Genomic DNA, 144,179 nt, shown 5'->3' with positions numbered 1-144,179 from the left:
GAGGCAACACATTTTGGTTAAACAATATGTATGAGCCCTAAGGACCTGCTATACAACATTGTACTTATAGTCAACAATAATGCATTAGACACTTAAGTGTTTGTTAAGAGGATAGATCTCATATTTAGTATTCTTACCACAATAAAATAAAATTTAATAACATTAGAGAAAATTGAGTTAAAGACAGACCTCTACCCTGTTCCCAGACTGGTCAATGACTGGGGCACAGATGGAGTTAAAGGAGTTAACAGATTTATAAATTCACAACTCTGCAGCCCCTAAATGAAATCACTAGTTCTGACAACATTTATCAATGGGATGAATCCACTTTAAAGTAGATTAGTGAGGAGCTTTACAATGGAAGAATCAGAGTTTCAATATCTCGAGGATGAAAACAATCAGATGTTTCTGCCTCCTGATGCAATGCAATGAGAAGTACATAGAATTTATCACCTATAAAGTATTCTTGCCAAAATGTTGAGCCAGAATAAAATTAAATATCTGTCTTTGCTTTAGGTTTTTGGTTTTTGAGCCACGTATTCCATGCTGGTCTTGAACTCACTATGTAGCCCAGGCTGGCCTCCAACTCACGGTGATCCTCCAGCCTTAGTGCTAGGTTCTGAGTCCTGGGATTACAGGCATGCACCACCATGCCTGGCATAATCCTGAAAGATCCATAGTATGGAGTTTAAACAATAAATAACAGAGGAAAGAATAATACAAGATGCTCTAGACCAGTTTTCTCACTTCAAGACAAATAAATGTTCTCTCCAGACAACCCACAGCATGGGAAAAGGTTTTTACCAGCTATTCATCAGATAAAGAACTATTATCTAGAATATAAAGAACTCCAAAAAATCATACCCCCCAAATTTAAAGACCCAATCCAAAAATGGGGATCTGAAATGAAAAGACACTTCTCAGATGAAGAATTAGAAATGGCAAATAAATATATGAAAAAATCTTCACCATCACTGTTGAAGAATTAAAAGAATTGTTGAAGAATTAAAAGCATCATACCACAGCGATATATGCATAAGCATGTTTATAGCAGTATAGTTTGTAATAGCTAAATCTTGGAAACAGGCTAAATACCCATCAATCAACAAGGGGATAAAGAAGATGTGGGCTTTTTTACACAATGGAATACTACTCTGCCATAAAGAAGGATGAGCTTAGACATTTATAGCTCAGTAGATGGACTTTGAGACCATCCTCTTAAGTGAAATAGATCAGACACAAATGTTTAAATATTTGCATTGTTTCTCTGTTGTGCAAAACCAAAAGTGGAAATAAGGACTAAAATGTATAATAAATATTGGGAGTGGGAAGAAAATGTTCAAATGTGAAGAGGAACAAAGGAGGAGGGAGGGAGAAAGGAAGGAAAGGACAAGAAAAAAAGTGAAAATAGAAGAAAAAAATGGAAACAAAGCTTTTGTACATAGGGAGAGGAGGGAGCATAGGGGAGGGGGGAGAATGGGATAAAATAAAATTTATTTTTAAAATAAAAATTTAAAAAACTAATATTTATTTTGAAGAAATTTCGAAAACAGAAACTATGTTAAATGACACCCTAAAAAAACAAACAATTCTAAAATTAGTACTTTCTACAAATTTCTGTAAACAAGTTGTTGAAGTATGCACCCGTGGCTCCATAGGGGATGAGAAAGATCACTCAAAAGATGAAACTTGAGTTCAGACACCAAGAGGACCCAGAGAGGCTGCTACTTCAGCATAAGTGAGTTTCAGGGAACCAGTGGCAAGCTGAAACCTCTGCCATTATTTATTTGCAACTCAAGGACCTGAGAACAAAGACATAGAAAAAAAACATTTGCAACATATTATATAGGAATTTTGGTCAGGGAACAGGGCTGGAATGGGATGGTTTACTACACGAAATATGTCAGCCCAGTTTAAGCAATCTTATCAGGGCAAAGAGGATACAATGGCCAAAGCAAACATCACTGAGAACAAACTGCTTTTAATTCTGCTGACTGTTGTCCTGCTAATCCTGCTCTAAACTCTAACCATGCATTCCAGGAGTCCTAAACTGTTGTCCAGAAAGTCCTTTCCTTTTTTGCATTCACTGCAAATACTTCTTTGGCCAGAGTTTCCCAACAACAAGTTACTGACCAAATGCTGCAACAAATCAAAATGTCATAAAAAGAAAAATGAGAATGGATCCAGCATAGATGAAAAAGTTCTTAGGAAACATAATTATAGAATATAATATATGTCTTATTTGCATTCTGACTCATAAGAAAAAAGTAAAGACATTCTTAAGACAATGATATTAGATGATATCATTAAATACAGGTATGGTGATGTCATTGTAGTTAAACAGTATTGTTTTTAGACATGCACATTGACTTATGAAGGTGTAAAATGACAATGTTTCATATTTGTTTCTTATACTTCATAAAAGAAAAGGTCTCAACAATTCTTAAATCTAGATGTTAATGTATGGAAATTTATTCTACTATTCTCTCTACTCTTGTATTACTATTACATAGATTAGCACATAGTCTAGTCTCATATTTTTGTCTATATGTAGAATTGAGATTTTTATATTGAAAACATTTTAAGAATTGCTACTTATCACTACTTCAGATACCATAAAGATATTTCCAAAATCTGTCAGCAACTCTGAAAAAGAAAGTAACGCAAGATTTCAGTAATTCTTAGTCATATTCAAATACGTAGCTGTCTTTTTAAAGAGAATATTTTGACGTCAGACAACAATTTTAAAGTATATGGTCTAAAAATATTTTCTTTAAAATGCAGTCACTTTTCAAGAAGGCAGCAAGATGGTGTTGGAAAGCACTATGGTTTGGTGAGGAGATACTCGGTGCCTGGGGGAGGAACTGGCTGAGGGGCACACACAGAACCAGGCAGGCCGGGCCTGGGGTGGGGGTGGGGGTGCGGGTGGGGGCAGGGGGCCCGATAGATGAGGTGGGGCCCGAGGGGAGCAGCCGGGTAGACTCCCTGAGTCATCCAGGGTCCTGGCCCTGGTACCCCTGGACCCCGCAGCCCGTGGGCAGCCATTGCCCACCCGACCCTGCGGTCTTGCTTTATTCCAGCACCGTCCTGTCTAGATCAGCACTTGGTCTGTCTTTACTCTGAGTCACGGAATCAAAATGGACGCTAGGAAGAGAGATTGTAAATTGCCCCATACACTCTTCTCCAACTCCACTACCTTTCCCTGTATTATCGTCAAAGTTACGGTTTACAGATGGTTTTCTACGTGTCAGGCAATTTACTTTAGTTCATTTAAACTTTATTTAAGGTAAATATTCCTCCATATTATAGATGAGCGTCGATGATTTTAAGTGGCTCCTCCAGTCACTCAGCTGCTTATGTGGTGGAACCAGGATTAAAATCCAGGTCTAGTTTCCGCAAAGGCTCTTAGCGATGAGCTAGCCCTCTTCAGCCGAGACTTGAGCTGAGTTTCTGAGTCCGATTTGAAGCCGAGGACATAAAGTTTTGTGAGGTTTCAAGAGCTTCTAAATATGAGTACTGATGATAGTACAGAATAGTAAAGGAACACACAGAGCTAGAAGGAACAGACGAGTATGACGAGGTTGCTTTTGGTGGGGGGTAGGGAATAGCACTCCCAGATAAATACAGGAGGCCCAGTTAGATTTGATTTTTAGATAAACAATAAATAATTTTTATAAAGAATGACTCTAAGTATGTCCTAAGTATTACACTAAAAAAGTTACTTTTTTTTAAAGTTATTTATCTGAAATTAAATTTAATTAAATTTAGATTTAATTGAGAATCCTGTATTTTTATTTGCTAAGTCTGACAACTTCTGGGAGACAATATATTAGAGTAGAAAGGGGACGGGACTTGGAACCAAAAGGATGTGTTTTCTGGTATTTAGCAGTTACTTGTCCTTGAGAATGTTAGTAAATACATCTGTAAGTTGGTAATTATCGTAATACCTACCTGTCTTACAGCACAAGAAAATACAATATTTGAGTTGGTGTTTTGCAAACTGTAAAAAAAAAAAAATGCAGTCACTTTTCTTTTTGGTCATAAAAGTCTTACTGCTTCCTATAAGATAAAAATAATGTCTTAATAAAATCAAACCTGGAATCCTCCAACCCTCTACTGATAAGGGAAAGAAGTTCAGGTAGAATGGAAGGTTACTGGATTTTATAACTAACCCTCTTATCCAGAAATTTACCTTTTTATTGCCCTAGCTGCTTTATTAGGAGTTCATTTCCTCTTTAATAATCTATCGTAGGTCAGAATATAGCTCCCTTCTCTGCATCCCAAGCAAAATTGAGACAAGACTCAAACATTTACTAAAATTTTCATACAAATTGGGGAAAAGGAAGATAAGAACCAAAAGTAAAACACCGGAGACTTAGCAGCATGGATACCTCTGGGGAATCTGTTACAAATGCAAATTTAATGGGCCCAACCCTGGACTTACAAATCAGTATATTCACAGATAGACCCAGGAATCCATGTATTATGCAGCTTTGTGGTGATTCTTTTTTTTTGATACTGGGGATTGAACTCGAGACCTTGCTCTTGCGAAGCAGGCGGCAGAAACACTGAGCTAAATCCTCTGCCCCTGGTGATCCTTTTATGGACAAATATTTTTAAGTTACTGAGCTTGATAACCTCCAACTTCTGATTCAATTGATTTATAACAATCATTCTCAAACTTGATTCCACATTAGAGTCAGAAAAGGACCTTTTAAAAGTTCCAGTACTCAGTCTTACAAATGACTAATCAAATCAAACTCTGAATGTAGGAGTCAGGTATCAGTAGCTTTTAAAACTTCCAGATGATTCTAATGTGCAGTCAAACTTGAGAGCCTTTGGTCTGAAATATAACATGACCCAGGCATTGGTATTTTTAAGAGCTCCCTGGATGATGTTCAAGTTCAATAGGTACTGAGAACTATGTCGTTTACATAAACAATTCCTCACATTCATCTTCAATTAAGGGTCTTCTAAGACATCTCACTGTCTGTCTACATGTACCATGAATCATTCTTTCCCAAAACAGCAGGAAAGTCCATAAGCATGCTTTGATGCTATAGAATCCAAGACCAAACATTCTCTCTTCTATCCTTTACTGTGTGCCTTTTGAGTTCTGATTTCGTATTTGATGATTAGCCCCTTCCAAAGATAGACAATATGGGGAGTATCACTTATTGTAAAAAACTTCACTTCCCACCCATATAGTCACCTTACTGGCAGTGACTCAACAGACAGTCATACCAGAATTTGCCACAACACAGTGACTTCAATATTTGAAAATGAGATGCTAACTTAGAAAATTGGTAAAGACATTTCATGTTAACTACGTAAAGCAAAAATGTATTTGAGTATCCAGTAGCAGAAAAGTTACTAACAATATGCACATACCACACATATGTATAAACTACACTATGGTTTATAGTTGAATGTATTATAGAGCATATGATTCTTGAAGACTTCAGATATTAATTTCCAAGTTTTCTGAGGTCTTCAAATTCTCAAAAAGAAATCCATTCCTGACTGCTGCCACCTTGAACTGTTGGCAGAGAAGCATTATCCTATTATGAGCTTGTGTTCAAGATTTGCACACCTGTATTTGAACTCAAAACCACCATTTACTAGCTACATGATTTTAACAAGGTATGTAATCTATTTGAACTTTTACACACTTATCGGTAAAATGAGAATGATCGTGTACTTGCCCTGGAGGACTTTTGTGAGAATCTGCATGTGATACACTGAGAAGTTACTTAGCACATGATTCGGGGTCAAAAGTTGATGGTCATTATTATCTTTTTCAGAATACCCTGGGTCATTTCATTCCTTCACGGTGTTGTCATAACATTTGCTCTGCTTGAAATGCCTTTCTATCCTGGAAGCCTGGCTTATTCATTCATCTAGTATTTGTTGAATGCTTACTGTGGGCCTGTCCCTTATTAGACAGTGAGGATAAAATAAGCAAAGCAGATAGTCCATGCCCTGAAGCAAGAGCAACTCAAATTGACAAGTGCTAAGAAGCAAACTATAGAATGAAATAAAACTGTATAAGAAAGGAGCCTCTACAGCTGAATGGATAAAGAAAATGTGGCATTTATATATAATGGAGTACTATTCTGCCATAAAGAAGGATAAATTTGTGTCATTTGTAGGAAAATGGGTGCATCTTGAAATCATAATGTTAAGTTAAATAAGTCAGACACACAATCTTAAATATCATATGGTTTCTCTTCTGTGAGAAATGTAAAATATATAATATATAATAGGAAAACAATATATAACAGAAAACAGGGAGATAGATCTTTTGCAAAACAAGAAGAGGTTAAGGGGATTAAAACAGAACCAAGGCGTGTTATGCACATGTAACAACTCCCCAAAAGGCATGTAATCATCATGTGCTGCAAACCTGCACTACTAAAATAAAAATTTTAAAAAAGAAGAGCGCCTCTAATCTGATGAGATATCCCCAAAGAGCAGAACAGAACAGGGGTTTCTGACATGGACTGGACATTCTCTAGTTGTATGACCATGAGCATGAACTGGATGTCCACTAGCTGTAGGACCTGGAGCTTGTCAGCCTCTGCAGTTGTTTCCTCAGTACCTAGCAAATGGTATCATCAGGAAAATTAAATGCTGTGTGCTCAGTATCTGCTATATGGTGAGTACTTAGTAAAGCTTTAATCTTTTGAAAATCCTCCTCCATGTTACATTTTTGATGAAACTTTCCCTGCTATTATATAAGGCCCTGGTAGAAATAATCAGTACTGAGTGAACAAAATGTGCACACGCCACAAGCTGTAAGTCAGATGCTTACATCGCCTTGTACTAAATTGTACTTCAGCTTAGCAGGACAGCATTTATTTTTGCCATCTAGTGTAAGGATTTTATTTGAACTTGCATATAGTAACTGCTGATATATTCTAGTAGCATTTAATAGTTTCAAAGGGAAACTGTGTTTTAGCAGAGAAAAGAGACTTTTCAAGAATAGCCTTTCAAATCAGTCTATCTTGCTAATTCACTTTGCACCTGTCCATAACAACTAGTATTATTTTAATTATAAAACTATATTTATCAATGTTTAATTTGATTTTTTGTCCAGCCATTATAACCCCACTTACAGAGGAAGAAATTACACTTTGGAGGCTATTAAACATCAAAATTTACAGCTACTACTCCCTCAAACATGGGCTTCCAAACCCCATAACTTTGCCTGTTCTTTTATTTAAGCTACAAATTAAAAGACTCCTATCACATTCAAATCTATCAGATTTTTAGGAAATAAAAATCCTTTAAAAACTCTAACATGAACTCTCAATCTATATATGTATACAAATGAAACGGTTCCACTGCAACCAACCCCCTTATACAGGTAATTAGATTATTTCCAACAAATCAGTATTAATGCCACTCTCTGTCTAACAATTATAACAATAAATAATACCTAACATTTATAAATGTTTGCTATATTATATAAGGTCTTATGCAAAGTTATTTACAGCTTTATCTCATTTAAGTCTCTTAACACTGAAATTTAGAAAGATTACCCTAAGCAACAGAGCTCAATGTCTGCCACATAGCTACATAATTTCAAAGCTCTGATTTTGAACCGCTTTTCAGTCTTCTCAGTCTCTGTTAGTTTTCCATTACTAAAAAATAACTAAGATAATCAACTTACAAAGAGAAAATGTTTACTTTGGCTCACAGCTTTGGAGGTTTTAGGTCATGACTGATTGACTTCTATTCCTTTAGACCTGTGGCAGCACAGTTTATCACGGCAGGAGAACATGATATAACGAAACCCATTCACCTCATGGCCCAGTGCAAAAGAAAGAGGAAGCTGTGACCAGAAGACTTCTCAAAAGGCCCCACTTCTTTAAAATCCCACAACTTCCCAATAATGTCACAGGCTAAGAACCAAGCCTTGAAGTGCCAGGGATTTAGCTCAGTAGCTCTGCTGCCTACCTCACTAAGCGTAAGGTCCTCAGTTCGATCCCCAGTACCAAAAAAAAAAAAAGTTTTAGTATAGAACCAAGCCTTGAAGACCTGGGCCTTTGGTGCATTTATCCAAATCACAGCATGGCTCATCTGGGTTGTTGGTTAGGGTAGAAAAGCATTTTAGAGTTTCCCATTCTCAGTTCTCCTTGTTGCTTAGAACTTCAGTTCCCTTCTTCAAGGTAGTTGTTCTTGCTTGTCATTACACTTGCTATAGAATTTACTCTCTGAAAGAGCATAAGGCTATCTCTGAGACTTTTTGTGGTGATTCTTTCAGTTCCTGTTTCTAAGAATATTGTTGTCTTTCCAGATTCTGGACACAGATGGATAAGGTTCAATTGCTACCCACACCTCAGATTCTCACTGAAACAAAAATATATGTTCACCATGATTGCCAAACAGAAAAATCTCAAGCACCCAGAAAGTAGCTCGACTTATGTCATAATGGCTCCTGAAATGTCACTTCCAAATTGCATGGAAATTGTGGAATTTTCATTAGCGGTATTAAAATTGTTGGAGAAATGTGCTATTAGGCATTGAGTGTTAAAGACAGAAAACCAGAAATATGCAATAATACATGAGTTACTGTACTGACAAAGTCTTGGAAACTTCCTAATGAATTTCCAAGAAGGAATCTGTGTATAACTCAACTTCATAACATACACATGTCCCTAAAAGACAGAGATTTTTTTTTTTTTTGGTACCGGGGATTGAACTCAGGACCTTGTGCTTGCGAGACAGGTGGCAGCGCCACTGAGCTAAATCCTAATGCAGGCATTTTTAGAATGAAGAAAGGAGATAAGCGGCAGGTATATCTTGGCTAAATCGGGGTCTTATTCTTTTTCACGTGGTGAGTTGGGATTCCTTAAAAAGAAAACCATTGTGGGGATGGTTAACCAGCAACCATAGGAACCCCTGGCCCAGCTACAAGCAATCAGAAATCAAATCAGCACAAGCATGGCCAGTAATAGGAAAGCTGAGTTGTGTGTTCCACTGAATTATTATGGGAGTGTCAAGTCTTAGAGCCAGCACAAATCTATGGAGATCAAGTAAAATTTTTTAGAGTAGAAAATTAGAAATTACATGTGTTGTCAAATCCACATAAATCTCTATGTCTCTGACAAAATACCAAACATCATTTAAAATCCTTAGATGGCAATGTCAAGAGTTCCCTTTAAGATAATGTGAAAAAGAAAAGTACTTCATATACATATTCAAAGTCCAGAGAATTTTGCAGTAGGTCACAAGGAACACACTGGGAAAACAGCACAGCTGAAGCACTCAGAAAAGGTGCTGCTCTTAGGTGAGAAAGGGGGAAGGAAGAATTAGCTCCCCTCTGGGAATAAGGCTAGAACACTAAGGACAGCCTGGCAGCACTAGAAATGAGGCTGAAGTGACTCACCCCTTCAACTTTCAATGTTTGACAGTTAAGGCTCTCAGAACCCGATACAGGTCAGGCAGGATATGAAGCTCCATAATCTACTTCAGTTGTGACAGGAACAGCAAATCTGTGACTGAATTGGCACCATCTTCCAACTGCTTTCAAATACAACTTCGGTGGGACAGATTCTGGATCATTACTCAGGTTGTTCAGGACATTAGGAGGTGGAGTGCCAACTTCTCTGTTTCACTTGTCTTGAGAAGGAATATGTTGGGACAGGGAGACACCACAAAGACATCTGCTCAGCACATTTAGCCATCATTCGCCCCTTGCAGGATGTATTGAAACAGGCATAGCAGCTCCCCAATGCTCCTTTCCCTCATAGGCTGAGAGTATCTTAATATATCTGAGCCGCTATAACAATATCCAACATATTGAATGGATTATAAACCACAGAAATCTATTTCTCACGTTACATTTAGAGTCATAAAAGTTCTTGTCATTGTGTCCTCACATGGTGGAAGGGAGCTTTCTTGTGTTACTTTTATAAGGACACAATGCCAATTCATCAGGGCTCCACCTCAGTGACCTACTCAACTCCCAAAGGCCCCATCTCTTAACTGACACCCTGGGTGTTATGATTTCAACATAATCAATTTGGAGGATTCTAATATATCAATTTGGGGGATGGGAAGATACATTCAGACCACAGAAAAGGGCCAGACATTCTAGGCTTGAGAAGACTCAGACTGTGAAAATAATTCAAAAGGCAGTCAAGATGGATATTCTGCCCATTTGCTGATGTGACTGAATTTGACTTAAGAACGCTTACAAATCCTGGACTCTTGAGCTCTCCAAGGTACTCACTTCCCATAAGGCTGTGGCAAGACAGCAGAGCTCAAAGGCAAGAGCACAAACCTGCCAAGCATTTTAACTTCCAGGCTGAGCCAGAGTCTCCTAAGAGAGAGCCTGAGATTAACTATGCTGGTCTCTGAAGGAGCCTGCAGGTAGGTAGCGGAGCATAGAGAAGGAGCTGAATTATGTATCTTAATCAAAAAAGAAATGCAGAAAAACAAGTAAATATGGCACAGGCCCCTCTTTAAATGGCAACAGCTACTTTTTTCTCGATTATACTGCAAGAGACATGCTGAAGAGCAATCATTTTTCCTTGGGGGATCACAGGGATATGCAAGCCAAGGAGAGCAACTCAACTCCTCTGGATAATAAGGAGGGATTTTAGAAAGATTTTGAGGCTCATGGTTGAGAAAATCTGAAAAAAATAGATCTTCTAACTGTTGCTATGTTGTATATGATGTAGTTCTCACCTCTAATTCTTCCCTTCTTCCCAAAAATACCTTCTATGAAAATTCACACAAGCATGGGGTATAGAAGTTATTTGGAAGGGGGGATATGGTTGGTGTGAAGAAGTACTGAGTCTAGCTAAAAGACAACACCAGTGAAGGTACATGAAGCCAGAACATCCAGGGTGCGTGAGGTCTTCCTGTGAATCAGTAACAAAACATTATGCAGGACACAAACAGAAGGAGCCCACATTGTAGGCCACTGAAAGTCCAGGCCTGTGCATAGAGCTGGCAAGAGGCACTGGGCAGAGGGGTTTTCTAAAAGTCTGCTTGCATTGAAAACCTAGAGGTCTCAGGAGGAAAAACAAAAGTATCCTGAAAGAAATTGGAGCCATTCCATTTGTCTATCAGTTGCTGTATAAACACTATGACCAAAACTCAATGGCTTGAAACAGCCATTTGCATTACTTCTCACAATTCTGTGGGTCAGAAATTTGGACAAAGTTTGGCTGGGCATTTCTTATGCACCAGTTGGGGCTGCCTGGGATCACTTAGCAGTAGTCAGCTGGTGGCTGGTTGGATCTGCAAGGCCCAAAATTACTGCAATCAGCTGCCAGGGCCCTTGGTGAGGATGGCTAGAAAGCTGGATGTGGGTAGCTTCCTCATCTAGGTGTAGTCTCTGACCCCTCCACATGGTCCTCACAGCAGTACAATCAGACTGTGTACAAGGTGGCGCCCCAGTTCCAAGAGCAAGCATTGCAAGACACAATAAGCAGGAACTGCGTCCCCCTAGTGGCCAAGATCAGTACTGGCCTAGCAACAATTCACACCCTTGATCAGTGATTACAAACCATCAGCCCAGTCAGCTCCCAACAAGGTCATCTTTAATCTGCCACAGAAGCAAATATATTTAGCTCAAGGACAGTTGTTTTCCAATGAGAAGGGCGACTGAATACATAGATCCATGCTACTTTAATTATCCTAGAGCCCCCGACCCCATGTACTGAGATTTCGAAAAAGAGGACTACACTGGAGAAAGGACATAGAACATCATGATGACAGTATTTGTAGGAAACTAAGGATACTGGCATCTCTGTTGCAAGACAAAACATAATGAGTTGAGGTAGAGCATCTTGTCAATGTCAGATGTAGAAGAGGCTGAAAGTAACTTTCACCCTGAACCTCTCTTGTATATCACAGAAGCAGAGAAGATTCTTATCATAACCTGGGAGGGACAGCAAATGGTCACCTCACATAATCACTTCAACCCCGTACACATGTAAGGGGTTTTCCCAACCCCCAGGGCTTCCCAGAGAAAGGGCTGAGACCCCACGCTTCTGTAGGGGGAAAAAGAGTCAGAGAATATACTGCCATCCCTATCCTGTGAGTCCTTCTTCCTCTTGAGGAAAATGCAGATGCCATCACTTAGATCTGAGTCATCTTGATGCTCTTTTACTGAAATGGAAGGCGGATGTTGGTCCTTATGTGCACATTTACACATTTCATAAACACCAACAAACAATTCCTGATAAATAATGACTTTCCTCCATGTTTCAGCATTATTGTCAGTGAGTCTGTTCAAATACTTCAGTTGAAACAAATTTGTTAGTGATAAAGAATTTCTTTTTCTAATCAGCAGGAGATTTTCCTTTATTTTCATAAGAGTGTGCCATGGTGGGCTCTAAGATGAATGTGAGCACCTTCACTACACATACACACACACAAAACCTGCCAGCATTGTCCCACAGACTCAATTACTTCACATACATCTCAGCAGGGTGAGCAAAATCTGTACACTTGCTGGCAGCCAGCATGACAATGTAGTTTATTAGAGTTGAGTAGACAAAACAATCGGAGGGAAGAAACTCAGGAACAAAGTACTTCTTTGCTACTTTACTTTTGTAGAGTATCCACCCCCATCACATGCTGAAATGGGAGTATCCACCCCCACCCCATGCAGAAATGGAAATCTTATCCAAAAACCAAAACATTCTTATTTCTTGACTAGCATTCTTGTCATCCAATAACTTTTCTGACTATGTAATTTTGTTAACTGTATGATATAAAGTTTTGGATAGGACCCTTTCAAGTGCAATTAATAGAAACTCAAATTTACCTTAAGTGAAAATAGGGAAATACTGGCTCAGACAACTGGAAAATTTTAAGACAGAATACATTTCAAGCATAGTATATCCCAGGTGCTTGAATAAGATGTTCCCATTCTCAGTCTCATCATTAATCAGCTTTAACTTCACATCTCTTTATGTATTCATTATTTCCTACTTAAGTCTTAGATACTATTCTCCAAAATGAAAGCATCATTCTGACTCTTAGCATCTATGTTTAAAATTTCTCATTCTTCTTATATCCTAGACCAAGCACACTGGCAAGAAAGAGAGGTCCTCTAATTGTCCTGGATGGGTCCTATGCTCACCTTAGAGGTCTCCAGGCAATGAAAGCACAGCCATCAAAACTCAAAGACTCAAAGAAGGACAGTTCCCCTGCTGAAAAAGTGGTGCTGGGAAGGCAAAAGCAATGTATGTCTGTATCATATGACCAATCCTGTGTTAAATAAAGTGGGGAGCATGTGTTTGAAGAGATGATGAAAAAGGAGCCGAGGAATCTAATAGTTAAAAATGCAAATTTCACTCAATTCTATGTCATTCTAATCTTTTTATTTTACTGTATTTTTCTTCTATTCTAATCTCCATTTTATTCCGTTTCACATTTATGTAGCTAGTTATCTCTTTTGTCTCAGCACTTCCATCTCCCTCACTATAGAATCATTCCCATCTGCATACAAACATACTGTAACATTTCCATCAGAACTAAATCCTCCCTGAATCCCACATTCCCCTCCAACTACTATACATCTATCTTCTTCTTTTGGCAAAACTTGAGAGCAGCCTCTCTTCACTATCTTTTGTTTTCATGTTTGCAGACTTTCAACCACTGCCTTCCTCAAACCCCTCTGTCAACAAGGTCATAAAATGAGATCCATTTTGTAAGGTCAATCTCAGTCTTCCTCTTTGAAATGTTCTAGTCATCTTGCAAGACTCTTGCCTCTCGGATTTCACAATACTTTACTTCTTTAGGTTTCCTCCTACTTTTATTGCACCACTTCTATTTCCTTTACAATCTAGATTTATTCCTCTTAAATGACTCTACATTTCAGAACATTCCAGAGCCCAGTCCTCAGTTGTCTTCTCCTCTTCATCTCTACTCATCTTGGGCAATGTCTTCCAAGCTCTTGGATTTAAAGACCATCTAACCATTGAGGCCTCTCCAATTTTATACTCGAGCCCTCAGCTCATCTTCTAATTCAAGACTCATTCACTCAACTGCTTATCTAATATCTCCATCTGAAAGTCGAAGAAGTACCTCTAACTTAATATGTCCAAAACAGAATTTAACCTTTGTCTTCCACAGAAAAAAACCTGAATTTCTTATAATCTTTTATATCTCAGAAAACAGCAACTGTATCCTAATTGCTCAAGTTAAAAATTGCACAGTCTTCACTCTCTCTCATTCATTGCTATAATTTGGATTTTAAATGTCCTCAGAGGCCCATGTGTTAAAAGTTTTGTTGCCAGCCTGTGGTGCTACTGGGAGGTGGTAGAACTGTTCAGAAGAAGGGCCTAATAGGAGCAAGTTAGGTCATGGAAAACATGTCCTTGAAGGGGATATAGGGACCCTGGCTCCTTCCTCCTCTCTTTGGATCCCATCTGCCATAAGATGAACAAGCCTCCTCTGTCACATGCTTCCACCATGAAGTTCTCTGCTCCTACAGGTATAAAGCAATAGGACCAAAAAAAACATGGACAGGAACCTCTGAAACTGTGAGTCAAAATAAACCCTTTCTTCTTTAAATTATTTATCTTAGGTATTTTTTCACAGTGATGGAAAGCTGAGTAACCTATTCTAGCATTCAAACCCTCAGCAAGTCCTACTGGTGTCTGTCTTCATAATGTATCCCCAAACCAATTACATATCACTACCTTCACTGATACCAGCTAGTCCAAACCTAAACTGGGACAACAACCCTCCACTGTAGCTCCTATTACACTTGCTTCCAAGGCAGTTTTCCATCCAGTGCCCAAAGCAATCTTCTGCCATCCCAAGCTATTTACCATGACATGCAGACCTCCATAATCTAGTAGTAGCCTATTCCTACAACATATGTCCTTCCACTCTGCTTTCTGACTTTCTGTAATCTAGCTACCTGGTCTTGTTTTTGTTCCCTAAATATCCCAAGTTAACATAGATCAAGGTTCCTTATATGTGATTTTGCCTCTGCCTACACCAAGGCTCCAGTTTTCATTAGAGCCTCCTTGCCATTCAGATAATATTACCACTAATATTATCTCTCCAGAAAGATCTTTTCTAACTACCCCATCTGAAGTACTTCCCAACCCTTAACATCCATTGCCCGCTATCTTATTCCACCACATCATTGTCCATCTAAACATTCACCATCACCTTACCAAATATTACATATTATTTCATATATTTGTTGATGACCCATCTTTCTGAATGGAATGGAAGCCCTATAAAGAAGAGACAACTAATGTCTTTAGACCCAGAACTTAGAGCAGTGCCTGAATAATGGGAAATCTTCAAAAAAAATAATTAATGAAGAAGGAAAATGTCAGTCTGTTTAAGAGAAAGTAAGGTAAAAAATGAGGAACTGTAAGGGTAACTGGAAAGAGGTTATAGAAACATCCTTCTGTTCAGTTAGAGAGTTTTCATCAGAAGCAGCACATCTCTAACCTAATTATGTTTGCGGAATCTAACTGATTTTTAAATACTGTTAAAAGGTACCGCAAACACTGCAGAGAATGTCAAGCCTCTGACAAGAAAATGACACTTGAAGTTCATCAGGAATATGTAATGAGCATCTCATGACTGAATAGGCTATGATTAATAGATTGCCTCTTGGAGCTAGTATGTTTAAGAAATACATATGGAATTTGATAATTTCCAGTTATTTCTGTAAATTCAAGTTAAGAGGTATTTCTTCCTCATTTATTATTACATGTTGTAACTATTACTTATGTATAACTTAAAATTTGCTCATAAATTTGTAAGAGAAAGTCATTCTATTTTCTCATCTTCTTTCATTTTTAAGTTTTTCATTTATACAGTTTTCAAACCACTCAGACCTCGCTAAACTAAAAGATTGGCAGCTTTTTTTCACAAATAGTCACAAGTAAGAAATAATAGTTTTAAAAATCTTGTGTCCTATAAAGTAAATTGTCTCCTAAAGTTCCTGTTCATTGAAACTTCCTTTCAAAGGCTCTGCTTCTACCATTCCAGCTGAGTTGGTAACAAGCCACACAGGACTGTTGCCCTCCCTATAGACAGACAGAAATGGACAATTGGTCCTAAATTGGCTACTCAGATGGTCTCTTTCCATGATTCTAGATGGTCTTTAAAACTCTCTATCAAAGAACTGCTATTTCCAGAAAAACTTAAAATGGAAGAGTAGGGATCAACAGCAAAATTCAGCCTCTCCAAGCCCCAGAGTCCAGACATATGGAAAATAACAACTTGGTGAAAAGAAAAAAAATAGATCTCTGACTATTGGAAAGGAACTGAAAGGAAAGCTAGAGGCTATGGAGAATTTAGAGAAATGGACTGCAATGCAGAAGTAAAAAAAAAAAAAACCCAGGGCCAGGGATTTAGCTCAGTGGTTCTGCCGGTTGCCAGGCGAGCGCAAGGTCCTGAGTTCGATCCCTGGTGCCAAAACAAAACCCAAAGCAGTCTGGAAACTTTCCCAGTCTGGATCCTTTATCCCAGGGATGAAACTTATCTCCCCAGACACAAGATAAGGCCCCAGGGCTGGAAGCTCCAGGGAAAAACAGCAGCACTAGCCCCAAGAGAAGTCTGCAGCTATTGTAAACTGCAAAAACAGGATAAGGTTTTACTCCAAAGTGACTCCTTTCATATGACAGGCAACAGGTCGAGAAACAATTCAGTGTAGCTCCTAGTTATATTGCCAAAGAGTGTTTAATCAGGTGTCATTTGGGGAAGGAATTGACTATTTCAGTTGGAGACTCAGAACAACTGGAAAACAACTGTAACCCTCTCACAGTGATTTGGGTGCGATAACCCCAGGAGACAGTCACGGAGAAGTTATGGGCTAGGCCTAGACACCTTGAGAAGGTCAAGCTCAGGCTGGAAAGAAAACCCTATGTTGTGAGAAGCCAGGCCCAGCTTGTATGGCTCGCAGAAGTGGCTGGATTTAGAAGTGCTGGCACGAAGTATGACAGACTCCTTAATTCTCTGCCCTGCTACCTTATCCAGCACAGATCAGAGGTCTGATTGTTTTCCCCGTCTACCAAGACAGCAGGAACACACCCCAGCCTAAGAGGAACAGACAAGGGGCTTCTTCAACAAAGGGCCACCTCAAAAACCCACAGGCCAGAAAGCTAAGCAGAGAAGACTGTGACTGCTAGAGTACAGAAGTGAGGCTCACAGAAGAAATCAAGGAGAAAATCAGTTCCTAGATTCAGACGGCAATGCCAGTACAACATACCAGAACTTATGTGACACAGTGAAAGCAGTGCTAAGATGGAAGTTTATTCCTATGAATGCCCACATCACAAAAACAGAGGTCAGATAATCTAGCAATGCACTTCAAAGTCCTAGAAAACAAGAATAATCCAAATCTAAGGGTAGCACAAGGAAGAAAACTAAAAAGATCAAAACAGAAATTAATACATTTGAGCCTAATAAATTACAAAACAATCAATGAATTAAAGTTGGTTCTTTGAAAGAATAAACAAAATACACAAACCCCTAGCCAATATTACCAAAGAAAGGAAAGAAGAGACCCAAATCAATACAATTAGAAATGAAAGTGGTGTAATCAAGACAGACATCACTGAAATCCAGAAGATTATTACCAACTACTTTGAGGAACTGATCTCTAATAATTGGAAAATTCAGAAGAAATTGAGAGATTCCAAGATTTATATGAATTACCAAAAAACCCCAAAAGATACAAAACCCCCAAATAATCCAATAACAGGAATGAAATAGAAGAAGTAATAGTAATAATAATAATAAACAACTACCGAATAAGAAGAGACCAAGTTCCAATGGATTCATTGTCAAATTCTATAGGAACTTTAAGGAAGATATAATGCCAATACCCCTCAAACTATTAATGAAATTAAAAAGGAAGGAATACTCCCAAAGTAATTCCTGAAAGCTAGCATAATCTTGATTTCAAAACCAGAAAAGGAATGAACCGAAAAAGAGAATTACAGGCCAATCTCTTTAATGAACACAAATCCAAAAATCTTCAACAAGATACTGGCAAACAGAATGCAACAAATCATAAAAAAGATCATATATCATGACCAAGTAAGACTCATCCCAAGGAAGCAGTGATGGTTCATCATACACAAATCAATAAATGTAATACATCACATAAATTCAAACAAGGACAAAAACACATGATCATCTTAATAGATGCAGAAAAAGCCTCTGACAGAATCCAGCATCCATTCATGATAAAAACCCTGAAGGAAATAGGTATAAAATCACCTTATCCCAATCTGATAAAGGTGTGTATGATATACCAATGGCCAATATATTAAGTAAAGAAAAGCAGAAAGCTCTCCCTCTAAAATCAGGACTAAGGCAAGGATGTCTACTATAACCACTTCTGTTTAAGGTAGTTCACAAATCATTAGCCAGAGAAATCATGTAAGAAAAAGAAATAAAAGGAATATAGGTAGAAAAGAAAGAAGTCACATTACCATTATTTGCACATGACAGGATCCTTTACATAGAAAACACAAAAAGTTCCACCAAAAATCTCAGAATTAATAACCAAATTTAGCAACATAGAAGGATACAACATCAACACATAAAAATCAGTAATATTCTTGCACACCAAGGAGGAACTCACTGAGAAGGAAATTAAGAAAGCAATACCATTTACAATAGCATCACAAAATTAAATACTTAGAAATTAACCTAACCAAGGTAGTGGAAGACTTCTACAGTGAAAATTCCAGTACTCTGAAAAGGATATTGAAGAGGACAACAGAAAATGAAAAGATATCCCCTGTTCCTGGATAGAAAGAATCAATACTGTCAAAAGGGCCATAGTTTTTCAAAACTGATATACAGATTCAAAACAATCTGGATCAAAATAGCAACACCATTCCTCACATAACTAGAGAAAAAAATATTAAAATTCTCAGAATTTTGGGCCGGGGATTTAGTTCAGTGGTTGCACCGCCTGCCTCAAAAGCACAAGGTCCAGAGTTCGATCCCCAGTATCACAAAAAAAAAAAAAAAAAAAAAAAAAAAATTCTCACAATAGCAACAAGAATAGAGTAGCAAGCATCACAATCCCAGATCTGAAATGATATTATAAAGCTACAGTGATAAAAACAGTGTGTTATTGGCAAAAAAAAAAATGACATGTGGATCAATAGTATAAAATAAAGGATGCAGAACCTGCTTCAGGCACATTCAAACTTCTGATCTTTGCAAAAGGGGTATAAAACATGCCCCAGAGGAAAGATAGCCTCTTCAGTAAATAGGGCTGGGAAAACTGGCTATACGTGTGCAGAAGATTAAATCTAGGGCCACATCTTTCCCCATGTACCAAACTAAAATCAAAATAGATCAAAGATCTAAATATGAAAACATAACCAATCTGCTGGAAAATAAAATAGGTAAAACTATTGAAGACATAGGCGTAGGTAAAGACTTTTGGAACAGAACCCCAGTGGTACGAGAAATAATAGCAAGGCTTTGCCATGGTCCGACCCGGGAGGAGGGCGGTGCAGTCTCGGCGGCCGGCGCTGCGGAGACTTTCACCCAGGACAGTTCTCCCTCCCCGGGCCTCCCCCTCCTGCCCTCTCCTGTCCTCGCCTCCTAGGCCTCTCTTATCGGATACCGTGGGGCGAGGTGAGAGCAGGCCAGGGGAGGGTGATCACGCCGAGGAGCAACAGTCTCTAGCAAGATGATAGAAGTCCTGACAACTGACTCCCAGAAACTGCTACACCAGCTGAATACCCTGTTGTAACAGGAGGCCAGATGTCAGCCAAAGGTCTGCGGCTTGAGACTAATTGAATCTGCACATGATAATGGCTTTAGAATGACTGCAAGGCTGAGGGACTTTGAAGTGAAAGATCTTCTTAGTCTAACTCAGTTCTTTGGCTTTGATACGGAGACATTTTCTCTAGCCGAATTTACTGGACAGATTCCTGTCTAAAATGAAGGTACAGCCCAAGCACCTTGGGTGTGTCAGACTTAGCTACTTTTACTTGGCTGTAAAATCTATAGAAGAGGAAAGAAATGTCCCATTGGCAAGTAACTTGATCTGAATAAGTCAGTATTGGTTCACGGTTTCAGATTTGATGCGAATGGAAAAGATTGTTTTGGAGAAGGTGTGTTGGAAAGTCAAAGCTACCACTGCCTTTCAATTTCTACAACTCTATTATTCTCTCATTCAGGAGAGCTTGCCATTTGAAAGGAAAACGAGCCTAAATTTTGAAAGACTAGAAGCTCAGCTTAAGGCATGTCACTGCAGGATCCTATTTTCTAAAGCAAAGCCTTCTGTGTTGGCCTTATCTGTCATTGGATTGGAGATCCAAGCACAGAAGTGTGTAGAGTTAACAGAAGGAGTAGAATGTCTTCAGAAACATTCCAAGATAAATGGCAGAGATCTGACCTTCTGGCAAGAGCTTGTATCCAAGTGTTTAACTGAATCATCAAACAAGTGTTCCAAACCAAATGTTCAGAAGTTGAAGTGGATTGTTTCTGGGCATACTGCACAGCAACTGAAGCATAGTTACTATAGAATAACTCACCTTCCAACAATTCCTGAAACGGTTTCTTAGTTGGTAATTTTGGTTGCTATTCTCTGTATAGAGAAAATTGTATAATTTTCTTCTACAATTGAAATATTGAAACATTATCTTCAAAATAAACCAGCTGGACTTGAAATAGCAAAAGGGAAAAACTGGTATCACCAATCTAGTCAGCTAATATTTGAAGGCATTTGCTATATATAAGGTACAATACCCTAAGGGCCAGGCATGATGGTGCATGCTTGTAATCCTAGCACTTGGGAGGCTGAGGCAGGAGGATCATCATATGAGTTTGAGGCCAGCCTGGGCTACATAGTGAGTTCAAGTTCAGCCTAATTTACATAGCGAGACCCTCTCTCCAAAAAACTTAAAAAAAAAAAACAAATCCTTAGGAATTTCCAATCTCTGATATATATGTTAACCATTTCATTAAATTAGCAGCTTAGAAAACAATGTCCTCTTTAATAATCTGAACTTTTAAGGTAGTGCTAAAGTAATGCTTTTTTAATTGCACATTTTGCTAAACGTAGCCCTAAGCTTTAGCTCATTTAAAAGTTATAATAGGACCAAAAGTTTGATCCATATATGAACTAATTGGAGACTGTTAGCTTATAAGCAGAGAATCATTATGAACTTTAATGTTACACCTAAAGAAAAAGTAATACAAAGCAGATGATTGCTTTTGGGTTTCTGAAAATTGCCAGTATGTCTCAACATACTGCTACTGCAATTGGAATAATAGAAAGTAATTATATTCATTAAAAACATAAATTCAGTCACTGCATATATTCTATATGTTCTTGCCATCTAAATTTATTAGCTTACAGTAATGATTTATCTTTTCCTGCTCAAAACTGAATGTTAATATTTAATACATCCACATATGGTTATGAAACTTGGGCATGAAAAATTTACTTTTAACAGCTAGCAGTATTTAGATAAACTTTTGATAAGTTGGAGGTTTTTATTCTTTACATAAATAGTATTATTACAGCAACAAAAAAATTTCTTTGAAGACTTTCTCCACAATTCTGAACTATGGACTCCATAATGTTATAATTGATTTAAATTGTGAACCCTCGGGCCAGGGATTTAGCTCAGTGGTTCCACAGCCTGCCTCGCAAGCACAAGGGCCTGAGTTTGATCCCTGGTACCAAAAAAACCACAAAATATTGGGCCAGGGATTTAGCTCAGTGGTTTCGCTGCCTGCTGCGCAAGCACAGGGACCCGAGTTCGATCCCCAGTACCAAAACAAAAAAAAACAAAATAAAATTATGAACCCTCAAAACATCACAACTAGATTAGTATAATGTTTTCCATCTTTAGAAAACTGCCTAATTAATATAATGCTGCAGTAAGATTGTTTAGATTGAATTCATCTGTAAAGCTAAGGACATAAATGTGAAACAAGCCTGAAAGGGTGAACTGTGAATCTTCTTTTCTAACATTAATTTAACTTTCTATACTGGATCAATATATTATATTTAGGTGACTTGGCAAATGGTAACCTAAAATTTTAAATTATGAGGCTTACATCAAAACCAACATTTCACAAGTGCATTTTTTAAAGGCATAATAAGGTTATTTTCTAGATAATGTAATGGTTTCTCGGTACCCATAAGTAGTCAAGTCATAGATAGTTCAGAGATGAGAATGTTACATTTGGGAATTACATTTACATTTAAAAACATTTTATATTAAGCCAAAATGCAGACCTACTAAGTTTGGCATATTCATTGAGCTATCTTTAATGTTTCTTCTAAAAAACAGGTGACATTTGTAGCAATGATAAAACTTTTTATACAGAATCTATTTCCTCAGTCTTATCTAGTTCCATTTAAAAAAAAAAAATGTTCTATTATATTACATAGTTAAGTCAAAATCAATTACAACTCTGAAAACTTGCTTTACCCTAAGTTCTGGCTAGATAAATTACTCCAAGTTTTACTATGGACTGTTTCTCTAAAACTGCCATTGCTTCCAGTTTTGTTTTTTTTTTTAAGGAATAGAATATACTTTCACAAATTTCCATAATGTGTCTTAAGAAAAGGAGGCACTGTCATAATTATGAGATTGCTGAGGTAGTGTTTGGAATTCTCCATATAAGCCAATCAATATAAGGAAATGTACATATATTGTTATTGTTGTAAACATTTAGTGCAGCCTGAAGCCTGAGTCTATCCAGAATGGATGTAACCAATTTTGACATCATGTTACAGATAACTAAGCATTGAAAAATAAACCAAAGAACCACAGTATATTCTACCTTGAACTTTTTGTAAACCATGTTTTGTGGATACTTTCAGTTTTACCATAAGGCTGATATATTTCAATATTTCGAAAATATCAGTATTAATTTTGAGTTGGCAGAGGTAACCTAACCAACTACCTTTCATACTAAGAGATATACCTTTCAGTAAAATTGTTGAAATGCAATCCTTTGCTGAGTAGTTTTGTTTCTCTTCTGATTTAATTATTTTAGCAATGAGACAAAGTGATAAAAGGCTTTCTCAGTATATTTAAATTTTACACTAAAGACAGATGGAAGCAGAAACAATATTTTTAATAATTTATTAATTGACCTTTTACATTCTAATTTTTTTAGACATAAATATGTTTAATGTGCATTACAAAGGTGTGTCCATGCATGACTAATCACTTGTTATTTAGGTTGACTACTGCTACGGGTGCTATCCTACAAATTTACCCTTAGATTCTGCCTACCTGAAGTTTTGTGCAAACCCTGTCACCTAATTAAATAGCATTTCAGTAGAGTGGTCAGTCAACTTAATGACAGCATTAGGTTAGTATGCTTGGATCAAATGGTAATTATTAATGAACAAAAATAATTGTGGTTCTGAACTACTCGTGTTTAATTGAAATTAACTAGATATAAAGTAGTTATTGCAAGAAATTACTGGCCAAAATAAAACTGTTTTGGTCTTGACCTCTATTAGATATATTAAATAAACTTTTGTTTTCACAGTGTTAGTTTTTTTTAAAAAAAAGAAAAGAAATAATAGCAAGAATCAACAAATGGAGTATTAAATTAGAAAGCTACTGCATAGCAAAGAAAAGAAGCAATAGAGTGGAAAAGATAACCTGTAAGATGAGAAAAAAATTGCCAGCAATTCCTTGTACAGAGGACTAACACCTAGAATATGTAAAAAAAAAAAAAAAAAAAATACCCTCAAATATTTAACCCCCAAAATACAAAACCCAATCAAAAAATGGGCAACTGAAATGAACATGTATTTCTCAGAGGAATAAGTAAAAGTGGCCAATAAATACATGAAAAAAATGTTCAATATCTCTCATCATTAGAGAAATGCAAATTAAAACACTTAGATTCCATCCTACTTCAGAAAGAGTAGCTATCATCAATAATTCATGAGACTACAGGTATAAAGGAACACTGCTACATAGTGGGTGGAAATGTAAACTAGTACAACTGATATAGGAGGAAGAGATGTAACTCCCAAACCTACTAGATATCCAAAACGAGAGTTTGTGTTCTCTAAAATTGAAGAATGAATTCTAGGAACAATGGAGGATAAGTATAGGAAAAATTTATTGGGAGAAAGAAAATTTCTACCTAAGAAAGACAGAAGGGGGACCAGAAAGTGGGTTGCCCACTCACCCCACTTTTCAAAGATGTTTTATACAGCAAAGCCATGTGGTGAGCCAGGTACAAAGAGGGACAAAACTATAAGACCCAATGGAAATTTACAAGGTGGACATGAGGTGGGACAAAGCCATGACCAACCAATAAGATTACAAGTACAATCACCCAGGCAATATTGATAATGGGGATCAAATGGGAAAACAAGTCATAGACAAGGAATTTCCCATTTAGAATATCAATCACTGCTATTTATCTCTAGGGAAGTAGTGTTTCTTCTTTTTATAATGCTTTTTACAATGTGCGTGCCTCAATTGTTCTCCATGTTGGTTCCTTCCTGTGTTGGCTCCTGGAGGGCTGGTCTTGTCTAATTGCACACAAGATATCTAATTAACTTACCTATCTGCCATACAACCACTATGGAAGTCAGTATGGCGATTCCTCATAAATATATTATATATATAATTATATATTATATATAATCATATGTGTAATATATATTTATATATATATATATTCTGAAAGGTAGAGAGACAGCAGCAAGCTCATTGGGTTCTCTTGACTGCAACAACCAAGTGGATATATCTGTAGGTTTTCTTTTGCTCTTATGTATCCCATCTAGGTACTTCAGAAAACAGTAAATTGGAAATTCTAACAAGAATAGACAAAAATAAGCCCTAACAAAAGTCTCTCTCTAATCAAAGGGCCAGTAAATGGGTAGCACAAGAAAACAGAAAACTTTTAGATACCCACTCCTCTCCCATTAAACAGCAAAGAATAAACCATGGTTCCCCCATGCCAGGAAATGTTGAATGAGAAGCCTAAACTTCTACCCTTGCCAATCTGTACTGAGCCACTGAAAGCCCACATCCAAAGCTGTATACAAGAAGGCCATGTAGGTAGCCAGACATTTTTCTTCCCGCTGAGTGACGATAAGCCATCCCTTCTCAGCATCAGTGGAAGCTACCTGAGGAGCCTGGAATACCTTTTTTAAAAACCTCAAATATTTAACCCCCAAAATACAAAACCCAGTCAAAAAACGGGCAACTGAAATGAACATTTCTCAGAGGAATAAGTAAAAGTGGCCAATAAATACATGAAAAAAATTTTCAACATGTCTCATCATTAGAGAAATGCAAATTAAAACACTGAGATTCCATCATACTTCAGAGAGAGCAGCTATCATCAAAAATACATGAGACTACAGGTTTCCCCAACCTCTTAGCATCCAGGTACAAGGAACCCCTCTCCCTGATGACTACTGTCAGAGGAGGTCTAGTGGATAGCAGGATGTTCACCCTTGCTGGTGATGAAGACACCACTCTAGATAGAGTCAGAGGGAGGCCATTTGGGGAGTAATAATGAGGTATTGCTACTTCTCCATCCAAGGAGGAATTAGTGGAGGCTGAAATCACCCCAACCAGCAGTCACAAGAGGGTCCATCCTGGGGGCCCAGAGATGGTCAAGTAAAGAACCTGGAGTTTTACCCCCACACATCATTAGCATAGTCGCACCAGCTACCATCCCTTCCCTGCAGGAGCAAAGAAAGCCAACGGCAACAGAAGGTAAAATAATTTGCAGAATCATAACAAAATGTCCAAATGTCAGATTCCAATCAAAAATCATATGAAGAAACAGGAAGATTGCAAACTGAATGAAAAGTGACAGAAAATAGACACCAACACCCATACACCAGATGTTAGACTTTTGTGACAATGATTTTAAATTAGCCATCATAAAGATGTTCCAAGGAGAAAACACAAACATGTGAAACAAATGAAAAATAGGAAGTCTTAGCAAAAAAAGATAAAACGAATCAGTGTAAAATTTAGAACTGGAAAACTATAATCAAAATTTTTAATGTAGTGAAAAATTGTATTGTACAGCAGAATATAGATTATGGAAAAAGAGTACATGAGCTGAAAGAGAATAGAAATTATCCAATCTAAAAAGAGAGAAAACATACTGAAGAAAATATTAACAGGACCCCTGGGACCTTTGGAACCATAACAAAAGATCTAATATTCATGTCTTATGAGTCTGGGAAAGAAGACAATGAAGAGGCTGAAAAAAAGCATTAATAGAAATAATGCATAAAAACTTCCCAAATTTGTCACAACACAAGCCTACAAATTCAAGAAGCTGAATGAGCCTAGAAGAAGATAAGTCCAAAGATAGCCACATGACAATATCTCATAGACAAAATTCAAAAAAACTGAAGAGAACTCTTAGCTATAGTGGAAAAAACTCAAATGACAGTGAATTTTTCATCAGAAATGATCAACTCTGGAAGAAAATGGCACAGCATTTTTCAAGCACTGGAAGCAAAATCTATCAACTCAAAGTCACATATCCAGTGAATCTGTCCTTCAGAAGTATATATGAAAGGGAAACAACACATACTCAGCTGAAAGCAAACTACAAGAGTTTGTTACCACAAGACCTACACTAAAGAATGGGTAAAGGAGATTCTCTACACAGGTGATGAGGAAACAACACCATCAGGAAGAAAAATTCAAAAGAATATAGGAAGCTGTACTATGGGTAAGAACAATGAGCTTTCCTTTTCCTATTGAGTTGTCTGTTTGAGAACGGAAGCAAAAAAAATTACAGCACTGTCTTGTGAAGTTTTAAATGAAATTATAGGAAATATTTAAGATATCCACATTATAAATTGAGGGTTTAGATATAAAGGGAAGTTTTTTATACTTTGCTGTAACTGGTGGAATGATGACATTATGGCAGAGATATTTAAAGAGATACTCTAAAACTACTATAAATAAATCAAAATGACATTGTAGAAATATTCAAGGAAACTAGTGGAAAACAGAATAAAGAAGGCCATACTCTTAAGTCAAATAAATAGGACACACATATGTAAATACCAAATAGTTTCTCTGGTGTGAAAAACTAAAAGTGTAAATAAGGATCAAAATTTATAATTGATAATGTGAAATAGGAAGAAAAGGTCTAAAGGAGTAGGGGAAATGGGAGGGGTAGGGGAAAGGAAAGAAGAGAAAAGAAAAAATATGAGAAAAGGAAAAAATGGAAACAAAGTCTTTGTAAATAGGGAAGGGTGGAGGGGGTGAAGGGAGGGCAGGGGAAGGGGGAAAAAATAAGAACCAAGATACTCATGTAAAGGTACAAGACCCCAATGATGAATGTAACTGTATTGTATACCTAAAATGTACCAATAAACTTAATGAAAAAAAAAAGAAAACTAAGAAATAAAAAAGCAAAAAATACAAAATTCAAAAACAAAAACTAGGGCCAGGGATTTAGCTCAGTGGTTCTGCCGCCTGCCTCACAAACAGAAGGACCCGAGTTCGATCCCTGGTACCAAAAAAACAAAAACAAAAACTAAGGTGGACCAATCAATAGATACATTAAATATAAATTATCTAAATATGCCAATAAAAATACTGATATTCACACAATGAATATTAAAACATGATCCAATATAAAATGTCTACAAGAAATTCACTTCAAATACAGTGATATAAGCAGAGTAAATATATGTAATCCAGGCATTAAACAAAGGTAAGCAGAAGTGACTATATTTTATTACATAAAATACTTCAGAGCAAAGAAAATTTTGAAATAGAAAAGGTGATGCTATTTAATACAGCAATACTACATATGTTTGGACCATTCAGATGCAAATTATGTGAAAAAAACTGAGACTAGAAAGGAGATATAAACTACAATTATAGGCAGAGACATCAACTTCTTTCTCAACAATTGGTAAAACAATTAGAACATCAGCAAAGATTTAGAATTATTTCTCAGTAAAACAACCTCAACAAATTTAAAAGAATTGAAATCATAGTATGTTCTTACAACCACAGAGGAATTAAACTACAAATCAATAACAGAAAGATTACAGGAAAATATTCAAACATTTAAAAATAATGTGCATACTTCTAAATAACCCTTGGGTAAAAGAAGTAGTCTCAAGAAATATTCATTAAAAGGTACACTAAACTGAATTAAAGTGAAAGTAGAATATATTGAAATTAGTGAGGTATAGCAGAAGCGATATTGAGAGGGAAATTCATAGCATTAAAGACATGACATTAGAAATGAGGAAAATTCTCAGGTCAATAATCAAAGCACTTACATCAAAAACTTAGATAAGAAAAAAGCAAAATAAACCCCAAACAAACAGAAGGATTGAAATAATAAAAGTAGAAATCAAGGGAGTTCAATTTTACAAGATAGATAAAAATCAATGAAACAAAGAGATGATTCTTTGAGAATCATCAGCAACAGACCTCTAGCAATAGTGACCAAAAAAAGAAAGAAGATGAATTATCAACCTCAGTAACTAGAAATAATAAGGAACTAATATAAACAATTGTACATGTATAAATTTAATAATTTAGGTTAAAATGGACCAATTCTTGGGAAAATACAAAGTACTAGATTTTACCTAATGTGAAATGAATTCTTAATTTCAGAACTTCCAGGAAAGAAATCTTTATCCCAAAGTAGCTTCACTGGAGAATTCCACCAAACTGTAAAGAAAAATTAACATCAATATTATATGATCTTTTCCAGGAAATAGAATAGGAGGACAACACTTCTCAACTCATTTTATAAAACAGATACTACCCTGATAGCCAAATCAGACAAAACAGCACAAACAGCAACAGTAACAACAACACACACAAGCACACACATACAAACACAAATCACAAGGTCATATCAGCTAATGCAAAAAATACATTTTAAAAACTTCAACATGCACTGAGAATCTTAAAAAAAAGTTCAAAAACTCTCAAAAAAGAGAAATCACAGAAAACATATTCGCGTTCATAAGGAACACCTATAAAACACCTAGAGCTAATATTGTACTTACTAGAAAAAGACAATAAGGCAAAAATGTTCACTCACCATCCTAATTCAAAATAGTACTAAAATTCTACCAAGCTCAACAAGACAAGTAAAGAAAATAAATGCCTACAGATTAAAAAAGAAAAGAAAAACTATCCCTATTTTTACATGATATCATTGTGTATACAGAAACTCCCAAAGAATCTCCACAAAAAGGAAAATGAATTTAGCAAAGTCACAGAATAAAAGATAATGGTGAAAAAAATCAATTGTATTTTATATATTATCAATGAATACTTTAAAAATCAAAAATCTAAATGCAGTATCATTTATAATCACTAAGAAACATGAAATATTTAAGTATAAATTTAGGAAAACACACACAGGACTCATACACTAAAAACTACAAAATACCAATGAGATGAATCAAACACCTAAATAAATGGAGAAGTATACCATATTCATAAATTGGAAGACTACTTATTAAAGATGTCAGTTCTTCCCAGATTGTTATATAAGTTGAGTTGTTAACACAATTCCCATCAAAATCCCAGAAAGAATTTTTTAGACATATATAAGGCTTGAAAATTCATATGGAAATGCAAAAGACCTAGAATACTTCAAAAGTTTGAAAAAGAATAAATTTTGAGGAATCATATTAGATTTCAAGATTTATTATATATCTACAGTAGTCATGATGTCTAGTGCAGGCAGAAGAACAAGAATATAGATAATGAAATGGAAAAAAGACCTCAGAACTAGTTCACACAGATATACCCAGTTTATTTTTGGAAAGACACAAAAACAAGCCAATGGAGGAAAGATGTCTTTTTCAACAAATAATGCTAGAACACTTAAAGATCAATAGAAAAAAAAAAACCTCCACCTAACACAACTTATACAAATACTGCTTAAAATGCATCGTCAATGAAGGCAACATGTAAAACTCAAACCTTTAGAGAAAAACATGGGAGAAAATCTTTAGGGCCTAGGTCTAGTCAAAGAGATTTTACAGCTGGCATCAAAATTATGATCCATAAAGGAAAATTCAAAGTATTGGATTTCATCAAAATTCAAACTTTTGCTCTATAAAAAAATCCTCTAAATAATATGAAAGCACAAACTATAGAGTAGGAGAAAAATATTTTCAAACCACATAGTCAAAAAAGGCCCAGCACCAAAAATATTTAACAACTTCTTAAAACCCAGTAGTAAAGCTTTTTTATCAAGATGGCACCAAAGGTGAAAAAGGAAGCTCCTGCCCCTCCCAAAGCTGAAGCCAAAGCAAAATCTTTGAAAGCCAAGAAGGCAGTACTGAAAGGCATCCATAGCCACAAAAACAAAATGTTCATGTCTGCCACCTTCCACAGTTCCAAAACACTTTGGCTCTGGAGGCAGCCCAAATACCCTCAGAAGAGCACCCCCAGGAGAAACAATCTTGCCCACTATGCTATCATCAAGTTCCCCCTGACCACGGACTCAGCCATAAAGAAGATAGAGGGCAACACACTTATGTTCATTGCGGATGTCAACCAACAAGCACCAGATCAAATAAGCTGTGAAGAAACTCTATGACATTGACGTGGCCAAGGTCAATACCCTAATCAGAACTGTTGGAGAGAAGAAGGCATATGTTTGGCTCCTGATTATGATGCTTTGGATGTTGCCAACAAAATTGGGATCATCTAAACTGAGTCCAGCTGGCCAATTCTAAATACACATTTTTTTCACCATAAAAAAATAGTAAAACCCAAACAATCCAATTTAGAAATAGGCAACAGATATGCACAGACATTTCACCTAAGATGATAAAGAGGTGGAAAATAAGCACAAGAAAAAATTAAATACGATTAAATACCATTAAATACTAGAGAAATGGAAATTAAAAGCACAATGAGAAGTCACTAGATACCTGGCAGAATAGATGAAATAAAAAATAATGACAGTGACCAAACACTGGCAAAGAGGTGGAGAAACCAAATCCCTCACATATTGCTAGTGGTAAAATGGTGCAGGTACTCTGTTTGACAGCTACTTTTAAAAAATCCTAAGCATGCAGCCAAGCTTTACAGTTCAGTAATTTTGTCATTGGTCATTTATCCCAGGGAAATGAAAACTATGTTCACACAAGTATCTGTACATAAATGTTTATAGCAGCTTTATTTGCAATAGCAAAAATAGTGGAAACAATCTAAATGTCCTTGTAAATGATTAAACTGTCTCATTGCCATAATGCAAAATACAACTCTGTAATAAAAAAGAATTGTTATACCAAAAAAAGGATGAATCTCCAGAGAATTATGCTGAGTGAAAAAAAATTCACTGGATTCCATATGATTGCATTTGCATACCATTCTTCAAATGACGAAGTTTTAATAATGGAGAACAATTAGTGCCAGGGATAAAGATGGAGTAAAGACATCGGGAAGCAAGAGTGGCTATAAAAAAGAGCAGCAGAAGGGATCCCAGTGGCAATAGAAATGTTCTGTATGTTGACAGATCATTATATCATTTCATCATTTTGTGAGATGTTACTACTGTGGGAAACAGGGTAAAGGGTACATAGAGTATCTCTGCATTATTTTGTACAACTGCATAAGAACCTGGTTATCTTAAAAGGAAAAGTGAAATTTAAAACCTTTAAAAAGAACATCATGTGTTTTGAGGGGGATAATTTACAATGAAGGTGATACTGGACCAGGAAAAGCAGAAAAATTCTGTTGCAGGAAGTGGCTAAAAATGATGCAAATGTGGCAGGTGAGGTATGAAGAGACAACTAAGAAAGAGGAGCCACCTATAGAGAAGACAGGTTTACTGCCTCCAGACACCTGAGTCTGTGGTTCCATACCACTGAAAGGCACAGCAGCTCTTTCACCTTTGAGGTCTATGACACCAGGTTATTTCCAGTGACATTCTTTTGGACTTAAGCTAGCTTAGAACAGTTCTTTTTCTTGCTGTCAAACTACTCCTAAGCAACAGCCATTTTCACAACTATCTCAGCTCTCAGAATAAAACAGAACATAAAAATGAGCAAAGTCAATTTTACTACTACCATATGATCTGGTAATCATGTTCCTTGGTAATTACCTAAAGGAGTTGAAAACATATCCACAATGCATAGGATGTACCACAAGTAAATTTCCTTTTGTTTTTGGTCCTACAAGGACACTGATTTTTTTAACGAATAAAATATATTCATAATATTACCAGTATTGACTATAATTGTAAACAGAGGATAGCCTTGAACCTTGTCTCAGTTACATTCTCTTCTCTGAGTTACAATACCTGCACCCACAAATTATAGGAGGAAAGGTTTGTTTTTGGCTCATAGTTTGTAGAGGTCTCCATCCATAGTCAGCTGGCTCTGAGGCAGGGCAGCATGGCAGAGGAGCATGGCAGAGGAGTATGGCAGAGGAGAAACAGTCCATGGCATGGCAGACAAAGCAGAGCAATGGAGGGGAGTAGCCCCTTCCAGGCCATGTTCCCAGTGACCCACCTCCTCTGACCAACATCACATCTACCTCCCAACATCACATTTAGCTATAAACTCATCAGTGGACTAATCCACAGATTAGTATCACACCCCATGGTCAAGTCACCTCCCCGAAGTGCCACATATGAGTGCATAAGCCTTTGGGGGGACATAAAACATAATGATTAACTTATATATTTAACCTTTTTGGATTGAGATGTCTCATTTTCAGTGTGAAAACCTCTAGATTTCTTTTTCTTTATCTCCTAGTTGAACTAAGCTATCTTAAGCCTTCCTCACTTTCCTTAAATTAGCTTATGTTCAACAGTTAGAAAAACAAAGGGAGAATTTTAAGAGCAACGTGAATGTAAAGAGGATATCAATGTTTCAAGCTGTATGTAACAAGTGGTCAAAAATTTATATTACTGTGGTGTGGGGTCTATATGTGAAAGCCAATTCCTCTACTCATCTGCTTAGATTTATTCTTACACTCTTAATGGGCCCACAATTAAATGTAAAATGTGATTCTTAACCCTTCTTAGAAAGAAGAGAAATTATTTAATTTAAAAGCAACTCTCTCAAAGGCATTTATGTCAGATTTACACAAAATGGCATGCTACTCTATCACAAAGAAGGATAAACAGAAATCATTTGTAAGAAAACAGATATACCTTGAGACTATAATGTTAAATGAAAGAAATCAGACATACAAGTTTAAGTGTCACATGGTTTCTCTTGCATGAGAAACCCAAAACATAAATAAAGAGCAAAATAAAAGATAACGGGAACATGGCTTTCAGCCTTTTGGCTAAGATCAAGTGTAAAAGATAACAGGAAGTAAGGAGATAGATCTTTTGTAAATGGGAAGGGGATCAAGAGATAGAGGAAAGAGAGAGGGAGAGGAGAGGAAAGGAATGAAAAACCAATTAAGATGTGTTACGTACATATACCAACTCCCCACAAGGAATGAAAACATTATGTACTGCAAGCGTGTGCTAATAGAAAATAGCAATTATCTTTATATCTCATAAAACTCAAACTTAATAAAATTAACCACAAGTTTTTCAAGACACATCCTATTAGCTATAATTAGGAGCACTCACCCCCTGTTTATCCATTTATTTTACTCAAGAGAGCTATACTTGTGCTGTTACACAATAGGCTCCTTTATGAATCACAGCCTAGACCTGCAGCCCCTTATGGGCTGTGAGGCAAGCATGAGTGTGGTGGGTATGTAAATCGAAACAACGCCTCATGTCTGCAAATGAGTGAACCTATGCTGGGAGTGTCAGGAAATCAGCAGAAATTAGTCCATTTAAAGTAAGACTAATGAGGTTATCTTTGTGTATTTTGTGGGTAAATCTAATGGCATCCTTATGAAATTGAACAAGGATGCTCAGAGCACTATCTCACAGCTTGTGATGTGCTACTAAAAGGAAGCTAGAAACACTTCCATTTCAGAAAGAGTCAGGAATAGGATCTACAGAGAATGAAAAAAACCAAATCAAAAAGCAGCACAATTTTTAGAAATTAGGAACCTTGTATTTGTACTGTGAGACTTAAAAGGGCTTTTAAAGATGGTTATACAAACTACCTGGCACATAAGCTTTGCGTGTAAAGATGGAACTTTGTCATATCCCTGACATTGAGAGATGCCTAGACTCTGGAAAATTTACCTTCAGGCAGCTTGGCTTATTTGTAACTCAGCAAATTAAAAATACATTATCTTTGACACCTTCTGTGAATGGGACGAGCTTCTAACTTGCTTATGCTTATGTGAAAATAGGATTAAATTAGAATAGACATTTTAATAAGGGGAGCAATTCTGCCTGAAGCTATCATACAAAGCACCCTCCTTCCTTCACTAAAGCACTTCTCTTATGAAAATGGATTGTTAGCCACTATCATAATTATAATCCTAATTGCTCTATTTACTGAGTGTCTATCACATGCCAGGTACTAAGTACTTTCCAGATGTTACATTCAGTCCTTACAATAATCCAATGGTATTACCAACCCATTTTATAGAAGAGGAAACTAAGGCTCAGAATGATTTAATCATTTTAAGGTCAGAGACTTGTTGCAAAACAGGTCAAACACTTCACTTATGCTTAGAAAATAAAGAGGAAGTTGGTGGTTGCCTCTGGGAAGTCAGCCTCAGAAGGAGTCAACACACAAGCAGAACTTTCAGGTTTTTTTTACATATCACTCAATTGCTGGATTTCTTCTTACAGAGAGAATGAAATACTTTTCTAATAAAAAAACAATTGAATTCTTTAGTCTGATAAGACATCTGCTATATGAAAACACTGAATGCCTTCAGTGCTGAAACACAGCAGGTGTAGAGTGAACACTAGACAGAGCTGAAGTGGTTAAAACATTGTATTCTTTGTAAAAATGAAAGATAAAAATGTAAACCAGCTGAAATAAGGAGAAATCATTATTTGTATAATATTTATAATACCATATATACATATCATTAAATAATATATATATACATTCACTTAGATAATGTGTAAACAAGATATCTAAGAATATTTAACATGTTCTTCCATTTAAAAAAATCACTGATTCTTAACCTCAGTGCATAACTGCATTTCCATGGTTTGCTTTTGTTTTATTATCCAGACAGATGATCAGGATATAAATCTCTCTCTTTTTTAAGAGACGTAAAGGGATTTATTAGAAATTTAAAGTACTGTACACACTCAAAGAAATAGAATCTGGGGCGGGCGGGCGGGGAGAATGAAACACAATCCAGTTTGAGGCTGGGAAAATTTTTTTTTTTGGTGATAGAAATCTGTGGAATTTGCCCCACCCACAGAAAGATAATGGAACCATGGCCCACTCCCAGAAAAGTAATGGCCTATTTATTAAAGCCTATTGTCTGTTCATAGGTAAAAGAAGCTCATTTGTAAGTAAAAACTTAGGATATATAGAGTTTAGCATAATATATAATGCAGGAATATAATGAAAAGGTAAAGGAAATCTAAAATATCCATAACAAAGTAAACAGGTATGACTAGGCAGTTCAAAAATTTTAAACCGAGGCACAATAAAATATAAAGTGCATAGTAAGAGAAAAGGTGATGCATAGGAAAGGGAAAGAGTCACAGGGCCAGGCCCTGAGACATCAGCACCAGCGTCAGACCATGGATAGACTCAGGTTCATCTCCCAGCTTCTGAGGGACATCTGTGTCCCAGTCTATCCTACATGTCATGCAGAGTTGTCGTCAGAATTATATACCATATGTACGTAAAGCATTATACTCGGTGCATGGTCCCATTAATATGTACTCATCTCCTGTGCTTCCTTGAATCTAAACCAAGATATGAACCCATTCCATACAAAACCAACTGCTATTTTCTTAATGTAGTAAGGGCCCATAACCAGTATATTTCTCAATAGCATTGCACTCAAATATACTACAATGGGATGCTTATACCAGTTTAGAATCAGATAATTCCAGAGGCTTTTTAGATAGTTTTAATTTTGAATGCTTTTCTAGGGTGGGAAAGCAAACAGTAAGTTGTGACTAAACTACCAGACAGACACACAGACATCGTCTCCATTAATCACATCATGGTGTATGGTGTCTGAAAGAATACTGGCTTTCATGCATTGTTTTCCACACCCTGAAGCTGTAATTCTGACTTGGTGGGATGTTGCTAAAACATGTTATTGAAGTAAGTGATGATCAAATTCCAGCAGCCAAATTCAAATGTAGCAAGGGAAAAAATCATATCCAGTTACTGAAAGATTTCAAGCTAATGGGAAGACAGCATAAGCATGTTTCCCTCCAAAAGCAACTCATTATCAGATGCCACAAGAGGAGCTGGCATATTATTAGTCGCAGTACACTGAAAGAGATCTGCTGTGAGTGAGGCTTCTGCCCTCTTACTCAGTTCTCATCTAGGCTCCAGAGAGAGAGGATTTAGATCCAATTGAGAAAATCAAAGATTGAATCTAAGACAAAAAACAAAATGTAAAATTAACCAGCATTATTTACAAAGAAAAGTAGGGAACAGTTCAACAATGATCTTTATGGTGGAACAAAAGATCAACAATTTACAGTGGAAAATAACAGAAATATGTATCGACAAAATCAAACACAGCCATGAAGCTTGCCCTAGCAAGAATGATGCCTCCTTGGCTGCCTCTGTTTTGTTTTTAAGACTAGCCGGTATAAGGATGAAAACCCTTGCTAAAGCTGTCCCACTATCCACTTTCTCATCACCTTTCTGGTCTCAAGTTAAAGGCCTTCTGTAAGCCAGAGGAAATAGTGTTGTCAAAATTTCAACTACAGTACAGGTACAAGCACCCAATGATAAATGTAAACGTATTGTATATCTAAAATGTACCAATAAAAGAATTTAAGGAAAAAAAATTTTTTAAATAAAACTTCAACTAAAAACGTAATTGTGAACATAATACAGGTGCTCCAGGAAGGTCTGCAAGGAGCTAAATTATCCAGGAAAAGACTTTCTATAGATAGTCACATTTGCTGCCTATGCCCTTTTTCCTTATCCTAAAATCCTATAAAGACCCTAATCTCTCACCCGACTGTGTGATTCCTTTCTTGGAAACTTCTCAGCTGTCCATGTTGATAGTGTATCTTGACTCAAGTAAACTCTTGAAGTAAACTTCTTTTCTACAAAAGAAGAAACCAGATATAGTTAATATATAATTATTATAATTGCTAATTATGATTGAAAAAAATGCCAGGAAAGGAAAGCAAAAAACATAATAGAAAAGAGTGCTTAGGTAATTAAAGTTGTTTTATACCACACAGTCTTCCATTAAAGTCGTTGGCCACTGGGGCCAATTGCAAATAACTGTAAGAGAAATAGATCATGACCACCCCAAAATAGATGCTAATAATATTTGAAAAAAAGTTACACACCCACGAAAGATCAATATATTAGTGACAGTCTTATAAATATCAAGAAGGATGACTAAAGACAACAACAAAATATCATAACTTTGTTCTTTTCCTTCACGTCTCAAAAAACTAATTTTTTGGCATTTTTGAAAAAGTGAATTGATCACTTACAAAAATGAGGTCAGGCCCATGGCTAAGAAATAACTGAGAAGGTCTGTTTACATGCCAAACTTTCACAAGCTATCTATTGGGAGGGGAGAGAAATGGGAGATGGAATTTTCTGATTTATTCTTGGAGTGATTATAAAGGAAAAATAGAAATAGAGAATTGTAAGTTGACTGAGGATTCTTCTAAAGCATGAATCAGTACATTTTTTCCGTAAAGGGTTAAACACTTCAGAAAATGTAGGTCATGTGATTTCTATCTTGACTCAACACTGCCGTTGTAGCATGAAAGAACCCATAGCCACTGTATAAGCCAATGAGCATACCTGTGTTCTAATAAAAAATTATTAAAAAAGAAAAACAGGCAGCAAGTAGCATTTAGCCTGAGGGCCATAGTTTGATGATCTCTGCTGTAAAAAGTATCTTCTTGTTGATTGAAACACACACACACGCACACACACACACACACACACACACGCAAAACATTTTATTAAACCTAGTTAAGAAAACATATCAGTCTTCAATGCCACACTGAAAGCTTGAGCACTCATGTCTCCTAAAACATTATCCGCTTCTTCAAGTCTTCTTATACTTAGAAAAACAGGCCTTTCTCTTCAATGTCTGAGCACATATCTTTCATATCTTCATAAGCTTAGAAGCTATAATATTGCAGGACATGGTGGCACATGCCTGTAATTCTAGCGCTGAGACTGAGGCTGAGGCAGGAGGATCACAGTGAATTCAAGTCCAGCCGGAAATAGATCTAGGCCGGCCTGAATTCCAAAGCAATTCCCTGTGTCAAAAAAACAAACAACAGCAAAAGAAGCTATGATATTAAACCTTAAATGAAAGATAAAGCCTTTACAAAAAGTACAACTCTTAGAAAACATCCTATGTGACCGATTCAAACATGATTCATTCCAGTTCAATAAGACATCTAATCTAAAATATGCAGACAAGAACATTTTGTTTCATTTTCTTTTCAATGGTATCATTTTTCAAAACTTAAGAATTAGAATTAAATGCAGGCTTCATTTTCACCAAAATGATAGCCCTGAACCACCATATTTGAGAAAAGGCTGCTAAACTCAGAGGAAGTCAAAGAGTGGTGTGGGAAGATGCCAAGAGAAGATGCTTATTGCTGGCTGGAGATCTCAGACAAAGCTGGCAAAGCACACACACATGCACGTGTTGGTGAACTTAAATATGAAAACCTTAAAACAAATTAACAAAAAGGTTTGTTTTAAGCATCCTGATAAGTTTAAGACACCTAAAAATCCCAGAGACATTCCACTGAACTCATATTTCTCCACATCCACAATCAACCCCAGAGGGTGGTTGATACTTTATAGTGTCCTCAAAATAACAAAATGTGACACAAGGATTTCAGACTGATCAAATGTTATTCAACTACAAAGAAAAGAGAGAAAAAAATTAACTTTTTGGCACTTGGGGACTATGACTCCATGGCTCATTTTTGAAGAAACCACTAAAGAACATTTTTTACCCAAGAGCTAACTGGACACCAATGGTGAAACAAACAGTGATAACCAGTCCTCCCTTCAAACTGTAGGACTAAGACTTGAACAAATGTGAGGTTTGTTAGCAGAAAACAGGGCTTACTATTTCAAGCCTGTATGTGTTTAGGACTGATATTAATTAACAAAACTGGAACGGCAAGCAAGAAAGAAGATAAAATGTGGATGTGATGCTTTTCTCTTAATTTATAAATTTATGTAAGGCTGGGAAATCAAGCAATAAATGTTCACACATATACTTAAGAATCAGAAGGGGGGCCGGGGATTTACCTCAGTGGTTGCGCCGCCTGCTGCGCAAGCGCAAGGACCCAAGTTTGATTCCCGGTACCAAAAAAAAGAAGAATCAGAAGGGTTATAAAGACCTTGATGACAGTCACAGCCTTGCACAGACTTTTACGTTAAATTTTCGCAGTTCATTAACAGGTGAAATATTTTCTGTGCATTTTAGACTTTTGACCTTTCTTATGGAAAATGATGTGGAGAAAAGCACTTAATCTTTGTGAAGAAGTTATCTGGAACAAGTTACTAAAATCCAATAATGGTGAGAATGGGAAAAGCAGGTAATTTCAAACAAAGAGATGAAGATATTGCATGTGGAAATCAAGGCTTTTCTGAGTCACTAAAATTGTGTCTTCAAAAGATTCTGCTATATTTTAGGCCTCAAAGTTTATATATAAATTAAAAGAAACTTTTTATAAATATCTTCAATAGAAAAAACAAGAATTTTATTTGTTTTACATTGAGACATGAGTTTTAATAGAGCAACCAACTGGTACTTCACAAGAGGTAAATATGTTAAGGCTGCCTAATTTAAAGAACCTGTGTTAGGTGTGAGGAAAATACTAATAAGTTGTTGGTGAGAATATAAATTAGCATACTATTTTGGAGAGCTATTTAGTGATATCTTTAAAATGCAGCACTTGCACTGTTAATACATTTTGTACCCTATTTGTCAGAGACCAATTAAATGAATTACAGTATATTCATCAATAGAATTCTATTACCAATTTAACATTTTTTTAAATTTATAAATGCCATATTACATATGATTATACAAGTAAATTATACATATAAGCAATTACACATATATGTAAACACATATGCAAAGAAAATATCTAGAAAGATATAAAATGCAGACTACGTTTGCAAGATAAATCTTTCCACATGGCTTAATTTTTTACAGTATACATTTACGTTTTTATAGTTAAGAATAAAATAAAGACCAAATTTAAGATGTGATAACGACATTGTTTCTGTTTTCATTTGTGTATATTTCAATGAAACAAACAATACCAGGATTGGAAGGGAACTTAAAGAGTCGAAGCTAACTCATATTCTGGGAATATGTCTATACTCTAAATACTCTTAAAACGCAGTTGTCCGGTCTTCATTTTTTTTGGATCAATAATTTTCTGTTTTCCTCTTACAAAAAGACAATCGGAGAGCCGGGAATTTAGCTCAGTGGTTCCACCGCCTACCTCGCAAGCTGAGGACCCAGGTTTGATCCCCAGTACCAAAAAAAAAAAAGACAATTGGAGCAAATAAATATAAAATGGTAAATATGTCATATTTAGCAATGGCCAAATACACATTTTCTTGGTATTTCCCACCAAAACAAACTGAAATTTTCAGAAGCATACATATCTTACCCATCTCCCACCATCTTTAAAAAAGGAAAAACATCAATACTTTTAATTCTCCACAATCTTTAATAATGATTCTCAAGTACTCTAAGGCTATTCAGGTTATCAAGACATCTTAATCAATAAATTTGTTTAAAATATACATTCTCTCACTTATAATTATTTTTTGGTACCAGGGATCAAACTCGGGACCTTGCGCTTGTGAGGCAGGAAGCAGAACCACTGAGCTAAATCTCCGGCTCTCACTTATAATATTATGTTGCCCAGAAACTCCATCTAATGAATATTCTTACAATTTTTCATTTTTTGTAGTCTTCATGGACAGTCTGTGCTGTCTAAATCTGCATGGGAAATAGACAGAAAGCTGAGTAGTAAATATATCCCAAGTTTCAACCCTTCTATTCTGAGAATTCACAACCTTCTGGGACCAAAGTTTTGGTGGTTCTGGCACAATGACCCCCAGAACCAAGCCATGTAGAGTCTTGACTCCAGGATACTCATGATTACATGACTATAACTGAAGAACTGCAGTGAGCATTTAACTACTGAGAGCACAAAGTACAGGGTCCTTACATGACTGAAGAAGATAAACTGTTCTTATAGAGTGGAAAGGACTTCAACAAAGATTATACGGCAGCAAGAAGTACTGGCAGCAATAGACTGATCAACTCTCTCTCCACATGAGATTTGAAGCAGAATTGACTTCTTTGGTCAAAGACTTCATAACCTTCATCAGTTTCAGAAGATATAGGATAGAAATAAACATCAAGGGGAGCATTGGGCTCCCTGTTCTAAGGGAAGAAAGTAGCTCAAATGATTTTTACAAATAGAAACATGTAACTATCTTTTCATCCCAAAATTATGGCAATCTGTTATAGTTTGGATCCTGAATGTTTTTCAAAGGCCTGTGTATTTTTTTCATTAAGTTTATTGGCACATTTTAGATATACAATACAGTTACATTCATCATTGGGATCTTGTACCTTTACATGATGTATCTTTGTTCTTATTTTTTCCCTATTCCCCTGCCCTCCCTTCATTCCCTCCACCCTTCCTTATTGACAATGACTTTGTTCCCATTTTTTTCCTTTTCTCCTATTTTTTCTTTTCTCTTCTTTCCTTTCCACTACCCTCCTCACTTGCCCTACACCTTTAGAGCTTTTCTTCCTATTTCACTTTATCAATTATGCATTTTGAACCTTATTTACACTTTCAGTTTTTCACACCAGAGAAACTACTGAGTATTTACACATGTGTGTCCTATTTCTTTTACTTGTGACCTTAATGTGCATCCATTGGGTTATAAATGTCTCTAGTTTCTCATTCTTTATGGCAGAGTAGTACTCCATTTTATTTAAAAAAAAAAAAAAAAAAAAAACACACACACACACACCTTCTTTATCCAGTCTCCAGTTGATGGGCATTTGGGCTGCTTCTAAATTTTAGCTATTACAAACTGTGCCACTATAAACATGGATGTGCATGTATTGCTGTGGTATGATTCTTTTAATTCTTTTGAGAAGAAACCCATCAGGGGAATAGCTGGGTCAAATGGGACTTCCAGTCCTAGTTCTTTGAGATAACTCCATATTGATTTCCACAGTGGTTGAACCAGTCTGCACTCCCACCAGCAGTAGAGCAGGGTTCCTCTTTCCCCACAGCCTCGCCAGCATTTGTTATTGGTTGATTTCATGATAGCAGCCATTCTTTCTGGGGTGAAGTGAAATCTCAGTGTTGTTTTCATCTGCATCTCTCAAATGACCAGTGATGTTGAACATTTTTTCATATGTTTATTTGCTGCTTTCACTTCTTTTTCTGAGAAATGTCTGTTCATTTCAGATGCCCATTTTTGAATTGGGTCTTTATATATTGGGGGGGTCTGATTTTTTAAGTTCTTTATATATTCTAGATAGTAGTCCTTTGAGGAACAGCTGATAAAAATTTTTCCAACATTGTAGGTTGTCTCTTAGCTCTGTTGGTGGTTTCTCTTGCAGTGAAGAAGCTTTTTAATAAGATGAGATCCTAATTGTTCATTCTTTGTGCTAGTTCCTGTGCTACTAAGGTTTTGTTCATAAAGTCTTTTCCTATGCCAATGTCTTTGAGAGTTCTACCTAACTTATCTTCCAGCAAGTTTACTTTTTCTGTTTTCATATTTAGATCTTTAATCCACTTGGATTTTAGATTACTGCATGGTGATAGATACAGGTCTAGCTTTAATCTTTGTCAGGTTGAAATCCAGTTTTTCCAGCAACATTTATTAAAGAGGCTATATTTCCTCCAGTGAGAATGGTTGGCTCCTTTGTCAAAGATGAGGTGGCTGAGTATGTCTGGAGTTGTTTCTGCATCTTCTAATCTATTCCGCTGATCCTCGAGTTTGTTTCTTTGCCAGTACCATGCTGTTTTTATCACTGTGGCTTTGTAATATAGTTTCAAGTCGGGGATTGAGATACCCCCTGTCATGTCCCTGTTGCCTAGAATTGCTTTTGCTATTCTAGGTCTCTTCTGGTTGCAAATGAATTTTGGGATTATTTTCTCAAGTTCTGTGAAATATACTGTTGAGATTTCAATTGAGGTTGCATTGAATCCATATAGCAGTTTTGGAAGTATGGAAAGGTCCATGTATATTAAACTTTTGGTTGCCATCCTATGACATTACTGGGACATGGTGGAACCTTTAAGAGGCAGGACCTAACGAGAAGAAGTTAGATCATTGGGTATGTGCCCTTGAAAGAAATATTGGTCTCTGACTCTCTTTGTCTTTGCTTCCAAGTCACCATGAGGTTTTAAAGTCTCTACCAAACATTCCTACCACAATGTGCTATACCACCATAGGCCTAAAGCAATAGAGCCAAAGGACCATGGGCTGAAACTGTGAGATTAAGTAAACCTTTCCTTCTTATTACTTGCTTATCTCAGGTATGTTGTCATAGTAATGGAAAAAAGAGTAACATATGCTCTTAAGTAGCATACTGATTAGAGGCTAACTGGAACATCTAGCAACAAGATAAAGGACCACAGAAGATATTAAGTGAAAGGATATATCCTTCCTACCTTGTGACCAGCAGCCTAAGAGAAGGACATGGACTATGGAAGTGGAATTCAAGCAGCTTCGGAACACCCATGGAGCAGTGAGTGGAAAGACAGCACTCTCCTGCCCTGTGATAAGCAAAGTGAAAGGAGCCAATGAAGTTGAACAGAGGAGACTATGCAAGGTCTGGAAAGGGTCAACTATACATATAATGGGGAGCAGCCTCATCTGGCTGAGGGCACCACAGCAATTGGGAGAGCCACACAGAGACAAACAGGGTAAAGAGGTGTGTGGGGGACACCAAGAGACATCCGGTAAGGTTCTGGCAGAAGACTGGCCCCAGCCCCCACATCCAGAGGCCAAGACTAGCACTAATCCCACTGTAGGCTTGGTGGCACAGATTTAGGCTCTGACTCTAACACTACTGCAGAGCTATGGGGAACCACAAGAATGTTATTTTTTTCTTTCTTTCACTCTTTGTTTTGTTTTCATTTATCTGTCTGGGTTTCTTTTGGGGGGATGGTTATTTAGGTTTTTACTTTTATTGCTTGTTGTTTGTCATGTTTCTAAATTTCCTCAACTGTCTTTCTTGATTTTTTTTTTATGTTATCATGCAAGTGAACATTGTCTCTATTCTTACTGGTTCTCTTTGATATGCTTTTCCTTACTTCTTCATTCTTTTCTCTCCTGTCTTCTCCAGTTTTCCAAAGCTTGAGTGATCATCTTTTGTCCTTAAAACTTGCTTCTATTCTATTTTGGAGAATGACCCGTGTGCAGCTGAAAAGAATGTGTATTCTGATTTTGTGGGGTGGAACCCTCTACAAACATCTGTGAAGTTCATCTGTTCAAGAGTTGTACAAAATAGAACACATACTTGCTCATAAAACATGTTTAAGTAAGTGCAAAGGAATTGAAGTTATCCCCTGTATATTATCAGACCACAGAGCGATGAAATTGGAGATCAGAGCAAAAGAAACCACAAAAATTTCATAAACACATGGAAACTGAACAACACACTTCTGAATAACCAATGGGTCACAGAGGAATTTAAAGAAGAAATCAGACAGTTCCTTCAATTAAATGACAATGACAATACAGCATATGGGAATCTATAGGACACAATGAAAGCAGTCTTACGAGGGAAATTCATAGCAATGAATACTGACATTAGGAAAACAGAGCGAGCCCAATTAAACAACCTGATGCTGAACCTCAAGCTTCTAGCAAAAGAAGAGTAGGACAAACCCAAAGCTCATACAAGGGAGGAAATTAAAAATGCAATTGAGACTAAGAGAAAGATACAAAATATTAATGAAGCCAAGAGTTGGTTCTTCAAAAGAATAAACAAAACTGACAAACCCTTAGCCAACCTCATCAGAAGAAGGAAAGAAAAGGCCCAAATCCATGCAATTAGGAATGAAAAGGGTGAAATTACAACAGACCCAGCAGAAATTCAGAGGATCATCAATACCTACTTCAAGAACCTACATGTCAATAAGATGGAAAACACAGAAGAAATGGACAGATTACTAAATATGTATGAATTACCAAAGTTGAACGAAGAAGACCTAAAAACTCAAAACTTCCCAATATCAAGCAATTTTATTGAAAATGTAATTAAAAATTTACCAACTAAGAAAACCTCAGGTCCTGATGTCTTCACTGCTGAATTCTACAAGACATTTAGAGAGGAACTACTGCCACTACTGTTTAAACTCTTCATGAAATTGAAAGGAAAGCAATACTCATGAATTCATTCCTGGAAGCAAGAGTCACCTTGATCCCCAAATCAGAGAAAGACCCAGCCAAAAAAGAGACCTACAGGCCAATCTCACTAATGAACATAGATGAAAAACTCCTTAATAAGATACTGGCAAATAGAATGCAGAAGATCATCAAGAAGATCATACACGCTGACCAAGTGGGATTCATCCCAGAGATACAGGGATGGTTCAACATGTGCAAATCAATCAATGTAATACACTATATCAATAGAGCCAAGGACAAAAGCCATATGATTGTCTCCATAGACGCAAAAAAAGCATTTGACAAAATCCAACATGCATTTATGATAAAAACTCAACAAAAAATTGGTACAGATGGTCTCTAACTCAATCTGCACTTGATCTTAGCCAAAAGGCCGAGAAGCGATTCTAACTCAATCTGATAAAAGCCATCTATGAAAAACCAACAGCCAATATCATACTAAATGGTCAAAAACTGAAATCTTTCACATTAAAATCAGGAACAAGACAAGGATGTACACTATCACCACTCCTGTTCAATATAGTTCTGGAAACACTACCCAGGGCAATTAGACAAGAGAGATAAATAAATGGAATAAAAATAGGAAGTGAAGAACTCAAATTGTCATTATTTGCAGATGACATGATACTCTATATAGAAAATCCCAAGAACTCCACCAAAAGTCTTCTAGCCTTAATGAACAAATTCAATAAAGTAGCTGGATACAAGGTCAAGACACAAAAATCAATAGCTTTCATCTACATGAACAACAGACTCACTGAGAGAGAAATAGGGCAAATAATTCCTTTCACAATAGCATCAAAAAAACTGAAATACCTAGGAATCAACCTAACAAAAGAAACCAAAAAAGTTGTCTCTGAAAACTATAGCACTCTGCAAAGAGAGATGGGAGATGATATCAGAAAATGGAAAGACATCCCTTGCTCCTGGGTAGGAAGGATCAACATAGTGAAATGGCCATATTTCCAAAACTTCTATATAGATTCAATGCAATCCTAATAGAAATCCCAGCAGCATACTTCATGGACCTTGAGAAAACAATCCAAAAATTCATTTGGAACAAGAAGAGACCCAGAATAGCAAAAGCAATTCTAGGTAACAGAGACAAGGCAGGGGTATCACAATCCCCAACTTGAAACTATACTACAAAGCTACTGTGATAAAAACAGCATGGTACTGGCAAAGAAACACACCTGAGGATCAGTGGAACAGATTAGAAGATGCAGAAACAATGCCAGACACACTCAGCCATCTCATCTTTGATAAAGGACCCAAACACCCTCACTAGAGGAAAGATAGCCTCTTTAATAAATGGTGCTGGAAAAATTGAGTTTCAACTTGCCACAGATTAAAACTACACCTATATTTCTCACCATGGACTAAACTAAAATCAAAATGAATTAAAGATCTAAATATTAAAATGCTGAATCGGCTGGAACAGAGGTTAAGTAGAACTCTTGAAGATGTTGGTGTAGGAAAGAATTTTATGAACAAAACCTCAGTTGCCCATGAACTAGCACAAACAATCAACAAGTGGGATCTCTTCTTATTAAAATGCTTCTGCACAGCAAGAGAAACCACCAGCAGTGTGAAGAGACAACCCACAATGTGGGAAATATTAGTCACCTGCTGTTCCTCAGACAAAGGTCTACTATCTCAAATCTATAAAGACTTAAAATATCAGACTTTCCAAATTTAAAGACCCAATCCAAAAATGGGCATCTGAAATGAACAGACATTTCTCAGACAAACTAGAAATAGCAAATAAACATATGAAAAAATGTTTAACGTCACTGGTCATTCAAGAGATGCAAATGAAAACAATGCTGAGATTCCACCTCACTCCAGAAAGAATAGCTGCTATCATAAAATCAACCAATAACAAATGCTGGCAGGGCTGTGGGGAAAGAGAAACCCTGCTCCACTGCTGGTGGGAGTGTAGACTGGTGCAACCACTGTCGAAGTCAGTAGGGACATACCTCAAAGAACTAGGGCTGGAAGTCCCATTTGACCCAGCTATTCCCCTGTTGGGCATCTTCCCCAAAGAATTAAAAGAATCATACCACAGCGATATATGTGCACCCAGGGTCATAGCAGCACAATTTGTAACAGCTAAAGCTTGGAAGCAGCCCAAATGCCCATCAACTGGGGACTGGATAAAGAAAAGGTGATTTTTTTTATAAAATAGAGTATGACTCAGCCATAAAAAATGTGAAATTAGAGACATTCATAGCTAAATGGATGCACATTGAGGCGATACTGTTAAGTGAAACAAATAGGACACACAGGTGTAAACACTGAATAGTTTCTCTAGTGTGAGGAACTGAAAATGTAAATAAGGACTAAAAGGAATAATAGATAATGTGAAATAGGAAGAGAATGGCCTAAGCAGAAGGGGAAGTGGGAGGGGTAGGGGAAAGGAAAGAAGGGAATGGAATTAATATGAGAAAAAGAAAAAATGGAAACAATGTCTTTGTAAATAGGGAGGGATGGAGGGATTGAAGGGAGGGCAGGGGAAGGGGGAAAAATAAGAACCAAGATAGATTATGTAAAGGTGCAAATTTCCAATGATTAATGTCATTATACTGTATACCTCAAATGTACCAATAAAATAAAATTTTTTTAAAAAAAGTTTCAGAAACTCAGCACAAGAACAGAATATTAAAAGCTGTTAGAGAAAAAAAAAAACAAATCACATATTAAAAGAAAGCACATCAGAATCACAGCAGACTTCTCAACACAAGCCCTTAAGGCAAGGAGAGCTTGGAATGGAATATTTCAAATCCTGTTGGAAAACAAACTCCAATCCAGATAAATGTACCCTGCAAAACTATCTTTCAAAATCAACAGAAAAATAAGATATTTCCATGACAAAGAACAGTGGAAGAAATTTATGACTATCAACCCAGCTCTACAAAATGGTCTGAAGGATATTTTAGAAAGAAACAATGAGACTACAATCCCAAGAACACCAATAGAAAGAAGCTACCAGACAAGGCAAGCAATTAAACAGAAGGGAAAGACAGGAAACCAGCAATAGGAAAACAATATGACAAGGATAACCCAATACATATCAGTTATAACCATCAATGTAAATGGTCTCAATTCACCACTTGAAAGAAATAGACTGAAAGAATGGATTGAACATTTTTTCCGTGGGTACTCTGCTGTACAGGAACACTGGCCTTACCTTGTGGAGACCAAGGAACTCTCACCCTGCCTAATCTAGGTGGCTATGGGAGACTTACTACTCCTCTGAGGGTTTCTTGAGGAGTCATTGATATGGAGAGGTAATTTTTGAACTTTGCAAGAAGATTCTAAGAGAAACAAGAACAAGGCCAAAGAGGTCATTTTATGACTTGGGTCAAGTACTTCAAGAGTGAGTAGAGACAGGCAGGTCTGCCCACACCCTACGGAGGTCCCCAGTCGCAAGGAACACACACCGAATCAGCCCGCTGGAGACAGGTAGGTCTGTGCACGCCCTACCGAGGTCCTGAGTCATGCAGAAGACACTGAATCACCCCGCTGCAGACAGGCAGCCACCTGATTACACAATACAAAGACGCAGAAGATACCAGACCACCAGACCAAGGTACTGAGTCCCACTGTTCTCGGCCCAGAGGTAGGGGCTTCTGAGCCATCATCCCACTGCTCCTGGTCCAGAGGAAGGGGCTTCCCAGTCACCATCCCTCCCAATGCTCCAAGCCCAGAGGAAAGGGCTTTTGGGCCACATTCTGTCCCACTGCTCCTGGCCCAGAGGAAGAGGCTTCTGAGCCACCATCCCACTGCTCCTGGTCCAGAGGAAGGGGTTTCCCAGCCAGCATCCCTCCGTCTGCTCCCAGCCCACAGGAAAGGGCTTTTGGGTCACCATCCCTACTGCTGCTCCCGGCCCCTGTCGCAACTCACCCAGCTCAGAGGAGGTAATGCGTGCAGGCGCTAACAGCCCCCCGCACCAGTCGAAATGAGAAAACATGTAACTAAGTCTCAAAACCAGACTTCCAGATCACCTACAGCAACCCCAAAGGGAAATGAGATGGAACACTCTGATACTTGACCACCTGGACCCACTGAACTGGCAACAAAAGGGGATCTGGAAAAAATGAAATCAGAAATAATTTCTCAGATAACAGGAGAAACTGTGCCCCTAGTGCAAGACATGATTAATAAATCTAGAGAGGAGCTCAGGAACATGATGGAATCCCAACATAAGAAACAAATGGTATCCATAAAACAGATGCAAATAGATCTCCAGGACATGAAAAATTCCATTGAAAGTCTACACAGCAGAACGACCCAATGTGAGGACAGAATTTCAGATATAAAAGATAAGATTGCAATTAGTGATCAGGAAAAGAAAAATTGCTTCAAAATTATAAGGGAACATGAAAAATCAATCCAGCAGCTGCTAGATGATGCAAAAAAGAACAACGTAAGACTGATTGGGCTCAATGAAGAAACAGGAGAGAGTGCAGATGCCATAAAAAAACTCTTCACAGAAATAATGGCAGAAAACTTCCCAAGCAGGGGAAAAGAGCTTGACATACAGATAAGTGAGGCATATAGGACTCCAAATAGCCTTGATCAAGAAAAATCTACACATAGACATATAATTATTAAGATTCCAGAAACACAACAGAAGAACAAAGTTCTCCAAGCAGTCAGAGAAAAGAAACAAATCACATACAAAGGAAAGCCCATCAGAATCACAGCAGACTTCTCAACACAAACCATCAAGGCAAGAAGAGCTTGGAGTGACATATTCCAAGCCCTAAAAGAAAACAGCCTCCAACCCAGATTGATGTGCCCTGCAAAACTATCTTTCAAAATGGATGGAGAAATAAGATACTTTCATGACAAGGAGCACTTTAGGAACTTCGTGAAGACCAAACCAGCACTCCAAAGAATTTTACACAATAGCCTAGGAACAGACATTGAAGATCACAACCCCAGGAAGCAAAGCAGAATGAACCCATCTGGCATGAAAAGAAATTAAATGTAAAGGGGGAGAACCCAACAAAAAGAAAAAGTCATGGCAATGACAAGTCAATACGTTTCAGTTATAACCATCAATGTTTATGGTCTCAATTCACCAATCCAAAGAAATAGACTGACAGAATGGGTCAAGAAGCAAAATCCAACAATATGCTGCATACAAGAAAGACACTTAATTCAAAAGGAAATTCATAGACTGAAAGTTAAAGGGTGGAAAACAATACTCCATGCGACAGGAACCCAAAAAAAAGCAGGAGTAGCTTTCCTCTTTGCAGATCAAGTAGATTTCAAACCAACACTGATTAAGAGAGATGAAGAAGGACACTACATCCTTGTAAAGGGAACAATCCAAGAGGAAGAGATGACAATCATAAATATCTATGCACCAAACACTAGTGTGCCCAACTATATAAAACAAATACTAACAGACATGAAAAGTCATATATGCATGAATACAATAGTAGTGGGGGACCTCAACACCCCACTGTCACAAATAGATAGATCAACTAGACTAAAAATAAGTCATGAAATACTAGAACTCAATCGAACTCATGAACAAAAGAACTTAACAGATGTTCACAGAATCTTCCACCCCACAAAATCAGAATACACATTCTTCTCAGCTGCACATGGGTCATTCTCAAAAATACACCACATACTCACACACAGAACATGTTTAAGAAAGTGCAAAGGAATTGAAGTTATCCCCTGTACATTATCAGACCACAGTGCGATGAAATTGGAGATCCATAGCAAAAGAAACTCAAAAAAGTTCATAAACATGTGGAAATTGAACAACACACTTCTGAATAACCAATGGGTCACAGAGGAAATTAAACAAAAAATCAGACAGTTCCTTCAATTAAATGACAATGACAATACAACATATCAGAATCTATGGGACACAATGAAAGCTGTCTTACAAGGGAAATTCATAGCAGTGAATACTCATATTAGGAAAACAGAGCGAGCCCAATTAAACAACCTGATGCTGAACTTCAAGCTTCTAGAAAAAGAAGAGCAGGACAACCCCAAAGCTCATACAAGGGAGGAAATTATAAAGATCAGAGGAGAAATCAATGCAATGGAGACTAAGAGAACAATACAAAAAATCAATGAAGCCAAGAGTTGGTTCTTTGAAAGAATCAACAAAATTGATAAACCTTTAGTCAACCTTGTCAGAAAAAGGAAAGAAAAGGCCCAAATCATGCAATTAGGAATGAAAAGGGTGAAATGAAAACAGACCCAGCAGAAATCCAGAGGATCATCAATACCTACTTCCAGACCCTATACGCCAATAAGATGGACAACACAGAAGAAATGGACAGATTCCTAGATACATATGAATTACCAAAGTTGAATGAAAAAGACCTAAAAATTCTAAACAACACAATATCAACCAATGAAATTGAAAATGTAATTAAAAACTTATCAACTAAGAAAAGCCCGGGCCCTGATGGCTTCACTGCTGAATTCTACAAGACATTTAGAGAGGAACTGCTGCCACTACTGTTTAAACTCTTCAATGAAATTGAAAGGGAAGCAATACTCCCAAATTCATTCCTGGAAGCAAGCATCACCTTGATCCCCAAAGCAGAGAAAGACCCAACTGAAAAAGAGAACTATAGGCCAATCTCACTAATGAACATAGATGCCAAAATCCTTAATAAGATACTGGGAAACAGAATGCAGAAGATCATCAAGAAGATCATACACCCTGATCAAGTGGGATTCATCCCAGGGATGCAGGGATGGTTCAATATACGCAAATCAATTAATGTAATACACTATATCAATAGAGCCAAGGACAAAAACCATATGATTATCTCCATAGACACAGAAAAAGCATTTGACAAAATGCAACATGCATTTATGATAAAAACCCTACAAAAAATTGGAATAGATGGTCTCTACCTCAAACTGATAAAACCCATCTATGAAAAACCAACAGCCAATATCATACTAAATGGTCCAAAACTGAAATCCTTCACACTCAAATCAGGAACAAGACAAGGATGTCCACTATCACCACTCTTGTTCAATATAGTTCTGGAAACATTACCCATGGCAAATAGACTAGAGAAAGAAATAAAAGGAATAAAGATAGGAAATGAAGAAGTCAAACTGTCATTATTTGCAGATAACATGATACTCTATATAGAAGACCCCAAAAACTCCACCAAAAGTCTTCTAGACTTAATAACCAAATTCAGTCAAGTAGCTGCTTACAAGGTTAACACACAAAAATCAATAGCTTTCCTCTACACCAATGACAGACTCACTGAGAGAGAAATAGGGCAAATAATTCCTTTCACAATAGCATCCAAAAAACTGAAATACCTAGGAATCATCCTAATTTAAGAAATCAAAGACCTCTTCTCTGAAAACTATGGCACTCTGAAAAGAGAGATTGAAGATGATATCAGAAAATGGACAGACATCCCCTGCTCCTGGGTAGGAAAGATTAATATAGTGAAAATGGCCATACTTTCAAAACTGCTATATAGATTTAATCCAATTCCAATTAAGATCCCAGCAGGATACTTCATAGACCTCGAGAAAACAATCCAAAAATTCATTTGGAACAAGAAGAGACCCAGAATAGCAAAAGCAATTCTAGGTAACAGAGACATGGCAGGGGGTATCACAATCCCCAACCTGCAACTCTACTACAAAGCTACTGTGATAAAAACAGCATGGTACTGGCAAAGAAACAGACCTGGGGACCAGTGGAACAGATTAGAAGATGCAGAAACAACGCCAGACACACTCAACCATCTCATCTTCGACAAAGGAGCCAAACACCCTCACTGGAGGAAAGATAGCCTCTTTAATAAATGGTGCTGGAAGAATTAGGCTTCAACTTGCCAAAGATTAAAACTAGACCTATATCTCTCACCATGCACTAAACTAAAATCCAAATGGATTAAAGATCTAAATATTAAAATAGAAGCTCTGAACCAGTTGGAACAGAGGTTAGGTAGAACCCTTCAAGACATTGGTGTAGAAAAAGATTTTATGAACAAAACCTCAGTTGCCCATGAACTAGCACAAACAATCAACAAATGGGATCTCTTCTTATCAAAAAGCTTCTGCACAGCAAGAGAAACCACCAGCAGTGTGAAGAGACAACCCACAATGTGGGAAAAAATCTTCACCTGCTCTTCCTCAGACAAAGGTCTACTATCTCAAATCTATAAAGAACTTAAAAAGATCAGACCTCCCTAATTTAAAGACCCAATCCAAAAATGGGCATCTGAAATGAACAGACATTTCTCAGACAAAGAAGTAGAAATAGCAAATAAATACATGAGAAAATGCTCAACATCACTGGTCATTTGAGAGATGCAAATGAAAACAACACTGAGATTCCACTTCACTCCAGAAAGAATGGCTGCTATCACGAAATCAACCAATAACAAATGCTGGTGGGGCTGTGGGGAAAGATGAACCCTGCTCCACTGCTGGTGGGAGTATAGACTGGTGCAAGCACTGTGGAAATCAGTATGGAGATACCTCAAAGAACTAGGACTGGAAGTTCCATTTGACCCCGCTATTCCCCTGCTGGGGATCTTCCCCAAAGAATTAAAAGAATCATACCACAGTGATTTATGTGCACCCATGTTCATAGCAGTGCAGTTTGTAATAGCTAAAACTTGGAAACAGCCCAAATGCTCATCAACTGGAGACTGAATAAAGAAAATGTGGTTTTTTTAATAAAGTGGAGTACTACTCAGCCATAAAAAATGAGAAATTAGAGACATTTATAGCTAAGTGGATGCACACTGAGGCGATACACTTAAGTGAAATAAATAGGACTCACATGTGTAGATACCAAATAGTTTCTCTGATGTGAGAAACTGAAAGTGTAAATAAGAACTAAATGTATAATAGGTAATGTGAAACAGGAAGAAAAGGGGCAAAGGGGAAGGAAGTGGGAGGGCTAGGGGAAAGGATAGAAGAGAATGGGATTAATATGAGAAAATGGAAAAATAGGAACAAAATCTTTGTAAAAAGGGAGGAATAGAGGGGTTGAAGGGAGGGCTGGGCAAGGGTGAAAAAATAAGAACCAAGAGAGACTATGTAAAGGTGCAAATTTCCAATGATGAATGTCATTATATTGTATACCTAAAATGTATCAATGATTAGAATGAATAATCGATAATGTAAAATAGGAAGAAATGGTCCAAAGGGGTAGGGGTAGTGGGAGGGGCAGGGGAAAGGAAAGAAGGGAAAGGAAAAATGATGAGAAATGGAAAAAATGGAAATAAAGTCTTTGTAAATAGGGAAGGGTGGAGGGTGTGAAGGGAGGGCTAGGAATGGGGAAAACATAAGAACCAGGATGCATTATGTAAAGGTATAATTCCCAATGAGAAATGTAATTGTGTTGTATACCTACAATGTACCAATAAAAGAATTTAATACAAAAAAAAAAAAAGAATGGATTGAACACCAAGATCCAACAATTTGCTACATACAGGGAACACATTTAACTCAAAAAGAAATTCATAGACTGAAAGTTAAAGGATGGAAAACAATATTTCAGGTGACAGGAATCCAGAAAAAGCAGAGGTAACTATTCTATTTACAGACAAAGTGAACTGCAAGCCAGTACTGATGCAGAGAGACAAAGAATGTCACTACATACTTGTAAAGGGAAAACTTCAAGAGAAAGAGATAACATTCATAAATATATATGCACCCAATACTAGTGTTCCCAACTATATAAAATGAATATTAATATACATGAACATCAAATAAACACTAATACTATTGTAATGGGGGACCTCAATACTCCACTGTCACAAATAGATAGATCAACTAGACAATAAATCAACAAAGAAATATCAGAACTGAACCAAACCTGTGAACAAATGGACTTAGTAGATGTCTACAGGGTGTTCCACCCCACAACATCAGAATACACATTATTCTCAGCTGTGCATGGGATGTTCTCCAAAGTAGACCACATACTAGCTCATAGAACATGCTTAAGTAAATGCAAGTGAATTGAAATTATCCTGTGTATATTATTAAACAATAGTGCAATAAAGTTGGAAATCAATGGCAAAATAAACCACAAAAACTACATAAACACATGGAAATTAAATAACATCCTCCTGAACAACCAATGGGTCACAGATGAAACTAAAGGAGAAATTAGACAATTTCAATAATTAAATGATAATACTGATACAACATAATATAACTTATGGGATACTATGAAAGTAGTCCTATGAGGGATATTTGTAGCAGTGAACTCTCACATCAGGAAAACAGAGTGAGCTAAAACAAACAACCTAAAGCTGAACCTTAAACTTCTAGAAAAAGAAGAACAAGTCAAGCCCAAAGCTCATATGAGGGAGGAAATCGTAAAGATCAGAGAAGAAGTTAATTCAATTGAGACTAAGAAAACAATACAAAGAATCAACAAATCAAAGAGTTGGTTCTTTGAGAGATTAAATAAAATTGATAAACCCTTAACTAACCTTGTCAAAAAGAGGACAGAAAAGATTCAAATCCATGCAATTAGGAATGAAAAGGATGAAATCACAATGGATCCTGAAGAAATCCAGATCATCAATACTTACTTTGGGAATCTTTATTCTAATAAGATGGAAAACACAGAAAAAATGGACAAATCCCTAGATATACATGAATTATCAAAGCTGAATCATGAAGATATAAAAATGCTAAATAACCCAATATCAGTCAATGAAATTGAAGATGGAATTAAAAACCTACCAACAAGGAAAAGTACCAGAGACCTCTACAGTAGGTTCTGATCTCCTGCTTGGTGCTGCGGTGCAAGGCTGAGAGAAAAACTAAAAGACAGAACTAAAGAGACAGAGAAACAGGGATCCAGGACAGCCAATCCTGCTCAACCAGCAAAGGTGGTGGTCAATCCAAGCCACTGATTTTTATTGGTAATAAAATTGGGCTAAAAGCAAACTATGTGTAAGGACATGCAGTCATGCAGTTGCTATGGATACTAATGTAAACACAGCTTATAAAGGAAAAAACAAATCATTTTCAAATTAGGAACAGAATAGACAAAATATGGGGTTGTAATTAGAACTTTGTCCTTCTAGTTACAAAGGTCTTAGTCATGGGAATGGAATTTGGGTGCGAGTCACTCTGACCTTGACATGTAGGCTTCCGCTGGACTCGCTTCTCAAAACAAGCCAATTGTGGGATTAACTCTTTATAGCCTGCTTTGGGCATAATCAATAAAGCAATCTCCCACAGAAAATCTCAGGTCCTGATGGATTCACAGCTGAATTCTACAAGAAATTTAAAGAAGATCTAATGGCACCACTCCTCAAAATCTTTAATGAAATTGAAAGAGAAGCAATACTCCCAAAGTTATTCCTGGAAGCAAGTATTACCCTCATAACAAAATCAGAGAAGAACCCAACCAAAAAGGAGAACTACAGGCCAATCTCCTTAATCAAGATATTGGCATTTAGAATAAGATACTGGCAGATAGAATGCCACAAATCATCAAGAAGATTATACACCTTAACCAAGTAGGATTCATCCCAGGGATGCAGGAATGGTTCAACACATGCAAATCAAGAAATGTAATACACCACATCAACAGAGCCAAGGACAAAAATTACGTGATCATCTCAATAGACCCAGAAAAAGCATTTGACAAAGTTCAACATCCATTCATGATAAAAATTAAAACCTACAGAAAATGGGAATAGTCTTTATCTCAATCTGATAAAAGCCATCTATGAAAAACAAACAACCAACATCATTCTAAATGGTCAAAAACTGAAAGCTTTCATTCTACAATCAGGAACAAAACAAGGATATCCACTATCACCACTCTATTCAGTATAGTTTTGGATACATTAGCCAGAGCGATTAGACAAGAGAAAGAAATAAAAGGAATACAGATAAGAAAGGAAGAAGTTTAACTATCATTATTTGTAGATGACATGATATTCTGTATAGAAGACCCCAAAAATTCCTCCAAAAGACTTCTTGATTTAATAACAAAATTCAATCTTGTGGCTAGATACAAATCAACACTCAAAAATGAATAACATTCCTGTACCCAAATTACAAACTTACTGAGAGAGAAATTAGGGAAACCTCACCTTTCACAACAACACAGAAAAAAAATGAAATACTTAGGAATCAATCTAACAAAGGAAGTAAAAGATATTTACAGTGAAAACTACAGTACTCTGAAAAAAAGAGATCAAAGAGGGTATCAGAAAATGTAATGACATCCCTTTTTCTTGGGTAGGAAGAACATAGTAAAAATGGCCATACTTCCAAAATTGTGATACAGATTTAATGCAGTCCTAATCAAAATACCAATAGCATGCTTCACAGAACTAAAGAATACAATCCTAAGATTCATTTGGAACCAGAAGGGGCCCAGAGTAGCAAAAATAATTCTAGGCAACAAAGGCAAGGCAGGGAGCATCACAATCCCTGAGTTAAAATTATACTACAGAGCTACTGTGATAAAAATATCATGGTACTGGCAAAAAAACAAAAACCAAAAACCAGACCCGAGGATCAATGGAACAGATTAGAAGATGTAGAAGCAACCCCAAACAGACTCAACCACCTTATCTTTGACAATTGGGCCAAACATTTTCACTGGAAGAAAGATAGCCTCTTAAATAAATGGTGCTGGGAAAAGTGGTTTTCCACATGCCAAAAACTAAAACTAAACCCATGTTTCTCACCGTGCACTAAAATCAAAATGGATCAAAGATCTAAATATTGAAACAGAAACACTAAATCTACTGGAAGCAAGAAGAGGTAGAACACCTGAACACAAAGGTATAGGGAAAGACTTTATGAACAAAACCCTGATTGCACAGAAAATATTATGTGGAATCAACAACTAGGATCTCATCTTATTAAAAAGCTTTTGCACAGCAAAAGGAATCACCAACAGAGCAAAGAGACAACCAACAGAGTGTGAAAAATTTTTGCAGCTGTTCCTCAGACAAAATACAGATATCTAGACTACACAAAGAACTAAAAAAAAATCAAACTCTCCAAATTTAAAGACACAATACAAAAATAGGTATATAAAATGAATACACACATCTCAGTCTGAGAAGTACATGTGGCAAATAAATGTATGAAAAAATGTTCAACATCTTTGGTCATTCGAGAGATACAAATTAAAACAACACTGAGATTCCAGATTCTTTCAGAAAGAATGGCTGCTATCAAGAAATCAACCAATAACAAATGCTGGTGGTGCTGTGGGGAAAAAAGAACCCATCTCCACTGTTGGTGGGAGTATAGAATGGTGCAGCCACTGTGGCAATCAGTGTGAGGTTCCTCAAACACTAGGACTAGAGGTTCAATTTGATCCAGCTATCCCTCTTCTTGGTATCTTCCTGAAAAAACTAAAACTATCACACCACAGTGATACATGCACACCTATGTTCACATTAGCACACTTTGTAATAGCTAAATCTTGGAAACAACCCAAATACCTATCACCCAGTGAATGGATAGAGAAGATGTGGATTTTTTTATACAATGGAGTACTACTCAGCCATAAACTTGAGACATTTATAGCTAAATGGATGCACCCAGAGACCATCCTCTTAAGTGAAAAAAATCGGACACGTGTAAATATCACATTGTTTCTCTGGTGTGAGAAACTGAAAGGGTAAAAATGGACTAAAACACAGATAATGTGAAATAGGAAGAAAAGTTCAAATGGGAAGGGGCACTAGGGAGGGGAGAAGGAGAAAGGAAGAAAGAGAAGAGAAAAAATGAGACTAGAAAGGTAAAACAGAAACAAATCTTTTATAAACAAGGAGGGGAAGAAGGGTTGAAGGAAGAGGAGGGGAACAGAAAAACGAATTAAGATATACCATGTACAGACACAAATTCCCTATCATGAATGTTACCATTATGTATATCTAAACTGTACAAATGAACTTAATTAAAAATTAAAAATTTTAAAGAAAAGTAGCATTCTGAAATAAAATGTGCAATCCTATCTTAGACAGCACAGTTGAGCATAATCTGAAATAAAAACATAATAAGAAGAGTAATTTTATCTCAATGTATAGTGTGGCTGTATGAAATTGAAGTAATCTTCGGATCCACTTCAGTGGTTTCTAGGACTTTCATCTGAGATATTAATAGAAGGCCCAATGGCTTAACTTATTGGATCATCAATATTAGTTGGACAAAAAATTCCAATAACTTGAATTTGAAAAGTGGCCTTGTGAGGTGAGAATTTTTTGATATACTGATGTCTTCCCAAGGAAGGCAGCATTTCATATTCGTATTGCATCACATGTGGCTGCTGAACCCACTTTGAAACAGAGGAGCCAAATAAATGTATTTCACATTGTCAAATTCCAGACCTTTATCCCACACTGCTACTCACCATTAAGGAATGAGAACTCCAGGACACAATCAGGTCTCACTGCTAAAAGATACAACAACTAGAAAAAGAAACAAAGAGATTAAAAATCTATCCTCTGTGTAATGAACTCTCATTATTTTCCTTTTATTTGTATTTCTTTCCTCCCATAGGCTGCTTTTCTCATAGTGCTTATTTGTTAAAATTTATCCAAAGAGTTCCTTTCATTGGGTAAGTAATTCAACTGTCAGTTTCTTCATCCTCCACGCCATTAAGTGGAACAAGACTGGGGCTCAGAGGAGAGCTCCACCAGAATTTTTAGAAATGGTTCTAATCAACCTACAGGACCCTCACAACTTAAGCAGTCCCATGCCCCACTTAGGAATAAGAAGTAAATTTGCCTCAAATATCCCCTTGGCATACACCGTAGACACCTAACAATTGGTGCTGGAACAAAATTTGAGATCTTAGCCAAATATGTTTATGATTCAACTATTAGACATCTTCATAATATTTTGTGAGAGTAATTCTTTGAAATGCGCAGAAATATTTTGCCTCAGCTCTGTGTTTTTCTAATGAGGAAGGTTATCATCCTGCTCTATAGTGAAAATTGAAGTGATAATATATTCATTTCTCCTAAACCTTGGTCGTGTCTGCTAGTAAATTATTTCAGAAAATATTCTGTTAGGTCACTGACTGACTAGGGTGCTCGTTGCCTTAACCAGATTAAGAGTGGACCAAACGTCCTCCTCATGACCTGAATTAAAGATGAGGCCTCCGGAGGGATCTAAGCATGACTTAGGCACCAGAGCCAATGTGGCCAAATAAAATATAGCAAAAAAATAGATAAACCAGGAAGCATCTCCCATTAAGGGGTCATCATTGGGCAAGATCTGTATTTGGGAGAGAGGTCCATTCCATAATCCCAGTGAAGCTGGTTGATTGTGTTCTTCTGACTCCTCCACACAGGGGTGGGCAGGTGATGCAGACTGGCCAATTCAGGTACTCCATGAGCCCTAGCTACCATGACTAGTTCAGACAGGGCCATGTGACCAATGTAGGTCCCATCAGGGTCCTCCCTGCAAGTGAAAAATTAGTATCGCAAGGTTAAATCCTTTTTCATGAGCTGCAAGTAATGTTTTGCTGGATTCTCCTGCCCTATTACATCTTTAAATTTTAGTTTTGAAATGCAATGCTTTCCCCAGGCCCTCTGTTCTTCTATATTAAACTCTAAAAAAGTAAATGGTAGAATAATGACCTGAAAAGATGTCTATCCCTTAATCCTTCAAATCTGTAAATATGTTACTTTCAAATGTAAGTACGACTTTGGAGATGTGGTTAAAGTTGAGGACCTTGAGATGGAGAGAGTATCCTGGATTTTCAAAGGGGATTCAATGTAATCTATGAGTCTTTGAAAGCAGAGAACCTTTTGCATCATAAAGAACCAGCATGAGAAGGGCTCGATTTTTGATTGCTGGCACATGCCTGAAATCACGGCACTCTGGAGGCCAAGGCAGGAGGATGGGTATGAGTTTTGATACAGCCTGACAACATAGCAAATTCAAGGCCAGCCTGAACTACAGAGCAAGACCCTGCCTCAAAAAACTTAAATAAATAAATAAATAAATAATCAGCCAAATTTAGCTCATATTGTTTTGTCTATAACAATCATAAAACTACAATAAGAACTGCAAATAATCTTAGTTACTAATAAGTATTTCACTGTATACATAAGAAATTCACTGACTAGTTTCAACATGACTAGAAGCCTAACTGTTCATAATTCTCTGAGAACATTAGGAGAACAGAAATCCATAACACAAAATTTTACAAGAAGATTTAGAGTAACTTTCCAACACCAGAGTTTTTAAATAACACTGCCTTTTGCTCATTTTAATTAAATTAAAATAACACTGCATTGAGCAAAGTAATGAAAAAATTAGAGATCATAGTTTTCTCCCTAATTGTTTTTAATATATGTTAATAATTAAATCAAAACACATCTCTACTGAGAAACTTCCATCATGAGAATGTCATGCTTGTTATTAAGAGAGGACAGACATGTAAATAGGTAATTATAAATCAGCCACACACTCATTCATTCAGTATATTTAAGCAGCAACCAAATGGCCAGTCCTGAACAAGAGAGACATAATGCTTGCATTTATGGAGCTTACATACAATGTATGAGTATTAAAATGGAAGGCTAAGGAAGATATTATAGTCTTTGCCTCTACTGAGGAAAGAAGGCCACAGTAACCTTAATAAGAAAAATAAGAATAATAGAAACTAATCTTTATTATGTGTTATAATGTGCCGGCACATATGTAAATTTATTTTGCTATCAAATTAGTCCTCTGAAGTATATTAGTAATATTTCTTATTTACAGAGAAGGAAACTAAAACCTAGAGATTAAAGAATTTAAGCAGGTTCACGTGAATAGTAAGAGGTAGGCAGGCCTGGTGTTCTCAGAAGCCATAACTTTGGAATTGAGCTTCAAAACTGACTAGGATTTTTCCAGAAGGACACAAAGAGAAGGGTGGTGAGAGCATTCCAGACACAGGAGACTACAAGGATAGACACATAAAGAAACATTAAAGTGCAGAGAGGCTACTCATGGAGGGAGAAACAAAAGTGCAGGTCTGGAAAGTAGGGACACTGCATGAAGAGCAAAATAAGAAAGGAGCCATACACTCCCTAGATAGAGGCTGAAGGAGTCTAGACAAGGAAGCAGTGCCAATAAGAATATTAGTAAGAGTAAAACAGCTAACATGTATTAAACATCCTATACACTAGACATGAGCTAAATAAGCAAATTATCTGATTCCAGCTTCACTGTGACCTCAGGAGGAAGGTGCCGCCATTGCCTCTCGTGCCAGGGAGAACACTGAGCTCAAAAGGAAGCCTTTGGACTGCTCGAGGCTGTCATATTTAAGAGCCACAGAGCTGGGACTCAGAACCAAGGAATGGTGATTCCCAAACCTGTGCTCTCAGCTGCCTGCTGCAGGGAACACACATGTGATGTGCAGGGACAGGAGAACAGTGACAGAGCAGCGAGGGAGAGACTAATACACTTGCCCCAGAGGCAGATGAAGCAGCCCTCAACCACAGAATGACTAGCTGTGGGCCGGAGCTGAGGAGATTTGAGAAATATGTACACAGAGGTAGCACTGGAGACTCAGTGAGATACGGCAGCAACAAGAAGGGAAGGATATTGGATTATAGCCAGCTGTCTAAAGAGATGGTGACTCTGTGAACAGGAGTGGAAATAAGCCTGGAGAAAGGTGGGGGGTGGAGAATGACAGAAAATGCTGAGGTCAAGGTCAGCAAGGCTATAAAGGGAAGAATCCAGAGGTCTGGAACTCATGGAAATAATCTGCTAAGGAGTTACAGATTTGGCCATAAACAATATTTTGAAGGCTTGAGAGTACCTGAAGTGTCTAAGAAAGAATGTAAAGAATAAGAGAGGATGATAAGAAACAGAAACCTAGAAAACCCCATCTATTCCAGAAAGAATCCATTTTCTCATCTGTAGCGATGACATATATCTACCTTCTTTAAAAGCCTTCTTGAGAAAGGGCTTCTTCTACATGTAAAGCATAGTATAATTTAAAAGTTGTTTCTGAAAAATCAACTCATTGCCTACCCTATGTAAAGTTTTGAATTTCTTCTGGGTGGTATATTCCCTCTGGAGAAAAAATAAGCTTGTTGAATGGTGTATATATTTAACAATAAATGGAAATAATGCCGATAGTTTATCACAGTTATTGCCACAGATTTCCTGGCCACTCAGCTCCTGTCGTGGATGTCAGTAATTCCACTTGGACGTCACGCTGTTGGCTTTGGATAGAAAAGCTTTGTGCTTCCAGTTCCCAGGACACACTGTTTCTAGCCTTATTGATGCTCTCTCGTCACTTTTCTCCCTTCAGCCTAATAAATTATCGCCATGAGGTTTACCTGCCTTATCAGGAATCGGCATGAAAGGCTAGTTCTTCCTTTTCTCTTTAAAACAAAGGAAAACTTCCCAATGTTAACATGTAGCAAAAAAGAAAGAAAGAAAAGCCTGTTGGGTCCGCCTCCCTGGCTGTTGCTACCTTGCCGCGTATGACACACAGATAGAGGGAGGTCTGAGGAAGCGCTGGAGGCAGCCAGAGAGCAGAGCGGCTCCGTCCCCGTGGTAACCGGGAGCCCCTCAGCTCAGACCGCTCTACCTACTTTCTCCTGTGGTTCTTTTGTGTGACTTTAAGAAGGGCTGGTGAATGATTTCTCAGTGCGTGCCTGCTGAGGCGAGCTACACGGAGAGGGAGGACCCCCGGCGAGTGGTGGCAGAGGAAGCCAACAGGGACCTCACAGGGCTGGAACTGGCTGGACTCTTGCATGCAGTTTTTGAAGGCAGGGAAACAGCAATCAAATTACTACCCTATTGTGGGGCTGGAAGCTCAAGGAGAGGGGTTTCTGCATTGGTTTAATGACCATGAGAGACCGGGCAAGTCACAGAGCAGCCAAATGTGCCTGCTTCACAAGGGTCCTGGGGACACGCGTAAGTTCTTGAGCTACTATATTTTAGTGCTGTGTGATTTTCTTTCTTTCTTTTTTTTACGGTTTGAAATCATGCTTGGCCAAAATGCAATCATTTCCATGAGAATTGCTGGGGTGGAAAGTTATCTACTAATCTCCAGGACTTTTTCTTTGTGCTTTTATTAACTAAGCATAATACAAGCTGAAATCCCTGACAGTAACTGCTGCTGCTCTTCAGACTAAGACTGACTGAGAACTGTTACCTAAAGTGTACCCAGTTACTATGGAATTAACACTGGTCACATTTTTAATTTACTGTTTTAATGTCAACCGCATACATCCCCAGTGGTTTGGATCCCATGCTGTTTTAAAACCGTGGCTCAACTTATGTGATCAGCATATTCACTGAAGGAGATATAGCTAATCAAGATATCTAGTAGTTACAAAACTTTTCTTCTTTGGCCAGTATCACATTTGTCTTCCTAAATTCTCAGAATTCTGCACCATCTGTGGTAAAAGTTCTTTCTGGTTGCCTTTTTTTTTTTTTTTTTGTCACTGCTTTGCTGAAAGCAATACAACCCAACTGTGGACTGCACTGAAATTGTGAAGGGAAGAAATATAAAGAGCCATCACAGTTCTTTAACAGTTATTGTAATAATGGGAGAGAGACAGCCAGCCAAAGGAGCCCCTCGTGTACACCACCTCTAGCACAGTGCAGTGCGGGGATACCAAGATGAGTGATGCGCAGAGGCTGTAACTTGTGAGTCTTTCAACACTTCATTTGCTACAAGTTCCTTCATAGACATGGATATTCCTTGTGAAGAAAATACTTCTTTGAGCTCAACTCCGAACTCCTTAATGCAATTAAATGATGACACAAGGCTCTACGATGCCTTTAACTCTGGAGAAGCGAACATTTCTGATGCATTTAACTGGACAATAGACTCTGAAAATCGAACCAATCTTTCCTGTGAAGGGTCCCTCCCCCCAACATGTTTCTCCTTACTTCATCTCCAGGAAAAAAACTGGTCTGCTTTATTGACAGCTGTAGTGATTATTCTAACCATTGCTGGAAACATACTTGTCATCATGGCTGTGTCCCTAGAGAAAAAGCTGCAGAATGCCACCAACTATTTCCTGATGTCCCTTGCCATAGCTGATATGCTGCTGGGTTTCCTGGTCATGCCTGTGTCCATGTTAACCATCCTATATGGTGAGTGGCTTTCCTTTCCCAGCTGTACTCACACTGGTCACGAAGGGCATGTGCACGCTGTTAGCAGTTAGCAGAGTGGGGCAAGGGGTTCAACTGTAATAGGAGGCTTTTTTTTTTTTGCTACTGGGGATCGAACTCGGGACCTTGTGCTTGAGAGGCAGGCACCAGAACCACTGAGCTAAATCCCCGGCTAGGAGGCTTTTTGTATAGACTACAGTCCACCACGTTATCTTACTTACTTTTTAACTCTTAAGATGATGTTGCACTTGAAAAAAATCAGAAACCTATTATCTGTGATTAATAGTTTTGAGCTTTAAATCAGTTATGTTATGTAGAGAGAATTATAAAGTTGTGTCTTTAAAACATATACTTTATGTGTAAATGATTGTAAATATCCCAATATAGTCATCAAGCAGCAATTTACCCATCATTCTGAATCTGCTTGATTTTTGCTCATTTGTATTCCCACCCAAATATTCCAGCCTTAGGACAGAACAGTTTTATCTTTGTCACAGTTTCCAGCACTTCTAATGGGGTGGTACAACCTTTTCAGTTACCTTGGAACATTTGCAGAGAGAGCATTAGTGGTGGAGTGGGTTTAATGTTAAAATATTCAGTCTGCATTAGAATAAATGAATTGCTCTGGTTTTAATTGTTCCCTGCGCCAGAGAACCTAATTTGCAAATGTCCCTTTGAATTATACCCTGAACTCTTTAAAAATGCATATACATAAACTCCTCCTGTCTGGTTTGAAGGAGGGCAGAAAACAAGTGGAAAGAGATTCATCCTGCTTTCCTCTCAACAGAGTTTGACAGTCAAACATCTCAGCAAGACAGCAAACACTGGAATGGCTTCATTGGGGAGCAGAATGATATATTCTTTCCAAATTATGAGTAATATAGGCAAATTTCTCCTTAGACAGAAAGTGAAGAAGAGATTTTGAGACTGCTGACTTAGGAGCATCAGCAGCTTACCCAGAAGAGCCTGGAGACAGGCTGAGAGCTGTCTTTAAGATGGATTTTCTGGGGGCTGGAGATTTAGTTCAGTGGTTCTGGCTCCTGCTTTGTAAGTGCAAGGTCCCGAGTTCAATCCTCGGTACCCCCCCCCCCAAAAAGAAAGGATTTTCTGGCCAAGTTTTTGAGACTTAAAAAAAAATAATAAAAAATCCACCCAGCCCTCAAGAATGTGGAGAAGAAAGGAGGTGAGCGAGGGAGGGTTGGCTGGCATCAGTCTGTGCAGGGTTGCTAATGCTCATGCAAAGCTAAGCCCCCGCTTGACCATTCAAATGTCGCACGGAAATATGAAATTTGCCTGTCATTTCTCAAGCATTCTGGAGAGGTTTTTCACTTCCTAAAAACCCTGTCTGCACTCAGATGCAAACGCCAGGTGTGTGCGGGGCGGGGGGTGACTTGCAGGAACTGAAAGTGACGCAGGAGGGAGGAGGGCCCCCCCAGACTGGTGGAGCAGGCCAGGGCAGTTATCAAGGACCACCGGTTGGCACCACTCGCTTGGGGTGCAAGGGCGTCCCCTGGTGGCAGCCGCTCGCCCAGAAACCCTTCCAACCCGCCCTGGGAGATCCTCGCTCCTCCCCCAGCCTGCGGGGTGCCGCGCTGTCTTGGCCACGGAAACGCCCACTCCTTATCCCCACCGCGGAAACCCAGACGGAGGTCCGCGGCTGCCTCTTTCCAGAGAAAGCCCCTCCAAGAGCCAACATCAGCACCGAACAGGCTGAGCGGATTTCCCCTCAGGCGCTGCTAAAGAAAAGGCGTTCCTTTCAACTCAAGCACTTTACAAATAATGCAAGTGAAAGGTTCTAAATTAGGGTGATGTTCTGTACCCTTTCCTTTTCTAGTTACCCCCAGTAGCATCTTGGCAGTCAAGAGTACGTTCACAGATTGAGTTTGTGCAGCTTTGGAGTCTGTGATATTGTGAAGGAAGACTGATCTTTATAATTTTCCTTCTTGCATACAGGCAGATCTTACACCATTGCTTATACTTCTACCAAAACCATTTAGCAGTTTGTAGAACCGTTTGCTCCCTTCCAAACTACACAAGAGGACACTTTGCTGATGTCCATAATGCGTCTCCTGTCTTCCTAATGTAGCACGTGAAGTGCTTCTTATATATTGAAATCTTCAGGGACCTTTAAAATGCACTCTCTTTTGAGACAAACCTTGGGTCGCACTCCTGAGAATACTTCAGTTGGGCACTTTGGCCTGGTCTCTAAAGCTCTCCAGCAGATTCTGTGTGCAGCTCTCCTCCAAGTGTGATCCCTGGACCAGCTGCAGCATCCCGTGTTCAGCATTGTCTTCCATTTTCGCACACACTCCAAATTTGAGTTTAACATTCAAAGCATCATTAGGTAATTATTTTTCACTTTTACAAGTAAAGACATATTCCCAACCTGGATTGTTAATCATTTAGTCATTTGCACCAATGCCATCCATGTATTGCCACCATTTTGTGAGAGCAAATGCTTACAATGATGACTAAGATGGGACTAACCTAAGGAGCTAAAATCTGTAGGAAAAAATGTGTGAATAAATAATGACAGTATAATTTGAGAGGTGCTCCCAGAAAGTAACTCAAAACACATCACAACTCTGGGTCATAAGTCATTTTTAAAAATAGTTGTGCTAAGTGGCAGGAGGATGAGAACCCCTGAAGAGGGACAATTTGAGTTTCTCACATGACAGTAATATAATTCCAGACACCAGAAAAACTCAGACCTTGTATTCATCAATCAATGCAATAGTTCAGCACATTTGCCATTAGAGTTTGCCCTGATGTTGAAAATCCTTTATATTGCCCTTTGCAGTCACCTGCGCCTGCCCCCACAATGGAAACTTCTGTCCCCGAGCATAATTCTCATGCCCCAGGAAGCACGAGGTGGCTTACTTGACACTCAGCTTCTGTATTGTAGGGTACCGGTGGCCTCTGCCTAGCAAGCTCTGTGCAGTCTGGATTTACCTGGACGTGCTCTTCTCCACGGCCTCCATCATGCACCTCTGTGCCATCTCTCTTGACCGCTACGTCGCTATCCAGAACCCTATCCACCACAGCCGCTTCAACTCCAGAACTAAGGCATTTCTGAAGATCATTGCTGTTTGGACCATATCCGTAGGTAAGCAGAAACATCTGTCAGAGTCTCACTTGGAATGACAGTTCATGTTTTCCCAGGAGACTTGTTCTGTTTTGTTGCACTGAAACCTGACATCCTGAATCTATTGGGTTTTTTGTTGCAAAATTCCTCCCAACAATAGTAATTACCAGATTTGCCTTAGGAAAGGAAAATCTTTTTGTGTCACTGGCTGACAACGTACATCTGTATTGCTCTGCAAAACCTAAGAATAAAAGCACCGAAAGTGGCAAAATCGGTCATAACTATGCTAATTTCCCCTTCTCTCGCTTTCATGTTCACCAGTCTAAATCCTGGGTGTCCCAGAGACAACTTTTATGATTGCTAAGCTTGGGGTCAATATTAGGGCACAGGTGCTTGTACTAGAGAACATAGATGTCTGGAGTCCAGAGAGAGGTTCCAGGGACTCCAACTCAGAAGGAAAAGGTAAGGACAGAGGAAGGTGGCAACTCGCCCAGGGGCCAGGCACTTCAGCCTGCCTGTGCCTCTGGGTCTCTTTCTCCTCTTTTGATGCCACACACCAAAGGATTTCAACCCACTTCATTTGGGCTGATTCTTGAAGTCACACACTTAACAATCAGGAAAGCCCAGGTGATGCAAGTTAAAGGGGCAGTTCCCACACAGCAATTGTACCTGTCACTCAGCAGGCTCGGTTTTAACCAAAACTTCCCTGAGACTTCTTGCAAAGAAACAAAGCTTTTCAGGCAAAAATTCTCTTTTTACTTAGGGTCGAGTGACTATCAGAATCTACTTCCATGAGAGACTATGAAACTTGCTAAGAGGATGAAATTCAATTATATGTGTGAGGCTACTCACAGCTTTGTAATAACAATACCAAATAAAAATCACCAACATGGCCTTGTAACATCTTATGTTCAGTCTCCATTGTTTCCTTTCCTGCTAACAATGAGAACCAACAATCAGCAGAGTAGTTTTGACCATTTTATAGATGAGGAAACTGGGATCTTAAGAAGAATGAGCTGTGCGAAGCTCCACATCTTGTCACGTGCATAGTGAGAATTTTCTAATTATAATCAGAGCAATACATAGCAATACTTATATAGTTTCCAAATTTTTGAGACGTCTAAACTGTCTTCCACTTTGAACTTCACATTATGGTTTGAGGTAGAGAAAACAGAAGATTCTATTGTGCTTGTTTGATTTGTTTGGGAATCTAAGGATAGAGGTCTTGTGGTTGCTGGGTCACACCTCCAACTTGTATCAGGGCTAGGACGGTAGGTTTCTGACATGGAGCCCTAGCCTTTCTGCTGAATTCATTGCCTTCTTTAGGAAACTTTTTTTTTTATTGGCACAGTACTAGGGATTAAACCCATAGCTTCACACTGAGCTACGTCCCCCACTCTCTTTTTTGGTTGTTGTTGTTTTGTTTTGTTTCTGAGACAGGGTTCTCATAAGTTCTGTAAGCTGGGCTCTTGCCTCAGCCTCCCAGAGTGCTGAGATTGTAGGTGTACACCACCAAACCTAGCAAAAAATAGTTTGCTTGTTTTCTTCTTCCTCCAAGAAAGTGTTTGTGGTCTAGGATTTATTCTACTGGGAACAGGAGAGTAAAGGGCCAGCAGTTCTCAGTCCCAGCTGCACATCAACCTCCCTGGAGAACATTGTAATTGGTTCAATGTGGGGCCAAGTGATTGTAAGGGATAGGCAGGGGAAGGACCACTGAGACAGAGCGTCGGAGAGGAAGAGATGATGCACAAAGAGGGTCACATATACAGCAAATGAAGCAGCAAAGTTCTCAGTAAAAGTACTCTACTTTTACCCCAGTAGATTATCCCATTGGTGAGGTAGCAACTGGTACGGTCAAGGATCTTCCACTCTCAGCCGCACCAAGTCACCCACCTTAGTCAAACTTCATAATAGAACCATTAGTAAAAGCTAATAGTTTCTGAACATCGAGTACAGACCCAGTAGTGTCCAAAACACCTTACAGAAAATCAGCTGCGGAGAAGTCGCACAGGATGACATCACTTACAAATAGGAGTCAATCTGGGACAGTCTGACTCCAAACTCCATGCTTGATATACTACCCAATAAGGCAGTTGCCTCTGGGTCTTTCTGGCAGGTTGCAGTGGTTGTGTCGGTGCTGGCCAAGGGTCATCAATCATCTGTTTGGCCAAAAAATTGTATTGCATATCCATTATGTCCTTGGCACTGGATGTACTAAAGCTTTCCTTTGTTAAAGGAAATCTGATGAGTAAGATATGCATTCAAAGATCTCTCACATGGTGCTATGAGAAAGCAGTTATGGAAACATATAAGAAAACATTATACTAGAATTCTGTGAGGTGAATAGCTGAGGAGGGAACAGGTGGGAAAAGCAAAGTCAAATCTACTGAGAGCCCTAAAGAGGCTCAGCATAAATATTTTCCCAAGTTTTCTTTTAGTAGTTTTGTTTCTATTTGCCCTCTTCCCTGAAAATAAGACCTAGCCAGAAAATAAGCATCCTTGAACACTAGAGATCAAAAATGCCAGCCCCAATCAGCCTATCCTTGCCTTACCTGTTATCACTATTCTCTTGCTCGGTGGCTACTCTGTAACATAGGTAAAGCTGATTGGGGCTGGCATTTTAGATTTCTAATTTTAAAGGCTGATTATTTTCCAGCTAGGTCTTATTTGGGGGGAAGCAGTGTTTGTTGTTTGGGGTTTTGTTTTTTGATTTTTTTGTTCTGTGTGTATGTGTTTTCAACTTAGATCTTTAGTCCAGCTGGAGGTTTTTAAGTTTTCCAGTTTTACTGATGTATAATTGACCAATAAAATTGTTTGATTTTAAGGTGTACAATGGATGCTTTGATATACATACTTTTGTGAAACAATTATCACAATCTAATTAGTTAACTCGCCTACCATTTCATCCAGTTACCGACTGCCTCATGGTGAGAACATTAAGGCAAATTGCAAGAATACAATTCAGTATTATTAATTACAGACATTATACTTTGCATTAGATCCTCTGGACTTACTTATATTATGAGACCGAAAGTTTATATCTATGACTCACATCTCCCTTTTGCCTCTCATCATCCTGCCCCTAGTAACTGCCATTTTGCGCTTCAACTTTTAGGCTCCACGTACAAGTGAGATCATGCAGTATGTATCATTCTCTGACTTATTTCACTTAGCACAATGCCTTCAAGTTCATCCATATTATCACAAATGGCAGAATTTGCTGTGTTTTCATGGCTGCATCATATGGAATTTATGTTTATATATGATCTAAATTTTTTGATTACCAGTAATTGAAGTACTTTCAGTATCTATTAATATAATCAGCTTTTCCCCTTCAGTTTATTGATCTAATCAGTTTTCTGGTAAATTTCTGAGTATTGAACTGCACATGCATTTCTAGAATATATTCATAAATACTAGGTTTGGACAACTTTTGGCTGGTTGGTTACTTTTACAAGACTTATTTTTCTAGCATCATTAAATGAATTTGAGTAGTTTCCTCCCCCACCATGTCTTTAACTATGTAAGTAGGATCTATGCATTATTAAAAGGCTATGTATAACTTATCCTGGTGCCTTTTTAAATGATATTTTATATACATCTCTAACCACTTCTATAGTTATTATTCCATTTATATTTTCTACCTCTTCTTTGAGCTATGAGCTACATAACCTAAGAGGTGGAAAATATATACAAATTTTAAGTTATCTTTTATATTATTTTTAAATCATTAATTGTCCCACTTTATATTTAGTGATGTTTTTGCTTTAAAAATCAACTCCATCTGATTAGTATAACTATGTCAGATTTTTTAATTATCATTTTTCTGGGTATATATTATTCCATCCTATTACTTTCAAATTTGTGACTTTATATTTAAAATGTGTGGTTCATAAGAAGCATATAAATTTGCATTTTGTTTTCACCCAATCTTTATCTTTTAATTGGAGCCTTTATTTTATATCCAATATAAATCAAATGTATTTGGACTTAAATCAGCTCTCTTACGATTCTATTCTCCCATTTGTTCTATATACCAATTTCGTGCCATTGTTGCTTTCATTTGGACTAATTAAGAATTGTTAACTCATCATTCCCTTTTATAAGCTTGTCACTTGTCCATTCTTTTGCATTCTTTTGAACTCAAATAGTCTAAAACAATTCATTTAAACCTCTTTCAAATGTGAAAGATTTAGAACATTTTAACTCCATGTTTATCCTTACCTTTTGTGTTATTTTTTTTTCTGTGTGTATGTTTATAAAACCTGTAAGATATCATTATAGATGTTCTATTCATTTTGCATGCATTTATTTCCACATGGTGATTATTTGTTTCCAGTTATTGCTTTTTCTCATTTTCATGATTCTGCCTAGCTTCCCATTACTTATTCCTGAAGAATTTCCTTTATAAAGTCACATTTTGCTCACCTTTTGTTACCCTAGCTCTTTATCTTGTCTTGACTTAAAACATTTTTATAGAGCTCAACATCGGCAGTTACGTTTCTCTCAGCACTCTGTAGGTAGCATTCCAAAGTTTCTAGATTAAACGACATTGTTTATTTGTGAGAATGCAGCTGACAGTTTTATTGTTGTTCCTTACAAACCACCGCTTCTTGCTACCCCTTGCTGCATTTGAATTTGTCTTTGTGTTCTACCACTTTTGCTATGAAGTCCCTAGATGTGGGTTACCTTTGTTTTTATTTTACATGGGGCTTCTTAAATCCTTTTATTTTACGTGGGGCATCAATTCTTAAATTTGTGCCTTGGTGTCTTTTGTCACCTTGGGAAATCTCTTGGTTATTGTCTTCATATTAATTCCACTCATATTTACTCTCAATTCTGGGACTCAGTTTATATATGATGGACATTTTACCCATGTTTCTTATAATTCAAGCAGTTCTACATTTATGATCTTTTCCCTTATCTCTTCTTGCTTTAGTCTGGATAATTTTACTGATTTTTCTTCTTCTATATTATTAAATCCTAGAATCAGCTAATTTTGTTCTGCTCCTAAACCTATTGATTGTGTTCACATATATTTCTTTGTAGTAGTTCATCTTTTCCTCCCATTTTCGTTAATACTTGTAAATGTCTTCTTCCTTCTCTTTACACCATCCCACTTAGTTTGAATACTTTTCCATTCCTCTCCTTATTAAACTTTAATCAAGTAATTATTAATTTGATATTTCTATTAATATATATCTTAAATAACAATCTCACTAAATTATCTTCTCATTCAACCTGTGCCTCACTTCATAGATTTTTCATAAATTTTTGAGGTAGATTTTTTTAAGGTAAGTTAAAAAGTGTAGAAACAATAAAGAAAAATATAGACATAGCCAGTTAATGAAAAACAATGTTAGTTATGGCTAAAATCAATACAAATAAATCCTCCCCAAAATTTGTAATGAATTGCAGATCAAGAATCAATACCTTTAAGATGCAAAGAGCACCTCCATTTTGATCAGTTTAACCAATAGAGAAACCAAATATACAGGAAATTTATAAAAACAAAATTGGACAAGACATGAAAAATGACCTCTCAGAAGTAATGGAAACATAAAGCAGCAATGTAATACCACTTCTGCCCTATCTAACTGGCAAATAAAGCAAGTGAAAATCCAGGGCTGTTCTGGACGTGAGAGCCTATGTGTTCCCCTGTCTTGTCTCTGCAAATGTGAATGGTTTATTCTTGGACAACCCAGCAAACGCTATTAAAATCTGATCTCCCAGTCAGACTTAAGAGAATCTTTTCCATAGAAAAACAAAGGTACATATAAGAATCTTTAATGTAATAGCTTTTAAAATGGTGGAAAAATGAAAAGATTGGGTTGTGTTTGGATACATTAGTTTCATCTGTTACAGAAAAAATTGGATCTCTTAAAAATATTGGCACTATTTGATATTCAAGTGCAAGAATGTCTATGATGTTAAATGCAAAAGGCAAGTTGGTGTGGGTGTTATACTTGTTATGAGATGGTTCTGTAAAACAATAACAGTAATATGTAAGTAATAATAACAATAATATATGAATATATATACTATGTAGAAACAATGACAAACTGTTGAAATACTTCACACCAAGAAGATGAAGTTTGAATGACAGAATTATCTCTCTTTTACATGTTTCTACACAGTTTTTGTCACAAATATTATTTTTTAAATGTTTGGATGATCAAGAATGAGATGTTTCACCTCCATCTTGAGTCAGAGAGGGCTTCCTGGAGGAACTGGCCAAACTTCGAATCTGTCTAATAAAAGTATCTAATAAATAGAGATCTGGGTAACCACACCACAAATTACTCTTGTTTTCTTGAACTAGGTTATTTGTGATATTTACTGTACCTTTCCTCCCTGCTTATTGCTACCAGTGAAATCATTTTATTGCTTGCTTGGGCTTCCATCTAATTCTAATTGAGGAAAATGAGCATAATTACAATGAAAGTTTCCCATTTGTGAGCTTCTCTGAGTAAAGAAGAGATGGCAAATATTGAGACATTAGATTAAGAATGATCCTGAATTCTCTGTGCATCCCATTTCCCTTCATAAACTTAATTCCCTTGATCAGTGACTTCCCTGCAATTTATAAAATGAGCAAACCCTTTCCTCATGATAGTTGCCTTGCTAACACTATATGAAAAAGAAAAGAGATGCTGCTTTATTTGTTGTCTTTAGCAAAGGTATATATTAGGCAGAAAAAGTGAAAATGACTGCTTCCATATTGTCATATTCTGACAGCCAAGTGAAGACACTTTAAATCTTTTTTCCAGAAATATTACTTCATTTCAGAAAGATATTTGATGCTCCTGGGGTAATTTAGAAGGGGGTCTAAATGGAAAGATTTCCTTTCCCCTCCATGCTAGGCATGACCATGTACTTTCTGCATTATTGCTTTTACAATAGGAGAAAAGGCAAGCTGTGTCACATTTTTTCAGGGCCTTTGCCCTCGTAAGCAGTAACACAATGCACATACTCCCAAACTGAATGCTTAGGTCCTCAGACCCAATCTCCCACCTTTATGCAGGTCCAATGTATCTTCCTAGACAATGTAGGTGTACAAGGAAACCTTGACATACAATGAAAATAATATATTGCACTCTAGTTTTAATTTGTATTCATTTTATATAGAATTTTTAGCATCTTTTCATGTTTATGAGGAAACTTATATTTTCTTTTCTAGAGTTGGCTGCTCATGTTTTATTGTAAAGCTTGGTGATACAAGCAAAATGTTTAGCAAGTCTGCCTGGATTTGAATCCTGGCTCTACCCCCTATAAGCTCTGCGATCTTGAGCAAGTTACTTAACCTTTCTGTGTCTTGGAGTGCTAATAACATGGACATATTAGAACCTATATTATGAAGTTATTTTAGGAATTAAGTGGGAAATATAATTTCTGTCACATAATAAGTGTTATGTAAGTTTTTAAATCATTTGAACTCTTCCATAAGGTTCTTGCTTTTTTCTTAGTAATATATTAGATCAGCACTTTGTGTTATTATAATGTATCTGTTGTATTCCCAACTTGTTATTTGTCACTTGACATTGTTTATGTTGTTCTTTCCATGTGGATTTATTTTTACATAATCTCCTTTATAAATGCTCTTTTCTTTTTTATGTCTTGTAAGGTTTGAGTCATTATTTTAACTGACTCTTCCACTGCAAAGTTATAAAGGATTCTCTCATATTTTCTCCCATTGCGTATATGGCTTTATTTTATATATTTAACTCTTTGAGATATTTGAAATTTAATCTGCAATCTAATTTATCTTTTTCTACATGTCTACCTATTATCCCAATTTTATTTCATACATCACTTTTGTTACCTACTGAGTTCCCATAATGTTTGGATAGGTTACTAGTTTGTTGTTTGCTGTAGATTGATCAGTCTATTTATTCACCTATAGCACATTTAACTATTGAGGATTTATGTTTTATTATCGCAGACCTATTTCATTTTTTGTTCATATTTCCCCTGACCACTTTCATTTGCTTATTCATGCATCTTAGAAATGAACTTCCTAGATTTTTGACTGTCATACTGTACTTTTGTTCATTTTTGGTCTTGTTTTTCTATTTCCTTTTTGGTACAACCAAAAAATTCTATGAGAATGAAATAGATGCACATAAACAAATATAACCACCTAAAATCTTGGTGCTTAGGTTGGAAAAAAATCACCATGCACAACTTGGTCAAAGAGAAATGACAATGCAAATATACGTTTACTTTTTCTGTATCTTCTGAAAAAAAAATTTGCAAAAAAATAAATAAATCCATTGGATAAAATGGGCTCTATACTAAATGGCATTCTGTCTGTTTTTGTGCTGTGGCACATCCCAGCCTCATGATTGCACCAAAATATCCAAGGAGCCCAGTTGGAATTCTCTTGTCCAGGACCCCCAAGCTTACACCCAACTCTCTTGTGGCTATGCATCAGCCAAACATTTCTGCATCTCTGCCAACATCCAGGACAGGAAGGGCTCTGGGTTATCTGTCTGGCTCCTGCTCCCAAAATATCATGTTGTGGGTTAGCATATACCAGTATACAAAAGGAACATAAACATTAGTCTAACTCTCCTTTTCCTCTGTTTTATCTTCTCATGTTTTTCCTGGGGTGTAGAAATTAAATTGTCTCCATAGTTTTGATTTGTTTTTGTTCTTGTCACACTGCATTATCCTCCTGGGAAGCCAAGAGGAGCGTTCTTCCCACCACCCCAGCTCACAGGGGAGGGGTCAGCATCCTGAGCAGATGCTCACAACACTGTAAGAGAGGGTGCTGTCCATCCCTGCAGTGCTGCAGCACCGCAGGGCTGACAAGTGAACAGCCATGCTGTCACTGCCCTGACACAAAGGCTCCACTGACTTCACTTCTTTTGTCCCTTGAGTGCAGGAACTCTTCCCACACTCCGCCCACGAGAGTGGAGAATGTAGGGACATCTTGCCTGACCAGCTCCTTTCATGCTTAGAAACACTGTGGTTTTTAAAAGATCACACAGACACTCAATACTTTTGAAGAACTGTCATTTTTCAAGGACACTGCCGCAGGAGTAAGAAGTCATCTAAGGCCCCAGGAAGCTCTGAATCTGGCAGAATGGCAGCTGACTTCTCTCTGCATGGCAGACCTTAGCCACAGCTTCAGATCAAGATGCTGAATAAAATAGCACTTAGTAGGATACATACTTTGTGGCCACTGTAAACTAGTGAGAAAAAAATAACAAATGATCAGGTGATTAAAAATATTTTATCTTTTATCAGTCTGTTGGGTCTAGCTTATGGACTGAATTTCTTTACTCTTTTGAGGAGGGCAGGGACTTTTGTTGCTTCTGGCCATTTAAAGCAAAGGAATAATATTCATATGCCGTCCCCTTATGCCTACTTCCTGCCCTTGAACTGCGTCATGAATCAGTTTTAAAGTTTCAACTTTCTTTTAATCTATCAGTCCCTTCTGGGCTAGACGGCAGGACTCTTTACCAAGCCAGGAACTATGGCAGATCATCTGATCATTTTGTATCCTAATACCCAGCTCTAAATGATGCCCTGATGCCCACCCTTCTCAGTGGCTCCATTCACATGACGTAGAGAAGTCTCACACTGTGAACTGAGCAGCACCATCTACCCGTGGTTTTCAATCTCAGCCAGAGCCTTGTCATTGCTACAAATCCATCAATTTATCTACAGAGTACTTTTTCCAAGTCCTCTTTTCATTTAGATCCTCTTTTCAATCTCATTTCACCAGGCCAAGTAGATGTCTTTGCCCCCTTTTCCTTCAAGAAAAAGCCATCATGCACAACACCCTTTTTCCTTTGTCCACTCTACTGTCAGTTACACCCACGTTCTTCCATACTGTTTCTGCCTAATCTCCCCCAAAGAACTGACTCTTTTCATTCATCTCTCTCCACCTTGTTAATAACCACATGCCCAAGATTCTACCTTTGCTTTTTCCTTTTATCTTCTCCTATTCACACCAGAAAGTACCATCCAGCTGTGACTTCCTCTCCATTTACTTGCTCTTGTCAACATCACTAATGCTATCCCCTCATTTCCAAAGAAGTTCAAAAAATTTCATACTCAGACCCTTCTCAGTATATAATCAAAGGAAATGAAATCAGTATGCTAAAGAGACATCTATAAGCCCATGTTCATTCACTGCAACACTATTCACAATAACTAAGAAATCGAAACAACCTAAGTATCCATTAGCTGATGAATGGATAAAGAAAATGTGTTACATATACAAAATGGAATATTAGTCAGCCATAAGAAAGAATGAAAACCTTTCATTTGTGGCTATGTAGATGGAACCAGAGGACATTGTGTTAAGTGAAATAAACTAAGCATAAAAGGAAATATCACATAGTCTCATTTGCATGTAGAATACTTTTTAAAAATTGATCTCATAGAGTTTGAAAGTGGAGTCATAATTACCAGACTAGGGGACTTGGAAGAGGGAGTGCTGGAGAGTTAATCAGTGAGTACTAAATTATAGTTAGATAGGAATAAGAAGTTCCACTGTGCTATTGCCCAGTAGGATGGCTATTGCTAATGCTAATGTACTATACATTTTTTAAAGCTAGAAGAAAGGATTTTTGAATGTTTCACCATAAAGAAATGATAAATGTTTGAGGAGATACATATGTTTAACTATATTTAAATACTACATAATGTATACATGTATCAAATATCACATGGTACCCTTTAAGTATGAACAATTTTATATTTTTATCCCTTAAAATTAATTTTAAAATAACTTTGACATTTTCACCTCTTTATAATCATAAAGCTTCCATAGGGAAGTTATTACTTTTTATTCTTGAGTTTCATTGGTGACTTCTTGGTGAATTATACATATTAATGAGTCACAAAAAAATAATGAGTTCAGTACATGAATATATTTTCAATGTGAAAGAGCCTACAGCTTAGGACCATGGAGATTCCACAGTGGAGCAACCCTTCATCCTCATGGCCCCCACAGTCCAGGGTCCACTCATTGTTGTGACCCCGAGCCCTGCTGCTCCCTACAGTGCAGAGTGGGAGTGGGAAGGAAGAATCACCCAGGCGAAGCCCCAGGTTTCAGACCTCCCAGAATGTCCACTGGTCCCCCTCTATTTGTTTGTCTTTTGACTCTGTGTTTGCATTTCAAGCCTTTCTCTCAAAACTCTGCTAACTTTTACTGTAGTTTTTTATATACAAGTTTCAATCCTCTCTTTTTTTCTATTTTTTTCGTCATTAAGTTTATTGGTACATTTTAGGTATACAATATGATAACATTCATCATTGGGATCTTGTACCTTTACATGATGCATCTTGGTTCTTATTTTTTCCCCCTTCCCCTGCCCTCCCTGCACCCCTCCACCCTTCCCTATTTACAAAGACTTTGCTTCCATTTTTTCCTTTTCTCCTATTTTTTCCTTTCCCTTCTTTCCTTTGCCCAACCCCTCCCATTTCCCCTTCCCCTTCCCCTTTGGACCTTTTCTTCCTGTTTCACATTATCTATTATACACTTTGATCCTCATTTACACTTTCAGTTTCTCAGAGTACTACTCAGTACTCTCTTTAAGTCTCCTTAAACCAGATGTCATCTGCTGCCTTTTTTCCAGAGATACTTGAAATACCAATCATCATTATTATTTTTGAAATACCAACGCAATGAATTTTTTTCTTTCCAAGGGTTATGATTTGTTCTGATTAATTTTATTTTTATTCACTAAATGAGATTTTAGTTTTTAAAGACCTGTGCTCAGCTACTATCTTGATCCACACATACACACAAAAATTACCTGTGTGTTGACATATTTCCCATCTACAGTCCCTTTTTATGCATTTATCCAATTCTTCAAACGTTTCCTTCCTCAGTTTCTCCGTGCTTCCTGACTGAATGTGGCTTTTGTAGGCCTCCTTTTCTTTTCTTCCTTAAGTGGCAGAACCTATCAGATATCTATTATCCAGATTCTCACTTTTTATTCTACTTGCTTCTGATAAGCCCTCTCCATTTCTCCTCAATTTCCCTTCAACTATTAGCAGAACACTGCTGAATTGCTTAACGTGTACAATGGCTCACAGGCATCGCAGGGCTTCGGACTCCTGCCTAACCAGCCACTCTAGAAGACCCACAGGAACCTCAGTCTTGCTAGATCAAAAATTGCACTCATTGCCTACCCGGTTTTCCTCCAAAAGCCTCAGTCTTAGAACATAGCAGTAATATCTACCCAGTCACTAGACATTCCACATACTCCCCCTCCTCTTCACCTCCACTTTCAAATACATGACTACTTTTTTTCAGTTTGCTAAGCAAACTTTCTCATTTGGCCCTCAGCATCCATATCCTCTACTACAGCAAATACTTCCCCAGGCACAGGGTTGTTGATTTCATTCTCCACCTTGCCACTGAAATCAATAATACAAAATTCAGGCTATTGAATCACTCTCCTGCTTGAAACTCTTGCATGCCTCTCTGTCACCAGGAGAGTACATATACTTAAATAAAAGAAACCTGGCCCTTGTAAATGTAGTCTCTGCCCACACCTTGATGGCATCTCCTACCATGCTTTGTCTCAGCCTTCATTCACCAGCCACAACAAATAGTACATCACTCTCAGTGTCATTTCACTCTCACATATTTATTTTTTGATCTGTGTTTGCAGTGCTTTCCCATTCCCTTACCTGGCTGACTTCTATTTTCATTTTGGCATTGCCTCCTCTAGGAAGGCTGCTTCACTTTTCTCTGAGGATTAGGAATTTGCCCTGCTTTGACTCCCCTCCATACAGCTATCTTTTCATAAATTTTACTGTGTTATAATGATCTTGTTTATTCTCCCAGTAGGTCACAAGATTTTGGAGAGCAAGGAATGGAAAATAAAACAAACCGAAAACTGTACTTCATCTTGCTCCCACAGTATACAATAGAAAATGCCTGTGCATGCATACAAGTAGCTTTTGAAGTCTTACACTGCAAGCACCCTTAAAAGAAATTTTATTTCCTTGTGCGCTCAGTTTCAAAAGCTATTTTTAGTTTGTTTTCCCATACTTTAAATGAATGACTAACATTTATATGAGAATAAACTGCTTTTATTTTTCTATTTAATATTATCAATGTTGTAATTATTATAAAGAACTAATTAGTACAGGCTGTAAGAAAGACCTGTGTGTTTCATCTTGTTCTGTTTCCCCCTCCCCCGCTGGTAAGCTTTAGTTTGAAATTGTAAGATTTCTTTAGAAAGCATTCAAGAACCCTTCTCTTCTAAGCTGAACTCTCCCATGTCACATTCCAGGTACAATCTCAGGGAGATTTCTTTTATCTTTAAGTTAGATACTCAAAGAAATCCTTTAAGAAGAGACATAGCATATCACTTAGAAGCCTCTTTCTTGGGTCTCTGGCAGGATCTTATCATATCATTCCTAGAACCACCACATTCCACAGTCTAAGCATCAACTTTGCAAGTTCATATTACTATGTTTTACTTTATCTAAGAATGACTACATTCTGGTAGTTGACTTAGATGAATCAAATTCCAATGAAGTCACTTATTTACAATATAGGTAAGAGATAGCTGTTTTCCTGGATCCATTCACCTGTGTGGGATATTCCTTCCTCGTAGGAAAATCTTGTGAATGAGCCATGTTAGAGAGCAAGACAAAGTTAATGAGGGTCCTGTGAGGATTGCACATAAAAGAATCTAGCAGGTTTGAGACATGTTCTTGTGAACTTTAAAAAAAATCAAATTACAAGTACACAGCAAATAGCTTGCAATCTAATGGAGAAACTGCCAGCTAAGGCAGAAAGCAGAATTCACCACTGCAGTAAAAACAAATAGAGCACTCTGGCAAGGTTGGGATCAGGGAAGTTTGTATGAAAATGGAAATGTTTGACTTGAATCTTCAAATATGGGCAGAGTTTCAGCAGTGAAACTGGAGAATGACACAGAAATTCCCATGAAGGAAGAAAAACATTATGATAGGGTTTGATAAGCAAAGGATTGAAATAAGTGAAATTAGATGTTTCTTTAAAAATATTTTTTATAACTCTATAATGCTTACGAATTGCCCTTTTCCACTCTAAGAATGTTTGTAATTAGATAATTAATTGACTAAAATCAAAACACCTTTGCCCTGGATGGTACTGAAAGGATGCTGAAGATTTTGTAGCTGTCAGTCTCATCTTTTTCAGCACTCTTTTTCACTCATCAAAATAGTCTGTTATAACATATATTACAGTTCCAAGGTTGGCACTTGCTCACACTAGTCATGCTGCCGGTTAGTATTTGCTTCATGACTTTTATAGAGGCACTCTGAGATCTCAGATGAACAGGGAGACGTATTTTTATCAAAAATATTTTCAGGATCTTTCTTCTGACGAGACATTTCTAGGACAATTTTGGATCATTTTGTAGTGAGCTTTCTTGGTTTTCATTTCAAAACTGGCAGTTTTCTGACTTCTTTCTGAATCCCAGGTTCCAGCTTATGCATCTATAAGGGCTTTTGTTTTCAACATAAGGATTTAAGAAACATGAATTACACTGGCACTTAAAGTAATGTCTTCAAGGTAAATTAGTTTATCCAATAGGTTTTTCTCATATTTTAAAATTTATATCTGATGTAAGGAATTAGGACCATTGATTGCGGTGAGCTGTGGAGAAAAACAGAATGTTTTGCTTTATTTACATTGGAGCATGCCCATAAAAATCTGCAGTTTAACAATTACTACTGTTCTCATAGCTTTTTTAAAGTCCTTCAAAATTTAAATTAATTATTTTTTACATTTTCCTATTTTCCATGGAATAGATTCTTCATGATTCCTTTTCCTATTCCTACTCTTTCTTAAAATCCAAAGTGAAATACTATGAAGGTTTATGTGAATGACTATGTTTACAGGCTGTTTCCAGGGTTACTACATTCCAAGGTTAATTCCCACTTAGCTCACACATATGGAATAGTGCCTCTGGAGACCTCGTAGTTGGTATAGAGATCAGAGGTTTGTCTACTCAAGCATTCTCTTTATTTTTCTAATAGATCAATTAACCCATATATCTTTGGTAAGGGCAGTCATCAAAATTTGTTTTGTCTGAAAATATTCAAGACTGAAATAAAGAGAGATGATCCCTAGTTGTTGGCTGTGCTTGAAGACTGCTTTTATGTTCACTTAACTTTCATCTTAGGCACAAGCTTCTGAATTCCTGGGAAATTCCTATGATATTCCAGATACCGAACACCTGTGGCTTTTTTTACTTAAAAGAGAAAGAGATTCCTTTGTATGTGTCTCAGCTACTCTAACTCTCCCACACATTTCCACACCAGTCCTCCAGCCATCCTACTCAAGTTGCTGAATCCTTGGATGTGTATGGAGCCCTGATACACTGGATGTCAGTGAAGCAGACACCAACCTTGCTGTCCATCACTGTTTGAACAGACATACTTCCTAGTTGTACTCAAGGGCAGCGTCTTTCTCCTAAAGCCATGTATCAAACCTATACAGCTATACAGGGGAATATATATATATAAAATATTAATTTTTTATATTGTATATATATTTCCATAAATAGGAACACAGGTATGCTGGTTGAATGAATGGATGACAGAATGAGAAAGAAGGGAAGAAAAGGATGTGAAAGAAGGGATAGAGAAAAAGGGGAAGAAGTATGGTTTCCTGAGAGGTTCTTGTGGTTTTGCCCTGATAACAAAATCATTTTTGAAGTAGGATGAGTGCCTGTGCCTGCCTGGAGTACATAGGGGACCTTACTTGGAAAAGTGCAACAAATGAGTTTGGATGAACACCTCAGTAGTGGCTTTTCCAGTATTTTCATGGATTAAATGTCTGTTTCCATGGAGCTAGCTTTGGCAGAGCTGATTGTAGCAGAAGCCAAGAATGAAAACTGTATACCATGAGAATTTGACATTTCAACTGCCAGGAAAAAGCTGGCACTTCTGTTCCATTTTTCGTCTTTTCAATTGCTTGGTGCTTTAAACTCAGCAGGGGAGCACCTTATTAATTCAACCAAAAAATATTTTCATCATATTAATGAGGTTCCATTTTTGGCTGTTTACATTTATCCTAAAAATGAAGGCAATTACAGGGACAGTGTTAATAGGGAATTTTCCTCAAGGGAATTAGAATGTTTAGATTCTGGTTATCGCCTTCAAAACTCCCCACCTTTATCCCTTTCCTTAGTGAACTTTGGCCTGCACTAGATCACTTGTCTACTTTGAACCATTTTTTAAATAATGTTTGACAAACGAGAATGTTTAAAAAACTGAATGAGAGTGACAGAATATGACCAAACTGTGAAAGTGAAATATATCTGGGCATCCATTTTAACCATTCTCAGAGAAGTCTGAAAGGAACATACATTCTAAATAATGTCTCATAAGAAAAGGCCATCTTTCTTTTGCATGACAACCTACTTTTGTTTCTGTGCAGGATGACTTCTCTTAACAAGCACTGGAAGTACATACAAGTCACTGGAATATTAATATTCCTAGAACTCACTCCCAGAAAACCTGATTTGGTAGGAACAGAGGAGAAGCCCAAGAATCAGTACAGTCTGAAGAGCACTGCTAAAAAATGAGTCTAGGATTTAGGCAGATTTTCAATACCTACTCTTGAATTTCACAGCATGTACATTTTTTTAAATTGCAGGCTTTTTGTATGTTGTATACATGTTGAATATGCAAGCATGTCCATTTGTAGTGTGCAGGCCAGTCAAATAAACCAAGCAGTAGAATATACTAGGTTTTAGGATTTCAAGGGCAAAGGCTACATTTCAGTGTTTTTAAGTTCCTCACCACCAGAACAGTAGGCACTTAATAAATGCTAAAACTGGCCACTAATAAGCCAATCCTGATGTCCTCTAGCAGATGCACTGGTCTTGATTCTTTATAATTTCCTCTCATATTATCTTTGATTTAAAGTCTACATTCAAGAGCAATTTTCATTCCAAGTTAGTGAGAAGGTTAAAAGGTGCCTTCTTGCATCTCAAAGAAGATGATGATATTTTAAAGATATCACTGGCCCTTAATAATATATTACCAGAATTTAAGAAGAAAACTAAAAGATTCAACCAAAGTAATTTCTCTGGAGCTGTTTTGAAATAGTTTGGAAAATCATAAGTCTTCCATGGGATTTGTCTGAAATTAAATTACATTTTGATAATCCTTTTCAGCACTATAATTCCATTTTCTGCTGTTGGATTTCAACAGGAAAACTTGTCAGCAATCCTCTGAACAAACATGCTTTTGTTCTGTTAGCAAGAGATTTTACTTTGTCTCCATATGACCTTCAGAACCATGCTCAGAATTAGTTGGGTATCAAAATTCAGGAAGGATCTGAAGCATCTTACTGATCTGAGCAATATATCTGGGGTTAACTGCAACTCTTGTCTGCCTATCTAGAGAGTTTACCAGTACTTTGCAATTATTTTGTAATAGCATTGAGTTTTGGCTGAATAAACTAAATCACAGACCCTATTGAAAAAGTAACACTAAATAGTCTATTTTAAGAATGGTTTGCCTGGTTGTTTTCTTTTTTTCCATGATAGTTGAATTCAGGGCAAAAAAACCGATTATTATGCAACTTGATCAGTGGCTCAGCAGCTTGAATAAGTGGCCAAAAATGGAACGAGTCCAGGTGGGAACTGATGGACCACAAGGGTTCTGTTTTGAACCAGCCTCCTTCTTCAAGTAGAATTTATATGACAGCAATCACAGAGGAGGCAAAGTTTTAGGATTGATTTCCCTTTGTCTTTTAGGTGAAACTGATACATATACTTTATGAGTTTAGAATGCATTTTTCCCAAGAAAGAAATAACAAATTTGAATCAGTTTGTATTTATGGTTCCACCTTAAGCTTCTACTGTGTGCCAAAGTCCAATAATTGATAAGCTGAAACAATTCTTAAAATGTGAGAAGAGATGATGGAATTAATTGGGTTAATTTAGAGGAAATCAATAGCAATAAACCAGAGCATGGTGTCTTCCAGCACCAAGTTCACCCAGGCATGTGTCTGTAACATATTGTATATTGCCAAGTTTGAAAATGGTTAGATTGTATTACATATAATATTGTATAACCACAGTACTAAGAGTCAGGAAAGTTGGGCTACTGTCTGGCTTTTGTTAGCATGTGAGCTGTATACTCAGTTTGTTAATTTGTAAAAAGAAGAACTTGAACCACAAAATTCCTAAGTTAATTCTCAATTCTATAATTTCAGTTACATAAATTGAACCTTAAAGTCTCAGCACTGAGTATAGTAAGAGTGCAAGCAAAACTTAACAAGGAATTTCTATAACTTATAACTGCTTCAAACATTGATTTTGCTGTCACTAATTTTAGCCCAATTTAGATGAAACAATCTGCAAACTAAAATTGCATATAATTGATCCAACTCTAGAATAAAGGGAATTCATCCTTAAATATCAGTTATTTATTTTGAACGTTAGGTAATTATCAATCAAGATGCAAGGTATTGGGCCAACCAATTTTTATTTCATTTTTTCTTCTTAAAAATGAATAATACAACTGTAGAAATATTTCAACCCTAGCACAGTTATTTCCATTTTTATACTATACAGTATTTTGTCTCCCACATACAACTTATCTTAACAAAGTTGCGATAATATATGTGGGTCTATATTTTGATTTTTACATAATTTTGTATTGTTATCATATTTCTGTTCTGCTGCATGGTCTTCATAATGATTTAATGCCTATAAATTATTTTCTCACCCTGGTATATCATAATTAATTAACTATTCTTCTGTTTCCAGTTTAATTTTTAAAAATGAGTAAAAGTAGTACATGCAGAACAGTAGTTTGGCATTTCACCTATTTTATTCTGCCTTTCTTAGAGTAGTCTGTATCTGTACCTTTAGTTTAACCAGCTTGTAATTATCTCAGGTATATTTAAGTCCAATAATTTCTTCATTTTTCTACTTTTTAAAGTTTTATCAATTTAGAATTTCCATTTTTAAAAAAAAATTACAATAAAGACATAGACTTTTTAAGAATTTTTGTAGTAAAATATACAACATGGAATTTGCCATTTTAACCATTCCCAAGTATGTAGTTCGGTGGAGTTAATAATCATGATCTTGTGCTGTCATCACCACTATTTCTAAACTTTTTCATCTCCCAAACACTCCGTAACTGCTAAGCAGTGATTCTCTATTCTCTCCCACCCCAACTCCTAGTAATCTCTAACCTACTTTATTAGTTTGTTCACTCAAAATATTTCATATAATCGGAATGATATAATATTTACCCTATTTTTATCTGACTTATTTCACTTATATTGTTTTCAAGGTTCATCTACATTACAACGTATATCAGAATTTCATTCTCTTTTTTAGCTGAAAATATTGTTTTACATGTATTACCACATTTTATTGATTCATCTGTTGGTGGACACTTGAGTTATCTCTATCTTTTGACTCTTGTGAATAATTTTGCCATGAACACTGGAACACAAGTAACTGAGTCTGCTGTCAATTCTTTGAGGAATGAAAATGCTGAGTCACATGGTGATTCTAGGTTTAGGTTTTTGAGGAAAAGCCAAACTATTTTCTATAGCAGCTGTACTGTTTTACATTCCCATCAACAATGTGGGTACAAGGGTTCCAGCTTCTCCTAATCCTCAGGAACAGTTGTTATTTTCCTTTAAAAAAAAAAAAAAAAAACCATTTTAGAATGCGTGAAGTTGTATCTTGTGGTACTAATCTGCGTTTCCCTCATAACTAATGATGTCGGGTATCATTTCATGTGCTCATTAGGCATTTGTATATCTTTGAAGAACTATCTATTCAAGTCCTCCCATTTTTAATTGTGTTGTTTTATCTTTTGCTAATTTTTATTTATATCAGTACATGTTTGCAGTAAATAATGATTATATTCATCATGGGAAGTTGGCACACATACATAACACACCTTAACTCTTTTAAAGTCCCCTTCCCCTCCTTTTCCTTACTTTGGTCTCCTTCCCATTTGCAAAATATCTTTTATTTTATCTTTTTGTTTTTGTGCTTTAGGAGTTCTTTATAGATCCTAAATATTAAATTCTTATCAAACATATGGTTCGCAAATTTTTCCTTCATTCCTTTCTTGGGAATATGTTTTGATGTACCAGTTTTTTAATCTTAGTGAAGTCCAATTTACTTTTTTCTTCTTTTGCTTGTTCTTTTGGTATTGTATCAATCTATGTTCTTTAAATCTAATTTCACTTTTTACTTTCTTTAGATATTTTAAAGCTACTTTATCACTATTAAAAAATCATTTTTGGATTACATAAACAACAATATATCTGGAAATTGAAAAAGTAAGGACTTGAAAAAAGTCATTTTTATATAATTTCTTAATATTTTAATAAATATTGACGTTTTTCTGTGTGGCAATAACAGCAACAAATAATTGTCCCATATTTAGAAATGACAATATGTCAGTATCTAGTACATGTGGATATAGTATATAACACACATTTGTATGTATCAGGAATGAATACTTGCCCCCCAGACTTGGGGAACTGCCTGAAGCTAAATATTGGAAATGCCGTACACAGGATAAAATAGGAACTAAGTTAAATAAAAAGAATTTCACAGGGCCGGGGATTTAGCTCAGTGGTTTTGTCGCCTGCTGCGCAGGCGCAAGGACCCTAGTTCGATCCCCGGTACCAAAAAAAAAAAAAAAAAGAATTTCACATATTCTTTGTTGGAGTAATTTCAGAGATCTAGGAGTACAGATTATACATTTTTAGAGAGCTAGTTTCCTAATTTTGAAGCTAATAAAGTCAGCGGTGATATTTTGGGGAAATGTTAGGTAGTATGTGATTCCCTGAGCTAGCATTTGCTTTCAGTCATGCAGATGACTCCTCTGAACCATGGTCTTCAGAAGAGTCATTTGTTCTTGTCATTGCCTTTACCCTCAAGGACCTTGTTCAAATGTTAAATCTCAATACGAAGCTATCAGCTTGGATTTCCATTCCATCTTCAGTCTGCATTTCCACCCCCACAGCAGCCTTCAGTAATTCCATTCAGTGATCCAGCTCTGGCAGCTTTGTCCATCAAGGAAGCTGAGCTTTCAGATTATTCAAATGTTATGTGCTTCCTGCAGTCTGACCTCTCTAAAGAGAAGAGGTTCTCATAGCTTTATAAAGATGAAAGGAAAAAAATGCTTGAAAAAGGAAATAGAACTTCCAATAATGGCCTGTTAATTTCATAAAATTATCTAGGTTTCTAATTGCCTGAGGAAAACTACTCCTTAAGAAATTACTATATCTTTGCAACAATGTTAGAAAATTAATGAACCATCATTTTTATTTTCTACTTCATAATCTTGGTATTTTGTACTTTAATCAAGAGAAAAATTAATAAACTTTTAAGGTTTATTATCCATTCTTAAACGTCTTTATTCTCTTAGGAAAATCTCTAATGCAAATAAATGTTATGAATGAATGATAGATCTTAGATCATATTCTACTTGAAGCTAAGAAGTTAGCCTGCCACAGTGTCATGGACAATGGCAGAATAAATAAGACCCTTTGGTCCAAGAGTCAACCCAGTAAAATAATCAGTATTACCACTTCCTCACACTGGTTCCCTGAGTCCCATTTCCCACAGGATGATGCAAAGAAGGTCAGATGACTACTACAAACATAGTGAGTTACATTACATGAAAGCAACCTGAGCTAGTGGAACCATATCTTTTATGATCAGCAGTAAGCAAACTTGCCTTCGGCTCCAAATGGTGATGCTATCTCTGTCTTCCAAGATTATTTATCCTTTCAAACATTTCTGGAAAGATTCTGGAAAACAGCAACTCAGAGTCCCATGGAGAATTGGTTTTTAATAGTTTTATACTATATTTAATATACATGGACACCAGACTATTTCATACTATTAAGGTAAATTCATAATAATAAATGTGATAAGACAGATTCAAGTTGAAAATGGTCCTTTCTTTAGGCTCTGATGATTTGGCAAAGTATCGGGGTTAACTTTTATTTCCCAGGACGAAGGCCAGTCAGCATCAACTTTTGGGAGAGTATTATTTGGTACCTAGCAAACAGTCAGCATTTCAAGGATAGCTGTTATTATCTTCAGGTGAGAGTTATCAACCAGGTTTTAATTTCAGGTTTCTCTGTCCTATTTCTGGACCAAACCTGCATTGCTTAGAAAGCTCTCTCCACCATTTCCTTCAAACCTTTGCCCAGATGCCTATTTCAAGTGAAGTCTAGATCAGCTAGATCAGAGGAAATCAGCTAGATCTGATCCCCTCACATAAATTATATTCTCCCTCATTTATCCTCCATCCATTTTATATCTTTCTCTTTCTCTTTAGCTCAGTACCTTCTAATATGTTATAAAATGCATTTATTAACTTTGATTTTGTACCCTGAAAATGTAAGTTCCAATGAGGGTTAAAGTTCTAACCTACTTTACTGATTAACCTCCAGTCCTTAATATCTAGCGTATAATTATTACTCAATAAAATATTTCTTAAGTGAATGAGAAATTGAGTCTCAAAAGATTAAGTAGCTAGTCATGAGTTCCCAACAGGGCAGGACTGGGACTCAAAGCCAGGTCTTCTGACTTCAAGTCCATTACTATTTCTATTATACAATTCTTATTTCATAACTCTCAGCCTCCCCACCCTCAAATTTGAGCAGTAGCATGGCCCCCCATGAGGTTTGGATTAGCTCTTTTCAGGTGCAGAGACCCTAGGTTGAAAACAGATATGGGAAGAGTAGGGAATACCAGGCTGAGGCAGAAGAACAGTTAGCAGATCCTAGCTGTATCTGCATGAGCATGCTTTCAGGGTTAACAGTGCAGATTCATTGCTCCAAACCCTATGAAAGGAAACTGTCAGCAGTCTAATCTCTGTAAGTCAGAGCTGCTGGTAGTAATAGACACTTTATATAGAATTTTAATCTATGAAGCAATTTATAAAACTCACAAATAAATCCTCTTAGGATTGCCAGGATATGGGCAAGATAAAGATAGTAGAACTTGAAAATAATGAAAGAAAAACTGCAAAAATTCTCATGAGATGATGGGAAAAAACCTAGAAAATCTTACCTCATCCCGAATACCCAGTGTTCCCATCACTGCCAACAATTCTTAGGAACACTTCAACTCCGGTCTTTACCCATCCCATTTTCTAGTCTGTGATAAATGCCGATCAGCACCCCACACAGGAGACTTACTCCCCCCAGTACTGGCATTTTAACATTTTTTTCTAAGTAAATGATTCAAAAACCTTTTCCCCTTGAATTATAATCCTGTACTGTGCGGTGGACTAGGTACTAGATACAGATATTATTCTTTAAATTTAAGTTTAATTTGATTAAAAGTAAAATTAAACATTCCCCAGTCTCACTAGCCACAGTTTCAGTGCTCAGTAGACACATGTGACTGGTAGCCAGTGCAATGCTCAATGCAGATGTGGAAGACTTCCATCATCACAGCAAGTTCCACTGGACAATGCCACTCAACGTTTGGTCCAGGTGAAGAAGGGCTGGTTTGGGTCTGATCTCAATCTGGAGAGCTGGAATTGTTTTGTGTCATAGTCTTTTAATAGAACTTAAGCTTAATATCATTTCTACACTTCCTTTCTCTTGGTGAGCTCTGAGCCATTGCTTAATCTAATCCTGCCTTTTCAGGTCATTGAATTTTTTTTTTTCTGCCATACACTCATGGACTTTGAGTTTAATTTTCTGCCATACACTCACTGGCAGCTGGGCCTTTCTTCTCTTCCCCCCTGCTTTTCAGCCTGGTGACAGTTTCTGGCCATGTGAAGCTTAGGATAATCCACCTTGCTGTTATCTCACTCTTTGAGATACCATAAAATGAATCCTCTATATCCAAATTAAAACTACAAAGCATTGTTAAGATTATTCCAGTGGAGGTTAGGGAAGGACAGTAGAGTATATTCTAGACTAATTTGATAAGATTTGGAGGCAGGAGAACTGAGTTTGACAATTCTGATGGATAACCCATAGGCATGAAGATTAACATTTGCTAGGGGAATATTTCAAACACATGTGAAATCCATCAATATAATCAATATGAGGTCATGTTGGGAGATTTGAAAACAAAACTGTTTGCCAACCTAGAAAATCCCTCCACCAAGATGGCAGAGAAAGAAAACAGCTTTCTTATTGAACACACATTAAGGCACAAAATTAAAGCAGTTTACTAAGAGATTGTAAAGACGGAAAGAAATAGAGCCAGGCAGATGCAACCTATGACATACACATTCTGGAGATAAAGAATAACTCGTCAGTGCTCAAGTAAAGGGACTCGACAGCACCATTTGTCACACATAGTTCACCTTAAATTTACGTGGTAGTTGGGGGTGACCATCTGTGTTACAAATTTCCCTCATCTTAATGACAGGCAGCAGTTTTGCAACTTAGAAAGAGTCATTCCTCAGAAGTTAGGCTCTTTCCTTCCCACTGAAATTGGGAGAACCAGACACGTGATAGCTACATTTCAGAGAGGTGACTCCTTGCTCCTGGGAAAGGACACTGCGGAATTGTTAAGGTCTGCAATGAGCTTTTAAAAAGATTTATATCTCAAAGTCTACAGAAACAATTCACAAGTTTATAGAAGAAAATGTTCTAAGAAAAGTCTCTTGCCTTACTTTAAAAGGGAGAAGTAAGCCTCTTATTTTTTTCATTTGTATTTGCCCTAACAGGCATTACAAGAAATATATTAATTCAAAATTTTACATAACCATTTATCATCCCATTTGACTAATCATTGAGAAACAGTCTAAATTAAAGACTAAGTTGCAAGTTAAATAATTGTAGATTGTCTGAGAATTTTTTACTTTCAAATACATATAGTAACTATGTTTACATCAAAGAAAAAAATCAGTGGGTTAAGGTATTTGAGGTATTTTCTGTAAGGATTAAATTGAAATATTTAACACTTGAGATGACTGTCAAGAGCCTGAAAACAGTGTAAACACAGTAATATTTCCTTTAATAACTTATTTTATACCATGTGCAGAGTAAGTGCAATTTTATAGGTAGTACAGGTATATTTTACATGTTGTGACGTAGCGACATTCAAATAGAATTTTATTATGTGTCTTAGTGACTTTTCTCATTGCTGAGGCAAAATGCCTGAAACCCAAAGTTAAAGGAAGAAATGTTTATTTAACTCATGATTTGTAGAGGTTTCAGTCCATAATCGGCTGGCTCCAAGGAATGGTGGCACCTGCAGAGAAACAGTTCACGGAGGCCAGAAGGTAGAAAAGCAACAAGGGACCTAACCAAGGTCTTTCTGCCCCTTTTATCTTAACCAGACTACTTAGAGCAGGTAGCACTCACACCCTTAGTCCTAGTACCCTTGAGCCTAGCATTGCATCATAAATCATTTCCAGTGTCACACAATGGATTCAACCACCTCTGAAAAACTCCCACGTATGACCGTTATAAGGCTTTGAGGGGGACATCTAGACACAGCCATAACATTATGTGAAGCAAAGGACTTACTTTTTCTTGAATCTATTGCTTTGATAAATATTTTGACCTCATTTATTGTGAAATTGAAAATGTGCATGTAACAAAGTTATGCTCTTGCTGACATCTATTATAATTTAAGAAAACTCCATATCATTTTGTTTTAAAAGTTGATTTCAACACATGATAAAATTCCAATTTAAGAAAATTAAGAATTACAGCATCATTCACTGCAGGGACCAGACAGCTGTGATCCACATATTCTCTGCACATTTCATTCACTTAGAAAATACCTCTGAAAATATTAAACAAGTGGTCAGAACAGCTCCAAGATTTTAGTACTCATTAGAAATATATAATTAACTCAGTTAATTTGTAGCTAAATAATTAAATGTTTGAACAAACAGTGGTAATTCATTATTATAGGCACTGAGTAGACTTCAGAGAAGTGAGCTATATAATAAGTAAAGATGTTTTTGTGCCTTTTTAATGGTTCCCATTTCCCCTAGGCTCACTTTGAAAGACTTTAACTAGGCTTCAATGTTAAAACCCCCTGCCCTTAGGCACCTCTTTCTCTTTCCTCACTTTACCACACTGACTCCCTCTTTTCCTTCTCTTATTTCTGGGTTGAAATTTCATTTCTACCTCTATTCATTTCTCTCTTCACTTCCTACTCTTCCCATAGCTTGGACTCAATGTTGAGCAAGGTGATGTGTTTCACCACTGGACCTCTTTCTTTATTGCCTACTAAGAAGACACTTCTAAAATTAAGTGACCCAACATAAATTATAAGCTGTCTCATAAACAGTTCATTTGATGGAAGCCACTACTCATTACTTTTTCTCCCAAGTGAGGATCACCAGCCAATTTTTATTTTTCTGTTTCAGAGATTCCTTATGGGAGAGATAATGCTCCTCAAAGCCATTTTTCATCTATTCCCAATAGATTATACAGTATTTTCCCACTAATATTTTATCAAACTGGGTAGTAAAATATAGAGTCCCTAATATATTCATTTGTATAGAGCTGGTCCATATCTTACCTGGTTCTTATCTTTGTATTCATGGATTGTGGACAAGGGAATCCTTATTTGGATAAGATGATATGCATAAATACATTTTTTAAAAAGCAACTTGCTTTAAGTCAATCTATAATATATAAAATATTTAAACTGAGTGGTTCAAAGCTGCATGTGCATTTCCTATATGTTGTACATTATTGTTGAGGTTATGTATTGTTATAGAAGATACTGTGGCTTGTTTAATCATAATAGATCAGATCTTGCAAAGAGTTTATTCACATCTGGTTCTGTATTTTGCATGCTTACACAGAGGTCATTTTGAGGTCCACAGCTAATTTTGTATGTTGGAAATTACAGGATCCTGGACTCATTTGAAATATAGAGAAATGAAAATACTAACCTGACTGCAGTTGGGGAAGTTAGTGATCTACAAATTTGGGGCTGTAAAGATCAGCTAAGCCAAAGATGGGCTTGCCTCTTGAGAATATAGTAAGACTGGAAAAAACAGTTTCTTTCATCTTCTGTAAGTGGTGTTGTCCCTTTTCCAGATGCTAATTTCTCCAAAAAATATCTACTCCACATGATTCAATCCCTACAGGACTTCCATTTAGGTTAAAGTTCTATTTGATAAGAGCTAATGGCTTATAAATTACTGCCTCTTCCAGAAATATTTGCATTTTTTAACAGAAAAGCTAGGGAGATAAAAATGCTTAGAAGACCCAAAGAAATGAATCTGTGATGGAAATTTTTCATGAAATTGGGGTAATCTTAGGTAGAACCAAGCTAATTTCTCCCAAATGATGTCGCAGTTTACCTGTTTTCCCACAACTGGGCTTGCCCCCCAAAAAGCAAAAGAGCTGGGTTGGTTTTCTTGTTGTTGGATCATGTGTTTGAAGGTGATGGAAATTTAATAATGGTTTGGAAGGTAAATGAAGGAAAATTTTTGAAATCTAAATGTATGTCAACGAGAGGAAAACTGCTGATCAATGAATCCTTAGGAAAAAAAATAAATTACTTCCTTAATACCTCAGCCTGGGCTTCCACATCTCAAAAATACTAAAACATAGTAGGAGTTCATCTTGTTTTTTCTTTTATTTTTACTTCTAAACTTTTATCCTCTATTCCCCTTTAAGTGTGGTTGCTTTCAATTTATCACTTAATTTCAGTGTTCTACTAGCTATTATGAAATAACCAAGACATTTTAAAAGGATAAACTCTTACCCCACCCCCCAATTAGCTTTTCATTCCTGCCACAACAAAAACATCTGGTGAGTCTAATTTTAAGTAATCAACATTTTCAGAATGATGATTAAAAGATATATATCTGAATTTGCATTTCATCTGTGGAAACTGGGCCCAAGAGCCATTTATTTTTCATTAAGCTCCCTGTGCTTTTCATGACTTTTTTTCCTCTCCCTGTAGTCAACCTACCTGAGTAAGTTGCTCTATTTTACTCCAGCCTGACACCCTGCAATATAAAACCACTAGCAAATGTTAATAGTAGCCCATCAGACTTCATTTTTTCAGTGATACAATCTGTCAAGTTCAGCCACTGATGGCTGTTAATGACCACTTTGTTGATAAATAGGGAGTAACTGCAATAATCATTTTAAGCAATTAAAATGTATTCTGATGAAGAATCCATCTGCCCATTTGGAATCCAATCCATTAACCAAGCCAGCCCTCAAAGAAGGCTCATTCAGGATCTCTCTCCACTTAAGAATATAGTGCAGCGTCAAGACAGCCAAAGTTTGACTTCTTTTAATAAAGGTCTTATCTTTCTTTAGAAGCAATAAAACATTGTCTTTCATCCAAAATAAAATAAAGGTGATTGTTCTACAATCTTCCCTTGCCTCAAACCTCTCCATCTTCTGACTCTAACACAAATGCATATACACAGACCCACCAACCCACTTACCATATCTGACACTATTTTTGCACTTTAATTGAAAATAACTTGTTCCTCATTAACATCAAGAATCTTTTCTTATGTTAAATCTAATTATTATGGAAATTTCCATATATTATATAGTTTGGAAGTCTAACCAGGGGTAACCATAAGTTATTTATGAACATATACAGCACAGACACTAAATTGAATAAATATAGGTCATAGCACCAGAGCTAGGATCTGCTGGGCCAGATATCAACCTTTAAGTTCTGGGTTGTGGAAAATTCCAGAGACTCTCCAAAGAAGGTATAGATAATAAGGGTAAGGATCAGGAGACTTCCAGAGCTCTGAACAGTGCCTATTGATTAGTGAATACAGGAGGAGTTCAAATTAATTACCAGTATGAACATAAAAGTGATACTGGCTGAAAATAGCCTTTGAGAACAAGGATCTTGAATCCTGTCTAATTGTTAACCAGTGTCTATTCAATAGTGATTGTACATCAGACACAATGCTGCCACTGGTTATGGCTAGATAAAAATGCAAGCACAATCTTTACCTTCAAGGACTTAATCATAGTAGAAGAGAAAGGCAATAAACATGTAATAAGACAATACTTAATTTAAGGTGATGAAATAGTGTGGATGAATATATCATGCCACGATGTTAATAATAGGGTCTAATTTGAGAAGGTGTTCAGTGAAGACTTTTCTGACCATTTAAATCTCAGCTGAAATTGGAAGAATGAGAAGAAATTGGCTGTATGATAACACTTGCATAAATTATTAAATGTCTGTAGTAGTTTTAGCTTATTTAAGAAAGATATCCTGAAAATACTAAATCATAATAATATTTGACATTTTGAGAATTACCATCTCTTTTTTTAAACTGTTTTTTCCAAAGAGCGAACTAATTCCTGAGTCTTAATACTACTAAAAAAAGGATCAAGTGATACAACAAATTCTTTGCTGAAAATGAAAGTGATCACAATTGCTATTTCTCATACGAAACACGATTTTTCAGTAAAATCATTTAGTAAAATGAATGTGCTCTATAATAAGTCTGTCCTGATCCTGTCATACCTACACATTGCTATCCCCTGGCTGGCATTGCCCATCTTATCCAGGGGCCCACCGTTGCCCAAGCCAGAGCCCTGAATACCATCCTTGCCATCCTCCTCTTATCACCTCTCATATTTAGTCCATAGCTCTATTTATCTATATTTACCTCAGTGTCCCTTGAATTTCTTCTTCCTTTTGCCATCTCTTCTTTCTCAACCTCAATTTGGGACTTTATGTTTGGAAAGAAATGATACTATCATCTCATAAGTGGTCCAACTTACTCCTATTTCCAATTCACATGCACTATTATGGCCAGTCTAATTTCTAGAGCACAAATATAATCAAATCTTCAATGGCTCCATCCTAGTTCCTTATACATAAACCTTAACATACAAAGCCCACCAAGAATTACTCCCTGCCTTCCTTCTCCACCCCTCTGGACCACCTGCAGTTCTTTATGACATTTTGGTCTCTTCCACAAATATACACCCTCTTCCCAGAGTATCTCCCCCCTCTTTATTACCTCATCATTATTATTCACCCTTCAAGACTCAGCTCCACATTCACTTATTTCTGGAGTTTCCTCCTCCACAAGAGCTGAGTGAAGGCCCCATCCTGGAGAAATCTCTAGCATATTCCTTCTCCAGACTTAGCTATCTGTTTACCAAGCAGCTCTACTTGGATATATATGAAATTTGGATATCCAAATCTTCCTTCCAAAGCTTGCTTCTCTACCTCTGAGGTCTCAAACTCCATAAGAGATTCCACTCTACAAAGCTAACAAAACCCAGTTTTTGTTTTCTCCCTTGTAGTTACACCCAATTAATTACTAAGTCCTGCCTATTCTGTCTCCCAATATCTTAGAGCACCCACTTCCCCCTGTCCCCCACCACTACCATCTGTCACTGCCACCTTGTTTACTGCAGCATCTCTCTCCTGGTCTAGTTACTTCCTAATCCATCCTTCACAGGGCCAGAGCATGCATTGCAGTATTTCTGTTCTCTGCATAAAATCACTTAATAGCTATCCCTTGCTCTAGGGATAAAGTGGATAAAGTTGAAGCTCTAAATGTCTTGCAAGGCCCTTCAAGGTACAGCTCATGAATACCACTCCAGGCTCACCTCTCTCTTGAGCATCCTTACCTCATATTGATTACTTTCAGTTCTTATTATATGCTGTACTATCTTACCTCTAGGGCATTTATCCAATTTGTCTAGATAGATTTGTATTTTTGAGGGTTTGGCTCTAACTGTCTATAGAAAGCTTTCTTGATCTGTTCCCAAATCCAAGTCATGTGTTTCTCCTAGATGACACGGTCTGTAGGTTCCTGTCTTCCCTGGAAACTTAATCACCAGTGCAATAGAGGTAGGGCTTTTGAGAATTACCTTTTAAGAGGTAATTAAATCATGGGGTCAAAGCACTCAAGAATGCATTAGTACCCTTGTAAAGGAGGCAATTGAGGGCTGCCTTGGCCCCTCCATCCTGTGATGATGCAGAGGAAAATTACCATCTGTGTGCCAGCACTTGGGCCGTTACCAGATACTCAATCTATTGGTGCCTCCATCTTGGACTTTCCCGTCTTCAGAAGTTTAAGAAATAAACCTCTTGGGATTATAAGTAACCCAGTCTGAGGCACTTTGTTACAGCAGCCTATTTTGACTAAGTTGCTAGTGCTCCTCATAGCACTATGCATTGCCCTCACTCTAGTACTTATCACACTGAGTTATAAATGTCCCCTACTCAACTATAAGCTCCATGATGAGAGACACTCGGACTGTGTAGGACAAGGTTGTATCCTCAGCACTTAGCATCATGTCTGACACTTAGAAGACACTAAATAAGTACTGTATATGAAGAATGAATTTGTTATGGAGTTAGATGACAATAACCTAAGTTACAAATCTTTCAATAAGAAACTGAGTCTGGCATATAGATACATAAGGTTCACTATCCTAAATTATACTAATGGCTCTCGCCTAGTATTTTCTTAGTAAGAGTGGAAGAAGCCTGCTGGATAATGACTTGTTCATCTACATTTTCACAAACTTTAAGGTGACAGACTCATATGCATTTAAAAGATCCATACCCCATAAAGCATAGAGATAACCAAACCTCATTTCCATTTCTGAGATTTTTAAAGAACAAACAAAATAGATAAACCCTTAGCCAAACTTACCAAGAGAGAGAAGACTTACACCCATGCAATTAGAAAAGAAAAAGGCAAAATTACAACAGACACCATCAAAATCCAGAAGATAGCAACTACTACAATAAACTATATTCCAAAAAATAGGAAAATTTTGAAGAAATCAACAGATTCTTAGACTCATACGCATTACCAAAGCTAACCCAAGAAAATACAAAAATGCTAAACAACTCAATAGCAAGCAATGAAATTGAGATAGTAGTAATCTACTAACTAAAAACATCCCAGGACCTGATAGATTCACTGCTGAATTCTACAAAACCTTTGAGGATATTATATCATCTATACTTCTCAAGCTCTTTAAAGAAATTAAAAGGGATAAAATGTTTGCAAATTAATTTATGGAAGCCAGTATCACTCTGATTCCAAAACCAGAAAAATACCCAACTAAAAAAGAAAACTATAGCCAATATCCTTAATGAACATAGATGCAAAATTCCTCAACAAGATGTTAGCAAATAGAATTCAGCACAACATCAAAAAGTTCAATCATGACCAAGTAGGTTTCATCCCAGAGATGCAAAGATTGTTCAACATACACCAATCAATAAATGGAATACATCACAGAAACAAGGTCAAAAATCACACAATCATATCAATAGATGCAGAAAAAAGGCTTTTGACAAAATCCAACACCCCTTCATAAGAACTCTGAAAAAAATAGGTATAGAAAGACTGTACCTGAATTTGATTTAAAAAACAACAATTTATAAGAAAGCAATGGCCAACATCATATTAAATGGGGAAAAACTAAAAGTGTTCCCTTTGAAATCAGGAACAAGTCAAGGATGTCCATTATCACCAGTTTTATTCAACATAGTACTCAAAACATTAGCCACAGCAATCAGGCAACAGAAGGAAATAAAAGAGATGCGTATAGGAAAAGAAGAACTCAATTTATCTTTATTTACAAATGACATGATACTCTACATAGAAGACTCAAAGAATTCCACCAAAAAACTCTTAGAACTACTAATCAACTTCAGCAAGGTAGCAGGAAACAAAATCAAAACACATAAATCAGTAGACTTTGTGTACATCAATAATGAACTTAATGAGAAGGAAATTATGAAAGGAAATCATGGTAGCCTTGAGAAAAATTAAATACCTAGGAATTAACCTAACCAAGGAAGTCAAATATTTTTATAAAGAAAATTACAGAACTCTGAAAAATGAGTTTGAAAGAACATCAGAAAATGGAAAGATGTAGCCCACTTCTAGATAGGCAGTGCCAATACTGTCAATATAACCACACTCCCAAATCTGTTATACAGATTCAAGGCAGGACCAATGAAAATAGCAACAGCAAACTTCACAGATCTAGAGAAAACAATTCTAAAATTCATATGGGCCCAGAAGAGACCAGGAATAGCAAAAGCAATGTTGGACAATAAGAGCTAAGCAGGAAGTATCACAATACCTGACTTCAAGCTATACTACAAAGCAACAGTAATAAAAATGGCACAGTACTGGAATGAAAACAGATACATGGGTCTATGGAAAAGAATAGCACATACAGAAACATCTCCAGACACATTCAGTTATTTGATCTTTGATAACGGTATCAAAAACATATGTTCGAGAAAAGACAGCCTATTCAACAAATGGTGCTGGGAAAACTGGATATTGGTTTATAGAACATTGAAACTCGACCCATATCACGCACCATGTACTAAACTAAAATCAAAATGGATCAAAGATCTAAACATTAAGACAAATGTACCTGCTGGAAGATAAAATAGGTAAAACACTTGAAGTCACAGGTGTAGGAAAGGATTTATTAAACAGAAGTGCAATCGCACAAGAAATAACAGCAAGCAACAACAAATGGGATTATATCAAATTAACAAGCTTCTGCATACCAAAAGAATCCTTTAGTAGAGTGAAGAGGCAGCAAATAGGATGGTAAAAAATTTTTCCAGCTATTCCACACACAGAGGACTAATTATCTAGAATATGTAAAGAACTCAAAAAAATTAGGCCATCTAAAATAAAAGATCCAATCAAGAAATGGGTAAGTGAAATGAACAGATATTTCTCAAAGGAAGAAATATAAAGGGCCAAAAATATATGAGCAAAATGTTCAAAATCCCTGGCCATTAGAGAAATAGAAATTAAAACAATGCTAAAAGGGCTGGGGATTTAGCTCAGTGGTTTCACTGCCTGCTGCGCAAGCGCAAGGACCTGAGTTTGATCCCCGGTACAAAAGAAAAAAAAAAACAATGCTAAGATTCTATCTTACACCAGAAAAAATGGCAGGCATCAAGTAGTTAAAAAATAACAAATGTTGACATTGCTGCAATGAGAAAGGAGCCCTCCTACATTGTTGGTAGGAATGTAAATAAATACAACCATTATGAAAATCAGATTCATTCTTCTAAGCATTAAAATTAGAAATTCCGTGTGACCCAGCTATACCCCTTCTAGGTATCTTCCACAAAGTGCTGAAGACATCATACTACAGTAATACACACACACCAATGTCTGTAGCAGTGCAATTCATAATAGCTATATCTTGGCTACAGCTTGTATATCCAGCAACAGATAATTGGAAAAAGAAGGAGCGGTATCTATAGATAGTGGAATACTACTCAGCTATAAAGAAAGACAAATTTGAGACATTTGTAGAAAAATGAATGCACCTGAAAAATTTAATGTTGACTGAAATAAATCAGGCACACAAGCTTAAATATCATATAGTATCTCTCATTTGAGTAAGGCAAACTACAAACAAAGAGCACAATAAAGGGTGGGGAGAAGAATACAAGGGGATGGAGCTCTTACAAATGGGAAGGGGTCCTAGAGACTGAAGGCAAAAGGAGGGGGGGGATAAGTAGATTAAAGATGTGTCATGTACAAGAACCTAATAACCTTAATGAATGTAAACATTATATGTCACAAGCATGGGATAAGATTAATAATATCAACAAGAGTGAAAATGGGAAAGGGGATTTAGGAGAAAAAAGAGGAAGGCATAAAGGAAGGGGGAAGGGATTTTTAAAGAAGAATCAAGTTGTATTATGTATGTGTACCTACTCCAAGATGATTGTAAACTGCATGTATTGTAAACACGTACTGATAAAAATAAAAATAATTTTAAAAATTAAACAAGATTTATACACTGCACAATGTTCCATTCACTATAAACTAGATTAGACTACGTCTTGTGAAATTGCCCTTTGTGAAGGTCAAAATGGATAAGTATCAGTATTTTCACATTTCAGACAAAGAACTCAATGAGTATCCGTGAGTTTGACCATTTCTCAGGAGGGCAGAGGGGGAAAAATGAGAATGTACTGGTTTTCTATGGCTGATTTAGCCAAGTATCATAAACTCACTGGTATAAAACAGAAGTTTCGTGTCTCCTAATTTTGAGGGTCAGTAGTCTGTGATCAAGGAATCAGTAGGGTTAGTTGGTCCTTTCTAAAGGCTGTGAGGGAGCCTGTTCCATGCCCTCCTCTTAGCTTCTAGTGGTGTGATGAGAATCCCTGGTGTCCCCTGCCTCTGTCTTCACCTTCACATAGTGTTATCTTTTTGTGCATGCCCGTCTCGAAGTCTTAATTTCCCGTTTCTAAGATCACCAGTCATACTGGATTAGGGGCTACCCCAATGACCTAATTTAACCTGATCATCTGCAGTGAACCTATTTTTAAATGAGATCACATGCATAACTATGCTGGGGATTAAGACTTTAACATCTTTTTGGAAGATAAATAGGGTGGTAGGCATCCATGACTCCTGACAAAAAGCACTATTCCATTGCTGCCTTGAATGCTATCAAAATGCCAATTGTATTACCATATCTCTGTGCCTAGGAGTCTCTGCTAACTTTCATCATTAGTCATGTGGATCTTAAAACGCTGGAGGAAAATTTTAGCCTGGAAAGGGTTGAAGTTAGATGGACCCAGTCCTGAAATAATGGTACTTTATTCCAATATTGGCCCAAAGTCACTATTGGGTGCCCTGGCCATTAAAAAATATCCATCTATCCTGGGATGTAGCTCAGTGGTCCTGCTCCTGCCTGGCAAGTGCAAGGTCCTGAGTTTGATCCCTGGTACAAAAACTAAACCCATCTAACAGCTTCAACTTTTAACTGGTCTGAGTCTAAAGAAAACAAAGTTGTATGAGCTCTCTTATGTGCCCCCATTGTCTCATAATAGAAATCTAATAAAATAAATACTAATAAACAATCCTAACAGGGGAGCAAGCGCCAAAGTATGGGTCAAGCAACACCTAAGCCTGTGGTATTTAAAATGCTATCTGTTGGGTTGTTGTTTTTCTTCTTCTCCCTTTTCCTCTTCCTCTTCTTCTTCCTCTTCTTCCTCTCCTTCTCTTTCTCCTTCCTCTTCCTCTTCCTCCTCCTTCTCCTCCTCCTCCTCTTCTTCTTCTTCTTCTTTTTCTCCTTCTTCTTCTGTAGCTAATTCTCCTGTCAATGCCAGCTAATGTCCCTGTTCAACCCCAAAGGTTTCAAACTCAACTCACATGTATAAGAAACTCTCAAAAGCCCATCACTGCCAGCTACTTTTTCCTTTTATTTCATTCAATCCTCCCAACCACTCTGTAAGGGATGGTACTTGTTTTGTTAGCTAAGAGTCATATCCCAAACTTGGCACTTTAAAACCAACGTCCTCTCCTGTTCTCCCACTATATGGTAAAGTTCCAAAGCATGCTACTGAGGGCCAGGACTCCCTGGCTAACTTGGACTGGCTTTCCCTTTGGTCTTTCAGAATTACAGGTAAAGGAGAGCTCCCATTCTAAAGGCACATGAACCGGAACCCAGTGCCTCCTCTAAACCTAACAGAGGTAAGAAAGGGATTGGCAAAGCTGAGAGTTAGCCTGAAAACTAAGAAGACTCTAGTGAACAGAAGTTCATGAAGTCCACATGCAGGGAGAAATATATCCCTGGGAGGAAGAGGGCTGATAGCCAGAGACAGAATAACTGGCACCCTGGTGTAGTGTCCACACTGCCCTGGGCAAGGGCCTGAGCCCTGGTGACCATGGCAAAGCAGAGAGACAATGTCAGCCCAGCATCTTCTCCAGCCAGCAAGTAGCTTTGGGAGAGAGCTAGGGATGCACATCAGAGTCCTCTGGAGAGCTTTGAAGTGCTCTGATGCCCTCACCTGGGACTCATAAAACCAGAATCCTTATGGAGTCAACCCAGGTCATTCCAGTGTGCTGCCAAGACCCACTGAGAGGGCAGTGATGGAAGAGAGCAACCAGCTGGCCTCTGAGCCTTCTTTCCTGGTGCCACACCCAGCCCAAGGTTTAGGGCACTGTGACCTAGAGCAGTAGAGGTTACCCATAAATGTATCCAGGGAGGATTGGGCAAATGAGGGCTCATTGAGCCCACACTCTATTGGTAGAGGACTTCACTAAACAAGTTCACCAGGACGAGCACAAGCTAGAGAGGTTAGGCCCCTTCCCAAGATGTACAGTGTTATTCATTGCCACCTGCATCCCCACTCCATGGGAATATAGTTTCACAGGAAAAAATCCTAGGCATATGAGAAACACAGTCTCTATAAAACAAAGACAACAAGCAGACCAACTATTATCCAAAAGTTAAGAAGTAATGCTCTTTGCAAAGGAGCAAACAAAATCAGATTGGCACAGATAGTAATATTGTATACAAAATTAAGTTAACATAATTATCAAGACTTCTGTAGGGATAAAAAACCCCATTGTAACACAGATAAGATTTAAATAGATCTTTTTCTGAGACAGGGTCTCACTATGTAGTTCAAGCTGGCCTTGAACTCACTACATAGCCCAGGCTGGCTTCAAACTCATGGCAATTACCTCAGCCTCCCAAGTGCTAGGAATCCAGGCATCCACCACCACACCTGACTAAATAAATTTTGTAAAATGCTCAAATTATTGAGATAATTTAAGGTTATAAGTTATAAAGCTATTAGTTTCCCCAAAAAATAATGGAGAGTTTCAACACGGATGTTAAAAGAAATTTTTAAGAAACTTGACAAAGTTGTTCTAAAATGTTTTCAAAAGCATAAAAGTTCCTCATGTCCATGACTTTTATGTGGCCAGACCAAGGAAAGAAACCAAGGATTCCATCACTCAGTCTCCTATTTATCTCAGCCCACTCAGCCACAGCTGTGACTTGCATTTTAACAGCACAAAAAATATACTGCATGCAAAGCCAGCTGCTTTTCATATGACAGGACAATTCTCTTGTTCATAGAAAGGTTTAAGAAGTACTTCATCTGTCTGAATGGCATTGAAACTCATTAAATTTTTCCCTTTGTCAAAAAATTTTTGTAAAGAATGAGGCACCAAAAGCAGAGGCTGAGATGAGGCCGTGAGAACAAAGGAGGGCTCTGCACAACAACACTGTGGATCATGGCAGGATGGAGAGCCCCTTCTGCTAAGCATCTCTGGGAGTGTGCAGAATTACAGCCATGCCAAGTATCAGAGCCCAAATCATGGCCAGTGAGTACCAGCTTCCTGGGGCCACAGTGACAGCGACCACAAGTTTAACACTTTTATTGTTGGATTAAAGCAACCCAAATCTATTGCTTACAGTTCCAGAACTGAGAAGTTCAAAACAGGTGTCATTGGGTCAAAACCAAAGTGTGAGCAGAGCTGTGTTCTTTCTGGAGGCTCAAGGGCAAAAAGGTCCTCTGGCCCTTCCAGCTTCTAGAGGCCACCAGCACTCTTTGACTCCTGGGTCCCTTGCTCCAAGTGTGAAGCCAGCCAGGACAGATTGAGTCCTCTTCTCACAGAGTCACTCTAACCAAACTCCCCTGCTGCCCTCGTCCACTTTTAAAGAAACTTGTGGTTACATCAGGCCTACCTATTTCAAGGAAAGTTGATTTGGATCCTTAATTCCCATGTACAACTTTAATTCCTCTTCATTGTGTAACACAATATATTCACAAGTTCCATGGTGTGGAAATCTTTGGGACACAATTATTCTTCCTACCACAAACTGTGTATATGAGGTTCCAATATTAGTGGGCCAAAGTTTAACCAAACAGCTCCCTTATTACATGGTGCCTATGTAATAAAGAAGTTTACAACTTACTTAGTTGAGATCCACAAGTGCCCATGTGCTCTGAATATTGCTGAAAGGAGCATCTCTCTCCAGTTACTCTAAACCCATCCCTCCCCTGTGAAGTGGAAACCTGAAGCAATTTTTCAGAAGTTCCATTTCGATTCTATGTGTTTCCCGTGTTACGACCTTCTTTTGGTTCAACTTCTAACAGGTGCTTCAATATTAACATTTGTGTATGTAAACCAGCAAATTAGCTCTCCCCAGGATATTATGTTTGTGGTATGTGTTTCAGGTTGTATGTGTGTGTATATGTGTTAACCAGAATACATGATTTATCAAGGAGCCCATCCTTCATGATTTTCATGCATTTCTTTCTAAACTACTGTATCTGGCTCATTAGATTTTGACTATGACTTTGTTCCTTAATGTTCTTCAATTATAAATTGCCTCCATATTCATAGAAAAGTCATATCTAGAAGAAATGGAACAATAAAGTTCTAAAGCTTTGATTTTATTAGAAACACACATACACACACACACACACACACACACACACAGAGGACACAGACTTTGTACATCCATGCCCAGTGTCCAGAATCTTTTGTGTTTTACAAAGTATTGGGGAACAACCCCTTTTCTGAAAAATGAACATAGTCACATGAACATTAATCTTTCCATGTATTTTCAGGGGGTGTCTGCACTATCCTCTTCCCATCCTTGACATAACATATAGGTTGAATTGGAGAGGAAACATCCAACATCAACACAGGTATAAAGCACCAATTAGCTGGAACTTCTGAAAGAAAAGAGATACTGTGAGAAAGAATGAAAAAATATATATTTTTTAAATGTTGATCTGGGAGATACACATTAAAGACTACAGTAAAGGTAAATTTGTCTTTAGCATTAATCTCCTGAAAGATAGGTCCATATCTTATTCATGTTTGTATCTCTCCTATGGGAAGCTCTGACTAGCCTTCACATAGAACACTCCTAAATGACTCTAAATGTGCAATGTATAGCTTTTGTGACACAAGTGTGGATAAAAGGAGGCTCCCATACATATGCCAAAGAGATTCCATAGGGTCCAACAGGAACTCTGGGCTCCAGAGCCTAGTGACTCCAGATCCAAGAACCAGAGCTGAGCCTGTGGCTTAGAAGCAGCTGCACTTCTAAAGTGAGGAAGTTTGACCCCAAACCCTGTACTGCTGACACCCAAATTGCACTGAGCTCACGAAGCAGACAAAAACACAGACTGTGAAACCAGATTGGCTATGGTTCAAAATACTTGTTCTGCTGCTCACTATGTGATCTTAGGCAATTTACTTAACCTCTCTGTGCATCTGTTTTCTCACTGTTAATTTGTATAAACCACTTAGGACAAGGCCTGGAATATAGTAAAGCACATAAGTATTTGCTACTGATATGATTTTTATGATTATAATTACTACCACTACCACATAGTACTCCCTGATGCAGTGTGAGGTTGTAAAAATAAGGAATCATTATTATCTAGGATATTAGAAAAGGCATATTATTGATGGAGAGTTCTCAAATTAAATGTTTTTACTTTCATCCTCTATAAAGGCCAAATTTGTTAGAATTGTTAGTCCACCAAATGACCTATATTTAAGCACTCTCATGCCCTTGCCCCAGTAACTAAGATAATGAGAAAATCTCCTCTTTCGTTATAATTATTTTTTCTCTTCTTTTTATATTGCATGTATTCCCAAAAGCTTCTACGTTTGCTTGTTCATTCATTCCATAATCTTTATTTAGTGTTTAATATTTAAACTGTATGTCCCAGGCATTATCTTGAGAAAAGTCTCTACTTTTATGGAACTCACATTCATGGAGACAAAAAACCAACAAACAAATAGACCTACAGATGACTTCATAGAGTGGCAAATGCTAAAGGGAAAAACCCATCAGGGAAATGCACTCTAAAGTGACTCAGGCAAAGAAAAGAAGACAAATTTAGGTTGAGTTGTCAGAAAAGAGCCCCTGGAGAGAGTGCACTTAAATGGACAACATTGAATAATAATAAGTAGCCAGCCACTGGAATATCAACTGAAAGAGATTTCCGGCAAGTGAGATTAGCAAATCCCAAATATCTAATAAAGTAATCAGTTTGCAGGAATGAAGAACCAAAAAGTAGCCAATGTAACTCAACCATAGTAAGAAAGGAAATGAATGACCTGATCGTCCAGATAGGGAAGAAGACAGCCCATGTCATGGAGGCTGTAACTATAGTAAGGAGTTTGCTTGTTAGCCTAAGTGCAGTTGCATGAGAGAGTCTCTGAGGGTTTTAAGCCAGGGGTACATAGACAAAAGGGGGAGCCATAAGAGCAGAGGAGAAGGATATATGTGAGCCTTACTGGCTTGGAGTAGAGATGGCAGTGGGAATAGAAAGTAGTAGATTTGGACATATTTCAAAGGTAGAATTGGAATGGGTTCTTAGGTAGAATGATTAAGATGCTAATGAGATTCTGTAATGGGAGGATAATCCAAAGGATGACTTCAAAGTTTTTGAGCTATCCCTCTGGATGAACAGCAGTGTCATTTACTGGGATGGGGAAAACTGGAAGGGGGGGACACCCACCACATGAGGTCAGGGATGACCATTAGAGACATTCAAGTTGAGAGGCCAAGAAAGCAGTTACATAGCTAAGCCATTTCTTATTTTTCCTGACCTTGGAGTGGAGATTTTGTTTGTTTTCCATTTCCTTTCTCTTGTTTATATTCCTATTGTCCAAAGTTTAAGTAACATGAGATCTCACATAATTTTCATATATGTTTCAAAGCTCTTCACAACTAAACACTCTTTTTTTTGTATTAAATTCTCTTATTGGTACATTGTAGGTATACAACACAATTACATTTCTCATTGGGAATTGTACCTTTATATAATGCATCTTGGTTCTTATTTTTCCCCATTCCTAGCCCTCCCTTCACACCCTCCACCCTTCCCTATTTACAAAGACTTTATTTCCATTTTTTTCCACTTCTCAACATTTTTCCTTTCCCTTCTTGCCTTTCCCCTGCCCCTCCCACTACCCCTACCCCTTTGGACCTTTTCTTCCTATTTTACATTATCGATTATTCATTCTAATCATTGGTATATTTTAGGTATACAATATAATGACATTCATCATTGGAAATTTGCACCTTTACATAGTCTCTCTTGGTTCTTATTTTTCACCCTTGCCCAGTCCTCCCTTCAACCCCTCCAGTCCTCCCTATTTACAAAGATTTTGTTCCTATTTTTCCATTTTCTCATATTAATCCCATTCCCTTCTATCCTTTCCCCTAGCCCTCCCACTTCCTTCCCCTTTGCCCGTTTTCTTCCTATTTCACATGACCTATTAAACATTTAGTCCTTATTTACACTTTCAGTTTCTCACACCAGAAAAACTATTTGGTATTTATGCATGTGTGTCCTTTTCATTTCATTTAGGAGTATTGCCTCAATGTGCATCCACTTAGCTATAAATGTCTCTAATTTCTCATTTTTATGGCTGAGTAGTACTCCATTTTATAAAAAAACCACATTTTCTTTATCCAGTCTTCAGTTGATGGGCATTTGGGCTGCTTCCAAGTTTTAGCTATTACAAACTGTGCTGCTATGAACATGGGTGCACATATATCACTGTGGTATGATTCTTTTAATTCTTTGGGGAAGATCCCCAGGAGAGGAAGAGCGGGGTCAAATGGGACTTCCAGTCCTAGTTCTTTGAGGTATCTCCATACTGATTTCCACAGTGCTTGCACTAGTCTACACTCCCACCAGCAGTGGAGCAGGGTTCCTCTTTCCCCACAGCCCCACCAGCATTTGTTATTGGTTGATTTCATGATAGCAGCCATTCTTTCTGGAGTGAAGTGAAATCTCAGCGTTGTTTTCATTTGCATCTCTCAAATGACCAGTGATGTTGAACATTTTTTCATGTATTTATTTGCTATTTCTACTTCTTGGTCTGAGAAATGTCTGTTCATTTCAGATGCCCATTTTTGGATTGGGTCTTTACATTTGGGAGATCTGATCTTTTTAAGTTCTTTATAGATTCGAGATAGTAGACCTTTGTCTGAGGAAGAGCAGGTGAAGATTTTTTCCCATATTGTGGGTTGTCTCTTCACACTGCTGGTGGTTTCTCTTGCTGTGCAGAAGCTTTTTAATAAGAAGAGATCCCATTTGTTGATTGTTTGTGTTAGTTCACGGGCAACTGAGGTTTTGTTCATAAGATCTTTTCCTACACTGATGTCTTCAAGGGTTCTACCTAACCTCTGTTCCAACTGGTTCAGAGTTTCTATTTTAATACTTAGATCTTTAATCCACTTTGATTTTAGTTTAGTGCATGGTGAGAGATACAGGTCTAGTTTTAATCTTTGGCAAGTTGAAGCCCAATTTTTCCAGCACCATTTATTAAAGAGGCTATCTTTCCTCCAGTGAGGGTGTTTGGCTCCTTTGTCAAAGATGAGATGGCTGAGTGTGTCTGGCATTGTTTCTGCATCTTCTAATCTGTTCCACTGGTCCTCAAGTCTGTTTCTTTGCCAGTACCATGCTGTTTTTATCACAGTGCCTTTGTAGTAGAGTTGCAGATTGGGGATTGTGATACCCCCTGCCATGTCTCTGTTACCTAGAATTGCTTTTGCTATTCTGGGTCTCTTCTTGCTCCAAATGAATTTTTGGATTGTTTTCTCGAGGTCTATGAAGTATCCTGCTGGGATCTCAATTGGAATTGCATTAAATCTATATAGCAGTTTTGGAAGTATGGCCATTGTCACTGTATTAATCCTTCCTACCCAAGAACAGGGGATGTCTGTCCATTTTCTGATACCATCTTCAATCTCTCTTTTCAGAGTGCCATAGTTTTCAGAGAAGAGGTCTTTGATTTCTTAAATTAGGATGATTCCTAGGTATTTCAGTTTTTTGGATGCTATTGTGAAAGGAATTATTTGCCCTATTTCTCTCTCAGTGAGTCTGTCATTGGTGTAGAGGAAAGCTATTGATTTTTATGTGTTGACCTTGTAAGCAGCTACTTGACTGAATTTGGTTATTAAGTCTAGAAGACTTTTGGTGGAGTTCTTGGGGTTTTCTATATAGAGTATCGTGTCATCTGCACATAATGACAATTTGACTTCTTCATTACCTATCTTTATTCCTTTTATTTCTTTCTCTTGTCTAATTGCCGTGGCTAATGTTTCCAGAACTATATTGAACAAGAGTGGTGATAGTGGACATTCTTGTCTTGTTCCTGATTTGAGTGTGAAGGATTTCAGTTTTTGACCATTTAGTATGATATTGGCTGTTGGTTTTTCATAGATGGGTTTTATCAGATTGAGGTAGAGACCATCTATTCCAATTTTTTGTAGGATTTTTATCATAAATGCATGTTGGATTTTGTCAAATGCTTTTTCTGCATCTATGGAGATAATCATATGGTTTTTGTCCTTGGCTCTATTGATATAGTGTATTACATTAATTGATTTTCATATATTGAACCATCCCTGCATCCCTGGGATGAATCCCACTTGATCAGGGTGTATGATCTTCTTGATGATCTTCTGCATTCTGTTTGCCATTATCTTATTAAGGATTTTTGCATCTATGTTCATCAGTGAGATTGGCCTATAGTTCTCTTTTTCAGTTGGGTCTTTCTCTGCTTTGGGGATCAAGGTGATGCTTGCTTCCAGGAATGAATTTGGGAGTATTGCTTCCCTTTCAATTTCACTGAAGAGTTTAAACAGTAGTGGCAGCAGTTCCTCTCTAAATGTCTTGTAGAATTCAGCAGTGAAGCCATCAGGGCCCGGGCTTTTCTTAGTTGATAAGTTTTTAATTACATTTTCAATTTCATTGGTTGATATTGTGTTGTTCAGGATTTTTAGGTCTTCTTTGTTCAACTTTGGTAATTCATATGTATCTAGGAATCTGTCCATTTCTTCTGTGTTGTCCATCTTATTGGTGTATAGGTTCTGGAAGTAGGTATTGATGATCCTCTGGATTTCTGCTGGGTCTGTTGTCATTTCACCCTTTTCATTCCTAATTGCATGGATTTGGGCCTTTTCTTTCCTTTTTCTGACAAAGTTGGCTAAAGGTTTGTCAATTTTGTTGATTCTTTCAAAGAACCAACTCTTGGCTTCATTGATTTTTTGTATCGTTCTCTTAGTCTCCATTGCATTGATTTCTCCTCTGATCTTTATAATTTCCTCCCTTGTATGAGCTTTGGGGTTGTCCTGCTCTTCTTTTTCTAGAAGCTTGAAGTTCAGCATCAGGTTGTTTAATTGGGCTGGTTCTGTTTTCCTAATATGCATATTCACTGCTATGAATTTCCCTCGTAAGACAGCTTTCATTGTGTCCCATAGATTCTGATATGTTGTATTGTCACTGTCATTTAATTGAAGGAACTGTCTGATTTCTTCTTTAATTTCCTCTGTGACCCATTGGTTATTCAGAAGTGTGTTGTTCAATTTCCACATGTTTATGAAATTTTTTGAGTTTCTTTTGCTATGGATCTCCAATTTCATTGCACTGTGGTCTGATATATACAGAGGATAACTTCAATTCCTTTGCACTTACATAAACATGTTCTATGTGTAAGTATGTGGTCTATTTTTGAGAATGACCCATGTGCAGCTGAGAAGAATGTGTATTCTGATTTTGTGGGGTGGAAGCCTCTGTAAACATCTGTTAAGTTCATTTGTTCAAGAGTTCGATTGAGTTCTAGTATTTCATGACTTATTTTTAGTCTAGTTGATCTATGTATTTGTGACAGTGGGGTGTTGAGGTCCCCCACTACAATTGTATTAGTGCATGTATAACTGTTCATGTCTGTTAGTATTTGTTTTATATAGTTGGGTGCACTAGTGTTTGGTGCATAGATATTTATGATTGTCATCTCTTCCTCTTGGATTCTTCCCTTTACAAGGATGTAGTGTCCTTCTTCATCTCTCTTAATTAGTGTTGGTTTTAAATCTACTTGATCTGCAAAGAGGATAGCTACTCCTGCTTTTTTTCGGGTTCCTGTTGCATGGAGTATTCTTTTCCACTCTTTAACTTTCAGTCTATGAGTTTCCTTTTGATTTAAGTGTGTTTCTTGCATGCAGCATATTGTTGAATTTTGCTTCTTGACCCATTCTGCCTGTCTATTTCTTTGGATTGGTGAATTGAGACCATTAATGTTGATGGTTATAACTGAAACGTATTGACTTGTCATTGCCATGACTTTTTCTTTTTGTTGGGTTTTCCCCCTTTACATTTAATTTCTTGTCATGCCAGATGGGTTCATTCTGCTTTGCTTCCTTGGGCTGTGATCCTCAATGTCTGTTCCTAGGATATTGTGTAAAATTCTTTGGAGTGCTGGTTTGGTATTCACGAAGTTCCTAAGGTGCTCTTTGTCATGAAAGTATCTTATTTCTCCATCCATTTTGAAAGATAGTTTTGCAGGGCACATCAATCTGGGTTGGAAGCTGTTTTCTTTTAGGGCTTGGAATATGTCACTCCAAGCTCTTCTTGCCTTGATAGTTTGTGTTGAGAAGTCTGCTGTGATTCTGATGGGCTTTCCTTTGTATGTGATTTATTTCTTTTCTCTGACTGCTTGGAGAACTCTGTTCTTCTGTTGTGTTTCTGGAATCTTAACAATTATATGTCTATGTGTAGATTTTCTTTGATCAAGCCTATTTGGAGTCCTATATGACTCATCTGTATGTCAAGCTCTTTTCCCCTGCTTGGGAAGTTTTCTGCCATTATTTCTGTGAAGAGATTTTTTATGTCATCTGCACTCTCTCTTGTTTCTTCATTGAGCCCAATCAGTCTTATGTTATTCTTTTTTGCATCATCTAGCAGCTGCTGGATTGATTTCTCATGTTCCCTTATAATTTTGAAGCAATTTTTCTTTTCCTGGTCACTAATTGCAATCTTATCTTTTATATCTGAAATTCTGTCCTCACATTGGCTCATTCTGCTGTGTAGACTTTCAATGGAGTTTTTCATGTCCTGGAAATCTATTTGCATCTGTTTTATGGATTCCATTTGTTTCTTATGTTGGGATTCCATCATGTTCCTCAGCTCCTCTCTAGATTTATTAATCATGTCTTGCACTAGGGGCACAATTTCTCCTGTTATCTGAGAAATTATTTCTGATTTCATTTTTTCCAGATCCCCTTTTGTTGCCAGTTCAGTGGGTCCAGGTGGTTGAGTATCAGAGTGTTCCATTTCATTTCCCTTTGGGGTTGCTGTAGGTGATCTGGAAGTCTGGTTTTGAGACTTATTTATGTGTTTTCTCATTTCGACTGGGGGGGGCGGCTGTTAACGCCTGCATGGATTACCTCCTCTGAGCTGGGTGAGGTGGGACAGGGGCCACAAGCAGCGGTAGGGATGGTGACCCAAAAGCCCTTTCCTGTGGGCAGGGAGCAGCCAGAGGGATGGTGGCTGGAAAGTCCCTTCCTCTGGACCAGTAGCAATGGGATGGTGGCTCAGAAGCCCCTCCCTCTGGGCCGGGAGCGGTGGGAGGGATGGTGGCCTGGAAGCCCCTTCCTCTGGACCAGGAGCAGCAGGACAGAAGGTGGCCCAAAAGCCCTTTCCTCTGGGCTGGGAGCAGCGGGAGGGATGGTGACTGGGAAGCCCCTTCCTCTGGACCAGGAGCAGTGGGACGTCAGCTCAGAAGCCCCTACCTCTGGGCCGGGAACAGTGGGACTCAGTACCTTGGTCTGTTGGTCTGGTGTCCTCTGTGTCTTTGTAGTGTGGAACCAGGTGGCTGCCTGTCTGCAGCGGGGTGATTCCACGTGTTCTGTGCAACTCAGGACCTTGGTAGGGCATGGGCCGACCTGTCTGTCTGCAGCGGGGTGATTTGGTGTCTTCCGCGTGACCACAACTAAACACTCTTAATCCTTATAACCCAAAAGTATCAGTTATCAAATAGAAACAATGGAAAAGCTAATAAATCTCAAGTTTTCCAGAATTCTCTGAAAACTCCTTATACTAGGCCTATATGTGTAATCAATCGTGTGGTTAAAAGAGTATAAGACAAGAGTTCTTGAGGCCAAGGTCCTGGAAAATGAGAGGTGCAGAAGACAGTGAAGATCTAGGTTTTGTCATTCATGACCACTGAATACTATCTCATTCATTTATTAACTACAAGGCCTAGAGCAAATGATAGAATGCACTGGAACCTCCATTTTCTTCATCTACAAAATGGAAATAATAATTCCTGTCCCAGCAGCTCCTTGACATGTCTGAAGACCTACACAGTGTCTCACATCTTGTAGACACCCGTAAAGGTGGATTTCCCTCCACTTTTTACCTATCAGCATAAATTTGCACAAAACATTGCAGATGTTTGAACAGTCAGATGAACTTCTCGACTGCTTTTTAACCTTGAATCAGTGCAACTTTTTGCACACTTAAGGTCCTACTTAAACTGGAGAAGATAGGGCATTTACAAGCAGAAATTAACCACAGAAATGTCTCTCCAGTGTTGCAAAAAATATTCTCCCTCCAAATCCCCAAACTAATGTTTCAAAGGATGTGTACCTTCACAGAAAATGGAGTAAATAAAATTTCATCGAGTAATAGTTATAGTACTGCTCATTACAAATACAATTTGAGGGAGATCAAAACTCAGTTTTTTATCCCAGGCTTCCCCGTGCTGAACAGGAAGTTTAGAGGTCTGAGCCAACCAGATTGTCGATTGTTGAAAGCTTCTAAAGAAGCTGCTAGAGTCCCAGGTGCTCAAAGAGAGCATAGCAAAGGCAGAAGGGAGATACAGAAGTTTAGCTCAGGTTAGAAAAAGGAGTTAGGGACTTTTTGCATCCTCAAATAGTGCCAGGAGCACTGTGAGAAATTAAAAATTTACTCATCTGAGTGACAGCAGGTTTTTCTGAGTCCAAGAAGCACGACTCTGAAATCAAGCTGAGAAAGATCTTACCTGATCTCAGAATTTAGGAACCAAACAAACAGCTATTTGAGCCTTGTGGTAGAAACAATGTCTGTTTATCAGGACAAGGACAGTACCCCCAAGAGCAAAGACAAGGTGAGTGTCCCATAAGTGACATGAATTAAAAAAGAACCCCCAAAAGAAACTCATTAAAGCTCTAATCCTGCTAAGCTAAATGCATGATAAAAATGTATCTAGCCAATAGATATATTTTGTTTTGCTTGCACAGTGTATCCTGGATATTTTCAAATTGAACCTAATTGCTGGAGATGCTATCCAGTTTACCAAGCACCATTCTTCCTATCACTTTATATTCTACCACGTAGTCCAGTTATATTACTGGGTATACTGATGGCCCCATAAGCGTTTCAATTCACAATTATGAGTATATAGTTTATACTCCCAGGCTGACTCTTTTTTAAGTGTAAAATACTTGACCATATGTTGAATGAAGAGATCACAGAAAAAGAGAGGAAATCCAAAGAAAAGGGGGAAAATAGGAAAAGACCAGAAATTGGAGCAGCTCCAACTTTGAAAGAAGTATTCCTTGCCCCAACTAATGACAGCAGCTGCAGACTGTGCTGAAGTAGGTAGCAGCCTCTGCTTGAAGAGCTATGCCTCTTTTAAGTGAGCTTTCAAAATTTGGGGAAATTTCCGAGAGTCAGAACTCAAATTCCTAGCCTTCCTTTATAGCTAGGACATTGTCTTGTAGCCTAGGTCCCGCCCATTATCAACACCCTGGCAAACTATGGTTGGGAAAGGAGTGAAAGGACCAAACAATTATCAGCCATGCTGGGAGATTTTCTCCTTCTGCAAGGCTCCTCTCTTGGGTGGCAAACGGGTTCCACATTAATACAGACCTCTGCACAAAGAAGACAACCCATGCACACATTTCTAAACAAAGCTATGGGAATAGTAGCAAGCTGGTTTTCATTTCTATGATAGCCAAACAAGAGTGCTTGAAGGTATCAGCTGAGGCAGGGAGTTTTAGACAGAATGAAAAACTCTGACATTAGGGAAGGCTGTGGAACTTTCTTCTCCTTACTAGCAGTTAGATAATACTATACAGTATATACTACTATGGTGCAGAAATTCTCATTTACATTCTTCATGACAGTGTTCTCAAGGGGATACTATTAAACAGATGACAATTGTTGAAAGCTCAGAGAGTCAAAGAGAAAAAACTCAGAGAGACAAAATGGTTTTTTTAAAGTTATAAAGGATCCAAACCTGTTTTTTTAAACTCCAAGCTATTGCTCCTCCCATCCCCTGAGGCTATGGATTGAACTCTATAAGTCATGGCTTTTTTCTTTTCCATTGATGACTTCAAAGAGTTTTCTGTGGGTCCTTCAGATCTCTGAGACCTTTGCAGAAGTCCCTGAGGGTGAATACTATTATCAGAATAAGGCATTATTTGCCTGTTTCTCTCCCACCCTTTTATCAGCTGAGGGTAGAGTTTTCCAGATAAATGCCTGTATGATAGCACAACAGACTGAAGCAGAAGCAACTCAGTGGATTCAACTTTCTTCTATTAAACCAGACATTAGAGAGATTTTTAAGTTGTGAAAGATTATCACCTTGCTTTTGTTTTAAAAAGTAATTATTTTTCATAGAACTGTGATACTTATGTTAATATGTATGTTTATTACTATATTATTACTATAATATTAATTGGATTGGTAATTATTTTTAAATATTCCATTTTTAAATAACTCACAGAAACAAAAATTCTTTGGAATCCTCAATAATTTTTAAACACATGAAATGTATGAAGGTATACTGAGACCAAATATTTCAGAACTGCCACCCTATGTTATAGCACTCTTGAAAAACTACAGGCTAATTTATTTTGAAGGCATATTTTATAACAACTCAATGCCAGTGCTAAACCTACTTTTTTCTGCTTAATTCTGTCCACCCTCTCACTTTGTAGTCTTCATTTATATTGGTCAGTTAATGAATGACAGTAAAACGTCTTGGGAAGTGGAGGCTTAATTAAATACAGTGGTACCTGTATTCATGAATAATTCTGAACCATTTGGCAAAATCTTGTTTTTATTTGCAAATTCTTCATTAGATGATGAACACAGTCATGTCCATCTTTCCCCCACGAACACGAACGTAGCCATCTTTTCCATTCATGGGATGAATTAAGTTCATGAACCAAGGTACCACATTATTTGATTGATGGACAAGTGTCCAAAACTGATTGCTGTCACAGATACAAGACCTGCTCAAAGCCTCTGATAAACAAAGAGCAATGCGTATGCTTGCTTCTGACCCCACAGTTGCATGGCAAACAGCAGACTGCCTCAGTACCAACAAGGCCAGGTACACCATGGTCCAGGAAGCAGAGTTACCTCCTGGCTCCTCACCATTGATTTAGATTCTATTCATCCACCAGGCCAGCTCCACTCCCATCTCCTGCATGACTCTTTCCCAGAAATGCAAACCCACAGGACCATCACACTCTGACATCATATGGGAGTGTTTGTTTGTCCATGTCATCTATTTTGCCTCTGGATCCATTCCTTCTTGCACTGCTTCCTTAATAAATCATGCTGTACATTTTGTATTCTCTTTAAGATCTCTGGCTTTATGAAACTTCACAAAGATCTTTTGCACTGTCTACAGAATCTAACAAAGTGCTAAGTAATTTATAATCACTTTCATCTAAATAAATCCTGAAAACTTACAAAATAATTCAGACCTATTAGGTCAATGTTTTCTCACCAAAGCCCTGCATGTAAATTAAGGGAGGCCTCTATTTTTATTATCTCTACCTCACAGATCAAGTTTTTAAAATTAAGCACCCTAAGGTCACCCAGTTAGTGATGAACAGAGTCAGGAAACAAATGTGTAGCTTGTGATTCTAAATTCTTCATTTTTCCCTATATAGGGTGTTCTAGTTTCCTACTTGTTTAATTTATTTGAAAAGGAGCTTTGAAATAAATAACAGGCCCAGCTCCGGGTTATGAGTCAGAACAGACAGGAAAAATATCCAGGTTTCCTGATTCTAACTCAGTACTGTTTTATAGCAGTTTTTTCTCTGGTGGTTTTAGCTTCTCAGGTGGTCAGCTCTGGTGCTGGCTAATCTTATGAGTAACTGTCTCAGAAGAGTAAAACAAATTCTGTATCATAATAATGTCCATTTTCCTTCTTTTTTCCTTATGTGGCTAATTAACAACCTCATTGCTGTGTTTTCCCAGCAAAAATGGAGGGAAGTATTATGAAATTATCCAATAATTTCAAGCCATGTCTATAAAATGTATTATAATCCCCAACCTTCTCTTTTTTCTCCTTCTTATTTGTTTACTCCTCAATCCCCTAAACATTTACTAAGTCCCAATGTGAGCAAAACCAAGTTAGATGCTGGACTGGCTTGCAATAAGTGAAAGACAGGAGGGTCAACCCACTGTCTGGTCCCCCTTCTGCCTCTCTTAAAAGCTTTCTTTCTCTCAATAAATTTTCCTACTCTTAAAAAAAAATAAGTAAAAGGCAAGATATTCCTGCCACTGATGAGATTATGTCTCATAAGGATGATGACCTTTCTAGAGAAAAATTCTGAAGTACTGAAAGTATAAATCAGCACAGCAGAAATGATTAAGGAGATGATGAAGGAAAATAGATTGAGGAAAAGAGTTCTTATTATAGAGAGAAATAATCTGGGGAAGACTTCACACAGGGGATGTACTTTGAGCTTTGTCTTGAAAGAAATGTAGGATGTGTTTTGAGAATATAATCTCCATCCGTATCCCTCCATATCACCCCTATATAATATAGTTGAAGTAAATGGTGTGCTTCCTTAGAAACGTAGCCACCAGACAGATTGTCTCAGTTTCCTATACTCACTCAACTGGCACTCCCAAGCCTCCACTATGTAGAAATTCCAGAGCCCTGAGTGGTTTGTAGAGCTCTTCAGTCACCAATGCCCTCTCAGACCTGCATCCCTGAGGTGTGCTGTCTGGATTTCCTCCTATGATATCCTTCCTTTCCAAGGCTATGCCCTCAGAACACTTTTCTGCTGTACACCTCGTGCCACTGCCACTTGAACTTGGGTTCATTCTCAATCCTTCCAGTCAGTATAGATATAAAAACAGAGACCACGCACTCTGACAAATGGATATGGCAGCACACCAAGCCAACCACCAGGTGAAGACACGTGTGAGAGAAGGCAGTCTTGGAAGCACCTCAGATCACACTATAGGACTAAATGAAAAAACAATCCATGAGTAAAAATTCTTCGAAATATTTTAAGTTGTAACACAAAATAAGAAACAGAAAGAGAACATCACATGATTATGTTAAAAATCAAGAACATTGACTAATTATATGAAGAACAAATGACAAAGGTCTTCTACAGTGGGCTGAACTCTTGGAAATTGCTGAAGCTTGGGGACACCATCGGTTCTCTATAGTGAAATATAATAAATGTGATGCTTTAAAAATCCATGTGCGAGAGAGGCTGCAGGAAGAAGATATGACCACCAGCGGACCAGGACTGTGTGGGCACCTGCTACAGCCTACCTTTCCAGCCACTGTGGCTGTTTCTATCTTCTAGATCAGAGTCTCCAAAATGAGACATATGACATGCAAATACATTCTCCAAGGTTTCAGAAAGAAATATTCCAAAATCTGCTGCTTAAAGCAAATGAGAGAAAAGATAAATACTCTCAAGATGATGTTCGACAATATGTGGCAGATATGATTTTCTTCTAAACAAATCGTTGCTCATGATCATGTTACTAAATAGGCAGCCAAGAAAAAAGCACTGGTTTTTGGTAAATGGTATATCATGCACTTATTTAAAAAGGAGCAATGAGTGACAAGTTGAAGAGTTTTATTTTTATTAATATTATTTTTGATTGCCAAGTCATAATTGTATATTTATGGAGTACAGTGTGAGGCCTTGAAATATGTAAACTTTGCAGAATCATTAAATCAAGCTAATTAACATATCCATCACCTAAACTTACTATATGACTTCTGATTCTAGTATCAAAATAAGAATCTAAAAATTCACTCATCACATGATTCACATTCTCTTTGGGTCTTGTAACATATGTTTGGGTGAAAAAATGATTAATGGAAGTAAATCTGCCCTAAGATAAGAGGGACATGAATGGGCTGCTAGGTGTTGCAGTGACCAGCAACAATCCGTCTCGAAGTCAGAATTCTGTCTCTCCACCCTTCAGCACAAGATCATCACAGTAAAAGCACCACTTCCTGGCTATAATACACAAAGGGAAAGGAACAAGAGTCAGAAGAACCAGAGGCCACAGTACTCGGAATCCCTGATGGAGGCAATTAGGCTTCTGCAGAGTATAACCTTTAGACTTCAGGGATTGCTAGAATATTTTTTTAGTTTAATGTGTACGTAGGGGCTGACATGCATATTTTTAAAATAGATAATATCAGAAACTCTGGCTACGAGGCCCAGGCAATGTAATTTTTCAAAGCTCTACAGGCAATTCTAATGTGCAATCCAAAATAACTGCTATACATGAAAGAAACTAAGTGTTGGTTATGAGGATTTCATTTTTAAACTATCAGTCTGTTTTCAAAGAAGAAACAAACCCAAGTTCAGAGAACTGTAAGGAATGTGTGTGTGTGTGTGTGTGCGCGCGTGTGTGTGTGTAATTTGGTCAAATTTTGGACTATCACAGACCCTAAAACCAATGTTAAGGACTTTAGATATGGTATAGACTTTTATAACTATCATAAAAGATCTGAAAATTTTTGTTTGTTTGTTTTGGTTTGGTTTGGTTTTTTGGTGCCGGGGATCGAACTCGGATCCTTGAGCTTGTGCAGCCGGCGGCGAAACCACTGAGCTAAATCCCAGGCCCAAGATCTGAAAATTTAAAAAAAATCAGCCCCAAGAATTAAGAGAGAGCTAAATAGGAGACTTGATTTTGCCTCTAAATTTATGTGAGAGTCTAAACTGAGCTTGCTAGGCTCAGTTTTCATACCCATGTGGTAAATTTTTTACCGGCCCATAGGTTTTTTTTGGGTTTTTTTTTTGCGATACCTGGGATCAAACTCAGGATCTTGTCCTTTCAAGGCAAGTGTGGTGCCACTGAGCTAAATCCCCGGCCCCTGCCCATAGTATTTTTTAAAAATTGATGTAGAGTGGATGAATATATCTGAAAGTACCTTGCAACATTACAATGTATTATTTAGAGCTACTCAACATTAACTGAAAAAGAAATGTACAACTTTTGGGTAACTGGCAAATTTATCCAGCCCTCGTTTTTGTGTACATCTGCTTTGTCAACAGATCAGAGGCTAGAAGGAATTTAGCAAGTAATGAGCATTGCACTGTTAAAAGGATAGTGCATCCCATCCATCCTAGCTTCCCAATCTATTCAATTCCTTTTTTCCTGCAGTATGAGGATTACCCTGCAACATTCACCAGTAGTACTTTCTGTTAAACTGTTAGTAAATTCCTTCTTACAACTTGAAAAAAAATCAGCATATGTTAAAATGCAAAGAAAGTGTAGTAAATTTTAGGGCCATTGAAATCTATGAGTCAAAATTTGATCTTTTCTGCAAATACCTGAAATACTTATTTCTGTTCCATTCACCTCCTCCACTAGACTCCCACTGTCCTATTCCCTGTGGAGGCCTTGCTACCTAGGAAGGCAACCTTCTGGTTCCCCTAAGGAAAGTACCTTGTAGCAGGAGTACCATTAGGCCTAAAATAGTAAAGCATAAATGTCTAGGATTAAGGATAAAGCCCATCCTCCACAGACCCGGGTTCAGTTAAGGTCTTTATCCAGCCTGTACTGAGACATTTATTCATTAGCAGTGCAAACTGTATGTGCAGAGCCTAAGCAGACCTAAGCTAAAAGAAAGGCACCAAAGCCTTTGGGTTCTTTGGTGTCAGTGTTTCCTTTTCATTCATTGTCTGAATTTTAATAGAAAGAAATAAAAATGTGCTTGGAGGATCTAATTCTGATAGCAAATTGTGATTGCTGTTTTCCACTCCTCAGAAAAAAAAATTAGACAAAATGCAGAGTCACATAGTTCAAGCTACTTTCTGTTTGTTCATAAAGGAAAATGCTTTCTGTGCAAAAATTTCAAGGGAGAGGAGATATCAGGTCTCCAGAAGCGGTTATTATCAAACAAAGCAGCTGGAAAATTATTGTCCTGGGGTTGGCTGTGACCACAATCTTGGATATGAGCCAGTGTCTTCATCTCTTGGTAGGAGCATGGTTTCGAACTGTTTATTGTACCTACAATGCCTATCTAAATGTTCTAGTTCTTTGACAAAATTTCTTCGTCTCTTTATAGAATCTTGCTTTAACTTTCCAGCTAGTCTTTTTACAGACCTTTCCTGACCACTATGAATGAAGCACTGAAAAAGAACGGTATATGGTGTCATTATATTTTTGTTATGTCTAAAGAAGAATGTCATTTAAAGACCTACCAGCTTGATTCTCCCCCTCAAATCAAAGCCTCTTTTCCAGACACAGAACAACCCTGTTTATAACCTAGTATCACATTCTTCTTTTAGAAAGGCTGTGTATTCCAGACACCTAAAATGGGGAATCTCTGCATCAGTGTAAATGGCTCCATCACATTCCCTGGCTGTAGAAGTTGGAATTGAGTTATACCTGAGGGGAGGGAGGAGTGCTTTCCTAACCAAGGACATAGTTCTTAATTCTAAACAGTTGAAGAATTTGACATTCCAGGTAATCCCATATTCTGTTCAATTGAAAATTGCCATTCCTTATAACTTACCAGGTAGCAAACAAATAGGACAAAAAGTTTTCAAGGTAGCAACTTCCTTTGCATAAATCAGGAAATTTAATAGCCAGGACTTTAATAAAAAAAAATGATATACCTTTTTTGGACAGTTGGTATTTTGTTTACATGTATCATGACTAATAGTAATTACTGTAATTCATCACATTGTAAAATGAATCAACAGTTCTAGCTGTACCAAATTAAAATTGATTGAGACCCTTTCTCACCCTGGCAGAAGCTAGTAATTACATCATTGTTACATAGCCAATAGCCAAAACTCTTTTTTAGTTTCTTTTGGTTTATGAAAATCAATTCATAGCATCTAGTGTGGACAAACTAAATAAAATGATTAAAATAAAATAGTATTGATGTATTTTATCTGAATAACTCCGCAGAGAAAGTTATTCCATGTTTGTCTAACATTGGTCGAACATCATCTTTGGGCTAGGCACTACTCTGGGCACTCTTTATATTTGACCCATTTTTTCCATACCTCCACCTACATTAAAGTATGTCAGTGCCAGTATCATATTACTGATGAAGAAGTGAGCATCACAAGGATGAAGTGTGCAGTCCAGGAGCTCAGAGCCATATCCAAGACTCAAATCTAGGGCTATCTTAAATGGATATTAAATGCATCCATTCTAATCAGTGAAACTGCACTGTCTAACAAGACTGTGGATGAATACAGGAAATATCTTCCATGTTCAAAAACTGGAAAAGCAAACACTCTTCTTGGAAATCATGCTTTATCTTTTATGATCAAGAATTTTCTGAAGGATAAGCAGAACTAGTGGGTAAGCAGGGTCTCAGAGGATATTCCTCTTGGAGCACAGACCGTGGCCCATGGAATGTTCTGAACAATGGGTCAGGGACAAAGAGGAATGAAGGAAATGAAAAGTCATAAGCTATGATAAGTGTACTTAGGAATAGCACTGGTGTCTTTTTATCTCTACCTTCAAAGAATATTGAGATGGGCTTGGATAGAAAAGTAACAAATATTGTCATCTAGAACCGTGAAGATAATGGCAAATGCCAATATGAAGGATTTGTGTTAAACATTAAAATACCCGAAGCTAATGTTCCCCACTGCCAGGATGGCCAGGGTAAGGTGATATGAGTTAGGACAGTCAACTTCTGTGGTTTGATAGAGTTGAACTCTGCTCTGACTATGCAGAAGTTAGAGTACACATCCTCAGATGGACCTCTTTCCAGTGGGTGGCAAGAGTCAAGGAGTGGGCCAAGACTCTGGAATGAGTTGGTGTTCTTGGCTGTCGTGAGACCACACCTTAGACTCTACAGAGTGGTCAGAAGAAATATCGGTATACTTTCTGTTATACTGCTCAGGGGGACTGAAAATATAGGCAGGAGTGAGAAAGAAATGTCTTTCTCATCCTTCCTCTCAAACTGTCCCTAAGGTGTCTCTACTTGATTTTCCCTTGGAGGAGTTTTCAATGTATATATTTTTTCCCCTATCCATCCCTACAGATGTCTACATTTTTGCAAAAGAAGTAACTTGGAACCAAGCTATACAGTTAATGATCATTTTCTCTCCTTTCTCATAACCCTGGTTCTTTCTTTATGGTACAAAGAACAAGACATCTCATGATTACCTTAGCCTGAGCAGTCCCAGGCCAGAGACAAGAGCAGACACAACCCATGGGGAATGCAGCCTGCACAGCAAGACCCAACGTCCTTGGCATCGCCTGATCTTCAGAAAGGGCCAAAACCACACAAAACAGTCAGTTGAAGCCCCCTTAAATAAGGTCCTATCCTCATGGAGAGAAATTAGCATTATCACAGGGAAAGTGTCACCTTTTTTCATTTCTGTCCTTCATCTTCCTGAGCTCTGTGCCTGGAGAATCTTTACATGTCTCCCAAATTTCAGTGACAGAGCAACTACATGATCATGCTCCCATATATTATCACATTCTGTACCTCTTAGGTTGGTCAATAAAAGAAAAAACTGTGGCTGCCTTGATTTTGTAATCCTTCCTCATGAATATGCTACTACTAAAAACGTGATGCTTTTATGCAACATTTTGAATGGTATGTCTATAATGATATTAAAGAAATATGAAATGTCTATTTAGGAATGAGAATGGTATTGTGATGCTAGGTACTTCTAAAACTGCATAGCTTTTAGATCTATATAGTGAAACACTCACAAATTGAATGATATATCTGAGATTTGCTTCAAAATAACACGGCATACATAGCAGCAGGTGGGAGTATGAGTAAAACAAAATTGGTCTTGAGTGGATAATTGTGAAAACTAGATGACAGGTTCAATATGATGAGCTTTTTTTGCTCTTCTTTGGGGGGGCTTTGCATATGTTAAAATGTTTCCATCATAACATATCTTTGGTAAAGTATTCAAATTGGTTAGAATTATTCTAAATTAATATTAGAAAATCATATGTTTCAAAAATACTTTCAAATATATGTGCCTTTTGATTTAATGTTAAATGGAACAGGAAGACCTAAAAATATACATAAAGTACTGCATAGATAAAAATATATGGAGGATGTTTAAATTTTTAAAAATGCATTACAGTAAAAGACACATTGTCATTAAACTCCTTCAAAGCACTCTCCCTCACTTTGAATACACTTATCCCAACATTCTTGGCATTTTCTGAAGCAATTCTAGAGTCTGTTTTCATGATTGTTGTCTTAGTTACTTTTCTCTTGTTTCTGAGACAAAATACCTGACACCAAAAGTTAAAGAAGGAAAGGTTTATTTAGTTCACAGTTTGTAGAGGTTTCAGTCCATAATTGGCTGCCTCTAAGGTAAGGTGGCATGGCAGATAGGCATTGCAGAGGAGAAACAGTTCATGGCAGGCAGAAGGTAGCAGAGCAAGCAAGAAACAAAACAAGCCTCTTTCTGTCCCTTATATTGTATTTGGGCTACTGGGATTAGGGTGGCACTGAATCAATCAGTGACTGATTTAGTAATCACACACCCTTAATCCTACCACCATTAATCCTAGCATTACACCATGAATCAATCACGCACTCTAGATTCAGCCACCTTTGAAAAAGCCCCACCTATGATTGCATGAGGCTTTGGGGGAACATCTAGACAAGCCATAACAAGTGTCTATGCTGACAAGTGCCATCAGTGGAAAGGCAGGCTCATAAAAACAGGCATCCTCAGCTACCTTAGTCACTGAATAGGGCATACTTTATGACTTTTGGTTCTTCCCTAAAGTCAATATTATCAAAATGTAAATATTTTTAATTGACTCAAGATATGCAGACAGCCACAGCAACATAACTAAGGACACTCACTCACCACAGAGGACTTCTAGAATTCCTTCTGAAAGTGGCAGCAACTAAGAGATAAATGTGTTCAAAGTGAGGGGGAGTATCCAGGGGTGGAATTAATGAAAATATGTCTTTTACTGTAATACATTTTTTAAATTTTCTCATTTACCTTATCTTTTATCACACCTCATATACGCATCTCAAATGGAAACGGAAGAAGAAATGTTAGTTGTGGTTGAACCCTGGCTACTGAGAATACATCTTGTTTTCACTTTTTTGTTACATTTTTGTATTTTCCAAACTTACTAGAAAGAAAATATACTAAGTTCATAATTTTACAAAGTTTTTATATATAAACTGTGCTCATGATATACTGTTAGGTGAAGAAAAAGTTTACAGAACCATTTATGAAGTAGAATCTCAGTTCTATTTTATAATGTGTGTACACAGCATGTGTGTTTATTTAAAATAAACAGCATCAAATTGTTTGTGGCAGTTATTTCTGGATTATGGTATTATTGGTCATTTTTATTTGTGTTTCTTTGCCTATGTGTGTTTTCTTCAATTAATAAATAAAATGTTATAGTCATAAAAATATGGCATGAAAAAGGAAAGCTAGATTTACCATAATCTTTTATACATAAAAAGGATTATTTAGGGTAATACAACATATGAGGAGCTATCTAGTGCATACACATAAAACAGATAAATGCCAAGGAATATAAATTCTCCTTGAAAGCCTATATTAAGCTTTTAAACAAGGTTGATACAAAATCCTTGGAACAGCCACAATTATGTGGTGATGCACTTTCCTCTGTGAGCTCAACTCCTGAATCATGCTGTTTCATTTTCTGTTTCTGTTCAGGTATATCCATGCCAATCCCAGTCTTTGGGCTGCAGGATGATTCCAAGGTCTTTAAGGAGGGGAGTTGCCTTCTCGCTGATGACAACTTTGTCCTGATTGGTTCTTTTGTGTCATTCTTCATCCCCTTAACCATCATGGTGATCACCTACTTTTTAACTATCAAGTCACTTCAGAAAGAAGCTACTCTGTGTGTTAGCGATCTTGGCACACGGGCCAAATTATCTTCTTTCAGCTTCCTGCCTCAGAGTTCCCTGTCTTCAGAAAAGCTCTTCCAAAGGTCAATCCACAGGGAGCCAGGATCCTATGCTGGCAGGAGGACTATGCAATCCATCAGCAACGAGCAGAAAGCTTGCAAGGTGCTGGGCATTGTCTTCTTTCTGTTTGTGGTGATGTGGTGCCCATTCTTCATCACGAACATCATGGCTGTCATCTGCAAAGAGTCCTGTAATGAAAACATCATCGGAGCCCTGCTCAATGTGTTCGTTTGGATCGGGTACCTCTCTTCAGCCGTCAACCCCCTCGTCTACACACTGTTCAATAAAACCTACAGGTCGGCCTTTTCACGGTATATTCAGTGTCAGTACAAGGAAAGCAAAAAACCTTTGCAGTTAATTTTAGTGAACACTATACCGACTTTGGCTTACAAGTCTAGTCAACTCCAAAGGGGACAAAAAAAGAATTCTAAGAAAGATTCCAAGACCACAGATAATGACTGCTCTATGGTATCTCTAGGAAAACCACATCCAGAAGATGCTTGTACAGACAATATCCACACCATGAATGAAAAGGTTAGCTGCGTGTGATGGACTGGTTGCCATGGCAGCTGTGGAGGGCACACCAAACCAGACTTCACCTATCAGGGGAGCAGAGAAAATAAGGAGATTAGAAAAAATTAGGCCCCTCTAATGGATCTGAAAATAATGTCTATATGGTTCATTGTATGCTGTCAGTGAAAAGCAGGATTAAATGCCACAAAACATGCACTTCAAAAAATGTTCTGACAGCATTTCAGCTGTGAGCTTTATGATACTTTTAACATTGTAAGTGATATCTTTAAAATAATTAGCTTTTATTGTGCAATTATAATGAGGCCCTAAATAAATCTAACTTCTATTATCAAATGGAAACCTTGCTATTTATGTTGATTGATGGCATGAGATTCCATTGGTTATCTGATGCTGTAAATAAAAATAATTGTAAATAGTGAAAATTTTGTTTAATGGCCTCTTAAATAAACATCAGTTCTCTTTAAAATTTTCCATGACATATATTTTGAAAGGAAAAAAAAGACACTGAGACAGTACTATGAAATCTGTATTGGTAAGGTAATTAAATGAAATATTTGACAACACTTTTCATTCCTGCTTTTTCATAGATGCCATTTTTAAATATTTACAAGGTTGCTGGCAGTTGCTGCATTTCAAGTTAATTATCCAAAGTGGAAAAGATTTAAACATTATTGAACAGTTATTGCTGCTTTCTCTTCTACTTGTGCTTTACTCTGAATTTCCAGTGTGGTCTTGTTTAATATTTGTTCTTCTATGTAAACTATCAAAAGGACAATTTAACATTGCCAAATACATGTCTAGAAATTGCTTCTCTTAAACAGTACCACAAAGGTATTTAGTAACTCGCTGTAAAGGTACTGCATTGCGCATGAGTTCCTTTGAACAGTAACAGTATGTTAATGTCACTGTGTCAGGGTTGAAAAATAAACTCAGGTTCTGGCTGTTAACAGTATAAAGTTTTAGGACTTCTCTGTACAAAGCAGGTGACTTTCCTATTGATACTCATCAGGTAAACTGATGCCTTCAGATTAATACTTATATTATTTATTAAAATGATTTAGCTTGGTTCCATAATCATCTATTAAGCATATACTTATGGGTGAGGCAATTTTCTAAGCACTAGGAATATTAAAATAATTAATTTAATAACTTAAATTATTAAAATAATTAAATTTAAAATTATTAAATAAAATAAAGTAAGATCCTTGCCTTTTTAAAAAAATGACTAAACTGAAATGAGCTTTCTCAAAAAAACATAAACAGACTTATTTTGAAAGTCAACTCAACTTATTTACTTCTCACCTGTCTCAGAAGCAAATTTATTTCAGTGCTGATGGTAGTTTCCTCAGCAAAGTTTTCTGATTGGTTACCGATGAATCCCAAGCAAGCAAGAAAGGGGGCAAATATCATTTGAGATCAAACATTGTGATTAATATGCACCTCAATCTGGATGCAATATAAATATCAAAGTTTTGAACAAAATTTTTGTTTCATCCCTCTAAAAATGCACTCATTTTAGTATTGCTGACACTGAACTCCCTAATAAAAAAAAGCAGGTAAATATAATGTTTTGTAGAAATGGTTACTAAAGAGAGAAAAAGATGAAAAGTAGTTAATCTACCTTGACATTGTAATAGTCAAGGTTAAATTGTGCATTTTTACTGAAATCAGTGTTAGATATGTGATTACAATGGTGATGCATTTCTATTGGATATAATGTAGTTTAGCCATAAGACTTTGAAAATTAAACAAAATAGAAAGCATCATTATGCAATTTGGAACTGTATTGGGGCTATCCTAATTATGTTCTTACAGATCTAATTTGAAACATGGTTCACATTTTCAAAGCTAGGATCTATAATATGCCACTAGTACCAAAGGTGCATTTCAACTGAATTACTCCTTAAGGATAATGCCATTCAAAATGATGAAAATGTAAATGGTAAAGTCTCTCATGTATTTTGCCTTAGTTTATAACTTTGCACATTTCATTATATATTAGAGAAAAGATTACAGATTCTACCCCCCATACACTCAATCTTGATCAGAATGAAAATAAATAAATATTGCCTGACAAATGTCTTTTGATTAAACATACATAACAATGGTTACTGTGGGGTTTTTTGCTCCAAAAGTATCTACTTAAATGTATATAGATATGTGTACCTGTATATATGTACAGACAAGTTTCCATGCACTTTATTCAATATTTATATATTTATATGGAAGAAGAGCAAGTCAATGAGAACATTCAGTATTTACACATGTGTGCATGTTTGTATCATGTTGATTTAAATGTGAATTCATGTTCTAATATTCCTATGACCTTCCATTACCGTCAAAGGAGGTTAAAGTGTAACAGAGTTTTATCTTTTAAATAAACTGGAAGTTGCTCTAATTTTGTGGAAAGACTTTAAAACAATTCTGTAAGGATGACAAAAACAATAGTCCATATATAGAATTTATTGATTTTTTGAGCCCTTTGTTTAGTCTGGGGACTTCCTGAGCACTATGGCTTTTTAAGTACACTCCTCACCCGAGTGGAAGAGTCCGCGACAAAGGACTCACTCCTAGACAAAATTAAAGTAACAAAGTAACAACCTTACTCTACTTTAGGTTGATTAATAGATTCATCTACACTTAAGAAAGAAATTAAATGCCGTAGTCAGGGAAAACTCAGTTTAAAGCATATGTAATATACTTGGCCACAGCGCCACCTCATGGTCATTTTTTAAAGTGCCACCATAGCCAAGTTGAACTAAATTATCATACTGCTTTTAGCAAAGGGTGCTTTTTCCCATTTGTGCATCAATGAAACGTTTATACAGTGTTCAATTATTCTGTGCCATATGTAACAAATACAGTGAAGATTATTTTATGTACTGATTTTAATCGAGGTGATTCTAAAATATATCATGAATGAACAATTAATTGTAAATAAAGTACACTCAAAAACAAATGCAAATTTGCGTGAGTTCATAACTGTGTCTACTAAAGAAAATTGCCCAAAATCTTCCAGGTCATCAGGCTGGGAACACAAACTAACAGTCTGATACTTTGAGAATAAAATGTCCATGCTTCTGGAACTCAGCTATGTCACAGAGCTGAGACTCACCTAGTTGAATTAGTTTAATAGTTATGATTCAGTTTTCAGTTTCTACAAAAGACAGATGTTCCGTGTTTGATTACTCTGTCTTGTTCCACACAGTGCAGTAACATAGAGAATCGCTAGTGCACCCTAGGTTGTGCACAAAGGTGAACATGTGCACATTACCACACACACACACACACACACACACACACACACACACTCGTTCCTTCAGGAATTAAAGTGAACGAAGGAGATATAGCTTTGTTAAGTAAACTGCAAAGCTGCCTGATTCATCACTTCATCTTTCAGTGTAGGTAAAGTACATGAAATATGGACAGTAGATGTTTTTTCAGGTGGCTATAAGTCCATGTGATGAGTATCTGCCACGTGCCAGGCATTAAACTGGTTGATTTGCTCACATGAATTTAATGGATTTTACATCGATCCTACCAGTAGGATTATTCCCTTTTTTTTACAGAAAAGAAAAAACTGAGATTCAAAGCAGTGAGTAGCAGGTCCGAATCACACAGCTGGTAATAAAAGTGGCAAGCTCAAGCCTAGGACATCTGATCCCAATACATAAATTATTTTCTCCAACTTTGTGTGGTACAAAGGAAAGAGGAACTTCAGAACCAAAACACAAAAGTTCTCATCTTATGGTAGCTCTTCAACAGGCTATGAGTTTGGACTGTTATTTAAGAACCTTGTACCTCTAAGCCAGGTATGGTGGGACATGCCTATAGTCCCAACACTCAGAGGCTGAGGCAGGAGGATCACCGTGAGTTCGAGGTCAACCTGGGCTACACAGTGAGTTCAATGTCAGCCTGAACTATAAAAGGAGACCCTGTCTCAAAAAAAGAAAAAAAAAAGAACCCTGCACTTCAATTACCTTGTCTCTAGAATGGAGTCACTAGTACCTGTCCTGGCTAACGAACAGAGTAGCTTAGATCAGGTCATAGTTATAGCTGTGCATGGTAACTTTTTAAAAAGCATATAAATGTTATAAATATGTTGCTATTTTAAAAAGAAAGGTCTATCAATTATTAATCATCAGATGAAACTCTACATAAAATTATGGGATAGGCAATCTTTTCACTCATCATTTAAAATGAGAAGCATCATTTAAAATGATTCTCATGTTTAAAAGTAACTTTATGCTACCCCCCTTGTGCTCCCCATGATGCAGAATCCCCTTCATCAGACTCTTTTTACTGCTTTCATTAAAATTACCCATCCTACATTCAATTTCTCAGTCTACCCTCTGATAGAGTACTCATAATTAGTTCAAGATAATAAACCACTGCATGTCATTGGCATCTCTTCAGTTTTCCACCATGATCAACATCTAAAAGTCAGAAACTAAAAGCAAACACTTTAGACACCAAGGAGACAAAGGAGAAAGAAATTCGGGAATAAGAAATATTTTTCTTGTGTCCTTCAAATGAACTACAGAAAAATGGGTACCTTTATACACTTCAGAAATTCTACAACCTTTTATGACTTAATATTGAATTTCAATCCACAACAATGGTGTCTCTGAAAGAAACTTTAAAGATTTCATTCTAAACTGGTAACATTAATACTATACTAAGCTTTTCCTCAAGTTTGATGGCCAGTGGATATTTGTTCCAATAAATATGAAATAAGACAAACTTTCTCTGTTAATTTCTAGTTAGTTACATGTGGCTTGCAAAAACAAATGTTTTCCCTTTTTCTCCCTTAATAATATACACACCAATCTTAACTCCATTCTTCCTTGTTGGTATTCAACACCAGTGTGTTCATGGAGCCAACACATTATGGGACATTTTCCTACCAAGCTGAAGCCACTTTTCTTGTAGACCAGTTACTGCAGAAAACTGAGACAGGAAACTGAGGTCTAGTCAGCTTCTCTTCTCTGACTTTGTGCAAGTCTCAGCTTCTTCTCCCTTCACTGTGTGGTGAAGGACTTAGAGATGATGATCTTACCAGAAGTCTCTCCTTGATCTAGGCTTACCTGAATGCTGGAGGGTCCAGTCAAGACCGATGAACCAAGCAAGGCACAGCTGAATGTACCATGAATATTCTGGAATTCACAAACTTCATATTCTCTTAAATTTTCTAGGTAAATTTCAAATAAATGATGACTTTAACACATATAAGAATCATGGGACAAATCAAATTATTAACAATCTAAGAAGTTTCTTAGATATGAAGCCAAAAGTCAGATACCAGCATAAATGTTTCCTACCATGGCATTTTTCTCATAATTGGCCTCTCCTTTGTAGTTTCATGGCTACTGTATAAGATACTGAGTAATTTTTTTTAGCCCTCCAGGCTCTCTGAAGAACAACTGCTCCCACTATTTGAGTCAAATTTCTCCAAAGGGTTAAATTTTAAAACCTCAATATATTAAAAGTGAGATTTTTTTTTTATGCTCACTCAAGTGGGAGGTAGCTCCTTGCCCCTAAGGCTGAGTTCTTAGGCACTAGTTATCACCACTTCTCCTGGAAGGGACATTGATGAACCCAAGGAAACCCAGCTCCTCTCTTCAAAATGTGGAGTCTAGGCTGCCATCCCAAGCTCCTAGAGCCAAGAAGCTGAGCCAGTCCCAGCACCCAGAAGGAAGCTCCCCCGCCACCATCCCAAGCTCCTAAGGCAGAGAAGGTGAGCCGCACAGGCACCAGAAGCACACCCCCACACACACCCGGAAATGAGAAGACACATAAACAAGCCTCAAAAACAGACTTCTGGATCACCTACAGCAACCCCAAAGGGAAACGAGATGGAACAATCTGATACTCAACCACCTGGACTCTCTGAACTGGCAACAAAAGAGGATCTGGGAAAAAGGAAATCAGAAATAATTACTCAGATAACAGCAAAGATTTTGCTCATGGTGCAAGACATGATTAATAAATCTAGAGAGGACACAGATAAAAAAATAGAGGACCTGAGGAACATGATGGAATCCCAACATAGGAAACAAATGGAATTCATAAAAAAGATACAAACAGATTTCCAAGAGATTAAAAACTCCATCGAAAGTCTGCGCAGCAGAATGAACCAATGTGAGGATAGAATTTCAGATATAGAAGATAAGATTGCAATTAGTGACCAGGAAAAGAAAAATTGCTTTAAAATTGTAAAGGAACATGAGAAATCAATCCAGCAGCTGCTAGAAGATACAAAGAAGAATAACATAAGACTGATTGGAGCCAATGAAGAAAGAGGAGAGAGTGCAGATGACATAAAAAAACTCTTCACAGAAGTGATGGCAGAAAACTTCCCAAGGAGGGGAAAAGAACTTGACATACAGATAAGTGAGGCATATATGACTCCAACTAGCCTTAATCAAAAAAAACTACACATCGGCATATAATAGTTAGGATTGCAGAAATCCAACAGAAGAACAAAATTCTACAAGCAGTGAGAGAAAAGAAACAAATCCCATACAAAGGAAAGCCCATCAGAATCACAGCAGACTTCTCAATGCAAACCTTCAAGGCAAGAAGAGATTGGAGTGATGTATTTCAAGCCCTAAAGGAAAACAGCCTCCAACCCAGATTGATGTACCCTGCAAAACTATCTTTCAAAATGGATGGAGAAATAAGATACTTTCATGATAAAGAGCACCTCAGGAACTTCATGAATATCAAACCGGCACTCCAAAAAATTTTAGACAATATCCTAGGAGAAGACAATGAGGATCACAACCCCAGGAAACCCAGCAGAGTGAATCCATTGGGCGTGACAAATTAAATGCAAAGGGGGAGAATCCGACAAAAAGAAAAAGTCATGACAAGGCTTTTAAAACTTTTGACTTCATCTCCCTAATGAGTGTGTAATTCAATCTTGTTATTGTACTGATTAGTATTTTTTCTGATTCTAGAGTTGCACACTTTTCCTTGTGCTGTACTGGCTATTTATCATCTTCTTATGTCTACTTTTTAATTGGGTTGTCTATTAATGAGCTCTAAGAATTCTTTATATATTCTGGTCATAGGTTATATGCATTGGAAATATGGTCTGTTTAAGGACTACTTTTAATTTTAATGATGTCATTTCAAGTTCTAAATTTTGATGGAATCTCATTTATTAATTTTTTTTTCTTTTATACATCATGTCTTTTGTATACTAGGTAGTTCTTGCCTACCCTGAATTCATTAATATTTTCTCTTATAATTTCTTCTTAAAGTTTTATACATTTAGGCTTTCATATTTAAGTTCATAGGTCCCTTCAAGTTATTTTCATGTATGGAAATAAAGACTTGAGGTTAATTTTTTATATATGGATACCAGGTGTTCTAGTGCTGTTTGCTGAAGACACTATCTATTCCTTGGCTCTTGAATTGAGTTTATATTCTATAAAATGCTAATGTTAAATAATCTTTCAAAACTCAGTGGACCATATATGTGTGGTTCTATTTCTAGATTCTCTGTTTTATTCCAATGATCTATATGTCTTTCCTTACACCAACACTGCCTTGATTACTGTAGCTTTAGAAGAAGTCTTAAAATTAGGTACTAAACCTCTTCCAACACTGGTGTGGTTTTTTTTAACTTTTCTAGGTCCTTTGTACTCCTACATAACTTTTAAATTTCAATATCCAATTCTTTATTTATAGCAAGTATACACAGACCTGAATTTTTGTGTAAATCTTGTGTTTTCTAATCCTGCTAAATTCAAGTACAAGTTCTAGGGGCTCCTAGAGATTTCTTAGTATTTTCTCTGTAGATGATCATTTCATCTACATACAAAGATTTTGCTTCTACCTTGCCAATCCTATCCTAATTGTGTCATTTTATTGCCAGACTATTTTGGTGGGACCTAGGTTTCAAAGTTTAATGGACAGATAAAGAGTAAGCATATCTGCCCTTGTTCCCCACCTTAAGGAGAAAGCATTGTATCTTCTCCATTCATATAAGGCGTGCTTGCTGGAAGTATGGAGTACATGTCTTTAATCTATTGAGAAGGTTCTGTTCTACTTCTAGTCTCCTGATAGCTTTTACCATGAACAGCTGTTGAATTTAGTCCAATACTTTTTCTCCAACTAGTGACAGGATCATATGGCTTTTTCCTTTCCTCTGTTAAAATGATGACTTTTGGGGGTGGATCTTCCAATGCTGAACCAACACTGCCATCCCTATAACAAAACCACTTTTTACATACTGCCAGATCTGACTTCTAATAGTTTGTTTTGTTAAACAAATTTCTATCTATGTTCATACTTTTTTCTTCTATTATCTTTATCCAGTTTTAGGTTTAGCAAAATGTTGAGCTCCTAAAATGAGAGGAGAAGTGTTCCTTCTTTTTTCTGCTTTAATTGTTTGATATAATTTATCAGTTAAAATGTTTATGAGCCTGCTGTTGTCGTATAGGTATGTTTTCAAGCTAGGAATATACTTTCTTTAATAGGTGCTATTCAAATTTTATATTTCCTCCAGAGTTAGTTTCATTAATTTGTCTTCCAAGGTACTTCTTAGAAGTTGTCAAATCTATTTCAAAACAGATTTTTGAAATATGCTTTCTATATCCTTTTAAATTCTGTAAAATCTGTGGTAATGTCTCCTAGATCTTGATATTGTAATTAAAAAAATGTATAATTGATATTGTGTAACAGGAAGAAAAGGTCTAAAGGAGCAGGAAAAGTGGGAGGGGTAGGGGAAGGGAAAGAAGGGAAAAGAAAAAATATGAGAAAAGGAAAAAAATGGAAACAAGGTCTTTGCAAATAGGGAAGGGTGGAGGGGTGAAGGGAGGGCAAGGGAAGGGGAAAAAAAAAAGGACCAAGATACATAATGTAAGGTACAAGATCTCAGTGATGAATGTAACTGTATTTTACACCGAAAATGTACCAAAAAATAAATAAATAAAAAATAAAAGTGAGATTTTTGCTGAAAATGAGCCAGTCATTTCAGTTTTTGTTTATGATTAAGATTATGAGATCCTAAAATAATGCTTATTCTATCTTCTAAAGCACAGCACAACTTGTACTTCCTGTCCTACATTATTTTTTATATATTAAAGAGTAATATATGCCATTATTCAGATCATTTTGTCTTAAATGGAAGACCTTAAATAGCAGATTATTTGTATGGGACACAAACCCAGGAAGCAGATAGAATTAGGGAAGAAGGAAAACTTTACTTAATTGTGTGGTAGCAAAGGTGTTGGGCATGTAACTAAAATACATTGAAATTGGGTTGAAGAATTGGTGCAACAAACTTCCTATCTTGTCAATAGATTTTTTAGTGGGGGTCCACTGTGCTATGTTATACATAAGACACGGGAAGTGTGGGAGACTTGGTGATGGAACTACTCCTTTTTTTTTAATGGAATAAAATATTTTGGGGAAGGATTATCCAGTCCTCTTTACAATATTTATGTATATTTTGTTGAGTCCTCCAACTTTGTCACAAATTAGCCTAATTAATATGAGGGCAAATTAACAGGCACACCCAATGATCCTATCTGAGACGCTGCCCCTTGTAGCAGTGCTATGCCCTGAGAGTGGTGCTTCAGCCACTCTCCACACTGATGAGAAGCAGAGTAACGTGGGCCACTGACAAGTGTTCACAATGTGGAAGTGAGAGATTAGCTTTAAAGGGGGAAAAAGAAAATTAGAATATTCACAATCACTATTTCCAGGCTTCACTTATTAAAGTTCTGCATCCAAAGACCCAGGTTCACAATGGAGCATACAAAGAACAATATGTAAATAGACTTGACCATATCCAGAAACTCATTAGGTCCACTCAAAATAGTAAATCTTGTCAAACATAGAATTATAATCATGATTATGATGCAAATATTAAGTTATCTCTATACTTAGGATAATAAATAAATTATTGAAGCTATATGTGTATTTATATAATGTACTACTTCAAGAAATTTAATGACTAGAGCCAGAGATTTAGCTCAGTGGTGCCGGCACCTACCTGGCAAGCACAAGATTGTGAGTTTGATGCCCGGTACCTGAAAAAAAGAGAAATTCAATGACTTCAAAAGACAAACTATTATCCTCTTTGATAAGTACATATATCCTTTATTGGAATTAAGTAGCAGCTTACATTGCTAATGGCTGTCAGTCATCCTACTTGATTCTAAGAGTTCAGGCAAAGTACAGCTAGCTATTTGTAGCTAGGTAGCAATATATATAGAAATTAGCACTGTTTTGACATTTTGGAAACAGTGAAATCAAGCCCAGAACAATCTCCCTTACTATGAGAGGGATACTAGAAAAAGAAATATAGAAGAAGATAATATTTATTATTTAATTTTTATTATTTAATTTTTAATAAATATTTAATATTTATTGAGCAATGCTTTTATGCTAAGAGCCTTAACGTATATTATTACGATATAATCAGTGAGGAAAGTGGAAATTTGACCAGTTTTACCAAGGCAAGGTATAGAATTCAAATGCAGATCTGTGTGCCTGTTAAGCATTCAGTTTCCTATGTGTACCTTGATAATGGTCAGAAATATTTTCTATAAGGAACCAAAGTGTTTGTTTTAGGTTTTGAGGTCCATGGAGCCTGTCACAATCACTCAACTGTGATGTTATAGTGAAAAAGTAGCCCTAGACAATAAGCAATTAATAGGACATGACTTTGTTCCAATAAAACTTTATTTACAGAAATAGGCTGTGATCCAGATTTGGTCCTTGTACCATAGCAGGGCAACCCTTAGACTACACTACCCAACAACAATAACAATTACAACAAATACAACAACTATAATATGTACTCCTACCATCACAACTATCTATTTGAACTCTTATTGAATGTTAAGTATTGTGTTACTTTCTTTAATACTGTATATCACTTCATTTAATCCCTATAATACTAATACTACACACTTGGAATTGTTATCTCCATTTTATTTGTAAAGAAACTAGAAATTAAAGTATTTCCCCATAGTTCACCTATAGTCAATCAATGATAGAGCTGGATTTTAAGTGAACACCCATTTTCTTAGGTACTTGTTCTCTTTCCTCCTAACCCAGCAGTCTCAGAGCACTACTCTACCGTGGCTGCATCATGCCTGTGACTGTATGTCCGAAGTTTGACTTAGGAGGGAACCTCAATAGAGCTCTAATCTTTGAAAAGACACACTTCCTCCTAAAGTCTCCTAACTTACAGGGTAAATCTGATTTTGTTGAATAAACATCACTTCAATCCATAATCAGCATAATTCTCTCTATATAGGATCATGCTTGATCAGTTAAGACAGAACAATGACATAATTGCTGCTGTCTCTTCTTTTGGCTCACCTTCATGTCCAGAGAACATATTAATTTCCTCCTAAATGATGGGGGAAATGCATAAACTCTATGTTCTTTATTTCAGTAGAATTATATTCAAAAATATATTTCTGATATGTTCTTCCTACTTCTTGCACTAATCAATAAAAGGAATGAATTTGACGGAAAAAATACTATTTTAAATGAGTGTCAGACATACTAATTAGGGAGACTGAAAAACCTACAAGTCCCTTTAGGAACATGGAGTTTATTCTCAGGACACAAGTGGAAATGAGTAAACAGGAATCAGTTACATCACATAGTCCTTACAGAAGTACAGATACACACAAACCACTTCATAGCTAATCCAAGTCTGCCTCAAGGATACAGAAATAACCTCCTCCATTTTCATCAACGACTTCAAACATCCACAAGACTCAGTTTCTCTCTATCCACCTGTTTCTGCCTATTCCTCTTTTGCTCATTCTCTTCCTACCAATCAGTTTCCATCTAGCTTGTTACTCATTGTATGTGCTCATTCAGGGTCCACCATGGTCTAGTATGACTTCTCTCCACATGGTGGACTTTCATCTTCCATAATTGCCACCCATTACTTGTTTGTCTCTGTACCTCCTTGCACAGACTTGTAAAGAGAGCTAATCAGGTTGGTCCAAGTTCTCTGTGCATAGACTGAGATTTTGTTCTGAGAAATCCTTGCAGGCTGTTGACCAGATTCTGGCCATATGCTATTTCCAATCTAATCAGTTGTGGTGGACTGGGTAGAATGTTTCCACAAATAGATCCCTTGACAAAAGAGTTTTCAGACAAAAGAGTTTTCAGACAAAAGAGCCAAGGTGGTGTGTGTCACTGGGTGTAAATATTAATCAATATTTTTTCTGAAAAGAAATAAAATTTACTGGCTTCCTTTTCAGACAAAGGTGGCCATCTCTTTCAACCAGTACTCCCATTTCTTACTTTACATTTTTCCTTCTAAGTAACTACTTCCAATTTCCAATCCAAAGTCTAATCTGCAAAAGAGAACCTTCACAACAGTTGATACTTTAAAGAATATTACCAAGAAGCAAGTTAGCCGGTTTTCTTTTATGGGTAAACCTGCAAAATAATCATCACTAAAAATATACAGGGCTTAATATGAAATCCTTGGGAAACAACAGGTAGGAGGTGAATCAAATGCAATGATGTTTTTCCAATGTTCACCCTGAGAGTTGTGATTTGATGACCTCAGCAAGCAATTATGGTACACCATGATTAAAATAGTCACATTACAATCTAGAGAAAATTGGACAATTTAGAAAAAAAACTATGCCAAACCTCAGTAGAGGAGAAAAATCATTTGGTAACAAAATTAGAAAAAGTTTGTTATAGGGTTGACACAGCCTTCCAACCATCAGATCCACTGATGTTACAACCTCGTTTCTACAAGAGGAAACACACAGGATGTTCTTACTCCCTTCCTTAAGATCTACATCTGGAAACACTGGTTGGCTCAATCATCAAAATACACCCATCGCCCCACAACAAACCACTATCATCTCTTAGCTGAATGACAGCTGTAAACCCTTCTGAGTTTCCTGGCTTCCCGCCCAGAAAGTCTGTTTACAAGACAATAGCCAGATTAGTTCTTTTAAAATTAGTCTCCTGTTCAGAAGCCTCCAATGGCTCTCCATCTCAGGCAGAGTAAAAGTTCACGAAATTCCTATATAATCTGACCCAATCTCTATCTCTCTGAGCTTTTCAGCCCTGGCTCTGACCAGCCACACTTTACTTCCTGCTGTTCCAGAATGTGCCAATGGGACAGATGGGAGCTACCATAGTGGAGAAAAAAGATTGAGAAAACAAAGTAAACCCCTGGGCACAAAAATAAAACCCTTTATATCATGGCAAGTTGCTTCACTACCCTTGCGTTTTTTCAACAGACCCATCATGAGACCCTGATAGAAGCACAAAAGCAAAATGTTTATACAAGATGATAGAATTATTACCAAGATGAAAGAGAAACTAGTACACACTCCACTCCTCATTTCATAATAGCCACAGGTAAGCATCCTTTCTAGACACAGTAGGAGAAGTGCTTCTACCTTTGAACCTTTATAAATTAAACAGCAAAGTAAAATATAGATAATAGGAAACAAAAAGATAGATCTTTAGTTAAACAGAAGGGGACAAAGAGATGAAAGGAAGTGAAAGAGGGAAGCAGAGGAAAAAAATTAAGATGTGCTATGTTATGTACATGAACCAATTCCCAATGATTAATGTGATCATTACATACAGCAAACATGTACCAATAAAAGTAAAATTTTAAAAAAACAAAGCTCCTAGTAAATATATGTCTTCCTTATTTATTTCTTTACTTCTATATAAAATATAAGAAGACTAATCTATTCAATAGACATAATATGCAGAAAATAGATATCCAGATAGAGAAACAGAAGATAGAAAAAAAAATTTTCAATCCAAAAGTCACTGAAAATCTCCCATGAGTCAAGACAACATAATCGTGGAGACCTTCTACCACAGTGTGGTATGAAGGAAACATCATTGATTCATTCAATGATGAAATTTACAACAATGGTTATTAATAATCAAGCATCTGGTCATGCAGAAGACGCCGAATCACCCCGCTGCAGACAGGCAGGTCTGCCCACACCCTACCGAGGTCCCCAGTCACGCGGAACACACACCGAATCAGCCCGCTGGAGACAGGAAGGTCTGTGCATGCCCTACTGAGGTCCTGAGTCGCGTGGAAGACACAGAATCACCCCGCTGCAGACAGGCAGCCACCTGATTCCACACTACAAAGACGCAGAGGACACCAGACCACCAGACCAAGGTACTGAGTCCCACTGTTCCCGGCCCAGAGGTAGGGGCTTCTGAGCTGACCTCCCACTGCTCCTGGTCCAGAGGAAGGGGCTTCCCAGTCACCATCCCTCCCGCTGCTCCCAG

General features: G+C 37.3%; 1 protein-coding gene and 1 pseudogene across 1 annotated transcript; both read left to right on the top strand.

Annotated features, from left to right (window-relative positions):
* Positions 1–20,020: 20,020 nt before the first annotated feature.
* Positions 20,021–20,598, top strand: LOC101707679 (cyclin-G1 pseudogene; annotated as a pseudogene).
* A 43,169-nt stretch (positions 20,599–63,767) lies between these two features.
* On the top strand, positions 63,768–132,923 carry Htr2a (5-hydroxytryptamine receptor 2A). The gene is made up of 3 exons (XM_004844194.3): positions 63,768–65,560; positions 68,484–68,684; positions 129,112–132,923. Exons 1-3 carry the CDS (start codon positions 65,152–65,154, stop codon positions 129,912–129,914), a joined length of 1,413 nt encoding a protein of 470 aa, XP_004844251.1. The 5' UTR covers positions 63,768–65,151; the 3' UTR covers positions 129,915–132,923.
* Positions 132,924–144,179: the final 11,256 nt, after the last annotated feature.

The sequence above is a fragment of the Heterocephalus glaber genome, unplaced genomic scaffold, assembly GCF_053883595.1.
Source record: "Heterocephalus glaber isolate CG9 unplaced genomic scaffold, H.glaber_assembly_v1.0 deba00001666, whole genome shotgun sequence".
Taxonomy (NCBI): Eukaryota; Metazoa; Chordata; class Mammalia; order Rodentia; family Bathyergidae; genus Heterocephalus; species Heterocephalus glaber.
This window is presented reverse-complemented; position numbering and strand designations above follow the sequence as displayed.

Excerpts from the sequence above, each read along its gene's own strand:
- Htr2a (XM_004844194.3), top strand. The coding sequence starts at position 65,152 with ATGGATATTCCTTGTGAAGAAAATACTTCTTTGAGCTCAACTCCGAAC. Across the intron at positions 65,561-68,483 it reads CATGTTAACCATCCTATATG|GGTACCGGTGGCCTCTGCCT; the intron begins GTGAGTGGCTTT and ends TCTGTATTGTAG. Across the intron at positions 68,685-129,111 it reads TGTTTGGACCATATCCGTAG|GTATATCCATGCCAATCCCA; the intron begins GTAAGCAGAAAC and ends GTTTCTGTTCAG.